The following is a 126,057-nucleotide window of genomic DNA, read 5'->3' on the forward strand; positions in this document are numbered from 1 at the left end:
GTGGTGTATTGGCTAATGTAGCTAAACATAGTAGTTACATGGTAATGTGGTTTGTTTATAAGTGCTGTCCCTTGTTCAACAAAGCATTGACTCTGCTATGACTTTTTATCGTTAATTTCCTAATGTCTCATGTTATTTTTTTAGTTTAATTTCTACTGATTAACAAAGCATTATATCCACCCCCCCCCCTTACCACCATGAGTGTAAACAAAAATAGAAGAAATATTTAAAATAGTTTATGCTCTAAGTTTTTAGTCAGATACAACAATAAACAGCAAAAACCTTTAAACAGTTCTTAATATTTAGTATGTTGGCCCTACAATGGAAATGTATTTCAAACGGGCGTCTACCTTTGGCACGAATGATTACTATGGGCATTCTACCATTTGACTCATTACTACCTTACTTTTATCCTAGCATTAAATTGTAATTAATTAACTAATTATTTCGGCGATATCCTGACTGACTTGTGTTATCCGTTGGTCCAAGAAAGAACTGTAACTGCTAATTATAGCTCGGACTGACCTCTCATAGCCATAGGTCACGGTAGAGATATCGTGTATATGGCCTCTATTTGAACAGGTTATTGGAGAGGCTATCTTCAACTAAAAAATTTTTTAATATGCCCATACTAAATACATAAGACTATATATTTCAATTACGCTTGCATAATAAACACACACACTCACATATGGCTAATACATAAATTGAAAACAAACACACTAGTACACTACACACATACACACTGTATTTTGCTGTAGGGGGAAAAAGAGATGAACATTGTGTTTTGCTTCTTTGATCATTGGGGAAATTAAAAGATGCATTTAACACCCATCTTTCTTTCTTCAGATGTTCATAGAAAGTAAAATGACAAATACGTTGACAATCTAAAACAATATATATCCACTCAAACTTAAGATGTTTACCAACCACTGGCAATTATAAAACCAAATTGGTCAGAAAATAAAAATAAATAATGTGTTTTTAACCTTTGACCCCCCCCCCCCAGATGTCCAGAGAGGAGACCGAGGGTCAGTACCGGAGGCTGATGCTGGAACATCTGCAACTGCAGAAATCTCACGCGCTGCTCCAGAAACAAGGCGAGCACATCCAGGACCCACAGAGGGAGGCACTGGTAGGCGGGCGTCACGTGACCAGTTTTTTTGTTGTTGTTTTGTTTTTGTTGTTGTTGTTGTTAACTAAATAAATTATGTCAATTCATGCAGATCACTGCGATATACTTTATTATTTATTTCTATTTTTATCAGGCAAAGATGGCGCTACAGAATGATCTGTTCAATGCCCAATGCCGAATTGAAAAGTTGGAACAAATGATAAACGAGATAGGGGAGGTAAGTCACTTTAAATCATGCGCAAACTTAAAGCAAACACCAACGATTTTTAGTACAAATAACAAAGCCAAAACTAATATATTTATTCTTTCATTTGAAATAAAAATCTAGCAAACAGAGACTTTGCAAAATAAATCATAACGAAATTCGCTAGCAACGTGTTAGCATTCTAAACCACACAATGATTTTTCAATATTAACTTTTATAGGGCGAAGTGTTGATGCTGCTAAAAGAAAGGGAGGCAATGCTCGCCAACACAAAAGAAGCTCAAGAAAAAGTAAGTACCCTTGAATTAAGTTTTAACGTTAGCGTTGGCAGAGTTTCTTCCAGGCATCTCTTCGGGGAGGGGGGGGGGAGTGTTAGGGAAGGGAGGGGGGCTAAGCCCTCCCCCCTCCCGAAGAAAATATTTGACGCCTCTCAGAACGAAATGGAATTTATATAGAAAACATATACTTTTACCAGTGTCCGCCCCCCCCCCCGGAGAAAAAAGTCTGGAAGAAACACTGAGCTAGTCGGGGATGACGGTGGTGGACAATACCATGTGATAACATCTCCCCCCCTCCCCCCCCCATCTGAAGCACGTTTATCTCCCCCCCCCCCCCACACACACACACTCTCGGATAAATGGAACATAATTTTATACAATTTTAAAAATGATATAAAAAAATATAAACTTCAACCAGGGTCCGCCCTCCCCGGAAATTTTAAATTACACCCCACATCTCGAATGTAACCTCCCCCCCTCCCCGGAATAATACGTCTGAAAGACTCCCTGGAATCAGAGGCGTAGCGACCCTTCCCGGCGCCCGGGGGACATACTTCCAATTTGGCGCCCCCTTGAGAGCAAATTTTCGATTTGCACCCCCCCCCCCTCGAACTTTTCATTTGCACCCCCCCCCCCTCAAACTTTCAATTTGGCGCCCCCCCTAAGGTCGGCGCCCGGGGACATATGTCCCCCCCCCGCCCCCCCCCCCCCCCCCTCGCTACGCTACTGCCTGGAATTCCCCAGCATTACATGACACCATCATACCAGAAAAGGGGTGGGGTGACACCTTACGTTAACATATCGGCGTGACGGTCGGTGACCCTTGGCACAGAGCTGTTGTTTTTGTGGTTGGGATCTATTACATGTTACTGTGCTATCTGTATAGATCTATTACATGTTACTGTGCTATCTGTATAGATCTATTATTTTTTAGGCGGGTCAGTTTTCGTGATCGAAACGTATGACGAAAATGCTCTAGTAAAAAACGTGGCCACACATTGAACTAAAAAAAATGGTTGATAGGACTAGGAAAAAAATATCTTGATAATACAGAATCTATTGGACACCAATGTTATTTCAGGGTTTGGGCTAGAAATTTGGTTCGATAGGACTAGGAAAAAATGTCTTTGGACTAGAACTTTGGTTCGATGGGACTAGGAAAAATGTCTTGAAAAATGGAACACCAATGTTGTTTCAGGCTTTGGACTAGAAAATTGGTTTGATGGGACTAGGAAAAATGTCTAACATAGAATCTATGGGACATTGATATTATTATAGATTCTTTGGGACACTGATATTATTATAGAATCTATGGGACACTGATATTATTATAGAATCTATGGGACACTGATATTATTATAGAATCTATGGGACACTGATATTAATATAGAATCTATGGGACACTGATATTATTATAGAATCTATGGGACACTGATATTATTATAGAATCTATGGGACACTGATATTATTATAGAATCTATGGGACACTGATATTAATATAGAATCTATGGGACACTGATATTATTATAGAATCTATGGGACACTGATATTATTATAGAATCTATGGGACACTGATATTATTATAGAATCTATGGGACACTGATATTATTATAGAATCTATGGGACACTGATATTATTATAGAATCTATGGGACACTGATATTATTATAGAATCTATGGGACACTGATATTATTATAGAATCTATGGGACACTGATATTATTATAGAATCTATGGGACACTGATATTATTATAGAATCTATGGGACACTGATATTATTATAGAATCTATGGGACACTGATATTATTATAGAATCTATGGGACACTGATATTATTTCAGGCGTGTTTCTGGGAAAACCAGAGCAGACGTCTGCAGCACGAGCTGAACAAAGCTGTGGAGAGAAGCGAGGAGCTGGAGTTTCAACTGATGGAGATAGAAAACTCGGAGGACGATAGGAAGGTCAGTTGGGTTGGGCTGCATTCGTGTCGTCCAGTGGCGTCACAAGGCGGGGAGGGGGGTGCGGTCAGCACCGGGTGACACAATTTAAGGGAGACGATCGTAAAGTGTATTGCCAAAACATTGTTTTATCCAGTGAAGATAACAAATTGGTTTTAGAGAAGAAGGGTGACACCAAACCGAAAATGCCAAATTGTTGAGGAGGTGGGGTGACGCCCTCAGTTACCGCACCGAGTGACACACGACCTAGTGTCGTCCATTAAAGCATCACGAGATTCTGGACGAAACTCACCCAACTAGCCTACACTCGTTTATTATCACACTTCGCGGCAAAGAGCAAGATCACATACTCCCCCCCCCCCCCCTTCCAAAAAAAAAAAAAACAAAAAAAAAACAACACAAGAGTAAAAAACCAAAATTGCAAAATAAAATTGCCATTCTAACAGAAATATAGGACATTTAAATTTTTTCAAGATCGCCTACCCCCCCCCCCCCCCATAAAAAAAAAACAACCAACAAAATAACAATAGCAACAACACAAATAAACAGAGACAGAAATAAAAGACATTTACATTTTTAAAATCTTTGATCTTAATTAAGAACTACAAAATATATTATTGTTTGAGGTGTTTCATCACATTTCTATATTTCTCTCTCACCCTCCCCCCCCCCCCCCCATCCTACTTAGTAAGCCTACTTGAAAGTATGACGTAATTTCTCAATGATCCCCTGTTTAAATAGTCATTTTTTTGTATGTTGCTTTTTAGAAAAGGTTTGCAGTAAGATATAGCGAAGTTAAACTATTGAAACGAGCTGGATGTTATTCAACTAAACTGATGAATCAAGTTTAAAATAACACCACTCATAATTCGCTTGTCCTATACTGAACTGTAGGACCTGTGTGCAACTATTTAAACATTATGAAAAGCATTACCTCAGTATCCCAACTTCCTGATACTAATGTGTATCCTCTTGTTCTTTTTATAACTCCATAAATAAAATAGACATTTTAAACTTTATATTACGTTCCATTTTTATTAAAACGGGTTTAGAATTTGCGCGTGAAAGTGGAAGTTATGGCATAACGCATTGCATAAATTGACAAAGTTCTCGAGGGCCACATGCGACCCACGGTTTGGATAGCCGTGTAGCTTTTTAGGGCGTTGACTTACCTTTAAAATAAAACAGGATATGTAAAAAAAAAACAATTTTAAGCGCTTGATCGATAAACAAGATAGCTATATCTATATCAAAATACGATGAGGGGTTTCTGTCGATGTGACTGAAGAAAGTAATTTAAATAAAATAACAATTTTTAAATTTTACTCTTAGGGACTAGATTCTAGGCTAAAAAACGAAAAGGAAAAAAAAAATCAGTAAACACGGTAGGATCCCCTGAGTTCAGAGGTCACCGACACACCTGAAGGAATGAAAAGCTTAGTCGCTGGGCGAAGTGAACATGACAGAAGAGGCTAACTGTCGTGTTTTGGTATCCTGTAAAGCGTTGTGTCATTTATAGGACCGTTCAGATTCCCCGTATGCGATACGGGCTGACAGAATGACAGGAAGACGGATAATTTTATTAACTCTGTTACTACACACATCAAATTAGTTCGACTCTAGCAGTCTGCTCTGGAAGACGACAGTGACCTAACCAGCTACAGTAAAACACAGTGATTCATATTTTAATAATTCGGTGCGTGTGTATTTCCTGGTCATCAAGTTTCTTATAGGCCTATAGTAATTATCTTTAAAAACCAAAATTATTATATTAGATCTAGATCTGATTCTAGATCTAGAATCTATTGAATAGATAGATATAGATCTAGATTAGATCTAGATTCTAGTCACTATTCTAGATTGAATGAAACTAGAAATCTAAATAATATTAAATATTAAATTCAATAGGCCCTAGATCTATATAATATATTGGACATTAGTTAGAATAGTTAGATCTAGAATAGTCACACATTGACTATCATACAGTACACTAGATTAGATTTCTAGATTTAGACCTGATCCAGTCTAGTCAACAATTACTTATTGGCCTAAATTACTAAAATTAGGCCTATACTAAATCTAGATCTAGGTCTTTTATTTCTTTGGCAACTTTTAAGTAGGCCTAAGTTTTTGAAGTCCTTAGCTTCCAAAATTAAAATGTAAGCTACAGGCCTGCCTGGCCTATTGCATATAGGCCTATAGTCTAAATAAAATACTTAAAAAAAACTTTTTAAAAAACCACGTTTTTCTTGTGGACTAAAAAGTAGAAAATAACTATTTACATACATTTGATGACAAAAAACGTGGGTACGTTCACCATCAAATTTCCCGACCCATCTGCCCGACCCACGTTTTTTGTCATCAAATGTATGTAAATAGTTATTTTCTACTTTTTAGTCCACAAGAAAAACGTGGTTTTTTAAAAAGTTTTTTTTAAGTATTTTATTTTCTCCTTTTTAGTCCGTTGCTACACATGAAAAACGTGGTTTTTAAAAAAGTTTTTTATATAGTTTATTTTCTACTTTATCTAATGACTTGATTAAGTATGAATTGACTAAGTGTTTATAAATACACGGACTAAAAAAATCTTGAGCGACCAGGATTCGAACCTGGGTTGTCGCGGCCACAACGCGAAGTACTAACCACTATACGATCACGGCCAGCGCGCTCACATCGATTGGGGCCGAAGTATCTGTGTCAACAAGCCTCCAGTCTTGTCGGTATCTTTAGAAATCATGTCCTCAATTTTATGGTCCTTGGGGCGTAATTAAATTAAGCTAATTACGGTCTCTAATTACTAGTTTTTATGATTGCATCTGAAATTGTTAGGCGAAAGTAGCCTACATGCCAAATTTCAGATCTATTGAGCAATCAGAAGTGGGCTAATTTTCGATGTCAATTTTAACAACAAACACACGCGAAGCTGAGTTAATAAAAACGTGTTAAAAATATTTTGTAATTTAATAGGCCTAAATTTAATAGGGCCTAGCTAAACCTGGTTAGCCTCTAGATCTATCTATCTCTCTGCATTTCAAATAAGACACATCAGGTGTAGCACCCTAGCTTTCTGTATGATGCTCATTGAACATTCCCATTGTCAATTGAATTTGTGATTCTTAGTGTTAGAAGTGCTAGGAGCTAGAGGGTGTGTACATACAGTTCAGAGTATAGGCTGCTGTGTAGTGTTTGTTTTATATTCTGTGGACTTCTTACCTACTAGTAACTAGGCCCATGACTAGGAAAGGTCTACAACTCTACTGAGCCTGAGCTGCTCTTACTTACAGTGGGGACTTTCAGTAAGTTAAAGTAGGTTCCTGTATACTCTATAGGCCTATAGATCTCATCTGGATTTAAATTATCTAATACTCTAATAATAGGGCCAACTATAGGCCCTCATATAATAAATTTAGGCTACTATAACTTTAGCCTAATATATTGGATTAATGTGTGATAAATAATTGGAGTTAGCGTAAGGATAACTTAGAACTAACAATGATATGATAATCATAAACATTCCATGTCAGTAGCTATGATAAATTGATTAATATTTAACTTTATATTATTTTCATTAGAACTTGAATTATTATTTTGTCATGGTTTTGGTAAATAATAATTTTGTAAGGCCCACTGAACTGAACCAATTTATTTGATATTTTGGCCTAAATTATGAATCAATTAAATAAATAGTAAATAGGCATATAAATTATAGGCTTTATGTATAAAAATAGTCAAATAATAGCCAAATTAGGCTTAATTAAAGATTAATATAATTAATTAGCCCTAATTATTAAGCCAAGAGCATTAGCCTACTTAAGATAATTCTTTAGGCCTAATTTATTTGAGCCTACAAAATATAAGGGTTGTATCAGCGTTTTCCTTCACCTCCCATACAAAATAGAAAGTAGTATTACATTTACATAGAAAATGTACACTTTATCCATTGACTGCCCACTGCACATAATTCAATTTCTGTCTAAATGATAATCTCAATGATATGTGAAATACACTCTGAGAAGTTTACATGTCTAAAACAAGATTACCAATTTTATCACTTGGTATATTAGTCACTATTATATCCCTCCATAATAAAGACCAACTTTCTTACTTAAAATAATCCAATAAAGGACAACATTTATCAAAATAATTGTTTTAATATTTGTGTGAAGTTTTTGTGCATAAAAATTGACACTCACCCTAGTGAACAATAATCTAAATTAAATAGATTCATATGAATTTTAACATAGGTCTTTATGAGGGGGACACATTGGGTACATAGTATGTTGCTCAAAGGGAGTATGAGACTTTTTTATGGGGTAGGGGGGTGGTTATACATTTTACAATATAGTATATGATTTTCTTTATAACTTTTGCTAAATTGGTTGGATGAATAAGTTGACATGACCAACTTTTATTTTTAACATGTCCTGGGAGTCGATATTATTATCTCCCATGTAAACATAAAATAAAGATAAGGGGAAACAACAGAAGAATGCGAATGTATATAGAAGATAAAGTTCAATTGGTTTATTGTTACTGTATTTTAAAAAATGTGTTAATTACAATGTCTTATATTTTATATTGTTTATAAAAAGGTTATATACAATAGTAATATATCAGAAAAGAAAAAACTTTTCAAGTATTTCATCTTAAAATTTTGAACAAATTTTGTATCAGCTAATGATTTAATTGTATACGACATTGTACAGTTACATTAATTAGAAAAGGAACAAAGTACAAGGCAGAGGCAAAAAAAAAACAACAAAAAAAAACAAAAAAAAAACTTAACAACACCAGAACACAAATCCAGTTTTTATTTGTATAAGTATATCCTCAAACCTAAAAATTATACTTTGCCATTAGCCCTTTAAATTTGGTAGTCACAATCTGGAGACAGATTGCTTTTTAACCTTTCTTTCAGACATTTTTAGGGGGGGGAGGGGTGCTGGTTAAATATACTACTCAACTGTATACATTATATAATTTTACTATTTTGGCAGGGGGTGGGCTGGATGGGCACTGTGAGATGCCTGAAGAAACACTGTATACACTATATTAATATATGAACAAGTGTACATATAAGTTAGATGAATCCAGTCAACATTTACTTTGACTAATCTCTTAAGCCTCTCCCTGGGGCTAAATGCAAATCTCGTGAGGTGTGTGGTAACTGCGTAATGTTTTTTTTATTGTAATCAAATCTGCTACAATTAATCAAGTCTGTTTTTATAGAGCCATTCTGCTGTTAGAAATCTAATTACTTCTTTGACTTAAGTTCTTCCTTGATATCATAATCACAGAGACCAACAGTTCTGTGTGCTAACTTGATGCACCTCTGTGGTGGAATAAATAAATCATTTTGCTAACAAGTTTTAGATCAAGTTGTGAAAGCAGTGTCCTAGAACCTTTGAAAATCAGTCATGCGTGAGATATAGGTTGCTATTAGCCTGCAGGTCATTATGAATACATCATACAGTATAAGGCTCTGTGATGGATGTGTATTCAAAATGGTGGTTAGGCATGAAGCACCTGAGAAAAGTTTTTAGAGATTAGCAATTTCCTGTGATTTTTACTGTTGTCTTATATTTGAAGCTATTTTATGTAAGTAATTGTCTTATAATAAAAATAAATAAAGTTTTTAAATTTAGCTATAAATCTGTATAAAGTTTAATGTGCTACTATTTACTACCAAAATATTGTAGTAAGGTTTTGTTTAAAACAAGGGGACCTGCAGTTATAAAGCAATGTGAAGTTTTTCTGGTATCTCGTTGTTTGTTTCACATTCCATCAAGCTTATGATGGTGTCAAAGGTTTGCTGCATTGATTTCCTGTCTAGAGGTGGAATTAGGATGGAATCTTTGTCATTCCTGTTTCTTGTGTTTGGTTGATACTGGCTTGTAATTTCTACACTCTAGTGTTTGGTTGACATGGATTTGTAACTTTTTGTGGTAATTGATAAGGTATGCTAAAGTTCCTTTGTACATTAGAATGTGTTAAAAAATCTGATTTGCAGTTTGGCAAGTGAGTTGATTTATGAATCTGGCATACTAATATGTTAGACCTGATTTGCTTTACCAACCCATCAACCACACTATATTAGGCTGTAATTTGTATAGCTACGTGAAACATTATGTGGTAAGAGAATTAGTTGTTTAGGTATTTAAAAAAACCAATCTTCTTCGAGTCTCGGCATCTCAACCATTGGAAAGAAATAAAAATCTTGCTACACATTTACAATATAACAAAAAATTAGTATAGTAAACTGAAATAAAAATATTGGCTTTATTTAAACCATAAAAAGGCTCAATTTGTTGGAACATTTACAGTAGACTTAAGGCTTGTATGAATCACACATTTGTAATGCAGGTTATTCCCCTATCCATTGTGGCTGTGCTGCTTTGATTCTAAACTACTCTTGTTGACACTAACATTCCTGACCTCCCTTGTCTATAAATCTGGCCCCAGTTCTCTCCCATTATCTGAGGGAACATGTAGACCATAAATTGTTGTTTACATTCAACTTGTAATAAAACTCCACTCCATCTGATAGAGCTCTTTCATAGTTTGTAACCTCTCCTGGTTTTAATATATGGAAAGGAACCTTGTTCCCTGTGTTACATTTTATCATGTAAAAGGTATTTTCAACAGTTGACAATAAAAGAAAATAGGTATGTTGAAAACCCTGCTTTGTACAGCTTGTATAGTTCTTGAGTTAATTATAACTAAAGTAATTACAGTTTAAAGTGGCAAAATGCTTACATTGACAGTCTTAACCATTTTACATTACAAGAAACTAAAAAAAAAATGGAAACCTTAAAACAGCTCTCGCTATATATATAACACCACAACTTTGCAGAGGCGTAGCGGGGGGGGGGGGGCGCCAAATTGACAGTTTGAGGGGGGGGGGGGGTGCAAATCGAAAATTTGCTCCTGAGGGGGGCGCCAAATTGAAAGTATGTCCCCGGGCGCCGGGAAGGGTCGCTACGCCTCTGCAACTTTGTAATTAATTAAAAATGTTCTCACTTTCAGCTTCAGATATTAGAAAAAAGATTTTTTAACTGGTGTCTATACAGCAACTCAACATCCAACATTTTTCTCACATTTTCAACTTTAAACCCAAAAAATACAACAAAGATTTTAAACCACTTGTAATTAATTTTTTTTTTTTTAAACTTGAGGTGTGTAAAGGGAGTAAAATGTTTGACTTGTGACACCCTACCATCTTGAATTAAAATTTTTCTCACACTTTCAGCTTCAGATATTAGTAAAAAGATTTTTAACTGGTGCCTATACAACAACTCAACATCCAACATTTTCCTCACACTTCCAACTTTAGACAATAAAATACAACAAAGATTTTAAACCACTGCCTCTACAACAGTACACCGTCTGAACCACTTTTCTTACACTTGCAACTTGTGCCATGAAACAGGTATGCATGATGTTTGCTACAGCAGTGGGCTATAAATAGCCCCTGACTGTTGGACCTGTACATGTTGACAGGCCCAGGTATCTCTACCTGTGGGGTTTAGGGCATCCTATAGTAGCTTTTTGTTTGCTGTCAGCTGCCCTTATAATTTAATTGCCCTTCATATGACTAGTCATAAATTAAACCTCACCAACCTGTCTTTCATTGTCTCCCTTTAGAGTTGAAAGATACTGGAAGGAAATTAGATTTACATGATAATTGAAATAAATTAGAGTTGTAGGAAAATTGAAATAAATAAGAGTTATAAGAACACGGAAGTGTTGGTACATCTCAAGTATCATCTTATTTATAGAGCACTAGAATATTTTACAGATGACTAAGTTGGCAACTACATTTTAACTATCATTTGGGTATAAGTGATATTTTCATCACTGTAAAAATTATTATTCGGTGATGTATTTTCTATTTATATTGCCAATCAATAGATGAATTTTTTTCATTCTTTAAAATTTTTGCTTTGACAAATATTTTGCCAGAATAAAATATTACTTTTTGTAAGTGTACAATTTGCTGCAATGTATAGAATTTAAGATTTTATTTTACATCGGGTTAAAAAGTTTATTTTGTTAGTAGCTAATCTAATAGGCAGATATTAATTATTAATAGGATTAAAAAGTTTAATTAGACAGTAGCTAATTTAATAAGGTAGACATTATATGATTTAGAGAAGTATATTTAGTCAGTAGCTAATCTAATATGGCAGGTATTTTAAAGATGATTCTTTAGTCAGTAACTAATCTAATATGGCAGGTATTTTAAAGGTTATTTAGTCAGTAACTAATCTAATATGGGAGGTATTTTAAAGAAGGTTATTTAGCCAGTAACTAATCTAATATGGGAGGTATTTTAAAGGAGGTTATTTAGCCAGTAACTAATCTAATATGGGAGGTATTTTAAAGAAGGTTATTTAGTCAGTAGCTAAGCTAATATGGCAGGTATTATAAAGAAGGTTATTTAGTCAGTATCTAATCTAATATGGGAGGTATTTTAAAGAAGGTTATTTAGTCAGTAGCTAATCTAATATGGGAGGTATTTTAAAGAAGGTTATTTAGTCAGTATCTAATCTAATATGGGAGGTATTTTAAAGAAGGTTATTTAGTCAGTAGCTAATCTAATATGGCAGGTATTATAAAGAAGGTTATTTAGTCAGTATCTAATCTAATATGGCAGGTATTTTAAAGAAGGTTATGTAGTCAGTAACTAATCTAATATGGGAGACTTTTATCATGTCAGTGTGGAGACACACCATGCCTGTAGCCTTGTGGCACATCTTTACCAGAGTAAATACTGTTGAGAAAACACTATTTAGAGGCCAGTACACAGAGGAGTTAAACAGACCTTTGTACAGGTGTTCTATGTTAGGTCTGGTCAGTTGCTGGACATACAGATGACTTGCATCCTTCTGTGTGTCATGTTTGGTCAACCAGGTCATAAAGTCTAACATACTACTGTTGATGATTTGTTTCAATACAGAGATAGACAAAATATAAAGTTAGTTTGATTTATAATAGTTAATGTAGCAAAGAAAAATGCCATAAATGTTTTTTAGTTTTTTTATCCTAAATTCTCCAGTGTGTCGTAATTAGAAACTTAAGCAGGTTGCGCAAACAAAATGGTTTTATTGAGATCCTTGATCAATGGGGCCATTGTTGGGGCATTTTTTTTTGTTTTTTGGCAAGCAGGGAAGTGTTGACTGAGTCTCAGTGTGCCACCAGTATAGTGGAGGCTTTGTTTGGTTTTCAAGAACATCCGAAATAAACGTGTTGACAAGGTTAATTTTTTGGCTGGGCGGGAATGGTCGTTGGCCATTGACGGCTAATCAGTTCAATTATTAAATTATTCATAGCTAATTATAACTGATCTTTTATTGTTTAAGTTTTTAAAAATGGTACCCACATTTTTTAATCGGCTTCAGAACTTTCCTGTTATATCTGAAATAAAAAAGCCTGGGGTTAGATTGAAATAGGATTCAAAGTTTGGGTTAGAATTGTTAACAGTGATACACTAATATAGTTTGGGGTCTTTCATAATTCATTAGTTTTACTAGTCTTAGATGATATAAGAAATTACATCTATATAACAAAAAGTAATGTTTTTAAGGAATATGCATATTACTTTCTATGCCACTTGTGTAATGCCAGTTGTATACATTGCGCAAAATTTCTGAAGTGTGCATTAAAATGTCTTTATCTACATAAAGATTTCAATTTATTTCTGTGTATGTGTATATTCAAATCACCAAAACCTTATGTATTTGATCTCTTTAATTTTCACCACTTGTTACTTATACACACTCTCTCCATACACATACACACAATATCTAGGCTGGTGTTCTGTTTTTATTGCTAGTTCTGTTTTTACCACTTGTTACTTGTACACACTCTGTACACATACACACAATGTCTTGGCCTGTGTTTTTATTGCTAGTTTTGTTTTCACCACTTGTTACTTGTACACACTCAGTACACATACACATAATGTCTTGGCCTGTGTTTTTATTGCTAGTTTTGTTTTCACCACTTGTTACTTGTACACACTCAGTACACATACACACAATGTCTTGGCCTGTGTTTTTATTGCTAGTTTTGTTTTCACCACTTGTTATTTGTACACACTCAGTACACATACACACAATGTCTTGGCCTGTGTTTTTATTGCTAGTTTTGTTTTCACCACTTGTTACTTGTACACACTCAGTACACATACACACAATGTCTTGGCCTGTGTTTTTATTGCTAGTTTTGTTTTCACCACTTGTTACTTGTACACACTCAGTACACATACACACAATGTCTTGGCTTGTGTTTTTATTGCTAGTTCTGTTTTCACCACTTGTTACTTGTACACACTCAGTACACATACACACAATGTCTTGGCTTGTGTTTTTATTGCTAGTTCTGTTTTCACCACTTGTTACTTGTACACACTCAGTACACATACACACAATGTCTTGGCTTGTGTTTTTATTGCTAGTTCTGTTTTCACCACTTGTTACTTGTACACACTCAGTACACGTACACATAATGTCTTGGCTTGTGTTTTTATTGCTAGTTCTGTTTTCACCACTTGTTACTTGTACACACTCAGTACACATTCACACAATGTCTTGGCTTGTGTTTTTATTGCTAGTTCTGTTTTCACCACTTGTTACTTGTACACACTCAGTACACGTACACATAATGTCTTGGCTTGTGTTTTTATTGCTAGTTCTGTTTTCACCACTTGTTACTTGTACACACTCAGTACACATACACACAATGTCTTGGCTTGTGTTTTTATTGCTAGTTCTGTTTTCACCACTTGTTACTTGTACACACTCAGTACACGTACACATAATGTCTTGGCTTGTGTTTTTATTGCTAGTTCTGTTTTCACCACTTGTTACTTGTACACACTCAGTACACATACACACAATGTCTTGGCTTGTGTTTTTATTGCTAGTTCTGTTTTCACCACTTGTTACTTGTACACACTCAGTACACATACACACAATGTCTTGGCTTGTGTTTTTATTGCTAGTTCTGTTTTCACCACTTGTTACTTGTACACACTCAGTACACATACACACAATGTCTTGGCTGGTGTTTTTATTGCTAGTTCTGTTTTCACCACTTGTTACTTGTACACACTCAGTACACGTACACATAATATCTTGGCCTGTGTTTTTATGGCTAGTTCTGTTTTCACCACTTGTTTCTTGTACACACTCAATACACGTACACATAATATCTTGGCCTGTGTTTTTATTTCTAGTTGTTTAATGTCAACATCTGTTACTGGCCTCCAGTTACACCAGCTTTGATATGTTAGTTTACATTCAGATAAATATCAATAAGTCACGGGGAACAATGGGTTAACTTCAAGATTTAAAAATTGTTTTACAGAAAACCTCAGCAATCATGAGTTAGTCATCATTTTACATCATTAGTATGCAAATGCCTTCTCTAAAATTGAGTATAATGATATGATTAGTTAAAAATAATTAAATTAAAAAATGTGTGTAATTTTCTGGTTTATTGTAGCACTAATCTTTGAAAAAAATTATGAGTACTGTTTTTATTAACAATTTTGGCTTCCTTGTTTCTAGAACTCTTCATGCAATGAAAACACACAAGACCAGCCTTTGGACTACCATGAACTTACTGAGCAACTAGCTGAGACTAGCCAGTGGTTGAGGCAAGAGGAGGGCAGGATGGATGACCTGCGCAAAGAACTAGCTGTTCTCTTAAAGGGGAAGGGAAGAGAGGGCGATGCTGTTCTTAAAAAGTTGGAGAAGATTCAAAATGAAGATAAAGTAATTTTCATTCTATACAAATGTAGACAGAACAAACAGTATTTCGATGGTTTTTAAAAGTATGACATCACTTGTATTAGTTTTGCGGTCTGGGTTATGGCTAGGCTTTGGGCCAGATATTGGATTAGGGCAGGGATAGTTTAAAAAAAAAACAATATAGTTTAATTTTTCCTGCCAACATTTTAAAAACTACCATAGTTTTTTTCACCTGTTTTTTTATTTAGTTAAGGCTTGTTACTTCTCTGAATATTGGGCTTTAGCTAGTTTAGCAGTATTTTTAACATAAAAATATAATTTAGTTTTCTTGATGTTAAGCTGAAAATATCTTGATTCTAGATATATAATTTTAAAATCTTTAATGTTGAATTACAAGCTGTTGTTGTACAAAATTTGGTGACATGGTATGTAAATATGTCTTTCAATCAGAAACATGCAGCTTCCCTGGAGAGTATGGCCAATGAGCTGCAGATGAAAGTTATCTCCCTGCAAGAAGAGAAGAACTCATTGCTGGATTCACTGAAACTAAAGGGAATTAAGCCAGGCAAGGTGGATAACTCTTCTTCTGCTAGTGCAGCCAGGGAAAAACAAGAAAATCTAGAACTTAAGGTAGGAACTTGAGACCTTGTTTACAAGCAGTAAATTAATTTTGGACATTTATTGCATGTAATGAATAATTCAATATTTTATTCATTTTTTTTTGGTATAAGTTTTTAAATTTTAGTTGTTTAATATTTTAATAAGAATATATTTTGCTTACAATGTCTCAGTTTAAATACATATGATATATAATTTAATTTTTTTTTTTTTTTTTTGCAAAACTATTGATGAATTATGTCCTCAATTATGTAGCTAATGTTGTCTTTATTGTTCAATGATAAATAAAGCAGCTTCACAGAGCTTAGATATAATTAAAGCTTTTTTAATACTAGCTTGAGACAATCTAACACAACCGAACTTAGTCTTAAATTATTTGCACTATTTAACATCTTAAATCTAATTTTTTATTTTTTAGCAATGATTTTTATTCTATTTCACAGTTTCACTTTATCCATTTCCTCAGTATTACACAAACCATTATGTTAGTCTGTGTTCTCACATCCCTTGTGTTGTAGTCTAATGTACATTTTAAAATTAATTACTTTAAAACTTATTTTTGGCAATGTAAATGGTAAGAAAATATTAAAATGTTTGCTTCTACAGTTTAAAATGTCAGGAAAAAAAAACAACTTGTGTTGTTGGATATATTTCTTCCATTTTTATTTGGCCACAATAATTTATCATCTAGTGTCAATGTTCCCTCAAGTAAACTGTAGTCTTCTATATCAGTTTACTATTTTCTATCCATTTAAAATTGTCTTATTTTAAAGCTAGTGTTACAAATTTGGAGGTCTAACATTGTGTCGTTACCTTTATCCTATATCTAATGTCCTACGACAAAAATCTCATGTTTCAAGTTTGGAGGTCTAACATTGTGTCCTATTTGTCCTTAATTCTAATGTCCCACGACACAAATCTCATGTTTCAGGCTGAGCTAACCAAGCTGATTCATTCAGAAAATAAACTTATAGAAGAGCGTATCCACTTACAAGATGAGTTGGAAGATTGGAAGACTCAGTACGAGTACCTCAAACAACAGCTGGACATACTGACCAAGTCACAGCCCACCCACACTGAAGACTATTCCGTCAGATCTGCCGCCATTAACTCTTCTCTAACCAGAAAACCATCCAAATCCAAACCTCGAGGTGGCGAATCCCCCAGCCAATCAAAACGTAGAAAGAGCAGCCAGGATGAGCCGAGCTCTATGGACATGAGTGATGGTTTGAGCAAGGAAAGTTTTATGAGGAGTTTTTCAAGTTGTGAAAACTTGCAGACAATGACAGGAAGTGTGGGGGACACAGGAGACATGAGAAGCCGAGTGAGGGTGCTGGAAAACGACTTGGAGAAAATGAAAGATGAGAACTACAACTTGAAGGATCAGCTGAAGCAGTCAGTGCTGGAGAAAAGTTCTGAAGCTGAGGCTGACCAGCAGATTTTGATGGACAAGGTGCGGGGGCTGGAGGCCGAGCTGGACCTGATGAAGAGGGAAAACGTTGCCCTGTCCCACAAGTTGAAGCAGAGGATTGAAGAGTTCAACGACAGCCAGGACGAGATGAACCCCAGGTTGTCAGAGCTGGAGGAATATTGTGAGGATCTCCAGGAGAGGCTTCACGCGGCGGAGATGTCGGAGCGCCAGATGAGAGAGAAGCTGAGGCTTGTTGAAGGGAGTATTGACGACGCTGAGACTAGCGAGCTGGCTGCTAGAGAGAAATATGAGGAACTCCTGGCTAGAGATGCTGAAGCCAAGCAACACATCCGTCAGCTCCAGAGGACAGGGCATGAGTTGCGGGACCTGATCCTGGATAAGGACATCATGGAGCAGGCCTTAAGGGATAAGGTACTAGTTTGCTGAGATACTCATCACTGGAGTTTGGCATGTTGTTTTCTTTAAACCTCTTGCCCTTTGGATGACTTTTTTTAATATAACAGATCACGCCGTGATAATGTGTTGAATGCCTTTCATTGACACTCGTACTTCAATTAAATGAAATGTTTCTCATCAAAGTTAATTGTTTGATGTGCAGCATAGCATGCTATTTAAAATGACTTGCATTTTTATTACATGATAATATTTCCTCTAAGTTCTGAAGGTAATTTACATAGGTAAATTAATATCTATCCTTGGGCAAAAATTTAAAGTAACATACTTTTTTTTTCCTAATGGGATTTGAAAAATAATGTGAAATTTAGTGAGATGGTTAGGGTTCACTGCTTGTCTAGATATTTGCTTGTGTGTATCTGTGGGAGGGCGTATCAAGATGGAAACATCACTGTCAGTAGTTGAGTGTGTAGCTTTGTTGTGCTTTGCATTAGTCAATAACACCAACACTAACCCCTCTCTCTAACAATGAATGGTTTTATTTAAAAAAATTTTTTTGCATCATCTATTTTCTTCTCAATTTCAGTGGAACGAATACAGTTTTTTATACTTATATTTTATTTGCTTTCACACATATTTAAAAATACAGTAGCTTAGCAAATAACAAGACATATTCAGCTAACTTTTCTTTGACTATCCCACCCATGTATTTAGTGAAGGATTGTTTAATGACTTGACCCAGGCACCTGGAGAGTCTTGTAGCTCCTGTCTTGGTTACCTCCCCTACTTGTATAAACAATGATGCACATGTATGGTTTATTTCTTGTTTTACTTGAAATGTTTTTTGTTTTGACTAGCATTGGCCTGGATGATCAACTACTAATCTTTTACTATTCAATTTTTTAAAATCTGTTTTTCATTACATAACAATTGTTTTAATAATTTAACTTCAAGTAAGTCCTTAGTTATGAATGATTATGTAATCTTTAAACCTGTTACGGGCTAATTTAGAAAAAATAAGTGATTATTTTTCTTCTGCATACAATTTATTTTATTTTTGGAAACTTTTTGAAAACATATTTAATACCACCAATTTATTTTTTTTAATTTTGTAATTACATTTTTATTAAAAATTAAAATAAATTCAAATTAAATATTACACTTGTGTCAGAAAATACATATTCAAAATTACGGACACACTCACTCCTTTTTCCAGGTTGACTTTTTACAAAAGGCTGAAGCAGCCTCAGTGAAGAGGATAGAAGAGCTGGAGGCTATAGAGAAGGATCTGAGGGACCAACTGGAGATGAAGCTGGATTCTAAGAATGTCTGCCAGAGGGAGGTGCACAAAATTCAGGAACTCAAGCACCAGATCACGTTTCTTGAGACAGACAACAAGGCTATGTCGGCTCGTATAGCGGAGCTGGAGGAGAATGAGGAGACGTTGAGGGAAAACTGGAGACGGGTAGCTGATGAGGACTTTAATAGGACGCAGTCGTTAGAAGAAAAGGTGGGAGTTACTTTAAACTTGGTACATAGAGGAGAGAAATTTTTTAAACAATACATTTAAATATTTGAGGTAAAATAGGCAGTCCAGTTTCATTTAATTGGGATTTGACAGGCTTTTTGATCTAAGATTTTCTCCCATTATATTTTTAAATATAACCTTTACAACAATTTTATTTTAAATGTTTAAAGTCTTTCACATCTTTGCTTTAAGTATATCTAGCATCATTGTTTTCATTTTTAAAAAATAAAACACGAATGTTTTAAGGTAAAAAGCTATTATATTAAACATATTTCTTTTCATTGTTAATTTGTTTTTAACAAAATCAAGTATGTTTTTATGGTAAGAATCAATCAGCACTTTTGTTTTAATGTCTCAACAAAATTGTTTGTTTTTCAGGTCAAAATGTTAGAAGGTGTGAACCGAGACCTTAAAGCCAAGCTGATGGACGCCCAGGAATATTTTGTCATCAACACAGTCCGGCCAACAGAAAACTCTTTGGCCGCCGAGCTGGCCATGTCGCAGTCCAGACTTCGGGCCTCAGTGGACTCTGTGGACGGCTTTAAAGGAGATGGGGAGGAGCCTAAGCCAGACCCAGAGAAGAAAACTTTGGTGGAGAAGTTGAGGAAGCTGGAGAGGAAGCTGAGTGATGTCTCTGAGAAGAAGAACACAGAGATTGAGACGCTACAGGAGAGGATTGTTAGTCTTAGGGTAAGGTTCTAGAAGGTTCTAGGTTCTCAGCATTAGGGTGAGATTAAGGTTCTAAGTTGTCAGTCTTAGGGTAAGGTTAAGGGTCAAGGTTCTCAGCCTTAGATTAAGGTTCTAGAAGGTTCTAAGTTGTCAGCCATATGGGAAAGCTCTGGAAGATTCTGTTTTTAGCTTTGGGGAAGGCTGTAGAAGGTGAAGTTTTTCAGCCTTAGTGTATGGCTCTAGTAAATCTTAAGGTTTTGCTAAAAGATACAACACCTAAAGTTGGACCCACTTACAGCTCCCTGGATTATCAGAACTTTGTTTAGCATTGATGTACATCTTTTTGTCTATTATTGTTTTTTTTTTTTAATTACTGGTATGTTGTTTGTTTGTGTTGATTTACTCTAGAAATTGTTTTACAAATAGTGTTTCACTATTAATACAATTGTTTGTTTTGGTATGTGACAGGAAAATGAGTTAAAGTTGAGTGAAACAATATCAGAGATGGAGATGACAGAAAGAGAGCTCAGAGCTAAGCTGGCTCTGTATGAGAGTTCAGAGGTCACAGTGGAAAAGATGCTCAAGTACCAGAGCAAGATAGAAGAGCTGCGAACATCTCAGGTGAAGACCTTTGGCCTTCAGATTTTATGTTCTAATTCTTCAACTCTGTGCTAGAGATGTAACTACTTCTTTTTCTATTGAGGAAAATTTTCTAATCAAAATTTATTAGTGAAATTTTTAAAAAGCTTACATTTGAATTTTTAATCTGGTAGTATTGTATTTGAAATGTATAAATAAATCGTAAAGAAAACCTTGGATTTGTTTGCCAGAAATAGAGCAATGTATTTCTATTATGGCATGAAATTTTTTGTCAGTTACATCTCTGTAAAGCACATATATTTTAATAAATCCTGCGATATACAATTTGAAAATCTAAATCAGTAAATGCTGTATGTTGAATTACAAATATTAATAAATGCTTCTATAAAATTATTAAGTTAGGTATCAAGTCGATCTGTATAGTATTTAATGACTGCTAGCTTCTAACATTCTATAGATGATATACAGAATACAATGTCTGTTCATTGTAGTTATTTAATTGTTACTTGTACGATCTCCAGGAATCCCTTCTGTTTTGTGTATTTAATTGTTACTTGTACAATCTCCAGGAATCCCTGCTGTTTTGTGTATTTAATTGTTACTTGTACAATCACCAGGAATCCCTGCTGTTTTATGTATTTAATTGTTACTTGTACACTCTCCACTGTTTTATGTATTTAATTGTTACTTGTACACTCTCCACTGTTTTATGTATTTAATTGTTACTTGTACACTCTCCACTGTTTTATGTATTTAATTGTTACTTGTACACTCTCCACTGTTTTATGTATTTAATTGTTACTTGTACACTCTCCACTGTTTTATGTATTTAATTGTTACTTGTACACTCTCCACTGTTTTATGTATTTAATTGTTACTTGTACACTCTCCACTGTTTTGTGTATTTAATTGTTACTTGTACAATCTCCAGGAATCCCTACTGTTTTGTGTATTTAATTGTTACTTGTACACTCTCCACTGCTTTGTGTATTTAATTGTTACTTGTACAATCTCCAGGAATCCCTGCTGGACCAGCTAGAGAGTATGGAGAACCAGGAAATGACCCTGCAGGAAAAAATGCAGGAAATGGAGAGAACTTTACGCGGGAAGATTGTAACCCTTGAGGTAATGTATTTTTTAACCCTTGATGTTAATGTATCTTTAAACCCTTGAGGTAATGTATCTTTAAACCCTTGAAGTATATGCTTTTAACTCTTCAAGAATTGTGTAGTTTATGTTTATTATGTAGAAGTATGTTTTTTTAAATTTTTTAACTAGATACCATGCTGAGGTAACTCTTGATTTCATAAATAATTTTTTGAGTTCATGTTACTGAATAAACTTCAGATAATAAACTCTCATACACTTGCAGTAATATACATTCTCATTATTCTATTATTTATCTGTATAAAATTCTTCATAATGCTTTGAACTTCATTTCTCTTATGCTTATAGCTTTTAACATTTGTATAATTCCTTAGGTTGAAATGAAAGGCTTCAAACAAAAAGAGTTGAAACATGCAGCAAGGATCAGAGAGCTGGAAAAGTCTGAGAAAGAGCTGTCTGAGAAGATGGCCCAGCAGGCGGAGAAGGAGAATGGCCTGTATGTCAAGATCTCCTCACTCATGGACCAGCTGAAGACGGCCAAAGAAAAGGCTGAGCACCTGCAGGTACAGCTGGCTGATAAGGAAGACAAAGTCCGCAAGGCCCAGCTACTGGATGTCAAGCGTGTCGAGGCTGAGATGGAGTATGGGAAAAAGGTCTCGGACATGAGCACGAAACTAAGACACAAGGAGGAGGAGATGAGGGTTAAGGATGCGGCTCACAAGGAAGAAGTGGCCAATCTACAAAGTGAAATCTCAACTTTACAAGCGGAGTTGTCCATCAAAGAATCTGAGAAGAACCAGCGAATCTCAATTTTACAGCGAATGTTTGCACAAAAGGAAAATGATTTGCAGTCTAAGATTGCAATTCTGGAAGAAAATAATAAGGAGCTGACTGCAGAAAAGTTGGAATCTGAGACAGAAATAAGAAAACTCAAAGAAAATAACAGCGAGTTGTTGCATAAAGATACAGGGTATGAAAAAGAAATGGATATTTTAAGAGAAGAGGTCACATTCATACAAGCAGCTGAAAAAGAGCACGAGAATAAGGTTGTCATGTTGGAAGAGAACATCAGGAAGGAGAGACACAGGGCTGATGAGGCTGAGAAGAAAGTTGTCCTGCTGGAGAAAGAGGTGTCCCGCGAGAAGGACAATGTCCTGGCTATTGAGAGCAAACTGATTGCACTGAAAGGTGATATAGCAGAGAAGATGAGAAACATTGAGTCCAGCTTCATTGAGAAGGAGAGCGAGTACGAGAAGGAGATCCAGAGTCTGCAACAGGAGCTGGACTTGAAAGCTGGGAGAGTCACGGAGCTGGAGAAGGAGCAGGTGGCTGCGGTCAAACGTGTGAAAGAGCTGGAAGCTGAGTGCGCTGAACTCAAATCAAAGGCAGCATCTAGTGAATCTGGGGTCAAAGTTCAAATGTTGGACCTGGAGAAACAGTTGAAGGAAAAAAATAAAATAATTGATGTGATGAAAGAATCAAATGATAGGAAAGAAAAGGAACTCAAAAGCCAGTTGGATTCAATAAAAGCTGAAAGTCATTCTAAAGAGCAGGAAATGAATAAGAAAATCACATTCTTGAATACACAGCTACTGCAAGAAGTGGCAACAAGAGAGTCATTGGAGAACAGCAAAACCCAGTCTGAGAGCAAGGAGGTTAGTCAGCTAAAGAATGAGGTTAGTGACTTAAAGAAGGAGGTGAGTGAGCTAAGGAAAGAGGTGGGTAAGCACAAGCAAGAACTAGTTCAAAAGTTGAAGGAGCTTGAAGAGAAGAACAGAGAGTTGAGTGAGCAGAGGCTGGAGCTGAGCAACATGAAGCTCACCCACAAGACCCTACTGGCTGATTTCCAAGACACTAAAGACAAACTCCTTGACACTGAGAGAAAATTCCAGAAAATTATTTCTGAAAGGGACCAAGAATTGCAGAGGGCACAAGCGGAAATCAGCAAGCTGAGCACTGAGAATTCCCAGAAAGAGAACCTACTTAAAAACATTGCTCAAGAAAAAGATAAAATTATTGATGAAAATCGTAGGGAACTAGACAACTTGAGAGAAGAGAGAAAGCAGAAGGAATCCTTAGCTACGGAGCATATTCAGAAAAGTGAATCTTTGTTGTTACAGAGTCAGCAGAGCCATGAGATGAAAGAGACAGAGCTGAAACGTATCACAAGAGAATTGGAGGAGAAGACAACACTGCTTCAAGAATGCTGCAGAGAAAAAGATTCTTTAGGGATAAAAGTAGAAGAGTTGCAGGCACAAGTTAAAAACTTGGAGGGAAAATTATCAGAAACATCACAAACAGCTGAAAAGAAATCATTAGAAGCTAAAAAATATGAAGAGAATTTGGAGAAATTACTCAAGGAACAAGCAAACAGCAAGTCAGAACTTAAAGAAATGGAAAAGAATGTAAAAGAAAACCAAACAGAAGTTGAAAAGAAAGCTATAGAGCTGTCCAACTCACAGCAGCTGATTTCAGCCAAACAGCTGGAGCTCGCACAGGCCAGAAGTGAACTACAGAAATGTCTTGAAGAAATAGAACAAATCAAAAACTTGAATCTAAAAGAAAAAGAACAATTCCAACAGCAGGACCAGACTTATAAAAAAATGACAGCAGACTATGAAGAACTGAGTCTGTTGTGTGAGGAGAAGGACCAGGACCAGAAACACCTGAAGGTCAAGGTTGCCGATGTGGAGCTCAAGCTGGTGGAGGCTGAGAACAGGTACCGTGAGTTGGAGGCCAGGTGCGCCAGCCTGGAGATGCAGCTGGAGGAGAGGTTCGCCCAGCACCAGGAGGCACAGAAGGTCATCCAGATGAAGGAGGAGATGTGCCACAAGCTGGAGCACCAGCTGGAGGAGAGGTTCGCCCAGCACCAGGAGGCACAGAAGGTCATCCAGATGAAGGAGGAGATGTGCCACAAGCTGGAGCACCAGCTGGAGGAGAGGTTCGCCCAGCACCAGGAGGCACAGAAGGTCATCCAGATGAAGGAGGAGATGTGCCACAAGCTGGAGCACCAGCTGGAGGAGAGGTTCGCCCAGCACCAGGAGGCACAGAAGGTCATCCAGATGAAGGAGGAGATGTGCCACAAGCTGGAGCGCCAGCTGGAGGAGAGGTTCGCCCAGCACCAGGAGGCACAGAAGGTCATCCAGATGAAGGAGGAGATGTGCCACAAGCTGGAGCGCCAGCTGGAGGAGAGGTTCGCCCAGCACCAGGAGGCACAGAAGGTCATCCAGATGAAGGAGGAGATGTGCCACAAGCTGGAGCACCAGCTGGAGGAGAGGTTCGCCCAGCACCAGGAGGCACAGAAGGTCATCCAGATGAAGGAGGAGATGTGCCACAAGCTGGAGCACCAGCTGGAGGAGAGGTTCGCCCAGCACCAGGAGGCACAGAAGGTCATCCAGATGAAGGAGGAGATGTGCCACAAGCTGGAGCGCCAGCTGGAGAGGATTGAAACCGATTACGAAGCAGCCACCACACAGGTGCAAGAAGCTGAGAAGTTCATCATCAACAGGGACAAGGACTTCAAGCAGTTGCAGTCACGTCTGGAGATGGTAACCAAAGAAAATGATGAAATCAAAACCAAGCTGAGAGAGAAGGAAGCTGAGTGTCAGAAAGTGAAAGAAGAGTTTTTTTCTCTGGAACAAGAGCACGATCAAATCAAGGTAGAGTCCCTGCATCTGCAGCATGCGTACACGGAATCACAGAAAGGTCACCAGGTCAACTCCAGCGAGGTGAAGCACCTCAAGGATCAGCTGGTTGCTCTACAGTCTGAGTGTAAGGAGAGGAAAGCCAAGCTTGAGGCCACTGAGGATCAGCTGCTTCAGGTCACTTCTAGCTGCAAGAAGCTGGAAGCTGAGCTGAAGGTACAGACTGATCACGCTGTAGCTTTACAAGAAGATGTGAGAGATTTAGAGAAGAAATGGAAGGAGACAGAAACATTGCTCAAGTCAAGTCAGCAGAGCTTGAAGTCTTGTGAGAGTCAAGTTGCTAAGAAAGATGAAGAAATAAAAAAATTGAAATTTAACATTAATGGGAAGGATGTGCTGATCACTGAATCAAAATCAGAGTTAGCCAAATCTGAAGAAAGTCTCAAGTTTTCTGAAGAAAAGTGTCAAAAACTGAATGAAAAGCTGATCCGAGCTGAGGAGAAACTTGCAGAGAACAGCCAGCTGATTCCAGAACTTACCAGCAGGATCTCCACTGTTGAAGCTGCTCTCAAGGAGAAAGAGTCATTCTGCAGAGACTCCCAAAGTGGCTTGAGCTCTTTAGAGCAGCAATACATGGAGGCAAAGGCTGAATGTGAGAGACTCAGGTCTGAAGTAATCCACTTGCAGAAGCAGGTTGATACAACGCGGATCACTTGTGTTGAAGCTGAATCAAATTTAAAAGAAGTTAAATTCAATTTAAAGAACTCTGAAATTTCTTTGTTAGAATCCCAGAAACATGTTGTTGAATTAGAAAACACAAATAAACATTTAGTTTCTCAATTGGAGCATTTATCAAAAACAGCAGCTGACTGTGATAAAAAAGTTGAGCATTTGAAAGAATCTGAAGAGAAATATCTCAAGGCCATCTCAGAGCTTGGTGACCTCCGCACTCAGGTATCTCACGAGGTGCAGAAGTGTTCCCACCTGGAGACCCAGCTCACCCTGGTGAGGCAGGATGCAGAAAGCAAGTCCACAGCTCTTGTTCACTTAGAGTCTTCCAATGCTGAACTTGTGTCTGCTGTACAAGGACTGGAACAGGCCAACGCTGGTCTAAGGTCAAGGCTGCAGGAAATGGAATCTAATCATCAGAGTAATGAATCTCATTTTAACCAGCTGGAGGAGACCAATCAAAACCTGGCTGGTAAGTTGTACAAATTGCGAGAAACTTTCAACGACTGCACAAATAGATTAGCTGCGGCGGAAGAAAATAATTCCAAATTAAAACGTGAAAGGGATGAAGCTGTGAGCAGAGCTGGGGACCTCAGGGAACAAGTCAGACAACTCGAGGCTAGGAAGAAAGAACTGGAAGAAAAAGTGGAACTCTTCAAAGCTGAAAACATGAAAACTCAAGAGTTAGAAAAATCCTACTCTCAGGCTGAAGATAGCAGAAGTCAACTTGAAGAAAAAATAATTCAACTGGCTCAAGAAGTTTGTGACCTAAAACAGGAAAAAGTTGTTTTAGAGGATAAGTTACGTGAGACAGAGAATAAAAACATAGCACTGTCAAAGGAGGTGTCTAGTTTAGAGGGACATCATGAGGAAACTCTGTCCAAGATGGAGCAAATGAAACGTGACATTGAAGCTTTCAGGGCTAAAGATAGAACTAATGAAGATAAGCTGAAAATGCTAGAAAAGAATTTGAAAGAACTGAAAGATAAAAAGTTGAGTGAGAGAGTGGTTGAGCTTGAATCAAAAGAGAAACAGTTGCTTGAGCAGATAGCTGACATAGAGAACACCGTCATAGTCCCACTAGAGGCTGAGAACCAGGAGCTGAAGGATGAGCTGAGTGTGGTGAAGCAGGAGAGGGATGACGCCATCTCTAGAGCCAGCAGGTGGGGAGAGGATGAAGTGGACATGGAGAGTCTGCACAAAAGTCTGGAAGATTCTCTCATCCACAGAGATGAGCTGGAGAAAAAGCTGAACATTTTGAATGAGGATGTGGCCAAGCTTGAATCAGAGAAAGAGAGTTTGATGAAGCAGGTGTCTGATTTTGAGAGCAGTGTCAGCGAGTACAAGGACAAGATCGAGCTGCTGGAGGATGAGGTGGAGAGGCTGCATCACTTTGAGAAACAGAGCTCAGTTGTGGAAGAGGCTGAGACACGCCTCATGGACAGGGTGCTGGACTTGGAGGAGAGGGAACAGATGCTTCTTGCAGAGTTGGACAAGTATAAACACAGGAAAGTTAGTTCTGTTGCTGTACAGACAGAGGAACTTAGTCATGAAGATCTTGCTGATAGATTGAAATACCTAGAGCAGAAGAATGAAGTACTGCAAGATGCTGAAGGGAAGTACATGGATAAAATTATGGAACTTGAAGAGACACAGTACAGGCTACAGGCAGAAGTTCAGAGTTTAAAAAGTGGTGGAGGCAGTGAACAACCAATCCTGTCTGTATCAGCAAGTGCCACGTCAACTACTGCTGTGCTGGACAAGGCTGCAGACATGAGATGTGTCTCCACAGACACTGTTGGTTTACTCTCAGCCTCCGTGCAAACATTCGCCACAGATGATCTGTCACTCCACTGTACAGATCTAGAATCTCAGAACCAGAAGCTGCTTGTAGAACTTGAGGAGAAGTCTCAGAAGGTTCAGTACCTGGAGAACAAGATCGAGCTGCTGCATGAGTCAGAGGCCAGGCTGATGGACAAGCTGGAAGAATCTGTTGGAGCTGGCGTCAGCGAGGATGTCAGTGAGTTGAAGGGGAAGATCACAAACCTGACGGAGGAGAACGAATTCCTGGCTGAAAATGTGGAGAAGTATAAGCAGCTTTATAAAGAGGAGAAAGAGAAGATGAACGAGCTGCAGGACAGGCTGTTAGAGGAATCTTCGTTGTACCAAGAACTTCAGGAAAAAGATATGGAGCTTGAGTCTGTGCAAAAAGTGCTGGAGGAGCTTGAGGATAAAGTCTCAGAGTTACAAGCACGTTCAAGGGAGCTTAACAGTCAGCTGGACGCAGCCAGACAAGATAACACTGAGCTGAGGATGAAGCTGGAGCAGATCTCCACAAACAAACAAGCTTCCAAAGAGGAAGAGCTGCAGCAGCTGAAGAAAGAAATGACTCAGCAGTTTGAGATGAGAGAACAGGAACTGTGCAGGGAAATCCAAAACTTGAAGCAGCATGAAGAAGAGTTGCAGATCAGACATGATCAACAGATCCAGAGATTGAGAGAGGCGGCAGAGAGTGTCAGTGAGAGAGAACAAGGACTGATCAGAGAGCTGGAGGCTTTAAAGCTCCAGCTGGGGGATCAGGAGAAGGAGATGATCCAGCTACAACAAAGGGAGGTTATTCTACTCAAGAAAGTCGACAGCATGGAGAAGCAGGATCTGAACAATAAGTTATCGTCCCTTGAAGATTCAGTGCAGTCTGACTCGGGCTTGTCTGCTGATGATCAGAAATTCAGGTGAGTTTGTGTGTGTGTTTGTTTGTGGCTTTTGGGTAGTAAACTAGTATAGAAGTCATGTCACTAGTGCTTCAGTCAAGTATGAGTGAGTCAGCAGTTATTGAGAGGGTAGCTGTATGGAAGATCATTAAAGACTGGTTAGCTCTTTAAAATGTTATCAGGCTTCGATAAGGCTTTGATAAGGAGTTGGTCTCTATTTCCTCAGTATTTACATTTTGATTATGAGGTTCCCGTTGAATCACTCAACACTGTCAGTGCTGTAGTTAAACTTTTAAAACTTTCGGCATTGAGCTTTAATATTTGATTTGATTTATTACTGAATGTTCAAACAGCAGATAACTTTGTTACAGTATTGTCGGCGTGTTTGACCAACTTCTCTAGCACTTCTACAGCTACACTCCAAGGCCTGTTACTTGCACAACCGTTCTTTGGTTGCTTCTCATTTTTGTTACAATTTGTTAATACAAAAATATTGTCATTCAATAATCATATATAAACAATGCTGACTCCACTATTTCACAATCGCATCTCAGTAGCTAGTGACCGCCTAAACAACTGGTCTATCTTAGAATAACAAAGATTTGTGTCTGGACTTAACTATGGTGTGTACTTTGAATCACATGCGACTAGCGGAGAATTGTATTTCTTTAAAAAAAATGCATCCATTAGGCCTAAATAAAAGGATTATCTGTATCAGAAGCACATCCAAATGTTGTGTGCTGTGATGCGAGTACAACACATCACTCATGCGTGACATTTCTCTAAATGACCGATCGTTTAAGAAGGCTTCAAACCTCAGCCTGCATCCCCCTCCCCCCAACTACACGCCAACCATTGCGATTTTTCTTATGATTAAAAGAGCAATTGCTTTCTAAAATATTGATTCAACCTGGTCAAGATTAGGTACGATAACCAATTTTCATTACACTTTAAAAAATCTTTAAAAATGTTAAATCACTACTAAAATTTTAGCATAAAGAATTTTAAAAATATAGAATCTCTTAGTCTCTTTTTCTTTTTCTCTTGTTGATAGCACTAAAAAAAACAAGAATGTAATACTGTTTCCCTTCGTGCTCCCCCCCCCCCCCCCAACCCCTTGTACCAATCAGAGATAGTCGCCATTGATTGGCCAGTCCTTGTTTGTATTGATGCGCTCGTCTATAGAACTACCCACCTTGGGGTATTGATTGAACTGTCACCCCTCTCACTCAACATGTGTTCGTCCACCCGCAACACACAGACTACTAAAATATGAATGACTCCATGCTGTGTTAATGGACTAGTTCCAGTTTTTTGTTTGTGTCTATTATCTTAGTTTTCTGTTCAGGAAAAAAATCTATTTTGTTTCATCACACTATTAGTACAACAAAGTACGCCAATTATAGGTACCTTGTTTGTAGATAATTAGAGATATAAACATTGACGCATCAGTGTGCTGTGGACTGGTTAGCCAGTTGCTGTATTTTTAATGTAACGAACTAGGAAACAGTAAGCTACATTGGACATTGTGTAAGCTTTCTATTGTGTCTTAGTTATCCAGTCCGTTTTGGGCAAGTGATTCTATATTTCAGACTTGGCAGTAGACGCGGGGACAGATTAAATAACACGTTTTTGTTTTGTTTTTGGACATAATGGTTTGTGTGTTCTATGCCTATACAGTACCTAGAGGTTTTCACTTTCGCCGAATTAGGCCAGGAACTTAGTAGAGCTGAGCTGACTCAGTGAACTCCTTGCTGCCACTTGTAGCCTATGTGTAATAAACTTGTCTCTGATATGCTGATCTGTAGTGGTCCTGCTTTAGTCTGGTGCCCTGTTCTCTCGTGATCCTGTTGGTTTAGTTCACTAATCGTTCGCCTGTTGATTTAGTGCCTTAATCTATGGTGATCTTATTGATTTAGTGCACTAATCTCTTGTGATCTTATTGATTTAGTGCACTAATCTTGTGATCTTATTTAGTGCATTAATCTTGTGATCTTATTTAGTGCACTAATCTTGTGATCCCATTGATTTAGTGCACTAATCTTGTGATCCCATTGATTTAGTGCACTAATCTTGTGATCCCATTGATTTAGTGCACTAATCTTGTGATCCCATTGATTTAGTGCACTAATCTTGTGATCCCATTGATTTAGTGCACTAATCTTGTGATCCCATTGATTTAGTGCACTAATCTTGTGATCCCATTGATTTAGTGCACTAATCTTGTGATCCCATTGATTTAGTGCACTAATCTTGTGATCCCATTGATTTAGTGCACTAATCTTGTGATCCCATTGATTTAGACTGATTTAGTGCACTGATCGCCTGTGATCCCATTGATTTAGTGCACTATTCTTGTGATCCCATTGATTGAGTACACTGATCTCCTGTGATCCCATTGATTTAGTGCACTAATCTTGTGACCTCATTGACTGAGTGCACTAATCTAGTGGCCCCGTGCACCTAGCATGACTAAGTTTCCCACGGTTGTCACATGTAGTGTAGCCGTGATTGTACAAGAGTCGGCCGATCAATAAATTCTACAGAGCTCGATACTATCAGGTTACATACCTGTAGGGGGTGGGGAGGGATGGGGAGACTAGCGGCGTTTAAATAGCGCCATTGACAGAAGACATTCCTTTAAATAATACAACAGCGTGCTTCTGGTTGGTGGAATGTGGTCTATAGGCTGATTCTACAAATGTTGTGATCCAAGTGTGTAGAGGGTTACGATGAATGTGGATTACTTCGTGTTTGTTGCGTGTGCTAAACAGGCTTGTAAGCAATGTATAAACAGAGGAAATCTGGTTAAAGGCTAGTGGCCGTTAAGGTGATTGTCCGGTATACACGTTATGTACGGTGATTGTCCGGTATATGCTATGTACGGTGATTGTCCGGTATATGCTATGTACGGTGATTGTCCGGTATACACGTTATGTACGGGGGTTGTCCGGTATATGCTATGTACGGTGATTGTCCGATATACACGCTACGTACGGTGATTGTCCGATATACACGTTATGTACATTGATTGTCCGGTATACACGTTATGTACGGTGATTGTCCGATATACACGCTACGTACGGTGATTGTCCGATATACACGTTATGTACATTGATTGTCCGATATACACGCTACGTACGGGTATTGTCCGGTATACACGTTATGTACATTGATTGTCCGGTATACACGTTATGTAGGTGATTGTCCGATATACACGCTACGTACGGGTATTGTCCGATATACACGTTATGTACATTGATTGTCCGGTATACACGTTATGTACGGGGATTGTCCGATATACACGTTATGTACGGGGATTGTCCGGTATACACGTTATGTACGGTGATTGTCCGGTATACACGTTATGTACGGGGATTGTCCGGTATACACGTTATGTACATTGATTGTCCGGTATACACGTTATGTACGGGGATTGTCCGGTATACACGTTATGTACATTGATTGTCCGGTATACACGTTATGTACGGTGATTGTCCGATATACACGCTACGTACGGTGATTGTCCGATATACACGTTATGTACGGTGATTGTCCGCTATACACGTTATGTACGGTGATTGTCCGATATACACGCTACGTACGGTGATTGTCCGATATACACGTTATGTACATTGATTGTCCGATATACACGCTACGTACGGGTATTGTCCGATATACACGCTACGTACGGTGATTGTCCGATATAAATGCTACGTACGGTCATTGTCCGATATAAATGCTACGTACGGTGATTGTCCGATATATACTATTAATATAAAATCAAGTGGCTATGTTGGCCTACATCTTAAAACGGAGAATTAGAAAAAAACTTATTTCTGTTGTGGGCCGTTGAAGACATTTGAGTTTAATGTGATGCGGCCTGATTTATTAATTCATGTTATGAATAGTTCAGTTATACTAAGCCTTTATATGTACTTAAATGGACGCGTTCCTACTAGTTGTAACCTTTAACCTATGACACCCACATACAAGCTTGGAATGTTTGGGTCGTCTCCCCTTTCTCTCTGTAGACCAACTCAGCGGTATAGCCCAGCACGTCTTACCAATAACATGTTCCGCTTGATTGGATTCAGTGCAATACTTCATGAAATTTATGTTCGATTTTTTTTTACATTGAAAACATTCAATAGCCAAGTTTGATATACCGATACAGCATACAGTAGGGTAACATACTTTATGCTTTTATTTATTTCATTACACACACACACCAATACACCCGCCTGTACCTGCAGACAGTATTTAAACACCTGAATAGATAAGTGCTAGGTTAAATCACTAAACTATTCCTGTTGAATGGTATTGGAAATCGGGTGAGATATTATTTGAATGGTGCATGAACTGCAATAGTTAAGCTGGCTGTACAGTGACTGTCTCTTTATTTCCAGATATGATCAGTTTGAAAGGGACTTGAGAGAAAGAACAGCAACTCCTGCCCAAGAGATCTTCAGCTCTAGAGTTACACTGAGCCTATCCAGACCCGGGGTTCAGTCCCCTGACCCACAGCCCAGCCACACAACCACCCCTGTAGCCCCGCCCCGCAAGAGCAAATCCAGACAAGCCTCCATTGACAGCACCTCACAGGAGGAGTTGTCTCAGCTTGTGGACGAGCTACAGCACAAGGTCGCTGCACAAAAGAAGAGGATCCTTGACCTTGAGTCCGCAGCAGATGCTGACCTGTACGGGCGGGTGCAGGAACTAGAGTGTATGAACCACAACTTGGAGCGCAGGCTGCGTTATGCTGAGGGGCTGCGTCTGTCGTCAGCGGAGGAGGGCAAGTACTCATCCTTCTACCTGAGTGGGGACAACAACAACAACAACACAGAGGCCTCCGTCAAGAGGTCATCGTCCTACAACATGCTGGACAAGCCGGAGGACATTTTACAGCAGAAGATCAGAGATCTAGAGAATCTGGACAAGCACAACAAAAATCAGGTCTTGATTTGTTTACTTCAAGTCAACTCTTTATTATACCTTTCTTTTTACTTCAAGTCACTATCATTATACATTTCTTTTTACTTCAAGTCACTATCATTATACATTTCTTTTTACTTCAAGTCAACTCTCATTATACATTTCTTTTTACTTCAAGTCACTATCATTATACATTTCTTTTTACTTCAAGTCACTATCATTATACATTTCTTTTTACTTCAAGTCAACTCTCATTATACATTTCTTTTTACTTCAAGTCAACTCTCATTATACATTTCTTTTTGCTTCAAGTCAACTCTCATTATACATTTCTTTTTGCTTCAAGTCAACTCTTTATTATACCTTTCTTTTTACTTCAAGTCACTATCATTATACATTTCTTTTTACTTCAAGTCACTATCATTATACATTTCTTTTTACTTCAAGTCAACTCTCATTATACATTTCTTTTTGCTTCAAGTCAACTCTTTATTATACATTTCTTTTTACTTCAAGTCACTATCATTATACATTTCTTTTTACTTCAAGTCACTATCATTATACATTTCTTTTTACTTCAAGTCAACTCTCATTATACATTTCTTTTTACTTCAAGTCAACTCTCATTATACATTTCTTTTTGCTTCAAGTCAACTCTCATTATACATTTCTTTTTGCTTCAAGTCAACTCTTTATTATACCTTTCTTTTTACTTCAAGTCACTATCATTATACATTTCTTTTTACTTCAAGTCACTATCATTATACATTTCTTTTTACTTCAAGTCACTATCATTATACATTTCTTTTTACTTCAAGTCAACTCTCATTATACATTTCTTTTTACTTCAAGTTAACTCTCATTATACATTTCTTTTTGCTTCAAGTCAACTCTCATAATTATACATTTCTTTTTGCTTCAAGTCAACTCTTTATTATACCTTTCTTTTTACTTCAAGTCACTATCATTATACATTTCTTTTTACTTCAAGTCACTATCATTATACATTTCTTTTTACTTCAAGTCAACTCTCATTATACATTTCTTTTTACTTCAAGTCAACTCTCATTATACATTTCTTTTTGCTTCAAGTCAACTCTCATTATACATTTCTTTTTGCTTCAAGTCAACTCTTTATTATACCTTTCTTTTTACTTCAAGTCACTATCATTATACATTTCTTTTTACTTCAAGTCACTATCATTATACATTTCTTTTTACTTCAAGTCAACTCTCATTATACATTTCTTTTTGCTTCAAGTCAACTCTTTATTATACCTTTCTTTTTACTTCAAGTCACTATCATTATACATTTCTTTTTACTTCAAGTCACTATCATTATACATTTCTTTTTACTTCAAGTCAACTCTCATTATACATTTCTTTTTGCTTCAAGTCAACTCTTTATTATACCTTTCTTTTTACTTCAAGTCACTATCATTATACATTTCTTTTTACTTCAAGTCACTATCATTATACATTTCTTTTTACTTCAAGTCAACTCTCATTATACATTTCTTTTTGCTTCAAGTCAACTCTTTATTATACATTTCTTTTTACTTCAAGTCACTATCATTATACCTTTCTTTTTACTTCAAGTCAACTCTCATTATACATTTCTTTTTGCTTCAAGTCAACTCTTTATTATACCTTTCTTTTTACTTCAAGTCACTATCATTATACATTTCTTTTTACTTCAAGTCACTATCATTATACATTTCTTTTTACTTCAAGTCAACTCTCATTATACATTTCTTTTTGCTTCAAGTCAACTCTTTATTATACATTTCTTTTTACTTCAAGTCACTATCATTATACATTTCTTTTTACTTCAAGTCACTATCATTATACATTTCTTTTTACTTCAAGTCAACTCTCATTATACCTTTCTTTATACTTCAAGTCACTATCATTATACCTTTCTTTTTGCTTCAAGTCAACTCTTTATTATACCTTTCTTTTTACTTCAAGTCACTATCATTATACATTTCTTTTTACTTCAAGTCACTATCATTATACCTTTCTTTTTACTTCAAGTCACTATCATTATACATTTCTTTTTGCTTCAAGTCAACTCTTTATTATACCTTTCTTTTTACTTCAAGTCACTATCATTATACATTTCTTTTTACTTCAAGTCACTATCATTATACCTTTCTTTTTACTTCAAGTCACTATCATTATACATTTCTTTTTACTTCAAGTCACTATCATTATACCTTTCTTTTTACTTCAAGTCAACTCTCATTATACCTTTCTTTTTACTTCAAGTCACTATCATTATACCTTTCTTTTTACTTCAAGTCAACTCTCATTATACCTTTCTTTTTACTTCAAGTCACTATCATTATACCTTTCTTTTTACTTCAAGTCACTATCATTATACCTTTCTTTTTACTTCAAGTCACTATCATTATACCTTTCTTTTTACTTCAAGTCACTATCATTATACCTTTCTTTTTACTTCAAGTCACTATCATTATACCTTTCTTTTTACTTCAAGTCAACTCTCATTATACCTTTCTTTTTACTTACTAGTCAGCTAATATTAAGTCTTTTCTTTTTTACTTCATAGTCAAGTTAACTATCATTATGCCTTTGTTTTTACTTAATTGTCAACTTCAAGTTTTTTTAAAATTAATTGTTAACTAATTTTAGATTAATTTTTCAACCAATATTAGTCATTTTAAAGAAAGTTGTCAACTTTTGTTAGGCAATTTTTTTTAATAGTCCACTGTTTATTAGGTCAAATTTTTCCTTATTAGTCAACAAAATTAAACCTTTATTTATTTAGAAGGCAACAAAAAAAAAATAGTTTCTAAAAAATCAGATGCTTTCTTTCTTTTTTTTTTTTAAATTTTGGTCTTTGTTTTTAAGTACTCAGTAAATTAGGCCTTTTTTTTTAAAGAAGTTAACAAAAGCTAGATTTAAAATTTGTTTTTACTTAGCTGTCAGGAAATTCAGGACTTGTAAAATTCTATAGTTTAGCTTTAGCAAATCCGTTTATCAATATGCAATGCTGATTGATCTATTCAAGAGCTATAAAACAACTCTATTGATACATTTTACATAGCTTTTCATTTTAAAATCTTTGAACTTATTGGTTAAGTTTTTTTTTTTTTACACTTGAGTAATAATTCCATCCAATCATTTGGCAAAAGATATTGATAAATTAAAAATGGGTAGTTACCCCAGTATATTTTAAGTAAGTTGTTTGTGTGATTTCATGTAGCTGTTCTCTAGCTTCTCTAGCCCTGTAGCCTGTAACTAACATTATTTGTGTGATCTCATACAGTTGTCAGAGCTGGAACATGACAGGGAAATCCTGCATGAGATTGCCAGGAAAGACAAGTCAACCATCCACGACCTGCAGGTCAAGATCCGTGAACTCCAGCTCACAGAGCGCAGCTTAAAGGAACAGGTAAGTGCAGCATGTGACACACCCAGGTAACAGTTATATAATCTAATTGTTCTCACATAGTGAAACAATCAGGTAACAAGTACATAATCTAATTGTCTGCCACATAGTGAAACAAGCAAACATGTTCATAATCTATTGTCAGTCACATAGTAACACAATCATACAAGTTCATCATCAAATAGTCAACAGTTTGAACCAAAATGATTGTTCTCTCACAGGTCAATAGCCTAGAGAACTCCGAAGGCTCACTGTTTACAAAATGTGAAGAACTGACCTCAGTCAAGTCCCAGCTGGAGGATCGTGTCCATGAGCTGGAGATCCACGAGCGCCGGCTGCGAGAGCTGGTGAGACGTCTGAAGCTGGACGAGGAGCACTGGCTGAGCAAGTCTGGGGGGATGGAGACCGCCGTAGCGGAGCTGTCGGCCAGCGAGACCCAGCTGAGGAAGTTGCTGCAGAACATTGAGATGGAGAAGGGGGGGCTGTCTGAGAGGGCCAGGTACCTGGAGGCCAGGGTGGGAGAACTGGAGACTGTTGAGCTGACCCTGCTGCAGAAGTTGAAGAATTTTGAGATCAATGAGGTAGGTTTTATTGATGACTTTCATTAGGTGTTGTTAAAATATTGAGATCAATGAGGTAGGATTTATTGATGGCTTCTGTAGGTTTTGTTAAAATATTGAGATCAATGAGGTAGGTTTTATTGATGACTTCTGTAAGTTTTGTTCATAAATCTTTAGGATCAGGTACGATTTCTTCTATAAGTTTTTTTAGGATTTATTAATGACTTCTGTAAGTTTTGTTAAAATTTTAAGATTAATGAGGTAGGTTTCTGTAAGTTTTGTTCAATCTAATTTGAAAAAGAAAGGAAATTTAATGCATAAAATTCTATGTTCAAGATCCGAGATCTTAATTCTAAAATTAGGACTCAAATTATATTAAGAGATTTATAATTAAAATATAAATGCTTATTATAAAGTGGTTTGCTTAATATACAAATTATACCTGTAAAATAGAGAATTAATATACAACTTTAATTATAAAGTGGGTGTTAAGATATAAATCACTTATCTAAAATGAGAATTATATTATGCATTTTAAATGTCGAAAGTCTTAGGATATAATCTTGGTTTAAAAGTGATGAACCAGGAAGTTGAATGTGTTTACCTATGTGACAATGTGTCCCCAGGTGACATTGAAGAACAGGTTGGTCCAGCTGGAGAACTCAGAAGCCGCTGCACACAGTAAAGCCACAGAGCTGGACGTGGTCAATGTGGACTTGTCCCAGAGGCTACAGAAGGCTGTGGAGGAATGTGCCATGCTGAGTCAGCATGTTTCACAGTTACAGGGACAGGTGGGGGATTCATTCTTTGTTTGCTAGATACAGGTGGGGGGGGGGGGGGATTAATTCTTTGTTTGTTAGATACATGACAGGGGGGGGGGGATCTACTGTGCTGACCTGGTCAGTGCTGACTTATTTCCCTTTCCTTACATTTAGTGCTATTTTCTAACACCAACCTATTTGTTGGAAGAGTGAGTTATGTAAACCTATTTCTCGGTTCAACTTGACATTATAATCCTATTAGACAAGATGCAGGGTTGCCTAACAAACAATGTTATTCTTGCAGTATAACATAAGTAAAGTAGTTCCCTCCCTTGTTATTTAAGACATGCCATACATCATAGTTTAAATAATCATTTGTCTTCTGATCAGCAATCAGTGAGGTCAAATAAGTTCTGTTCCTTTTTTTAATCTGTGTTACATTTTTCTGTATTATTTATCATCTAATAAATATCCAATAAAAGTAAATAAAATCCACTATATCTTACATTTGCCCCCTCACACCAGATTCAAGATTTAGACAGACGTCTGCTATCTTCAAAAGATTCAGAGCTTGCATACAAGCACCACGTTGAAAGTCTACAGAAGAATGAAAGTTTGTTGCAGAAGAAAGTACGCGAGTACGAGTTGCGAGAGATAGACAGTCAGGCTAGCGTGAGAGAACTAGAACAGAACAATCGTATCCTCAATGATAAATTAGGAGCTCTTCAGCGCTCTGAGAATAAATTAAAGTTTCGAGTCCAGGAGTTGGAAGGATTAACTGGCCAGGTAATAATGTGATATTTTGGTGAAGGGTTAACTGGCCAGGTAATTTTGACATTTTGGTGAAGGGTTTGGGAAGATTATTGCTTCACAATTTCCTATAAATAGATGTTTTATTTTAGCATACATTTCCTGTGCCTTGGATGACTTGTGATGCCTAATATTGTCCCTAATATTGTCCTTAATGTTGTCCTTAATGTTGTCCCTAATGTTGTCCCTAATGTCCTTAATGTTGTCCCTAATGTTGTCCCTAATGTTGTCCATTAACCCTCCAGGTGCCAGGAGAGTTAAGCCCGGAACAGAAGAAAAAAGTTCCACAGAAACTTGAAGATTGCCAAAAGTTTGTGATTGCTCTACAGAAACAGGTGGAGAATCTTCAGCTACAGTTACGGGAGGCCGTGACACCCATACAGCTTGCTTCACAGGTAAACACAATTTGTAGCACCCACACAGGTAAACACAATTTGTAGCACCCACACAGGTAAACACAATTTGTAGCACCCACACAGGTAAACACAATTTGTAGCACCCACACAGGTAAACACAATTTGTAGCACCCACACAGGTAAACACAATTTGTAGCACCCACACAGGTAAACACAATTTGTAGCACCCACACAGGTAAACACAATTTGTAGCACCCACACAGGTAAACACAATTTATAGCACCCACACAGGTAAACACAATTTGTAGCACCCACACAGGTAAACACAATTTGTAGCACCCACACAGGTAAACACAATTTGTAGCACCCACACAGGTAAACACAATTTGTAGCACCCACACAGGTAAACACAATTTGTAGCACCCACACAGGTAAACACAATTTATAGCACCCACACAGGTAAACACAATTTGTAGCACCCACACAGGTAAACACAATTTGTAGCACTCACACAGTTAAACACAATTTATAGCACCCACACAGGTAAACACAATTTGTAGCACTCACACAGTTAAACACAATTTATAGCACCCACACAGTTAAACACAATTTATAGCACCCACACATTGTAGGTAAACACAATTTATAGCACCCACACAGTTAAACACAATTTATAGCACCCACACATTGTAGGTAAACACAATTTGTAGCACCCACACATTGTAGGTAAACACAATTTGTAGCACCCACACATTGTAGGTAAACACAATTTGTAGCACCCACACAGGTAAACACAATTTGTAGCACCCACACAGGTAAACACAATTAGTAGCACCCACACAGGACAGGTAAACACAATTAGTAGCACCCACACAGGACAGGTAAACACAATTTGTAGCACCCACACAGGACAGGTAAACACAATTTGTAGCACCCACACAGGTAAACACAATGTGTAGCACCCACACAGGACAGGTAAACCTTAGGTAACACCCTCACAATGTAGGTAAACACAGCCATTTTAACACCCACATAGCATAGGTAACAGTATATAATTCCCCCATAAAGTTACCATTTTGACCTGGTGGTAAATAGTGTAGATGAAGTAGAGGTTCCCTGTATCTGTTTCCTCAGCATATGATGAGATAGAGTGGCCAGTGATTCGCCCAGCTGCCTTTACTTGTCCTAACATCAGTCAGGTACCCATCAGAGCTGAGTGTTTCCCTTCTGACTCTAGCCCATGATCTGAGCTTGAGACGTTTGGGTTAGAGGTCATGCTCTTTATTGCCCAGCCACGCTGTCAAATAATTCACTCTAGCATAATTTAACACATCATTGTGGAACTTGCCTACAGAATTGTTATGTTTAAAATTTTATTTACCTCCAGACAAAAGAGAGTGGTAGAGTTTCTCTCCCTGTAGATGAATACAATGAGCTACAGACCAAGTCTGTGTTGCTGGAAGAATCCACGTATCAGGTTGAAGAGTTGGAGCAGCTACATCAGCAGCTTAGTGACACCATACTACAGCTGAGGCAAGGCAAGGTGGGTTCACACTTCATCTTTTTTTTTTTACCCGTTATCTTTGTGTAATCTGTTTTTTAAACCAGTCATGGGGGTCTAATATTTCAAGGGAAGTTGTACTGATATTGCATAGATGTTGGGGGGGGGGGGGGGGGGGGAAGAACAGGAAGCTACATATACTATAATAACAGGAAGCTACATATACTATAATAAATGGGGGGGTGACACACTTCCTGTAATGTTGTGGATGGGGTGACTAATGAAATATGAGTGACTTTTATTTTAGTTTATCCGCTCTTGTTCATTTATATATATTTCACTTAATGATGCTGTTGTCTTGTTGTGCAGGATGCTAGTGGCCATGAGGTAGAGGTTGAAGTCTTAAAGAGGAGATTAAACTCTTATAAGACTTTAATTAATAAACTGAAGTCTAGTCTGTCCAAGGGGCAGGCGACCTCTTTGTTGGATCCTGAACAAGGTAGGTTATTGTTCTTTGTTTATTAAAGGTAGATAATTCATTTTATTTTTATTCCCTAACATCAGTAATTACCTGTTTTTATTTTTTAAATCAAGATAAATTATTTTAATGAATTAAAATTATAATTAATTAAAATGTATTTTTTAAATAATAAACACTGTTGAAGAAATTTTACTAGTATTGTTAAAAAGATGAACAAAAACAAATGCCTTTTTAATGAAAGAAAATTAATGTATAAACTGTGCTGCAAATGATGTGAGAAATACAATTCATCTATTGCCATAGATACCGGGATAAAATACTTGAGTGATTAGAATTGTTAATCTAATGTATTCAGACTTGTAAGATAAGCTGGTAATGAAATCAATCAATTACTCATGTCTCAGCACTAGGGTAGGGTATATTGATCTCAGTGGGCAACAGATGGTGTGTACATGTAGCGGGACTACGCTGGTTGTTGTAGGGATCTAGTGCTCACACTCATGTGTTTACAACATTCATGTGTTTACAACACTGATGTGTTTACAACATTCATGTGTTTACAACACTCATGTGTTTACAACATTCATGTGTTTACAACACTGATGTGTTTACAACATTCATGTGTTTACAACATTCATGTGTTTACAACATTGATGTGTTTACAACATTGATGTGTTTACAACATTGATGTGTTTACAACATTGATCTTGTGTTTACAACACTCATGTGTTTACAACATTCATGTGTTTACAACATTCATGTGTTTACAACATTGATGTGTTTACAACATTCATGTGTTTACAACACTGATGTGTTTACAACATTCATGTGTTTACAACATTCATGTGTTTACAACATTGATGTGTTTACAACACTGATGTGTTTACAACATTGATGTGTTTACAACATTGATGTGTTTACAACATTGATGTGTTTACAACATTGATGTGTTTACAACATTGATGTGTTTACAACATTGATCTTGTGTTTACAACACTCATGTGTTTACAACATTCATGTGTTTACAACACTGATGTGTTTACAACACTCATGTGTTTACAACACTCATGTGTTTACAACACTGATCTTATGTTTACTGTGATGTTTTCTGATGCTGTACTCACACTGATCTTGTGTTTACTCCTGATGTGTTTATATTGAAGTTGTATTTACACTGATCTTGTGTTTACTCCTGATGTGTTTATATTGAAGTTGTATTTACACTGATCTTGTGTTTACTCCTGATGTGTTTATATTGAAGTTGTATTTACACTGATCTTGTGTTTACTCCTGATGTGTTTATATTGAAGTTGTATTTACACTGATCTTGTGTTTACTCCTGATGTGTTTATATTGAAGTTGTATTTACACTGATCTTGTGTTTACTCCTGATGTGTTTATATTGAAGTTGTATTTACACTGATCTTGTGTTTACTCCTGATGTGTTTATATTGAAGTTGTATTTACACTGATGTTGTATTTACACTGATGTTGTATTTACACTGATCTTGTGTTTACACTGATGTGTGTTTAAACGGATCCTGTGAAAACTAAACATTGTAGTCAGCACACTGTTGTTATATTGACATTGAAACTTGCACCTTTGTGGATGTGTAACATCTGCAGTGTGTACATTGATGATGTAGTGTTGTTGTCTAACTGATCCTAGAATGTTTACCAACGAATGCTGGAGAGTGACTTTTGGTAAATGACACACATCTTGTTTTTGTTGGGATATTTAAACATTTTTTTGTTGGCTGTATATAGTGTCAGTTGTTAAAAGACAACCAGGGTTTCATTTGTCATGTCGAGTGATGTCCCTTTAATCAACTCTCTAATGTGTACAATGTTTATGTGTACAATGTTCAGTTTACTAGTGTATGTAGCCCTATTTTAATGGGACCACAAGGCTGACAGAACTAATGATTTATGATAAAAGGATTATTTATTAATTGAAGCCAATATGATGGTTTATGAAAAAAATTGTGTTGTATTGACCTACAGATTCAACTTAATGATGGTCTATGATAACGAATAGTCTGCTTTGTTGCCTCACAGGTCAATGATAATAACATAGTGTACTTTGTTCCCCCACAGATTCAGGTCCGCTGGGTTCTACCCTTCCAGCCCATCCAACCCATGGACTGGAATCAGAGAGAGTCCTTCAGGCAGTTCGCAGCAATCAAAATGGAAAGGCTGACACCTCTAAAGTGGGAGGTGCCCAGCTAATTGGTCCTCAAACACAGGAGATTTCCATAGTTCAGGTTAGATAACTGATAGGAAATAAATGGGAAATAACTTCACATTTTAACATGTTCTTGTTTTAATTATAAAATTACAGAACTTACTGGTCTACACCTCAAGCTATTGTATTTCTTTAACGCAAAAAAAGCTTAAATTATTTTTTAACTAATTCTTTTAAAACTTAAACAAATGTTTTTGTTTGTTAAGCATAATTACCCTAAGCAAATGTACCTTCCTGTCTTTATTTAAACTATATTTCCGAATAAAGAATGTATCATTGATTAATTACACTTGAATTATTTCTCATCTCCAGTCAACAGACAAGTCCAGCTTGTCTTCACCCCCAGCTAACTCGCTGGGAGACGTGATCAAAAAATTTGAACAGCCCTTAAGCAGGGAGGAATCTCATTGGAAAGCTATAGAGGCCAGAAAACCCAAAGAAGTGGCAGGTTTACGGGGAGAAACCAAAGCCACGGTGGGGGCCGCGGCCAAGCCAGTCGCGACCCCCGGCAGCAAACGCAGCTCAACTCCTGAAGTGGGAGAGGTGACGATCGCCCTCCACCTTCAGTCTGAGAGTGAGCTGAGCAGCCACCACAGAACTACGCAGAATGACACGGACTCTTGCGACAGCCCTGTCCCGCCACCTCGACGTGGGCGCGTGTTCAGGGCCGGCAAGAACAGCGGCAGCGAGAGCCAGTCGGCCGAGTCCGACGACCTCGCCAAACCCGCTACAGCTGCGAACAACAAACATTATTTCGGTAATGAAAAATCTCTGCCTACCTCGGCCAACACCTCACAGCGAACTCGACGAGCACCCTTGACCCGTTTCGGAGATGATTCCTTCTACCTGCCCAGCTCAGCACAGGAAGGTGTGGACAGCTTAGACGACGGAGAGGCCCCGCCCCTACCCAGTACAGAACCACCAGGGGTCGTCAAGGCCAGGTCGTCTCAAGTCTTGACCCAACCTTTGAAGCTGGACATGGAGGATTCAGTGGAGAGTTCCACAAGTGGATTGAGTATCCGAGAACGGATAGCCATGATAGAGAAACAACTTCAAGTAAGTGGTAGCTAAAGGAAGATGTAATATTGGGAAATCTTTTAGTGTTAAGAAAAAACTAGATAGCTAGTTTCCTTGTTTGGTATCATCTTATGTTTTCTAATTGTTATTTTTTATGATTTTATATTCTTTAGCATAAATCTTATTTTATGATTTTTTTATTCTTTTGCATAAATCATTTTATGATTTAATATTCTTGTCAGCAATGCCCATGTTTATGATATTTTATATTGTGTGTTGTAATTCTCATGATTCAACAAAATTTTCTGACAGTCTGATCACAGTGGTAGCAAAGCTGATTATGAACAAATTTTAACAAGGAAGAAAAGGGTGAGCACTTGTTTGTTGGGTCATGTTGTGTGTTATAGTATGTGTAATGGTGTGTGTAATGGTATGTGTAATGGTATGTGTAATGTTGTGTGTAATGGTGTGTGTAATGGTGTGTGTAATGGTGTGTGTAATGGTGTGTGTAATGGTGTGTGTAATGGTGTGTAATGGTATGGTGTAATGGTATGTGTAATGTTGTGTGTAATGGTGTGTGTAATGGTGTGTGTAATGGTGTGTGTAATGGTATGTGTAATGGTGTGTGTAATGGTATGTGTAGCAGTATTTGTTATGTATGTTGTGGGTAATACTCTGTATACTTTTGCTATGCTGTGTGTAATGTTACATGTGTAATTGTGTGTCTCATGATGTATGTAATTCTGTGTGTCATGATGTGTGTAAATCTGTAACCTGTGTGTCAATGTGTAAATTTGTTGTGTATCTGCTGTGTGTAATGTTTGTTTATCTGTGTAAAGTACTGTATCTGTATAGAATCCATATGACAACTTCTGCAACCATCAACTGTCTCCCCACAGCCTAATGACAATCTGAAGCAAGCTGAAGCCCAAGAGAGGGACAACAAATATCTAAAAGATGATGTAAGCTCAGTTTTTCTCTCTCTCTCTGATTAGCATGCCCTGCAAGTATGACACAACAGGCCACTCTGGTAGTCCCCTACCAACATTGATTAAATAACAGAAGATATTGTCTGAATCTAATATTTAAAGCCAATTTGGGATGGGGCATTTATAATTCTTGAATAATATTTTAACTTTAATCATTAACAATGGGAACTGGGATATAGGTTAATGGGATATATTAAAAATACTTTAATGTGTTTTAGAAAATATATTTAAAAAACGGCTAACTATAATTACATTTTAAGCTAAAAACAAAAAGTAAAGATATGGTGTAGAGCAATGTTTGAGTTGTATGTCACACATGTATGTAGACCTAGATGAGTCTGTGTTACCCACCCTATTGTGATGCCAACTTTTTACCCCATGTCCAGCTTAGGCCAGTTAGGAAGACACAGCAGTAAGGTACTTTATTTGCTTTCAAATACCTCAGAGCTGAGGAGTGGTTTTCTTTAGCTTCAGCGCTTGGGCAGTTACTTGCCTTGGTACATCAGTTGCTGGCCTTGTAAACCAGTTACTTACCTTGGTAACCTAGCTGTGTACACCAGTTACTTGCCTTGGTAACCTAGCTGTGTACATCAGTTACTTGCCTTGGTAACCTAGCTGTGTACATCAGTTACTTGCCTTGGTAACCTAGCTGTGTACACCAGTTACTTGCCTTGGTAACCTAGCTGTGTACACCAGTTACTTGCCTTGGTAACCTAGCTGTGTACACCAGTTACTGTGTACACCAGTTACTTGCCTTGGTATCCTAGCTGTGTACACCAGTTAATTGCCTTGGTAATCTGTACACCAGTTACTTGGCTTGGTAACCTAGCTGTGTACACCAGTTACTTGCCTTGGTAACCTAGCTGTGTACATCAGTTACTTGCCTTGGTAACCTAGCTGTACACACCAGTTACTTGCCTTGGTAACCTAGCTGTACACCAGTTACTTGCCTTGGTAACCTAGCTGTGTACACCAGTTACTTGCCTTGGTAACCTAGCTGTGTACATCAGTTACTTGCCTTGGTAACCTAGCTGTGTACACCAGTTACTTGCCTTGGTAACCTAGCTGTGTACACTTGCCTTGGTAACCTAGCTGTGTACACCAGCTACTTGCCTTGGTAACCTAGCTGTGTACACTTGCCTTGGTAACCTAGCTGTGTACACTTGCCTTGGTAACCTAGCTGTGTACACCAGTTACTTACCTTTGTAACCTAGCTGAGTACACCAGTTACTTGCCTTGTTAACCTAGCTGTGTACACTTACCTTGGTAACCTAGCTGTGTACATCAGTTACTTGCCTTGGTAACCTAGCTGTACACACCAGTTACTTGCCTTGGTAACCTAGCTGTACACCAGTTACTTGCCTTGGTAACCTAGCTGTGTACACCAGTTACTTGCCTTGGTAACCTAGCTGTGTACATCAGTTACTTGCCTTGGTAACCTAGCTGTGTACACCAGTTACTTGCCTTGGTAACCTAGCTGTGTACACTTGCCTTGGTAACCTAGCTGTGTACACCAGCTACTTGCCTTGGTAACCTAGCTGTGTACACTTGCCTTGGTAACCTAGCTGTGTACACTTGCCTTGGTAACCTAGCTGTGTACACTTGCCTTGGTAACCTAGCTGTGTACACCAGTTACTTACCTTTGTAACCTAGCTGAGTACACCAGTTACTTGCCTTGTTAACCTAGCTGTGTACACTTACCTTGGTATCCTAGCTGTGTACAACTCCTCTCATACTTAATGTAGGTGTTAACACATGTATAGCCTGTAGTGGTCTGAAGGTGGTTGTTTTGGTGGGCTGTGCTGTTGATTCTAATGGTTCATAGCAGGGGGAGGGGGCAGGATGGGGGTTTCTAAAGGTTGTTAATTTGGGGGGTTATGCTGTAGATTTTTAGCATGAAGGAAGGGGTGGGAAGTGGTCTTAAGGTGGTTAGTTTAATGTGGCTCTGCTGAGATTTATAACATGAAGGTGGGGGGAGGAGTCTGATTATGGTTAGTGGCTTTATAGCATGGGTATTTGATGGTGGTAAATGGGTTTATGGAATGTGATGGGGGGGGGGTGGTAGTCTAGTTATATTTAGATTAGTGGGTTATACTGTATTTATAGCATGGGGATCTGATGGTGGTTAGTTTAGTCGGTCTGTTGATTTATAGCAAAAATGGCTTTAGACATATAAAGGTGGACAGAGGGCACTTTTAGCCATACACACTCCTTCTTGGGGTGGACAGCAGACATTTGATTTATACAGAGTGGGGTGGACAGCAGACATTTGTCTTATACAGAGTGGGGTGGACAGCAGACATTTGTCTTATACATAGCTCTTCTTTAAACAATCTATAGATAGCCAAGACATTCTTTTTTCAAATGATTTAACATACATAATTTAACACACATATAGCTACTCTACTATAGATGAAACACAATCCATTATTTGAATTGTTAGCTTGTAGTCCTGCACTAAATTATTGGAACTGTAGCTCCGCACTGAATGATTGAATGTTAGCATATAACTTACTTCTGACTTGCCCCTGTACTGTAGTGACTAATATTTCTTGTTACTAACACCTACGCCCCTTTTAGTTGCCCCCTGCCTACAGGAGAAAGGAAAAGGTAAGGATTAGCCTCTCTTTTCTTAAGCACAGCTCACTGCTAAATCTTGTTTGGAGATTATTTAGTAATCCCTTTGTTTAAACAGTTTTTATTGCATTTGCAAACCTCACATTTGCTGACCTTTATTTGTTTCATCTTCATCATTTTTTTTTGTTCTATTTTTTTTGGTCATACTTTTTCATTTTTTTTTTCATAATTTTTTTGGTCATAATTTTGTGTTCATGTTTGTCATAATTTGTTTTTTGTCATAATTTTTTTTTATTGATTGTTTGTTCTTTTTTTTTGTCAAAATTTGTTTGGTCCCTAGACGCATCTCACATTTTGACTTTTCTTGTATGCACTAATGAGCTTATTCATTAACTGTCAAAATAAGCAATAAAATCGTTACACAGTAGATTAAGTTTGTCATTAATTTAGCTCGTTGTGTATTTTCTAAGTGAAGCAGCCATACATGATAAGTGGCTCTTAGATCATGTATTTGTCATCTAGGGAACAATGACTGGATAAAAAAGCCCAAGTATACTTAGTGTGTTAATGTGGAAGTTGTCATGATTATAAAATGGGCTCACATTCAATGACTCACTAGAGCTTCTGTATTGTGAACATCAGTTTTGTTCCATCTAATTATAGTCTTGATTTTTTTTTCTTAAATATTGATTTTAGTTTTTAAACAGTTTTAAATGTTGTCTGTCATTGTTAATTATCTTATCAAAGTTTATTGATTCTATACAACAGCTACGATCATTTTGTTTGAATCTTCTCTAAGCTCCTGTCTCAGTTTGTTCTGTGTTGACTTGCAAGATAACTCTCTATAAACTAAAGAAATCAATCCAGAGTTATGAGCCTTTGCTATACTTCATGTAAAACTTGTGTTGATCTGACAGTAGACAAACTTTTCTTTTTTTCCAGCTTCATCTGTTTGATATGATCACCATCATGTGCTGTCTTGTGTGTTGTTTTTAAATTAATATTAAATTCAGATTTATAAAGCCAAGTCGTTTAAATACTTTCAAACCATTCTGGCTACCTGAGCACAACAAGACATAGTTAATCAGTTAACTCAATTATCAACAAAAACATAAGAAGACATAGTTAATCAGTTAACTCAATTATCAACAAAAACAACTTGTTAGAAATTCTCATGATATTACTCAGCTTTAAATAGAATTAAGTTATTCTGTTGCATACACAAAACTTATAAATTAAAAAAAAAAATTATTGACTCATTATTCAATCCCCCTCTCCCCTCCATTCCAGTATTCTTGGTGTATTTACCTTGCTAGTGCATCACACATGGGTTTTATCCTATAATTTATAGGTGGTGGCTTTGTACCCAACCATCTTAGCTTGTTTCATGTATTCTATACATACACCAACTGCTTGTTACCAGATAACCTGTGACCTTTGATACTTCAATCTTAAGACTTTAATCACTTTTTTTTTCTATGATCATAATTTTAATCAACTAACTGAAAAATAACCATAAATTGATTTAAAAATTGTTGTTTTCTAGATTTGAATTTAGAACACTATATCCACAGTTTTTCTAAATAGGGTTGTTAAGGAAATGCTAAAGCTGCCAAATAATTTGAAAATTAGGGAATATTTTTTAAATTTATGGATCTTAGTTCACTTAAAGGAAAGGAAAATAAACTTTGAATGACTTTATACAATTTTTGAGCCATATTAAAAAAAAAATTAATTATGCAAGAAAGAGTTTGTCTGGTTAGTTTTGATGATAATTCAGAGAATCATGAAGTCCTGGGAACTCTTTAGTTTAGATGTTACTATGGTTACCATTTGTTGACAGATCAACAGACTAGAGAGGGAACTTGAAGAAAAACGTCGCTTCATTCATTTAGTAGAACTCTGGCTTTCAAACCTTGAGGAGCTGCTCAAAAATAAGGTGGTTGTTTGTTCTCAGATATTTCAGTACATAATAAAGGCAATTGTTGGATTAGAACTTTTAATTTATGTTTAAACAATAAGTTTTGATTCAAGAATTTATACTCTCGGACTCAATTTAAGTAGTGTAGTTTGAAAAGCTTGATTAAATAACTGTGTAATGTAGTTCCTTTTTAACTTCGGACAAAATATATATTGATATGAAAGAGCGAAGTTTAGTTTAATTAATGTTAAATCTTTTTTTTTTATACTTCAGACAAAATATATATTCATATGAAAGAGCGAAGTTTAGTTTAATTAATGTTAAATGTTTTTTTTATACTTCAGACAAAATATATATTCATATGAAAGAGCGAAGTTTAGTTTAATTAATGTTAAATGTTTTTTTTTTACTTCATACAAAATATAGGCCTATATTGATATGAAAGAGTTTAGTTTAATTAATGTTAAATTTTTTTTTATACTTTAGACAAAACAAACTGACAGGGAAATGCTGGAGTGTTTACAGAGAGATTTGACAAAATTACGAACTGAGTTAAAAAATGTTGGGTACCGCAGCCAGGATGCTGTGCTTGATGCAGCCGCACTAAAAACAGAGCTGGAACATAGGGACAGGGACATTGTCACCAAGGTTAGTATGGGGCGGGGGGGGGGGGGGGGGGAGAGAAATGTTGAATGGGGAGATAATTTACAAATTTTTATTCACCTTATTTATTGTGAAAAAAGTTTAAATAAATACATTAATATATTAACATCTAGATCTATCTTAGATTGTACATATATGTCTGCTCCTTCCTCATACAATCAGTCAAGATTGTACATACAACTACTTTATCACACATCAACCAATAGTAGACAGGAAACTACATTCAACCAGCATTTTGTTCATAACAGGACCATGTTGAGCCATGATTGTCTTTAACTTGACCACTTCATGATTGTCTGTAACTTGACCACTCCATGATTGTCTGTAACTTGACCACACCATGATTGTCTGTAACTTGACCACCACTTGATTGTCTGTAACTTGACCACTCCATGATTGTCTGTAACTTGACCACTCCATGATTGTCTGTAACTTGACCACCCCATGATTGTCTGACCACTCCATGATTGTCTGACCACTCCATGATTGTCTGACCACTCCATGATTGTCTGTAACTTGACCACTCCATGATTGTCTGTAACTTGACCACTCCATGATTGTCTGTAACTTGACCATCCCATGATTGTCTGTAACTTGACCACTCCATGATTGTCTGTAACTTGACCACCCCATGATTGTCTGTAACTTGACCACACCATGATTGTCTGTAACTTGACCACCCCATGATTGTCTGTAACTTGACCACTCCATGATTGTCTGTAACTTGACTATCCCATGATTGTCTGTAACTTGACCACCCCATGATTGTCTGTAACTTGACCACTCCATGATTGTCTGTAACTTGACCACTCCATGATTGTCTGACCACTCCATGATTGTCTGTAACTTGACCACTCCATGATTGTCTGACCACTCCATGATTGTCTGTAACTTGACCACTCCATGATTGTAACTTGACCACCACTTGACCAACAGAGACATGAAGTTGAGGCTTTGAGCCAGGAACTCCGGCGCTGCCAGGAGGAATGTCTGTCCATTGAAGGCATGAGGCGGACAGCTCTGGACTCTCTGAGGTCACTAGAGAAGGAGGTCATTGACCTACAGGAAACCGAAGTCCGGCTAAAGGAGGCGCAGGTGGAGATTCAGACTCTCAGACTTCAGGTGAGTTGTGTTAAGTAAATCATAATGATGACTGGTTTAAAGGAGTTGTTGAAACAAGTGCATGGACTCGCTATATTCTTTCATCATGTTGTTCATTGAGTGGATCCTTGCATAAAACTATAGATGGAGCAGAGCTGCTAAATCAAAGCTTTAGCCAGATTAAAAAACTTATTTTTAATATAGTACAAGATTAATTCAATGTATTCAATAAATTCAATCACTGATAAAACAATATCAAAGGAACAAACACCGTTATTTTACATTGTTTAATTGACAAAGCTTAAGAAAACCATGTCTTCCTATGATTGACTGATTCACACAGCTGTGTTAATGCTGCATTGTGTCATGTTCTAAACTTGAAAATTTACTGCACATTTCTCTGTACACGATTTTACCTAATTTTTAAGAAAGTCCTTAAAAATTGTTTCATTAAACTAACATTGTATGAAAGTTCAAGTTTTTCATCTACCCAAACTTTGACCTGTTTTGTTTATCACCAACCAACCATTGAATGACAGAGTGAGGATAAAAACAATGAGCTCAACGAGGTGATCAGGGAGAAGAATGAGTTTGAGTTCACCTTGAAGAAAACTATTTTAGAGCGAGACCATTTAAAATGTGACCTGAACGTGGCCACGGAGGAAAGAGAAAAACTTTTGTTGACAGTGGAGGAGATGAAAGAGAGGCTGGAAGTCACAGCTGGACTGGGGCCTAAAAACTCCAGCCTAGAAGAACAGCTGAAGAGTTTGAACAGTTTACTCCAAATGAGGGTAACTGAATTTCTGCCAGATTTTTCTTCACTTGGTGGTCAAAGGGTTTAGTTTCTGGCCAAGGTTTTCACTTTTTGTCCAGAGTTTTTTTTAGCTTGTGGTCATTTTTTTTTTCTTGGAACATGGCAATCACTTGATGTTTAAATTTAAACTTGGTGTCACATTCATTGCATGTTACATTTTTATATTTTGCTTATTTCATCACATCATATTGTTTAAATGAACTAATGTGGAGGATGTGGTGTTGAGTAAAGCATGCAGTTTTCACCATTTATTTGTTTTAGCTTTTGTATCATTTATCTATGTGGTGATTTAGCTTAGTTTCACAAATACTTCAGAATTCAATTACATTTTTTTTTAAAATCTGAGACACATTTTTAAAAATTATATTAGTTTTTTTCAGCTCATTATCTAGAAATGTCAAATTAAAAAAAAATCTTCTTAATTAATAAGTCACTTGCTTTAGATTTTTAATTTACTTTGTATTAAGTTTTGAATAAGTAAAGTTAAAGGTTTGTTACTGCTAAACATATTCAGGCTAATGTAGGCAGTCTGTACATTGAACTGATTTGTTAAATGTTTGTAGACAATTTTTTCAGTGTTAACCCTCTTGCATTAAAATCTTCTCATCTTCCATAGACTGAGAAAACCCAGGAGGTTTACACCGAGAACCTGAGTCTCAGAGACCGTCTGCATCAGAGTGAACTGGAACTTATTCGGCTCCGGAATCTTTGTGATGATTACAACAACCTCTCTGCCAGGGTGAGTAGGTGATGATAGAGAATGTAGTGGACACTGGTCAGTGTGTACATATGGAATGGGCATTGGTCAGTGTGTACATATGGAATGTACACTGGTCAGTGTGTACATACAGAATGTATACTGGTCAGTGTGTACATATGGAATGTACAAGTAGTGGACACTGGCCAGTGTGTACATATGGAATGTATAAGTAATGGACACTGGTCAATGTGTAGTGTGTAAATAAATTGTTTGACTAAATATTACAAATAAACACAAACATTAATGAACAACATTTCACTTTAAGAATCCCCAGTGTCCATATCTTACAGTAAACTATTATTAAACCACCATTCAAGCCATGCTTTAACAACCCTTACACTAAAATGTTAAAATTCCCCTTAAGTCTAAGTGAGAAATACAATGTTGTATTGCCCCCCCCCCAGTATGATGAACTAGAGAACTTTTATTGTTGTATCACCCCCCCCCCAGTATGATGAACTAGAGAACTTTTATTGTTGTATCACCCCCCCCCCCCCAGTATGATGAACTAGAGAACTTTTATTGTTGTATCACCCCCCCCCCCAGTATGATGAACTAGAGAACTTTTATTGTTGTATCACCCCCCCCCCCCCCAGTATGATGAACTAGAGAACTTTTATTGTTGTATCACCCCCCCCCCCCAGTATGATGAACTAGAGAACTTTTATTGTTGTATCACCCCCCCCCCCCAGTATGATGAACTAGAGAACTACAAGAGCCAGGCCCTCAACATGCTACAACCTCTGCAGGCCAAGCTGGACAGGCTGACACTACTGGGGATGAAAAAGGTAATGGGACACACATTAACATACCTTCCCTCTGTACAGGATGACCTACTTAACATACCTTCCTTCTGTTCTCTGTTGATGACCTACTTAACATACCCTACCTCTGTACTCATATGGTGACCTACTTAACATACCCCACCTCTGTACTCATATGGTGACCTACTTAACATACCTTCCTTCTGTTCTCTGTTGATGACCTACTTAACATACCCCACCTCTGTACTCATATGGTGACCTACTTAACATACCTTCCATCTGTACTCACAGGATGACCTACTTAACATACCTTCCCTCTACTCATAGGATGACCTACTTAACATACATTCCCTCTACTCATAGGATGACCTACTTAACATACCTTCCCTCTGTACTCACAGGATGACCTACTTAACATACCCCACCTCTGTACTCTGTTGATGACCTACTTAACATACCCCACCTCTGTACAGGATGACCTACTTAACCGTCTGAGATCAGAGCTGAGACATGTGACCTACAGACCATCAAGTGCACTCCATGACCTCATGCATATGGACCACATTGATGAGCAGGGGGATTACAGAGTAAGTTTGACATAAATAAGTGTGAGGTCACCTAACAATCTTACTGTAAAATTTATTTTTTGTTTATTTTTTAAATAATTTTGTTTTGTTAATTTTACGATTTATAACTTTAAGATCCACAACAATTTTATTTGTTTCTTCCAAAAATTTTCAAGTTTTGTTTTTTTTAAATTTCAGGGGTTTTCACCATCTTCCTCCCCACCACAAAGACACAAGATCTACTCCAGGTCGGCGTCAGTAGATGACCTTGAACTGAGTGACACAGGGTCCAGCAACTCTGTACCAGGGATGAAGAAGAAACGTCCGAGCCCCTACACTGGCACCAGGCCGCGGTCAGCGGACAACATGACCACTGGTTCCATGGTTCGTGGGACCCATGCACACCCACGTCCTCTTCATGGAACCAGGCGGTCAGAACCACCGCTGGCCTGGCCAGGGGTCACCAGAGGTCAGTTTATTGCACTGGCGGACTACGAGCCAGCTTTGTTCTCCCAGTCAGGTCGACCTGGTCTGGAGCTCCAGCTGAGGGAAGGTGATTGTGTTATAGTGACAGGTGAGTGGGGGCAGTTAGAGGGTTAGGTCATGTTGTAGGGTTAGGTCATGTTATAGAGTTAGGTCATGTTATAGGGTTAGGGAATGTTATAGGGTTAAGTCATATTATAGGGTTAGATCTTGTTATAGGGTTAGGTCTTGTTATAGCATTAAGTCAAGTTATAGAGTTGCTTCATGTTATAGAGTTAGGTCAAGTTATAGAGTTGCTTCATGTTATAGAGTTAGGTCTTGTTATAGAGTTAGGTCATGTTATAGGGTTAGGTCATGTTATAGGGTTAGGTCATGTTATAGAGCTAGGTCATGGTATAGGGTTAGGTCATGTTATAGAGTTAAGTCAAGTTATAGTGTTAGGTCATATAGAGTGCTGGCAGCTTCTGTGTTGGTTAGGAATTTCCTCATATGATTGATATATAATATAGTTAACAATTATTTACCTTGTAAAGTTGATATCAGTTACTTAAAAGACCTACTGGAGTGCATTTACTAAACACTTCAGTAACCTAATGTTTATCTCTGAGCTATTTATTATTATTACCACAGAAGTCCCTAACTCTCTCATGTTTTTTCTCTAACATTCCTTAGCTGTTTCTTACCCACTTGATATCTCTTAAAATTACCTGTTACCAAAATCTATCTCACAGTAAACCAATAATTACCTCACCGTTACCACTATAATTACCCATAGAGTTCCCACATTGAGCTATCTATAACAGTTTAGCACATTGTAACATTTGTAAAATTGGTTCCCAGGCCCAATGGACAGAACTGGCTACTACGAAGCCGAGGTCAACGGCCGCACTGGACTGGTGCCGGCCAACTACCTGGAACCCTTGTCTGGCAGCGAGCACATGATTGACTACAACATGGAGCCCTGGCTGTTGTCCAGTCCAGCCCAGGTCAACATGACCAGTCTAGCCCAGGTCCCAGATACAAAGGTGAAGGATGGAACTTTTACCAGGCATAAGGGTAAGCAACTCCATCCTATTATCTGCTGCCTGTTGGTTTATTTGATGCAATTTTAAATTAAAATTTCTTGACATTATAAACCAGCTGATCCTGATCCAACTGTAGAAAAAAGTTGTTTATCACTGCAGCTTTGACTTTCTGTTTTGTTAGAGACCAACAACAAGAAGATCGGCACAGTTAGTCAGAACGGTCAAAGTTTCTCCATGCCTGACCCTCCCCAACACCTCCACGTTAAGGGCGTCGGCAATGACAGGACTTTATTGCTGTCCTGGTCACCCCCCAAGTTGGACAAGCGAGGCAACACAAATGGTTTTAAACTGCTGGGTTACATGGTCAGTTCCTGTTTGAACTGTGTGTGACGTTCTCTTAGAGTAGCTGCCCTTGGGCACAGTTGAACTGTATTTGGCATTCTCTTTACATATTCAGCTCCAAAGCATTGAGTAATGAACTAAAAATGTTGTATCTTAAGCTAATTTCTTACATATAAATAATTTTAATATATAATAGAAATGACTTGAGACTGATAATTTTTATTGACATAAAATTTAGACAAAATAAAAAAACTTTCGGTTAACATTTATAAAACAACAATAATACCAAAAATAAATGTTGCTGGTACGTTACGGGTTAGTCTCTGACAAAACAACTCTTCGTGACTATGTTCACTACTTTAATTCCGTCAAATATATATATATACAAAAGTAGCCCTCGTCCTAATCGCTAGCAACTGACCCTGACAACCATTCACTCCAGCTTTTATACCGCATTCGACCTTGGGATAACAATACACTAGGGTAAACTCAACTCACACACTAACCCTCCCCTAATTCTAGATCATTCTATCCTATTCTAATCTAACCTACAACTGATCCGTAACAGTTGCTATTAGATGCTAATAGTTGCTGTAAAAATACCATAAAACCAACGGGTTTATATTTATCAGATTAGGTTAGAGGTGAACATAGTTTGTATTTTGATTATAAGTTGATTCCCCATCATTCTCCAGAGTATTCTTTGTATCATTCCCTTTCCAATTAATAACTAATTTACAGCTTGAGCTTAAAATGTTTTTCCTTGTTCTATGGCTAAGCAAAGGAAGATAACTCTTTTTCAAAAATTGTTGCTTGGAATAATTAATAAATTAATAAATGCACAGAAAATTCACATTAAAAATAGATGCAGATTATTTTGCATTACTTTTTAATAACCATGTAATAAACATTTTAATTAAAAAGCAGCACCAAACTCAATAGTGAAACAAAAACAGAACAGGTGTTTTAGGCCAGATAGTCTGTACCACATAAAAAAAATATTGGCAGCATTTAGCTGCATAGGACTGTAAAGGGTTAAATAACCAACCCAATTGCTTCTGTCTACCAGGTGTACTTGAACAACCAAGCCTACGAGCAGATTTCATCCCCCAAGCTGTGTGAGGTTGTGGTGGAAGGTCTAACCCCAGGCAGTCACCAGCTCTTGGCTGTCCAGTGTCTGTGTGCAGGCGGTCAGGTCTCTCCCAGGGCGGAGTTGGTGCTGGAGGGTGTGGTCAAGCTGATGGACAGCCAGGCTTACACTGAGCCAGCATCTGATGCCCCGGACACGGACCTGTCCTCCGTGCTCAACAGTGTCCACTACAAGCGGGGTCATAGGAAAGCAGTGAGTGTTTTGTCCAGCTGTCTGGTCCAGTCAAACTTTGGCTAGTCCAGTCAAACTTTGGCTAGTCCAGTCAAACTTTGGCCAGTCCAGTCAAACTTTGGCTAGTCCAGTCAAACTTTGGCTAGTCCAGTCAAACTTTGTCTAGTCCAGTCAAACTTTGGCTAGTCCACATAATTTTTTCTGCTGCAGTCAACTTGTGCTGGTATTGTCCAAGTCATCTCATGTCTTAAGTCCTGCCAGTTTTCAGATTGTTCAGCTACCATTTGAAAACATTTACACTTTTTTTCTACTTTCAAGTTTTTAAAAAAATCCTGAAATCTGCCAGGACTTGTACCATAAAAAAATGGACCTCTTTAACCTGTCACCCAAAGTCTTTGAACTGTTTGTGCTTTAGGTGATGGCCCTGTACGACTACAGCCCCAAACACCAGTCACCACATGACTACACAGTATTTGAGCTGGCCTTCATGGCAGGGGACATAATCCATGTGTACGGCGAGCCTAGACCTGATGGATTTTACCACGGAGAGGTAAAACATTTTATTTCTGTAAAGGTGAATGAGAGGAAATGTATGGATACTGTATTGTGGTTTTTGTTTACTTTTCAACTTGTAAAACAAGTCTATGTGGACTACAATTTATAATACTGTTGTTATATCAGTTATGATAGTTTTGTTATATCAGTAAATAGTATTAATATATCAAACAATAATATTGTTATATCAATACATAATATTGTTAAATCATTAAATATTGTTTTTTATATCGGTAAATAATATTGCTACATCAGTAAATAATAGTGTTACATCAGTAAATAATGTTATATTAGTAAATAATATTGTTATATTAGTAAATAATATTGTTATATTAGTAAATAATATTGTTATATCTGTAAATAATATGGTTATATCTGTAAATAATATGGTTATATCTGTAAATATTGTTACATCAGTAAATACTATGGTTATATCAGTAAATAATGAAATATGTTTGTCCACAGATGGATGGCAACAGAGGTTTAGTTCCAGCCTGTTTTGTTGAGGACGTATCACACATGACAAATTCTATGCAGGTAAGGGAGACAAGAAGTTTAGTTCTAAATCTGTGGTAGGTGGAGAAGAGTTTGTCTGGTTACATCAGTTGTGATGCATAAAATCATTTTTTTTTTATTATATTCACATATTTATCACAGCTGAATGAACGTGCTAAGAAAAAACGTTATAGTCAAGTAAATTACTGTCAATAAAGCTGAATTAAAAAACTTTAAAATTTCCCACTCCACAGAGAGGTGGCAGAGAGTCGGAGCCCAGGGTTGACACAACATCCTGATAGTGAATGAGATAACACAAGTGGCCCTGTGATAGATTCTAACTGTACTCACTGTTTAACCTGCCAGTTTGGATTTTTTTTATTTTTAAACATTTTCACATCATTCATTTTGTTCACAGCATTCCCTCCCTTGGTCACCAGACACATTTGTTTTTAATTAAGTTCCTGCTAGCCTGTTTGTATATATTGTACATACATCATTGTTTACATAACCTCATGTCTTAGCACAGAATACGAACTTCTCTCTATGACTGTGATAGCAATGCTACTTAATCTGGCATCACCCAGTGTAAAAAAGGTGACGCCATAGGACTTCTAACCTTCTGTATTTACTGAACTTTTTATATTGTGATGACATCAATGCTATTTAAGTTAAACTCAAATGTCTAACAACTGCCATAAGTTATTGTACATAGTGTGTATGGTTGCAGATCAATTTTTTTTCCTATGCAAAATTTTGTTGATATGTTTTATATATCTATAATAAAGATTTGATAATAAATATAAAATTGCGCTTGTACTTTTTTAAAACAAAACAAACAAAATTCAATATACAATTTTTAATAAAGTGGTTGCAAAAATATGAGCAAAAAATTTACTACTCGATTTAAAAACCAAAACTGACCAACATTCTCTCTAGTCCAAGCCTAAAATAAAACTATCCTTACACTGAAAAAGCCATACAGCTAAAAACTATGAAAACAAATTAACAAAAATGTATTTTGAAAATGCCCAATAAAACAAAAATTTTATAAAAAATATTTCTTCAAATATAATGTATATAATATAATAAGTGAAGATATACCTGAAGCACCATTCAATAATTGATATGTCAAAACTACAGGAACACATTGAAAGTTGAATCATTTTAAAAAAAAAAACCTGAAATTTTTTATTGGCAGTCACCCAATCATCATTCACTTCACGAAATAGTTTTTTTTTGTTTTAGGTAAAGAGGGATTTAAACGATGTCTGGCCATATTTTTTTAGAATATTGGGTCAACAGAAGTAGAAGTAATTAAAAATAAAAAAATCTCAATCTTTTTTTGTGCATATTTCTGTCTAGTTTTTGTTTAAACAATTTTTTTTATTTACAATTGGTTAAATGAAATAAAGTGGACTGGATCTAAATATAAAATAAATTAATGAGGCTATGTCATGTCATTCTCATAGGTAGTAGGCAAACAAATTTTGATTCTTAAAAATTTCAAAATACTTGCTGTGGCTTTCACCAGCTGAAACTAAATTTTGGTTCTATGAGATTCTATGAGGAGAGGTTTGAACGTGGATAAACCAAGAACTCCCAGGCAGAACCCCATAAAAAAGCCCCACACAGATCCCCATTTACTTTTTGAAAGTCATTCAGCAGTGACTTAATATTTTTACAAACAGCTACAAAAATAGCTGAAAAAAGAATAAAGAAAAATTAAGTTTAATTAATGGCAAATTCTTGTTTTGATTTGATTGTACATTAGAATAAATAAGATGATTGACAAAATATATTGCTTTATCATACGTCAAACTAAAGTACTTGTTCATTGCTATACCATAAATACTTGGTAAAAGAGAATAGTAGTAAATACAACAATAAAACAGATAAATAAAAATGTTTTATCCACAATACAAGTGAAGATTTGATTACATGTTAAGCAATTCAAAGATTTCATGAGAGCACATGTCAAATGACATTCCTTAAGGGTGTATGTCAAGAGATGTGTCATTTCTTTGTGGCATCTACTGGCTGGTGGAGGCTTTTCCTGGTTCATGTGCAGCCTCGAGGAACTCATCAGCGATGTTGGTGAGAGAGTGTGGAGCGTCACAGTACAGTCTGGGCAGGAGGCTATCACTGCGCTGTAGCCGAGGTGGGCTGAAATTGTTGCATGGTTTGGTTAGTTTACTGCTTTAAATGACTTGAGAAAATAATGTTACGTCTATGATCATGATATGCCCTCACACCTAACTTGAGATACTACTCATTAGTTTAGTATTACACGATACTTGCTGCTACAGTACTTTGCGCTACAATTGACACTGGCTGCGCTACAATTGACACTGTGGCTGCGCTACAATTTACACTCTTGTTGCACTACAATTTACACAGTGTTGTTGCGTTACAATTTACACAGTGTTGTTGCGTTACAATTTACACAGTGTTTTTGCGTTACAATTTACAAAGTGTTTTTGCGTTGAAATTGACACTGTGTTGTTGCACTACAATTTACACTGTGTTGTTGCGCTACAATTTACACAGTGTGGTTGCGCTACAATTGACACTGTGTTGTTGCGCTACAATTTACACAGTGTGGTTGCGCTACAATTGACACTGTGTTGCTGCGCTACAATTTACACAGTGTGGTTGCGCTACAATTGACACTGTGTTGTTGCGCTACAATTTACACAGTGTGGTTGCGCTACAATTGACACTGTGTTGTTGCGCTACAATTTACACAGTGTCGTGTTACAATTTACACTGTGTTGTTGCGCTACAATTTACACTGTGTTGTTGCGCTACAATTTACACTGTGTTGTTGCACTACATTCAATTGTGTGTTGTGCCACAGATCACTCACCCTGCCAAGGCTGTCCCCCCACCCCCCCCCCCCACCCCCACCCCCCCCCCCCCTAAAACAAAACCCCACTCACCCTGCCAGAGCCCCAGATGAAACAATGGGAGATAAAGCCTGAGACGCCCTTGACCTCCAGAAGAGACTAATCTTGCGGAACTGTTCTTCGCTGAGGCGACATTCATGGTCCACGGTAGACTCATGTGGCATCTAGAGACATAGTAAGCATGGCACCTGGTTAAATAGCTGGTTAAACACATGTCATCTAGCTAAACAGTTAAACACAGCATCTTGTCATCTAAACACAGAAACACATCATCTGGTTAACTGGTTAAACATGCCATCTATTAACCAGTTAATCATGACACCTGGTTAAACAATGACTTTACCAGAATACAAGTTTATTGGAATGTGTTCATGTCTCCCAGTTCATTCAACCACCTGTAACATGGCTACCATGAAACCACCTGTAACATGGCTACCATGAAACCACCTGTAACATGGCTACCATGAAACCACCTGTAACATGGCTACCATGAAACCACCTGTAACATGGATATTGAAACCACCTGTAACATGGCCACCATGAAACCACCTGTAACATGGCTACCATGAAACCACCTGTAACATGGCCACCATGAAACCACCTGTAACATGGCTACCATGAAACCACCTGTAACATGGCCACCATGAAACCACCTGTAACATGGCTACCATGAAACCACCTGTAACATGGCTACCATGAAACCACCTGTAACATGGATATTGAAACCACCTGTAACATGGCCACCATGAAACCACCTGTAACATGGCTACCATGAAACCACCTGTAACATGGCCACCATGAAACCACCTGTAACATGGCTACCATGAAACCACCTGTAACATGGCTACCATGAAACCACCTGTAACATGGCCACCATGAAACCACCTGTAACATGGCCACCATGAAACCACCTGTAACATGGCTACCATGAAACCACCTGTAACATGGCTACCATGAAACCACCCAACACTCAAGCAAATATTGACATCCAACAATGGTAAAAAGCTTTATAGGAACTGATAACAAAAAATAGACAGCTGGACTTTGTGTAATATTTATCAAGGTCAATGGGAGCCTCCACCACATCATAAACGGTTTGTAAACTTTGGGACATATTAGCTGTTTAGCAGTGTTTCTATTGAACTTAATAGTAAAAAAGATTTAGAATACTCTTTATGCTAGAAATTGTTTCTATTGAATTTAATTAGAATAATCTTTGTGCTATGACATTTTTACATTAGACTAATTGAAATTTTTGCTTTTAAAAAAACTTAAGTTTAAAAAGAAATTTCTAATTATAATTTAAGTTACTTTAAAAGACATTTACAAAAAAAAATCCACACAAACATGAATAAAAGTTTAGCAGCAACAAAAGATTTTTGACACTCCTGGTATTCACACAACCCCTGCTTTATTTTGATACACCCTGAGGTGTCTCACAGTTCAGTGTGAGGTGGTAATGATGGGGTGGGGGGTCGCGGAGAGTTAGCCACTTACATGCATGGGGGGAGCCCTGAAGCAGTAGCACAGAGGGTAGTTGGTCAAGTTCATGAAGGACGCGGCGTACAGGTCAGCGTAGCGCATCACTTGGGTAGCAAAAAATGTCTGTCTGTTGCCTGACAGTTTAGTTTGAGAGTTGTTAAAAAATGTCTGTCTGTTGCCTGACAGTTTAGTTTGAGAGTTGTTTTTTTTTTTTTTAAATTTTGTTGCCTTAAAATGTATAGCTGATCAAAATATAGAAACATGATAGAGAAAACTCAAGTAGAGCAGTGATAAAAATTTATGCTGGTGGGAAAACAAAAAGTGTAGGCTAAGCTGGGGATTAGCAAAGCATGAAAAGTTCTAAAGGCACCACAGTAGCTGTGGTAGACATGGGACACTGCCCAGTACAGAACTACACATACTGCAGTCAATCATAGGGGAAATATAAATGGCATTAGTTAACATATGACCATGCTACATAACACTAGCATACAGGCCATGCTAAATGACACATACCATGCTAAATGACACATACCATGCTAAATGATGGCTACAGGACATTACCCCCCCCACCCCCGTATTTACCGCCTGGAGCAATTACCCCCTGTCAATTACCCCGTCAATTATCCCCCAGGGAATTACCCCCCCCTCTCAAGTTAGAATCCTAATTCTAACTAGAATTCTATACCTATATACTACTTTAATCCAAACCTTAAGAAAAAGAACAAAACCTAAGCATCCACCTTAGCCTAAAACTTTACACAAAACCAAAACCAAAGCTAGACATTGGTTTAAGCCTAACCCTAACCCTAACCCTGTCCGGGGGGGGGGGGGGTAATGTCCTACTGGGCGGGGGGTGATTGACAGGGGGGTAATTACTCAGGGGGTAATGTCGGGGGGGGGGAATGTCCAGGGGGTAACTGACAGGGGGGAAATGCCCTGTTCCCCTAAATGACACATACCACTAGCATACAGACCATGCTAAATGACACATACCACTAGCATACAGACCATGCTAAATGACACATGCCACTAGCATACAGACCATATGACACATACCACTACCCAATACACTACCACCAGCATACACAGAGCAAGCTAAATGTACGTGACACATACCACTACGGAACACACTCCCTAGAGTACCATAAGATTGGTCCATCTCATGAGATACAGCCTGTTAAGAGAAAATAAATTGTTCTACATTTCATAAAACAATACAAAGTGGGTTGCCCTTTGGTAGAAGAAATAAAGTGGGTTACCCTTTGGTAGAAGAAATAAAGTGGGTTGCCCTTTGGTAGAAGAAATAAAGTGGGTTGCCCTTTGGTAGAAGAAATAAAGTGGGTTGCCCTTTGGTAGAAGAAATAAAGTGGGTTACCCTTTGGTAGAAGAAATATTTGTGTAAGTGGGTTGCCCTTTGGTAGAAGAAATAAAGTGGGTTGCCCTTTGGTAGAAGAAATAAAGTGGGTTGCCCTTTGGTAGAAGAAATAAAGTGGGTTGCCCTTTGGTAGAAGAAATAAAGTGGGTTACCCTTTGGTAGAAAAAATAAAGTGGGTTACCCTTTGGTAGAAGAAATAAAGTGGGTTACCCTTTGGTAGAAGAAATAAAGTGGGTTACCCTTTGGTAGAAGAAATAAAGTGGGTTACCCTTTGGTAGAAGAAATAAAGTGGGTTACCCTTTGGTAGAAGAAATAAAGTGGGTTACCCTTTGGTAGAAGAAATAAAGTGGGTTACCCTTTGGTAGAAGAAATAAAGTGGGTTACCCTTTGGTAGAAGAAATAAAGTGGGTTACCCTGATCTCATTCTGAATCCTGGAAATGTCAGGGGTTTCTTTAGTACTGCTGTCTAGGTACCTGTAGGATGAATGGCAAGGATATGTTGATACAGTTAGGATATGTTAATACAGTTAGGATATGTTAATACAGTTAGGATATGTTAATACAGTTAGGATATGTTGATACAGTTAGGATATGTTAATACAGTTAGGATATGTTGATACAGTTAGGATATGTTGATACAGTTAGGATATGTTGATACAGTTAGGATATGTTGATACAGTTAGGATATGTTGATACAGTTAGGATATGTTGATACAGTTAGGATATGTTGATACAGTTAGGATATGTTGATACAGTTAGGATATGTTGATACAGTTAGGATATGTTAATACAGTTAGGATATGTTAATACAGTTAGGATATGTTAATACAGTTAGGATATGTTGATACAGTTAGGATATGTTGATACAGTTAGGATATGTTAATACAGTTAGGATATGTTGATACAGTTAGGATATGTTGATACAGTTAGGATATGTTGATACAGTTAGGATATGTTGATACAGTTAGGATATGTTGATACAGTTAGGATATGTTGATACAGTTAGGATATGTTGATACAGTTAGGATATGTTGATACAGTTAGGATATGTTGATACAGTTAGGATATGTTGATACAGTTAGGATATGTTGATACAGTTAGGATATGTTGATACAGGTAGGATATGTTGATACAGTTAGAATATGTTGATACAGCAACAATAGACCTACTCTGTTAAAAACAAAGATTTTTGAATTGATGACTAATATTGTTCCATTCATAATGGACACCAGCGAGAAAAGCCTCAAAGGTATTTGAGAGGTCCATAAATTAATTTAAAAATCATGCACAGCGTAATTACAATTAATATGGTTATAAAATCCTGCCTGTCTGGTTTTTTTCGGACTTTACTAAAGATTGGATGTATTTGATGTTTTTAATATTTTCTGTAACTAAATTAAAATTAAAAAAAAAAGCAAAAACAATTTGGTTTTCACGTGTAATGGCGACATAAACAATGGCATCCTGCTATTGGGTAGGCTGCCATAAATTTTATTGTACACATTGTAAGCTAAAAATAGAAAACTAGGTCATGGGGTTTTAAATTTGCATTGTTATTTAAAAACTTGATCTGCAAAGTTTTGTAAACAAATAGTTATCGATCACTAAGTTACTGTACAGCCAATCAATATTTGTCTTACAAAAGTGAAACAAACGTTATAACTTAGGCTTGATGAAAATAAATAGAAATGTAGCCTTAAACTCAACAAATTATTTTCAAGTTCTCTGGATTTTCAACTTTTATAGCATTTATTCTAAAAATATAAAATTTCTAAATTAATTTTAGTATTATTTTAGGCTTAAGTTTTTATTTTTTTACGGTCTAAATCTAAAAAGCACGTTTTTATTCCATGTCAACAACATTATGGAAGGAATCTCGTCAACTCGCTGGTGTCCATTATATGCAGTCTTTAATTCCTAGCTCAAACTGAATTATTTCTGTAGCCCCACACCTGAACAAAATACCTGAATGTTTCAGCTAATGTTCTGAACAAAATACCTGAACAAAATACCTGAACAAAATACCTGAACAAAATACCTGAACAAAATACCTGAACAAAATACCTGAACAAAATACCTGAACAAAATACCTGAATGTCTCAGCTATCTCAATGTCCTGATGTAGCCCCCACACCTGAACAAAACACCTGAATGTCTCAGCTATCTCAATGTCCTGATGTAGCCCCCACACCTGAACAAAACACCTGAACAAAACACCTGAACAAAATACCTGAATGTCTCAGCTATCTCAATGTCCTGATGTAGCCCCCACACCTGAACAAAACACCTGAACAAAATACCTGAATGTCTCAGCTATCTCAATGTCCTGATGTAGCCCCCACACCTGAACAAAACACCTGAACAAAACACCTGAATGTCTCAGCTATCTCAATGTCCTGATATAGCCCCACACCTGAACAAAACACCTGAACAAAACACCTGAACAAAATACCTGAATGTCTCAGCTATCTCAATGTCCTGATGTAGCCCCCACACCTGAACAAAACACCTGAACAAAACACCTGAACAAAATACCTGAATGTCTCAGCTATCTCAATGTCCTGATGTAGCCCCCACACCTGAACAAAACACCTGAACAAAACACCTGAACAAAATACCTGAATGTCTCAGCTATCTCAATGTCCTGATGTAGCCCCCACACCTGAACAAAACACCTGAACAAAACACCTGAATGTCTCAGCTATCTCAATGTCCTGATGTAGCCCCCACACCTGAACAAAACACCTGAACAAAACACCTGAATGTCTCAGCTATCTCAATGTCCTGATGTAGCCCCATACCTGAACAAAACACCTGAACAAAATACCTGAATGTCTCAGCTATCTCAATGTCCTGATGTAGCCCCCACACCTGAACAAAACACCTGAACAAAACACCTGAACAAAATACCTGAATGTCTCAGCTATCTCAATGTCCTGATGTAGCCCCCACACCTGAACAAAACACCTGAACAAAACACCTGAATGTCTCAGCTATCTCAATGTCCTGATGTAGCCCCACACCTGAACAAAACACCTGAACAAAATACCTGAATGTCTCAGCTATCTCAATGTCCTGATGTAGCCCCCACACCTGAACAAAACACCTGAACAAAACACCTGAATGTCTCAGCTATCTCAATGTCCTGATGTAGCCCCACACCTGAACAAAACACCTGAACAAAATACCTGAATGTCTCAGCTATCTCAATGTCCTGATGTAGCCCCATACCTGAACAAAACACCTGAACAAAATACCTGAATGTCTCAGCTATCTCAATGTCCTGATGTAGCCCCACACCTGAACAAAACACCTGAACAAAATACCTGAATGTCTCAGCTATCTCAATGTCCTGATGTAGCCCCACACCTGAACAAAACACCTGAACAAAACACCTGAACAAAATACCTGAATGTCTCAGCTATCTCAATGTCCTGATGTAGCCCCACACCTGAACAAAACACCTGAACAAAATACCTGAATGTCTCAGCTATCTCAATGTCCTGATGTAGTCCCACACCTGAACAAAACACCTGAACAAAATACCTGAATGTCTCAGCTATCTCAATGTCCTGATGTAGCCCCACACCTGAACAAAACACCTGAACATAATACCTGAATGTCTCAGCTATCTCAATGTCCTGATGTAGCCCCACACCTGAACAAAACACCTGAACAAAATACCTGAATGTCTCAGCTATCTCAATGTCCTGATGTAGCCCCACACCTGAACAAAACACCTGAACAAAATACCTGAATGTCTCAGCTATCTCAATGTCCTGATATAGCCCCACACCTGAACAAAACACCTGAACAAAACACCTGAACAAAATACCTGAATGTCTCAGCTATCTCAATGTCCTGATATAGCCCCACACCTGAACAAAACACCTGAACAAAACACCTGAACAAAATACCTGAATGTTTCAGCTATCTCAATGTCCTGATGTAGCCCCACACCTGAACAAAACACCTGAACAAAATACCTGAATGTCTCAGCTATCTCAATGTCCTGATGTAGCCCCACACCTGAACAAAATACCTGAACAAAATACCTGAATGTCTCAGCTATCTCAATGTCCTGATGTAGCCCCACACCTGAACAAAACACCTGAACAAAATACCTGAATGTCTCAGCTATCTCAATGTCCAGTTCCGAGAGCCTGGTAAACAGGTGGCTTTTCTCTGTCCACACGGACAGCTCCTGTACCAGTTCCGGAACAACCAGAAACGTGCGCCAGCCGCGGGCTTTCTTGGACTTGAGGATGTCACCAAAGATGTGGTCCCCCACGTAGACGACCTCGTTCAGAGATTCTTCAGCCCCCAGCAGCTGGTTAATCACATCCACAGACCCTGTCAGGTCATTTGAGGTCATGGGCATTAGAGGTCAAGGGCATTAGAGGTCATGGGCATTAGAGGTCATGGGCATTAGAGGTCAAGTACATTAGAGGCCATGAGCATTAGATGTCATTGATATTAGAGGTCAAGTACATTAGAGGTCAAGTACATTAGAGGTCAAGTACATTAGAGGTCAAGGACATTAGAGGTCAAGGACATTAGAGGACACAGGTATAAGGGTAATTGGATTTTGAGGTCATTGGATTTATAGATCACAAGTATTAGAGGTCAAATGCATTAGAGGTCACATGCAATAAAGGTCATTGGATTTAGAGAACACATGTATTAAGGGTCAAGGTTATGGGTGTCAGGTATTACAATGAACAGATATGATTAAGTATAAGGTGGTGTAGAAGTTGTTTCAGTGTCAAGTTTGGTGCCTGGTCTTAAGACCCGGTTGTCAGTTGCACTAGGGGAGGGGCTGCAAGCTTAAAGGAAAACCAGTGGCTGGCAGCGTGGTGCTAGAAATGTCATCTTCCTATTTTTGTCATCTTCCTATTTTTGCCATCTTTCTATTTTTGTCATCTTCCTATTTTTGCCATATTCCTAATTTTGTCATCTTCCTATTTTTCCATCTTCCTATTTTTGCCATCTTCCTATTTTTGTCATCTTCCTATTTATGTCATCTCCCTATTTTTGTCATCTCCCTATTTTTGCCATCTCCCTATTTTTGACATCTTCCTATTTTTGCCATCTTCCTATTTTTGACATCTTCCTATTTTTGTCATCTTCCTCTTTTTGACATCTTCCTATTTTTGTCATCTTCCTCTTTTTGTCATCTTCCTCTTTTTGACATCTTCCTATTTTTGTCATCTTCCTATTTTTGCCATCTTCCTATTTTTGCCATCTTCCTACTTTTGACATCTTCCTATTTTTGTCATCTTCCTATTTTTGCCATCTTCCTATTTTTGCCATCTTCCTACTTTTGACATCTTCCTATTTTTGTCATCTTCCTATTTTTGCCATCTTCCTATTTTTGCCATCTTCCTATTTTTGCCATCTTCCTATTTTTGTCATCTTCCTATTTTTGACATCTTCCTATTTTTGTCATCTTCCTCATTTTTGACATCTTCCTATTTTTGTCATCTTCCTATTTTTGCCATCTTCCTATTTTTGCCATCTTCCTATTTTTGCCATCTTCCTATTTTTGCCATCTTCCTATTTTTGACATCTTCCTATTTTTGCCATCTTCCTACTTTTGACATCTTCCTATTTTTGTCATCTTCCTATTTTTGCCATCTTCCTATTTTTGCCATCTTCCTACTTTTGACATCTTCCTATTTTTGTCATCTTCCTATTTTTGCCATCTTCCTATTTTTGCCATCTTCCTATTTTTGCCATCTTCCTATTTTTGTCATCTTCCTATTTTTGACATCTTCCTATTTTTGTCATCTTCCTCATTTTTGACATCTTCCTATTTTTGTCATCTTCCTATTTTTGCCATCTTCCTATTTTTGCCATCTTCCTATTTTTGCCATCTTCCTATTTTTGCCATCTTCCTATTTTTGACATCTTCCTATTTTTGTCATCTTCCTATTTTTGCCATCTTCCTATTTTTGCCATCTTCCTACTTTTGACATCTTCCTATTTTTGCCATCTTCCTACTTTTGCCATCTTCCTATTTTTGCCATCTTCCTACTTTTGACATCTTCCTACTTTTGACATCTTCCTACTTTTGCCCTCTTCCTATTTTTGCCATCTTCCTACTTTTGACATCTTCCTATTTTTGCCATCTTCCTACTTTTGACATCTTCCTATTTTTGCCATCTTCCTATTTTTGCCATCTTCCTACTTTTGACATCTTCCTATTTTTGCCATCAACCTGCAGTCTGCACTCACCAGATTTTTTTATCAGACCAAGTTGAGTTTGGTGAAACATTTTTAAAGAAATTCTTTGCTACAAAGCTTGACTAAACTATGTGAAAAACAAGAAATTTAAGAAACTGTTTAACATTTAGCTGGCACACCCTTGTACTATCCTAAATTTTAAAACAAATTGCTTTAACTTGAACAAAAAAAACACCAACAGAATAAGCATATATTACTGTAGCATCCAGCTAGAATAGAAATGTAAATCCAGTAAAAATCAGATTATTTTTCAAAATTATCATTTCTATTAACTGAGTAATCTTTCTTTTTCTCTTAGTTTCAAATTTCAACGAGTTAAATCATGCAGTTATTTCCCTTGATTTAAACTTGAACAAAAAAATGTTAGCAAACCTTGCAGTGAACGGCAGCAAATTGTGAGGTATTGGGTTGGGTCTTCAAGTGTGGGAGGTGCATTTTCTTTTGACAGTCAACACAATGGCAGTCCACATAATGAGTCAATATAATGAGAGTCAACATAATGACATTTAATGAGTCAACATAATGATAGTAAACATAATGACAGTAAACATAATGACAGTAAACATAATGATAGTCCACATAACGACAGTCAACATAATGAGAGTCCACAGAAAGACAGTCCACATAAAGACAGTCCACATAAAGACAGTCCACAGAAAGACAGTCCACAGAAAGACAGTCCACAGAAAGACAGTCCACAGAAAGACAGTCCACAGAAAGACAGTCCACAGAAAGACAGTCCACAGAAAGACAGTCCACAGAAAGACAGTCCACATAAAGACAGTCCACAGAAAGACAGTCCACAGAAAGACAGTCCACAGAAAGACAGTCCACAGAAAGACAGTCCACATAATGAGTCCACAGAAAGACAGTCCACATAATGAGTCCACAGAAAGACAGTCCACATAATGAGTCCACAGAAAAACAGTCCACAGAAAGACAGTCCACATAATGAGTCCACAGAAAAACAGTCCACAGAAAGACAGTCCACATAATGAGTCCACAGAAAAACAGTCCACATAAAGACAGTCCACAGAAAGACAGTCGACAGAAAGACAGTCCACAGAAAGACAGTCGACAGAAAGACAGTCCACATAAAGAGAGTCCACAGAAAGACAGTCCACAGAAAGACAGTCCACAGAAAGACAGTCCACATAATGAGTCAACATAAAGACAGTCCACAGAAAGACAGTCCACATAATGAGTCCACAGAAAGACAGTCCACAGAAAGACAGTCCACAGAAAGACAGTCCACAGAAAGACAGTCCACATAAAGACAGTCCACATAATGAGTCAACATAAAGACAGTCAACATAATGAGTCCACAGAAAGACAGTCCACATAATGAGTCAACATAAAGACAGTCCACAGAAAGACAGTCCACAGAAAGACAGTCCACATAAAGACAGTCCACAGAAAGACAGTCCACATAAAGAGTCAACATAAAGACAGTCCACATAAAGACAGTCCACATAATGAGTCCACAGAAAGACAGTCCACATAATGAGTCCACAGAAAGACATTCCACATAATGACAGTCCACATAAAGACAGTCAACATAAAGACAGTCAACATAAAGACAGTCAACATAAAGACAGTCAACATAAAGACAGTCAACATAAAGACAGTCAACATAAAGACAGTCAACATAAAGACAGTCCACATAATGAGTCAACATAAAGACAGTCCACAGAAAGACAACTATGACTGACCTGCTGGTATTGACCTGTGTTAAAAGACACTAAGGATTCAGCTGGAACTGGCTAGAGTTCCATAGTGTAAAACCAATTGGGAAGTGTAGAGTAAAACATGGGGCTCAAAGTTTTGCTCTTTATTTGACCTAATAGTGACCACAGTAATATACATCAACTCTACATTAGACAGGCTGGTTGTTCAAGGTAGTTTGAAGCAGGTATTTATGTGCAGGTAGTTATAGGCAAGTAAAGAATAGACAGTTACAAAACAGGTAATAAGAAGCCAGTAGTTAGCCTGTATGTGACCTCTGACATGTAACCCTTGACATGTGACCTGACATGTGACCCTTGACATGTGACCTCTGACATGTGACCTTTGACCTTTGACATGTGACCTCTGACATGTGACCTCTGACATGGCACCTCTGACATGTGACCTTTGACATGTGACCAATTATAAACTTTAACACCTGAACTCACCACCAGAATAAATGGCACTAGATTTTAATTTTCCAGTGAAGGCTCCAATGTGTAGTCCACCAGTTGTCTGAAAGTACAAATACACACTGAGTACACGACACACTGAGTACATGACACGCTGAGTACATGACACGCTGAGTACATGACACACTGAGTACATGACACACTGAGTACATGACACGCTGAATACATGACACGCTGAGTACATGACACGCTGAATACATGACACACTGAGTACATGACATGCTGAGTACATGACACGCTGAATTCATGACACACTGAGTACACAACATACTGAATACACAACATACTGAGTACACAACACACTTAATACACAACACGCTGAATACACGACACACTGAATACATTACATGCTTAATACACAACATGCTTAATACACAACATACTGAATACACGACACACTGAATACACAACATGCTTAATACACAACACACTGAATGCACGACACACTGAATGCACGACACACTGAATGCACGACACACTGAATTCATGACACACTGAATACATGACACTGAATATATGACACACTGAATACACAACACACTGAATGCATGACACACTAAATACATGACACTGAATACATGACACACTGTATGACACACTGAATACATGACACACAGAATAAATCACACACTGAATTCATGACACACTGAATACATGACATACTGAATACATGACACACTGAATACATGACACACTGAATACATGACATACTGAATACATGACACACTGAATACATGACACACTGAATACATGACAGCTAGTCAATGAAAATAAATTACAAAAACGAATATCTGAAAATGATGGTGCAAGTTTTACCTACCCTGTTGACCTCCCTGAGTGCTGTCCCTTGTGAGAAGAACAATGGTTTCTTAGCGTCCACAACAATAAAATCAAAAAACTCCTCCCAGGCCTTTTTGGTTACGTTGGACTTGAAAAAATCAATAACACGAGTAAATGTTAACAGTGCACAAAGTTAGTACATGTTTAATCACAATAAATAACACAAGAAAATTTAGAATAACCATAACCAAAGTTAGTACATTTTTACTCACCATAAACAACAGAAGTAAATGTAAAATAATAATAAACAAAGTTAGTACATTTTTAGTCACAATAATTAACACAAATAAATGTAGAATAATAATAAAAACTAAGTTTTTAATACAAATAAGTAACTGTAAAAACAATAAATAACAATAAAATAACAAGCTGTTTGTAAATAACAAAACATAACACTGTTGCTAGGTAACAGTTATCAGTGACACTGTGAAATAAAAACAGTGAAGTTTGCTGACATAAATATCACAACAGGTCTAATGCTTTGACTGAAAGATGCTCTTCTGTCCCAGCAGTGTTTCTTCCAGACTTTTTTTCTCTGGTGGGGGGGGGGGGGGGGGGGGGGGGCTCTAGAAGAAACTCTGTGTCCCAGATATTGTAATCATGTACAGCCTTCTGTATGATTTTACTGTAGGTAAATATGTTGTTTATGTTTAAGTCTTTATAGGCCACTTTATATGTAGTTATTGATCCACCCATGTCATAGAGTTCTGTGTCCATTGACTTAGAGGCTATGATTACAATTTTTGAATGATTTGTTTACCAACACTCCAGTTAAGCCATCAGTTTAAACCAAACTTACCTCAGTATCAAACAAGTATTTCATCACTTTCTGTAAGAATAAAAAAACATTCCAATTTTAGAAAAAAAATATTTATATTTACACTAAAAACAAACAACAAATTAAGTTTTTTTTTTAAAAAGTTTTTTGTGTAAATAACAAAAAGGGTAAAAATATAGGAATATTAACATAAGATAGAAAGTGTTGATAGAGAAACCAATCAGCTGTGACTCACATTTGTGTACTTGTAGTCACTGTTGGTGGCAAGAAAAACCTTTTTACCACCCTCTCGCAGTCTGAAACACAACAATATACAACATCATGTCAGTTGTAGTGGTCAGTTGTCATACAACATCATGTCAGTTGTAGTGGTCAGTTGTCATACAACATCAAGTCAGGTATTGGTATAGTGGTCAGTTGTCATCAAGTCAGTTATTGGTGTAGTGGTCAGTTGTCATACAACATCAAGTCAGGTATTAGTGTAGTGGTCAGTTGTCATCAAGTCAGTTATTGGTGTAGTGGTCAGTTGTCATACAACATCAAGTCAGGTATTGGTGTAGTGGTCAGTTTTAATCAAGTCAGGTATTGGTGTAGTGGTCAGTTGTCATCAAGTCAGGTATTGGTGTAGTGGTCAGTTGTCATACAACATCAAGTCAGGTATTGGTGTAGTGGTCAGTTGTCATCAAGTCAGGTATTGGTGTAGTGGTCAGTTGTTATTAAGTCAGGTATTGGTGTAGTGGTCAGTTTTAATCAAGTCAGGTATTGGTGTAGTGGTCAGTTGTCATAAAACATCAAGTCAGTTGTAGTGGTCAGTTGTCATCAAGGCAGGTATTGGTGTAATGGTCAGTTATCAAGTTAGGTATTGGTGTAGTGGTCAGTTGTCATACAACATCAAGTCGGGTGTTGGTGTAGTAGTCAGTTGTCATCAAGTCAGGTATTGGTGTAGTGGTCAGGTGTCATCAAGTCAGGTATTGGTGTAGTGGTCAGTTGTCATACAACATCAAGCCGGGTGTTGGTGTAGTGGTCAGTTGTCATCAAGTCAGGTATTGGTGTAGTGGTCAGCTGTCATACAACATCAAGTATGGAATATCAGCTGTCATATACATTAAATCTGGTCACTGGTCATACATTCAATGTATAAAGAGATGAGTGTTTCACTAAGACTTTTAGAGTGTCTTTTCCACATCATCAACATCTAAAAAGCTGATGGGGTATTAAGTTAAAATTACAACACCCAACATATAGAGAGATGTGACTAGTGTTAACTTTATAGAAAACCTTCATCAAACAAAAGGAAGGTTAGACATATTCACAGATCATTGGTTCCACAAGTTTGTCCTTTATATCTCAGCCCTAGTTTTTCAGCTAGTGACAGGAAAATTAAATGGTTTAGACAAGTGAGTTCTAAACTACAGAGCCAGGTAATCCACCAAGATTAGTTTGATGAGCCAGAGTATTGACAACTTTTATCAAGAAAACATGATCGTTTTAGGTGGGTTTACGCATAGGAAAGTATTAAAATTACCTGGATAAACCGATGCAACTTACCTGTATAAACCGATGCAACTTACCTAGATAAACCGATGCAACTTACCTTGATAAACCGATGCAACTTACCTGGATAAACCGATGCAACTTACCTGGATAAACTGATGCAACTTACCTAGATAAACTGATGCAACTTACCTGGGTAAACCGATGCAACTTACCTAGGTAAACCGATGCAACTTACCTGGATAAACTGATGCAACTTACCTGGGTAAACCGATGCAACTTACCTAGGTAAACCGATGCAACTTACCTGGATAAACTGATGCAACTTACCTGTATAAACCGATGCAACTTACCTAGATAAACCGATGCAACTTACCTGGGTAAACCGATGCAACTTACCTGGATAAACTGATGCAACTTACCTAGATAAACCGATGCAACTTACCTGGATAAACTGATGCAACTTACCTTGATAAACCGATGCAACTTACCTAGATAAACTGATGCAACTTACCTGGGTAAACCGATGCAACTTACCTAGATAAACTGATGCAACTTACCTAGATAAACCGATGCAACTTACCTGGATAAACTGATGCAACTTACCTTGATAAACCGATGCAACTTACCTAGATAAACTGATGCAACTTACCTGGGTAAACCGATGCAACTTACCTAGATAAACTGATGCAACTTACCTGGGTAAACCGATGCAACTTACCTAGATAAACTGATGCAACTTACCTGGGTAAACCGATGCAACTTACCTAGATAAACTGATGCAACTTACCTGGGTAAACCGATGCAACTTACCTGGATAAACCGATGCAACTTACCTAGATAAACTGATGCAACTTACCTGGGTAAACCGATGCAACTTACCTAGATAAACTGATGCAACTTACCTGGATAAACCGATGCAACTTACCTGGATAAACCGATGCAACTTACCTAGATAAACCGATGCAACTTACCTGGATAAACCGATGCAACTTACCTAGATAAACCGATGCAACTTACCTGGATAAACCGATGCAACTTACCAGGATAAACCGATGCAACTTACCTGGATAAAATGATGGGCAGCCTCTCATCTTTGACAATGTATTTCGCAACATCAGCCAAGGTGTCAGTTTTCAGTGGGCCCTGTAGGACAACATGGAACAATTATGGGAACATTTAACAAGAACAAGAATGGAACAGAAAGGGAACATGTTCCAGGAACAGAAAGGGAACATGTTCCAGGAACAGAAAGGGAACATGTGCCAGAACAGAAAGGGAACATGTTCCAGGAACAGAAAGTGAACATGTGCCAGAACAGAAAGGGAACATGTGCCAGGAACAGAAAGGGAACATGTGCCAGGAACAGAAAGGGAACATGTTCCAGGAACAGAAAGGGAACATGTGCCAGAAACAGAAAGGGAACATGTTCCAGGAACAGAAAGGGAACATGTGCCAGAACAGAAAGGGAACATGTGCCAGGAACAGAAAGGGAACATGTGCCAGGAATAGAAAGGGAACATGTTCCAGGAACAGAAAGAGAACATGTGCCAGGAACAGAAAGGGAACATGTGCCAGAACAGAAAGGGAACATGTGCCAGAACAGAAAGGGAACATGTGCCAGCAACAGAAAGGGAACATGTGTCAGGAACAGAAAGGGAACATGTGCCAGGAACAGAAAGGGAACAAGCACCAGACCAACCCACCTGGCCATCATGGACTACTTCCATAGCAGCATTTACATCGTTGTAGATGGACTCGTAGGTCATGGTGACATCACCTGCTTTAACACCTTTCTCTGTTCTGGAAAACAGTTCAATCATTAATCACAGGATTGTTTAATGTTAGGTTCAATCATAGGATTGTTAGCTTCACTCATTCAATCATAGGATTGTTAGGTTCACTCATTCAATCATAGGATTGTTAGGTTCACTCATTCAATCATAGGATTGTTAGGTTCAATCATTCAATCATAGGGTTGTTTAATGTTAGGTTCAATCATTCAATCACATGAGTGTTAGGCTCAATCAATCTATGGTGTTTACCACAATGAGAGAGAGAGAGAGAGAAAAACTTACTGGGTGTATTCTGAGCTGTTGGAGAAATAGTCCACAAGGCAGGCCAGTATGTAGATCACTGAAACACAAGACAGAACATTGGGCTATAGAGTTGCTATGTTAGGATCATGTTAGTTGTATTACTACATATCAAGTTTGTGTGCTGTATTCTGTGGTTATATCAAGTTTGTGTGTTGTATTCTGTCGTTATATCAAGTTTGTGTGTTGTATTCTGTGGTTATATCAAGTTTGTGTGTTGTATTCTGTGGTTATATCAAGTTTGTGTGTTGTATTCTGTGGCTATATCAAGTTTGTGTGCTGTATTCTGTGGTTATATCAAGTTTGTGTGCTGTATTCTGTGGTTATATCAAGTTTGTGTGCTGTATTCTGTGGTTATATCAAGTTTATGTGCTGTATTCTGTGGTTATATCAAGTTTATGTGCTGTATTCTGTGGTTATATCAAGTTTGTGTGCTGTATTCTGTGGTTATATCAAGTTTGTGTGCTGTATTCTCTGGTTATATCAAGTTTGTGTGTTGTATTCTGTGGTTATATCAAGTTTGTGTGTTGTATTTTGTGGTTATATCAAGATTGTGTGCTGCACTATTCTCTGGTTATATCAAGTTTGTGTGTTGTATTCTGTTGTTATATCAAGTTTGTGTGCTGTATTCTGTGGTTATATCAAGTTTGTGTGCTGTATTCTGCGGTTATATCAAGTTTATGTGCTGTGGTAATATTTGACCTGTATGTAATTGAATCTGTGATGTTCACTTACAGGGCAGCTCATACAAGGTGTTGAAGATTCTGTACCTGACGTCATCCATCGTGACAAACTTGGTGGGGTACATCAAGTCGATTTCACAGCTGGCGATGTAAAGAATATGCTGTTAGAGTCAGCCAGGAGCCATGATAAAAAAACCATGAGCCATCTGAGAAAACCATGAGCCATCTGAGAAAACCATGAGCCATCTGAGAAAACCATGAGCCATCTGAGAAAACCATGAGCCATCTGAGAAAACCATGAGCCATCTGAGAAAACCATGAGCCATCTAAGAAAACCATGAGGCATCATAGAAAACCATGAGCCATGATAGTAAACCATGAGCCATCTAAGAAAACCATGAGCCATAATAGAGAAAGGAGCAGCTTACATCAGCTGGAGCAGGCGTGACGTCACAGAACGAGCTTTGAGCTCGATTCAAACAAGGGAGATAACTACCGTGTTTATCAACAATTAGAGTAATCTCCCTTTGTACGCAGGTCTAGAAATTGATATTTCTTTTGTCTGTTTACTGAATGATGTCTGTGTTGTTTTGATACAAAGTGTTTGGAATTTGGCTACACTTTCTGGACTGTAACGCAAAAAGACGAAACTTGTTGAGATAAAGGTTTATCAGGTGATATCCCGACGACATACTGACGTCATAACATGACATTACTGTGGAGTGAAAAACAAAACACATACAACGGCACACTGTCAGCACATTGACATGGTGGGTAGGTCACTGACTGCGAAGGTCAGTTACTGAAAGTGTGTAGGTCACTGACTGCCTGTGTGTGTAGGTCACTGGCTGCCTGCATAGGTCAGTAACTGCCAGTGTGTAGGTCACTGATTGCCAGTGTGTAGGTCAGCAACTGCCTGCGTAGGTCCCTGCCTTCCTGTGTAGGTCACTAACTGCCTGCCTAGGTCCCTGCCTGCCTGTTTAGGTCAGTCGATGCCATAGATTTTGTACTGCTAGCTCCCAGCTAACATCAAAGACCAGCAGATGAAACGTTCACCTGTGTCTACACCTGCCGCTCTGGGCCAGCTTGAATGTCAGGACACTGCACCATCGCTAGTGTGGCGTGTTTAGTCTTGTGCTATTACCTGGACAGTTAGACACGTTCCAGCCTCATCCATTTACTGCCCAGATGGATAGTTTGCCTTTATAAAAAATATCTGGCCAGTTTAAAGTTTCAGTTTGCGAATAAAAAAAAACCAGACCAGTAAAAGTTTCATTTTGCCCTCATACTTGGCCAATTAAAGTTTAATTTAGCCAAAATACATAGCCAGTTAAATTTTCTTTTCGCCCTAAAACTTGGCCAGTTAAATTTTCTTTTCGCCCTAAAACTTGGCCAGTTAAATTTTCTTTTTGTCCTAAAACTTGGCCAGTTAAAGTTTCTTTTTGCCCTAAAACTTGGCCATTTAAAAGTTTCTTTTTGCCCTAAAACTTGGCCATTTAAAAGTTTCTTTTTGCCCTAAAACTTGGCCATTTAAAAGTTTCTTTTTGCCCTAAAACTTGGCCAGTTAAAGTTTCTTTTTGTCCTAAAACTTGGCCAGTTAAATTTTGTTTTTGCCCTAAAACTTGGCCAGTTAAATTTTGTTTTTGCCCTAAAACTTGGCCAGTGAAAGTTTCTTTTTGACCTAAAACTTGGTCATTTAAAAGTTTCTTTTTGCCCTAAAACTTGGCCATTTAAAAGTTTCTTTTTGCCCTAAAACTTGGCCATTTAAAAGTTTCTTTTTGCCCTAAAACTTGGCCATTTAAAAGTTTCTTTTTGTCCTAAAACTTGGCCAGTTAAAGTTTCTTTTTGCCCTAAAACTTGGCCATTTAAAAGTTTCTTTTTGCCCTAAAACTTGGCCATTTAAAAGTTTCTTTTTGCCCTAAAACTTGGCCATTTAAAAGTTTCTTTTTGCCCTAAAACTTGGCCATTTAAAAGTTTCTTTTTGTCCTAAAACTTGGCCAGTTAAATTTTCTTTTTGCCCTAAAACTTGGCCAGTTAAAGTTTCTTTTTGTCCTAAAACTTGGCCAGTTAAATTTTGTTTTTGCCCTAAAACTTGGCCAGTTAAATTTTGTTTTTGCCCTAAAACTTGGCCAGTGAAAGTTTCTTTTTGACCTAAAACTTGGCCATTTAAAAGTTTCTTTTTGTCCTAAAACTTGGCCATTTTAAAGTTTCTTTTTGCCCTAAAACTTGACCAGTTAAATTTTCTTTTTGCCCTAAAACTTGGCCATTTAAAAGTTTCTTTTTGTCCTAAAACTTGGCCAGTTAAATTTTCTTTTTGCCCTAAAACTTGGCCAGTTAAAGTTTCTTTTTGTCCTAAAACTTGGCCATTTAAAAGTTTCTTTTTGCCCTAAAACTTGGCCATTTAAAAGTTTCTTTTTGCCCTAAAACTTGGCCATTTAAAAGTTTCTTTTTGTCCTAAAACTTGGCCAGTTAAATTTTCTTTTTGCCCTAAAACTTGGCCAGTTAAAGTTTCTTTTTGTCCTAAAACTTGGCCAGTTAAATTTTGTTTTTGCCCTAAAACTTGGCCAGTGAAAGTTTCTTTTTGACCTAAAACTTGGCCATTTAAAAGTTTCTTTTTGTCCTAAAACTTGGCCATTTTAAAGTTTCTTTTTGCCCTAAAACTTGACCAGTTAAATTTTCTTTTTGCCCTAAAACTTGGCCATTTAAAAGTTTCTTTTTGTCCTAAAACTTGGCCAGTTAAATTTTCTTTTTGCCCTAAAACTTGGCCAGTTAAAGTTTCTTTTTGTCCTAAAACTTGGCCAGTTAAATTTTGTTTTTGCCCTAAAACTTGGCCAGTTAAATTTTGTTTTTGCCCTAAAACTTGGCCATTTAAAAGTTTCTTTTTGTCCTAAAAGTTGGCCATTTTAAAGTTTCTTTTTGCCCTAAAACTTGACCAGTTAAATTTTCTTTTTGCCCTAAAACTTGGCCATTTTAAAGTTTCTTTTTGTCCTAAAACTTGGCCATTTTAAAGTTTCTTTTTGTCCTAAAACTTGGCCAGTTAAATTTTCTTTTTGCCCTAAAACTTGGCCAGTTAAAGTTTCTTTTTGCCCTAAAACTTGGCCAGTTAAAGTTTCTTTTTGCCTTAAAACTTGGCCAGTTAAAGTTTCTTTTTGCCCTAAAACTTGGCCAGTTAAAGTTTCTTTTTGCCCTAAAACTTGGCCAGTTAAATCTTCTTTTTGCCCTAAAACTTGGCCAGTTAAAGTTTCTTTTTGCCCTAAATCTTGGCCAGGTATAGTTTCATTTATCCCAAACAGCTGTCCAGTCAAAATTTCATTTTGCCAAAAAAAAAAAAAAAAAAAAACCTGTTACATGAATGAAGACATCAGATGACCAGAGCCCCATTGGCCAAAATTTGAAAGAACTCCCGATCGAGCTGAGCGCTGCACCTACACATTTTAAATATTTACCTTTCACGAGGTGTAGGGGTGTAACGGGGTGGGGTGGGGGTGGGTATCCACCTGGTAGACACGACAGGTAAGACCAGGTGCGAGACGTCGACCTGTCAATTATCTCAGCCCACGTGACGTCACGTCTTGTAATCTAGCGGGTTATTCTAGGTGGTCAAGCAGGTCATTTAGTCGGTCATACGGGTCATTTAGTCGGTCATAGGGGTCATTTAGTCGGTCATACGGGTCATTTAGTCGGTCATAGGGGTCATTTAGTCGGTCATAGGGGTCATTTAGTCGGTCATAGGGGTCATTTAGTCGGTCATAGGGGTCATTTAGTCGGTCATACGGGTCATTTAGTCGGTCATACGGGTCATTTAGTCGGTCATACGGGTCATTTAGTCGGTCATACGGGTCATTTAGTCGGTCATACGGGTCATTTAGTCGGTCATACGGGTCATTTAGTCGGTCATACGGGTCATTTAGTCGGTCATACGGGTCATTTAGTCGGTCATACGGGTCATTTAGTCGGTCATTTAGTCGGTCATAGGGTCATTTAGTCGGTCATAGGGGTCATTTAGTCGGTCATACGGGTCATTTGAGTCGGTCAAACGAGTTATTCGAGTCAGTGGTCAGCTCACTGAGTGTGGGTCTGAGACCCTAGTGTGAGTGGGTCACAGAGCCGTGTGCGGGCCAGACTCCTGGGTCTAGTTCAGCTGGGTCAGACAAAAGCGTGTGGGTCAGATACATGCTTGTGTGTGAGGGTCAGATACCCCCTTGTGTGGGTGGGTCAGATACCTCAGTGTGGGGGTGGGTCAGATACCCCCTTGTGTGGGTGGGTCAGATACCTCAGTGTGGGGGTGGGTCATATACCCCAGTGTGTGGGTGGGTCATATACCCCAGTGTGTGGGTGGGTCAGATACCCCCTTGTGTGGGTGGGTCAGATACCTCAGTGTGGGGGTCAGATACCTCAGTGTGTGGGTGGGTCAGATACCCCAGTGTGTGGGTGGGTCAGATACCTCAGTGTGGGGGTGGGTCATATACCCCAGTGTGTGGGTGGGTCAGATACCCCAGTGTGTGGGTGGGTCAGATATCTCAGTGTGGGGGTGGGTCAGATACCCCAGTGTGTGGGTGGGTCAGATATCTCAGTGTGGGGGTGGGTCAGATACCCCAGTGTGTGGGTGGGTCAGATATCTCAGTGTGTGGGTGGGTCAGATACCTCAGTGTGGGGGTGGGTCAGATACCCCAGTGTGTGGGTGGGTCAGATATCTCAGTGTGTGGGTGGGTCAGATACCCCAGTGTGTGGGTGGGTCAGATACCTCAGTGTGGGGGTGGGTCAGATACCCCAGTGTGTGGGTGGGTCAGATACCCCAGTGTGGGGGTGGGTCATATACCCCAGTGTGTGGGTGGGTCAGATATCTCAGTGTGTGGGTGGGTCAGATACCCCAGTGTGGGGGTGGGTCAGATACCCCAGTGTATGGGTCATATCCCACATAAACACGGCCACTAGAGAAAGTATACCATCAAGCCAACAACGAGCCAGCGGAGAGAAGCACTCGGGGGGCACGGGCCCTGTCCGTCATCACCGCCATTAGCCACCCCCGCTAAAACAAACGAGCAAACTCCCTAATGGACGTCTGTCATAAGGCACCAACCTGTGGAGGCGCTCACCACCTGCTTCCGGTCTGGCACCACGACCAGAGCGGATGCTGGAAGAGATACCACGTGATGGACGAGGCTGTCATTACGTGTGGCAGGTAATGTACACGTTCTTGGAGCGGAGGCCACACTTGCTATACAAATAGAAAATCTTACATAGGCCTGGGACGCTAAAACACTAACTCGAATCAGTTGCCAATTCAAGCAATCGGTGTAAGCATCAGGGACTGAACTCACCTCTCTCATGGCAAATTCATTAAAACCAGCTCAACAGATCATACAATTAAAAAAAACCACTAAAACAATACTTCGTATGAAATCTAATTTATTAACCCCTAAAGACTAAAAAAAACTTCGCCAATGCCCTTCTCCCCACAAATGTTTTGAGCTGAAATATAAAGTGCTCACCTATAGTGCAGTGTTGAATAGAACTATTGGCTTTAAAGTTGATGTAGGTGTTGACAGTGTATAGCTAGTCAGACAACAATTACTACATCAACAACATCTGGAACAGAACAATCCCACTTTCCCACCCTCATCTCATATCTGAGATTGGCTGGTCAATTAAACGTGGCTAGAGTTCCCAGAATCCTTCAATCTACCAGTTCATCTGACTATTTCTGTCTCCATATGTCCTTCGTGTTTGTTTCGTTGTCTCATAGTACGGGTTATCTCATAACATGGGTCACATAGTCAGATGGGTCACCACGTCATGAAGGTCAAACGTTATACGGGTCACTACGTCACATGGGTCATCCCCTCACACGGGTCATTGCATTACACGAGTCAATACGTCACATAGGTCACTACATCACACTGGATACTACGTCACGCGGGTCACTACGTTACACGGGTCATTACATTACACTGGACATACGTCCCGCGGGGGTCACTTCATCACAATGGTCATTACATTTCACGAAACACGTCATGAAGGTCACTACGTCACACGGGTCATTACATAACATAAATCATCACGTCATGAAGGTCACGACGTCACAAGGTCACCACGTAAGTAGCATGTTATTTACGTGTACTTTCTACCAAGGATCTGCAAGTTGTCCCCCCCCCCCCTGACAAATTAAACTGTACAAGTCCAGAAGCCTAACTAAGACCTGGCTAACGATGGCTTAACGTTGCCAAAAAGGAATCAGACAGCCACACCAGTTCCCCTTCAACTAATTACAGCCTTAGCACTTTTATGTCCCAGATCTATTTTGGTTCCCATAACACGTCACTGCATCTTTCCTATTGCAAATTACAGCTTTAATTGCTGGGACCGTCCAGTGGTTTTATTCTAGTAAACAAACAAGTTTTTACACATTTGGATCGTTCGAAATGTGATTTTTTAAAAATACACCTGGAGGGTTCTATGAGAAACTTATAGCCAGAATAATACCACTGCTAGCGTGACCCAACATACCACTACTAGCGTGATACAACATACCACTACTAGCGTGATCCAACATACCACTACTAGCCTGACCCAACATACCACTACTAGCGTGATACAACATACCACTACTAGCGTGATACAACATACCACTACTAGCATGATCCAACATACCACTACTAGCGTGACCCAACATACCACTACTAGCGTGATACAACATACCACTACTAGCGTGATCCAACATACCACTACTAGCGTGATACAACATACCACTACTAGCATGATCCAACATACCACTACTAGCATGATCCAACATACCACTACTAGCGTGACCCAACATACCACTACTAGCGTGATCCAACATACCACTACTAGCGTGATCCAACATACCACTACTAGCGTGATCAAACATACCACTACTAGCGTGATCCAACATACCACTACTAGCGTGATACAACACTACTAGCGTGATCCAACATACCACTACTAGCGTGATACAACATACCACTACTAGCATGATCCAACATACCACTACTAGCATGATCCAACATACCACTACTAGCGTGACCCAACATACCACTACTAGCGTGATCCAACATACCACTACTAGCGTGATCCAACATACCACTACTAGCGTGATCCAACATACCACTACTAGCGTGATCCAACATACCACTACTAGCGTGATCCAACATACCACTACTAGCGTGATCAAACATACCACTTCTAGCGTGATCCAACATACCACTACTAGCGTGATCAAACATACCACTACTAGCGTGATCAAACATACCACTACTAGCGTGATCCAACATACCACTACTAGCCTGATCCAACATACCACTACTAGCCTGATCCAAGATACCACTACCAGCGTGATCCAACACACCCCTGCTAGCGTGATCCCTCAAACCACTGCTAGCGTGATCCAACATACCACTACTAGCGTGATCCACTGATAACATGAACTACCACAAAGAAAGCCTAGTCTTTTGCAAGTATGTAAGCTCTAAGCTAACTCAGCTGTAATGAATACCTGGCATGACAAGAGATAGTGTGAGCTATAGCGACACGAAGGACCCGTCCTTTAGCTCCATCAGTTTAACCTAAGACATCGCTAAACTTGAGCTCCAAACTTCAGTATAAAATCTCAATTAAACTTATCAACTTAAACTCCTACCTCAGGTGTACCCCGATCCCCCGCCCCCCCCCCCCATGCGCGTGTGTGAGCCGGGTGAGCACTAACGAGCCCAATTATCCACCAACGTCTTCCAGCTGAGGCTTGGGTGTCGGGCATCACGTGACATAGACACGTGAGACATTTCAAGACAGGACAAGACACTTGAGCTGTTTCATTCAGGTCCTACATTATAAGACTGTCTTGAAGACAACACCCCCCACAGCTTACATGTGCAACACATCCACAGCTTACATGTACAACACAACCCACAGCTTACAACACAACCCACAGCTTACATGTACAACACAACCCACAGCTTACAACACAACCCACAGCTTACATGCACAACACAACCTACAGCTTACATGTACAACACAACCTACAGCTTACATGTACAACACAACCCACAGCTTACAACACAACCTACAGCTTACATGTACAACACAACCCACAGCTTACATGTACAACACAACCCACAGCTTACAACACAACCCACAGCTTACATGTGCAACACAACCCACAGCTTACATGTGCAACACAACCCACAGCTTACATGTACAACACAACCCACAGCTTACAACACAACCTACAGCTTACATGTACAACACAACCCACAGCTTACAACACAACCCACAGCTTACATGTACAACACAACCTACAGCTTACATGTACAACACAACCCACAGCTTACATGTGCAACACAACCCACAGCTTACATGTGCAACACAGCCCACAGCTTACATGTACAACACAACCCACAGCTTACAACACAACCCACAGCTTACATGTACAACACAACCTACAGCTTACATGTACAACACAACCCACAGCTTACATGTGCAACACAACCCACAGCTTACATGTGCAACACAACCCACAGCTTACAACACAACCTACAGCTTACAACACAACCCACAGCTTACATGTACAACACAACCCACAGCTTACATGTACAACACAACCCACAGCTTACATGTACAACACAACCCACAGCTTACATGTACAACACAACCCACAGCTTACATGTACAACACAACCCACAGCTTACAACACAACCCACAGCTTACAACACAACCTACAGCTTACATGTACAACACAACCCACAGCTTACATGTGCAACAACCCACAGCTTACAACACAGCCCACAGCTTACATGTACAACACAACCCACAGCTTACATGTACAACACAACCCACAGCTTACAACACAACCCACAGCTTACAACACAACCCACAGCTTACATGTGCAACACAACCCACAGCTTACATGTACAACACAACCCACAGCTTACATGTACAACACAACCCACAGCTTACATGTGCAACACAACCCACAGCTTACATGTACAACACAACCCACAGCTTACAACACAGCCCACAGCTTACATGTACAACACAACCCACAGCTTACAACACAACCCACAGCTTACAACACAGCCCACAGCTTACATGTACAACACAACCCACAGCTTACATGTACAACACAACCCACAGCTTACAACACAACCCACAGCTTACATGTACAACACAACCCACAGCTTACAACACAACCCACAGCTTACATGTACAACACAACCCACAGCTTACATGTACAACACAACCCACAGCTTACAACACAACCCACAGCTTACATGTACAACACAACCCACAGCTTACAACACAACCTACAGCTTACATGTACAACACAACCCACAGCTTACAACACAACCCACAGCTTACATGTACAACACAACCCACAGCTTACATGTACAACACAACCCACAGCTTACATGTACAACACAACCCACAGCTTACATGTACAACACAACCCACAGCTTACAACACAACCCACAGCTTACAACACAACCCACAGCTTACATGTGAAACAAAACCCACAGCTTACATGTACAACACAACCCACAGCTTACATGTACAACACAACCCACAGCTTACAACACAACCCACAGCTTACATGTACAACACAACCCACAGCTTACATGTACAACACAACCCACAGCTTACATGTACAACACAACCCACAGCTTACATGTACAACACAACCCACAGCTTACAACACAACCCACAGCTTACAACACAACCCACAGCTTACATGTGAAACAAAACCCACAGCTTACATGTACAACACAACCCACAGCTTACATGTACAACACAACCCACAGCTTACAACACAACCCACAGCTTACATGTACAACACAACCCACAGCTTACATGTGCTACACAACCCACATCTTACATGTACAACACAACTTACGGCCCACAAATTAAGAACGTGCGTGCACACACACAAAAAAAACAACAAATAGGACAACAAAATGGCCGCTGGCATGTGCACCTGGTTCAGAAAACTGCACATCCACAGCAAAATAAACCAGGGAGAAAGTAATTACCCCTTGTTGAAAACTAATAGTTAAAATAAATACGGGCACGAGTACAACTCGAGTTTTTGTAGTGCGGTGTGGGGGGGGGGGGGGGGGGATAAAAAAAAACCCACGATAATTTAAACGTCATAATGCTGTACAGTACGATACAGTGCAACACACATAGGAAAGTGATCTGTCATATTTTGTTTTTCACCTGACTTTGTTGTATTTAAATACTTTTTCCTAAACAAGGGTTGAACAAAAAGTGTAACAGTATTGTAAATGGAAGAGTAAACAAAGACGTTTTTTTTTTTAAACTAGTCGTAAGATGTAACAGGCTCTTTTAATGACTGGAGTAAGAGTAGTATATGTTCACTTCTTTACTTAAACCTAAAGCAAGCTCAGTACCCAACTTAAGGTAAACAGTTAACCCAAACCGAACGCTTGTCCCGCCTTTGATCCGAACAATGGCACAGACGAGTCTCTTTGACTGAAACACTTGGGTGTTCTGGCACCAGACGATACAGCGTTTAAACACTGCCCCACCCCGGGCAAACGTCGCTGATCCTCAGGGCTAGAATTAAATGAAACTTGCAATGGAAAGGTCGTAATTTGGTACTGGGGAACCCCAGCCTGTCAGGTCGGGCTCTAGGGGTGGGGGGGGGGGGGGGCAATAAACTTGCCTGCTGCTTCCATTAATGACGAGGGGGCCCCACCCCTCCCTACCCCGCCCGCTGTTATTTCTGGCCTATATAAATTTCCCTGACACGACAGGTAATGTCACCCGAACATGTCTTCCAGCTTAGAGGCTGGCATCTTCGGAAGTAGGAAGTGAGTCAAATATATCACACGTAGCAAGTGAGTCAAATATATCTCAACTAGCAAGTGAGTCAAATATATCTCATGTAGCAAGTGAGTCAAATATATCTAAGTAGGAAGTGAGTCAAATATATCTCAACTAGGTAGTGAGTCAAATATATCTAAACTAGGAAGTGAGTCAAATATATCTCACATAAGAAGTGAGTCAAATATATCTCGTAGGGAGTGAGTCAAATATATCTCGTAGGGAGTGAGTCAAATATATCTCAACTAGGAAGTGAGTCAAATATATCTCATGTAGGAAGTGAGTCAAATATATCTCAAGTAGGGAGTGAGTCAAATATATCTCACGTAGGAAGTGAGTCAAATATATCTCGTAGGGAGTGAGTCAAATATATCTCACGTAGGAAGTGAGTCAAATATATCTCACGTAGGAAGTGAGTCAAATATATCTCAAGTAGGAAGTGAGTCAAATATATCTCACGTAGGAAGTGAGTCAAATATATCTCACGTAGGAAGTGAGTCAAATATATCTCAAGTAGGAAGTGAGTCAAATATATCTCACATAGGAAGTGAGTCAAATTTATCTCACGTAGGAAGTGAGTCAAATATATCTCAACTAGCAAGTGAGTCAAATATATCTCAAGTAGGAAGTGAGTCAAATTTAGCTCAACTAGGAAGTGAGTCAAATATATCTCACACAGGAAGTGAGTCAAATATATCTCACGTAGGAAGTGAGTCAAATATATCTCATCTAGGAAGTGAGTCAAATATATCTCAACTAGCAAGTGAGTCAAATATATCTCAACTAGCAAGTGAGTCAAATATATCTCACATAGGAAGTGAGTCAAATATATCTCAACTAGGAAGTGAGTCAAATATATCTCAACTAGCAAGTAAGTCAAATATATCTCACATAGGAAGTGAGTCAAATATATCTCAACTAGCAAGTGAGTCAAATATTAAGCAGTGAGAAAGGAAGACCACTAAAACTGGCATAGTGAAATAGGTCTGAAACAAAAAGTGAGTCAAATATTTCTGAAACAGCAAATGGTTCAAATACAAAGCAAAGATAAAGTTCATCAAATATACATGAGGCAGGTACAAAGGAGTGTTGGTTCGTGAAAAATTTACTCAAATTTGTCAAAGATAGTCGATTATATTAGGAAATAGTGCATATTTTTTTGTAAATACTATACTTGCAGATAAAACAGCTGTTTTGAATAACGTCTTGAAAAATATGTTAATAGTAATACAAGTTCTCCAAGATTCGTGAGTTTGAGTTGGGAGGATGTGTGGTTGGTTGGATGTGTGGTGGGTTGGATGTGTGGTTGGGTGGATGTGAGGTTGGGTTGGATGTGTGGTTGGGTGGATGTGTGGTTGGGTGGGTGTGGTTGGGTTGATGTGTGGTGGGGTGGATGTGTGGTTGGGTGGATGTGTGGTTGGGTGGATGTGTGGTTGGGTGGTTGTGTGGTTGGGTGGATGTGTGGTTGGGTGGATGTGTGGTTGGGTGGATGTGTAGTTGGGTGGATGTGTGGTTGGGTGGATGTGTGGTTGGGTGGATGTGTGGTGGGTTGGATGTGTGGTGGGTTGGATGTGTGGTAGGTTGGATGTGTGGTTGAGTCGGTGTGTGGTTGGGTGGTTGGGTGGATGTGTGGTTGGGTGGTTGGGTGGTTGGGTGGCTGTGTGGTTGGGTGGATGTGTGGTTGGGTGGATGTGTGGTTGGGTGGATGTGTGGTGGGGTGGGGTGGATGTGTGGTGGGGTGGATGTGTGGTGGGGTGGGGTGGCTGTGTGGTTGGGTGGATGTGTGGTTGGGTGGATGTGTGGTTGGGTGGATGTGTGGTTGGGTGGATGTGTGGTTGGGCGGATGTGTGGTGGGTTGGATGTGTGGTGGATAAAGGTGTGGTGGTAATGAAACACCTGTTGTGTATGTCCAGGTAGCCGCAGTAAACATAAGAGAGACAGAGAGGCGGGGAAATGAGAAGGTACACATTTAATGAGGGGATGCTCCACAGCGGAGCCGCCTTTGAAGGCTCGCCCATATAAGGAGAGGGGATGGGTCCAGGAACCCGTGCATTAGCCAGATGTGCAGTCTCTGATCGAGCTGAATATTGAAACCGATGTTTAAAGGGAAGAGAGATCTGCTGGGTACATCCAAACAATGCATCACACACTTAGCGGCCCGTGTGAGCGCGATCATTCACGCTATCACTCACACGGATCACACATGTGTAATCACACAGCGCAGTTTCCATCATGTGATCTAATGACAGGCTATCATCGTCACGTGACTCTGTCATCCAATCCTTTTCATTAGTTCAATACGTGGATAAGTGTAGAGCACCAATGGTGTAAAGGTCAGCTTGTCCATATGTTGGTCAGCTTGTCCAACAGTTGACGTCCATATGTTGGTCAGCTTGTCCAACAGTTGTCGTCCATATGTTGGTCAGCTTGTCCAACAGTTGTCGTCCATATGTTGGTCAGCTTGAACTATGTCCATATGTTGGTCAGCTTGTCCAACAGTTGTCCATATGTTGGTCAGCTTGTCCAACAGTTGTCCATATGTTGGTCAGCTTGTCCTATGTTCATGTAGGTCAGCTTGTCCAACAGTTGTCCATATGTTGGTCAGCTTGTCCAACAGTTGTCCATATGTTGGTCAGCTTGTCCAACAGTTGTCCATATGTTGGTCAGCTTGTCCAACAGTTGTCCATATGTTGGTCAGCTTGTCCAACAGTTGTCCATATGTTGGTCAGCTTGTCCAACAGTTGTCCATATGTTGGTCAGCTTGTCCAACAGTTGTCCATATGTTGGTCAGCTTGTCCAACAGTTGTCCATATGTTGGTCAGCTTGTCCAACAGTTGTCCATATGTTGGTCAACTTGCCCTATGTCAATGTTGGTCCTACAACTTCATCACGAGCACTTTAAGACAACAAACCAAACAAACCATCCCATCAAAGCCACAGCCACATTGACAAGGTAAACCTTGCTTGAAGTACAAGCCATGCCCAGGTCTGCTAGCACTAGAGCTGTCTGACGTCTTCTCTACACAATGTCCACTGGGCTGGGAGTACTCACCCAGGTATGACGGGGTACACCAGATAGGTGCCACTTGCTTACACTCGACAGGAGGGAGGGGAGCGGTCAAGTGCTAGAGTAGATCCAGAGACATTGTGGGATCATGTTACGGAGAGCACGTGTAGAGGTGCTCACACTTGGACGTGCTCACACTTAGAGGTGTGCGCTTGGTTAGTGGTGAGCGGTAGGTGAGAGGGTCAACTCACTCCAGGTGTACGCCATAGAAGGTGTACGGCATTGAAGGTGTACGGCATTGAAGGTGTACGGCATAGAAGGTGTACGGCATAAAAGGTGTACGGTATAGGTGTATGGCATAGAAGGTGTACGGCATAGAAGGTGTATGGCATAGAAGGTGTACGGCATAGAAGGTGTACGGCATAGAAGGTGTACGGCATTGAAGGTGTACGGCATAGAAGGTGTACGGCATAGAAGGTGTACGGCATTGAAGGTGTACGGTATAGGTGTATGGCATAGAAGGTGTACGGCATTGAAGGTGTACGGTATAGGTGTATGGCATAGAAGGTGTACGGCTTAGAAGGTGTACGGCATTGAAGGTGTACGGCATTGAAGGTGTACGGCATTGAAGGTGTACGGTATAGGTGTATGGCATAGAAGGTGTACGGCTTAGAAGGTGTACGGCATTGAAGGTGTACGGTATAGGTGTATGGCATAGAAGGTGTACGGCATAGAAGGTGTACGGCATAGAAGGTGTACGGCATAGAAGGTGTACGGCATTGAAGGTGTACGGCATTGAAGGTGTACGGTATAGGTGTATGGCATACAAGGTGTACGGCATAGAAGGTGTACGGCATAGAAGGTGTACGGCATAGAAGGTGTACGGCATAGAAGGTGTACGGCATTGAAGGTGTACGGCATTGAAGGTGTACGGCATTGAAGGTATACGGCATTGAAGGTGTACGTCATAGAAGGTGTACGGCATTGAAGGTGTACGGCATAGAAGGTGTACGGCATAGAAGGTGTACGGCATAGAAGGTGTACGGCATAGAATGTGTACGGCATTGAAGGTGTACGGCATAGAAGGTGTACGGCATAGAAGGTGTACGGCATAGAAGGTGTACGGCATAGAAGGTGTACGGCATAGAAGGTGTACGGCATAGAAGGTGTACGGCATAGAAGGTGTAAGGCATTGAAGATGTACGGCATAGAAGGTGTACGGCATAGACGGTGTAGGGTATAGAAGGTGTACGGCATAGAAGGTGTACGGCATAGATGGTGTACGGCATAGATGGTATACGGCATTGAAGGTGTACGGCATTGAAGGTGTACGGCATTGAAGGTGTACTGTCTTAAGGTCTCGGGGTATACTGTCTCGATGTGTTAGGGCTAACTTTCCCAAGAAAGGTGTTAGATGTGTTCAAGGCTTTTGTGTACTTTGTCAAGAAACACGTACCAAGCCCAAAAATACACCAAACCTAAAAATACAATTTTTCTATGTATAAAGCCCACAATCCCACCATTTCTCTAAGCACCAAGCCCGAAATCCCACCACTTTTCTATGTATCAACCCCGAAATCCCACCATTTGTCCATGTATCAAGCCCGAAATCCCACCATTTTTCTATGTATCAAGCCCACAATCCCACCATTTCTCTAAGCACCAAGCCCGAAATCCCACCATTTCTCTAAGCACCAAGCCCGAAATCCCACCATTTCTCTAAGCACCAAGCCCACAATCCCACCATTTCTCTAAGCACCAAGCCCGAAATCCCACCATTTCTCTAAGCACCAAGCCCGAAATCGCACCACTTCACTAAACACCAAGCCCACAATCCCACCGTTTCTCTAAGCACCAAGCCCACAATCCCACCATTTCTCTAAGCACCAAGCCAACTCCCACGTACCGAGGGGACCGCGAGTTGTCCGTGTTGTGAAACAGAAGCAGCTAGTCGTGTTCAATGTATCTACACCAAGTTATCAATGGGAGTATCTGATAGAGGGGGATAAACACCCGGTCACAGTGGACGCTAAATGTCAGGCTAAAGGTTCCACATGTGCTGGGGGGAGGGGGGCGAGGGGGTATGACAGGGGGTGGGGAAAGTCAAGGGGGAGGGGATTCAACAGGGGGGTAGGTTTGGATCTGTCTGAAGTATACAGATGTTTAGTTAAATATTGCAAAAACCAATGCATAAAGTGGTTTCGTCAAAGACAAATATTGTCGGTTTCCCAAAGCAAAGAAACTTCTTCTTATTCTAAATACAAACAGATAGGCACCATATAAAGAATACTGTTACAGTGAGAAATATTAGATAGTAATACTGCTATTGCCAATAGGACGACTTTACATTAAATTATTTCCTTGGTGCCCTATAAGTTTAGTTAAAACTCCTGTAAATAGGAGTATTGATGTAGTCTATGGCCAATTTGACATTTGGCTAAAACAACCAACCGATAAAAATAAGATTTTTCACCCAAATAACATCAAACTAGCAAATTACTACAAACTTTGAGAAAATAATTTAGCGAAACAATATTCGCCTGTCTTTAAATGACGTGTTGACTATACGATAATGTCTATGTTTTGAAGTTTGTGACATCTTGTATAGGGATAATGTCTGCTTTGATGTCTGTTTAGCTCAAACGTGCGCTAAAAATAAACATGTAGTTTAGTTGTATCCGCAGGCTGCTGTCTATACCGTATCATCGGTGTCCATCTTGAGGTACACGTTACAGTTGTCTAGGGAGAGAAGGCCTCACGTGACTGACATGCGCACTAGGCGGGTATCCACCACGTGACACGTTGATTAGACACAATGGTGAGCAGCAGATAAACCCGCCCACATCACGTCTGCTATCAAAGACTAGTTTTAGTTGGATAAACTATAGAGGCGAGACACTTTAGAGTGTAATACATGTACTTAGAGAATAAACTATAGAGGCGAGACACAGTACAGTGTAATACATGTACTTAAAGAATAAACTATAGACACGAGACACAGTACAGTGTAATACATGTACTTAAAGAACAAACTATAGAGGCGAGACACTTTAGAGTGTAATACATGTACTTAGAGAATAAACTATAGAGGCGAGACACAGTACAGTGTAATACATGTACTTAAAGAATAAACTATAGACACGAGACACAGTACAGTGTAATACATGTACTTAAAGAACAAACTATAGACGCGAGACACAGTACAGGGTAATACATGTACTTAAAGAATAAACTATCGAGGCGAGACACACAGTACAGTGTAACACAGGTACTTAAAGAATAAACTATAGAGGCGAGACACAGTACAGTGTAATACATGTACTTACAGAATAAACTATATAGGCGAGACACACTGTACAGTGTAATACATGTACTTAAAGAATAAACTATAGAGGCGAGACACAGTACAGTGTAATACAGGTACTTAAAGAATAAACTATAGAGGCGAGACACAGTACAGTGTAATACATGTACTTACAGAATAAACTATATAGGCGAGACACACTGTACAGTGTAATACATGTACTTAAAGAATAAACTATATAGGCGAGACACACAGTACAGTGTAATACATGTACTTAAATAAACTATAGAGGCGAGACACAGTACAGTGTAACACAGGTACATAAAGAACAAACTATAGAGGCGAGACACAGTACAGTGTAATACATGTACTTAGAGAATAAACTATAGAGGCGAGACACAGTACAGTGTAATACATGTACATAAAGAACAAACTATAGAGGCGAGACACAGTACAGTGTAATACATGTACTTAAAGAATAAACTATAGACACGAGACACAGTACAGTGTAATACATGTACTTAAATAAACTATAGAGGTGAGACACAGTACAGTGTAATACATGTACATAAAGAATAAACTATAGAGGCGAGACACACAGTACAGTGTAATACATGTATTTAAAGAATAAACTATAGAGGCGAGACACAGTACAGTGTAATACATGTACTTAAAGAATAAACTATAGACACGAGACACAGTACAGTGTAATACATGTACTTACAGAACAAACTATAGAGGCGAGACACACAGTACAGTGTAATACATGTACTTAAAGAATAAACTATAGAGGCGAGACACAGTACAGTGTAATACATGTACTTAAAGAACAAACTATAGAGGCGAGACACAGTACAGTGTAATACATGTACTTAAAGAATAAACTATAGACACGAGACACAGTACAGTGTAATACATGTACTTAAATAAACTATAGAGGTGAGACACAGTACAGTGTAATACATGTACTTAAAGAACAAACTATAGAGGCGAGACACAGTACAGTGTAATACATGTACTTAAAGAACAAACTATAGAGGCGAGACACAGTACAGTGTAATACATGTACTTAAAGAACAAACTATAGAGGCGAGACACAGTACAGTGTAATACATGTACTTAAAGAACAAACTATAGAGGCGAGACACAGTACAGTGTAATATATGTACTTAAAGAACAAACTATAGAGGCGAGACACAGTACTGTGTAATACATGTACTTAAAGAACAAACTATAGAGGCGAGACACAGTACAGTGTAATACATGTACTTAAAGAACAAACTATAGAGGCGAGACACAGTACAGTGTAATACATGTACTTAAAGAACAAACTATAGAGGCGAGACACAGTACAGTGTAATACATGTACTTAAAGAATAAACTATAGAGGCGAGACACAGTACAGTGTAATACATGTACTTAAAGAACAAACTATAGACGCGAGACACAAAGTACAGCACAATCCAGGTTTTTAAAGAATAAACTATCTAGGCGAGACACAAAATATAGTGTAATCCAGGTACATGATAAACTGAGTTCGAACAGTAGGGATGTAACGTACGAACGGCGGCATGTATCTGGTTCTAGTGACATAGTGATGACGACCTGTGGGATAGTTGTAGGATTCCAAGCGTGCAACATTGTTGTATTATTTCTTTTGTTTTTCAAGTCAAATGTTTCATCAGAAACAGAGAAATATTACATGTACATTTACATATTTTTATCTGCAACAGAGTAAAAAAAAATATGACGTACACATTCATAGTTTCCAGACATTTAAATACATCAGACTAACACACACAAGGCTAAAACCCACCCAGACTACACTCCCCCACATACAAGAGTAAAACTCCCCACACACATGACTAGACTTCCCACAAGACAACCCCCCCACCACAAATAAAACTATAATTTTCACAATAAGTCACCCCCCCCCAAAAAAAAAACACCGATCGCCCCTACTCACATTCCCCCTACGACCATGCTAGCACCAGCAAGTGAGCCAATCTTGCTCCCATCTCCCCCACTGCCAGTAATGAGTTTAACGGACAAGGGACGAGGGGGGAAATCAGTGAACCGTGGTAATGAAAACAAAAGTCATTACCGCCCTCAGATCTGGCACCTTGCTCTAGCGCCGCCCCTGGCATTGTGCTCGTGTTACCGTACACTTGGCCTTGACCCCAAGTAGATGGACTAAAAGTATTTTTACACTTGGCCTTGACCTCAAGTAAATGGACTCTAGGTATTGTTTTACACTTTGATTTCACACTTGGCCTTGACATACTAAAGCAGACAGATTTCGCTCATTACAAGTTAAATAATCCCAGCTTTCATATAAGTTTTGTAACAAAATTATTGCAGGCACTATACCAGCTATACCAATCCTAACCTAGCTCAACTACCATTAAAACCTACCAATCTTTCAAATAAATATATTCTCTAGCAAATAAACGGAACTTCCTCCCAGATAAACCTGTTGCCTCTCTGACCCTTATTGATAAACCTACCACAATGAAGATAAACCTACCCTCCTTAAGATCAACCTACCACAATATAGCTAAACCTACCGATGCTGTAATTTTTTTACACTAAAAAAAATGAGGCTGACATCCATAACCATATAGAGACAGACCACCCCCCCCCCCCACACACACTCACACAAATACACATAATCACTCAAACACACACACACGACCCCCACTCACTACCCTCCCCCCCCCCCCCCCCCCCCCCCCCCCCCATACAACAGCTTACTAATAGCTTTAATGAGCGAGAAACCATTTCAATTCCCCCAAGACTGACCGAAATAAATCTAAGGCAACCAAACACCCGTGATATTTTGGTTGCCAGCCTTAAGTTGAATTGTTGCTCAAACTCGCTGCAGCGTCATTTATTTATTTCTCAGCTAATTTATTTATTTAGCTTCGTGGAAATCGAAAAGGCAAAACGACAAGAAAGAAAAAAAAAAGTAAGCTAAGTGCGTCTAATGGTTACCATGACTACGGTGCCTGCTTTATTTGCGTTACTAAATTGTCAAAACGAGGCGAGGCAGGGGCAGAGAACCCTGGAAGCATTTAATTGCTGCAGGCTCCCTGTTTTTGACGTTCGTTAGAAAGCCATGGCGAGCTAGAGGGCGGCGAGGGGTGAGGTGAAAATAAGATCGAGGTAATCTAGAGGGTAGCGATGGAGGTGAAAGTAAATAAAAAACACAGGTCAGCGTGACCTATCGCACACTTGAGCGTCAAAAAACGATGGGATGTAATGCTGGAGTTAATGAGCCTTCTATCCACTAATAGACCTTAATACGTGTTGACTGCACGGGGTCGTGTTGTTTTGCTTCAAATATAGGCATTGACGTCTATTAAAATCTGAAGAAGCTCTAATTTCGAAACTTTGGTTATTTTTTTTTTTAACTTATTTTTAAAAATATATATTATTATTTTTTTTTTTTACTTCAAGTTGAAAGTATTACAAATGGACTCAGTAGAAACTTAGTCGTAGTCATCAGTAAAACAAAGAGGGAACTAGATCTAGATCTAGTCCCTGGTCGTGGGGTAGTTAAAAGATAACGTAGCTCCTGTTAGGTGTGAAGTGGGGGAGGGGAAGGTTGATGTTTACAGGTCTGCGGTGGTCATTAGGTCAAGCAAAAAGTTTCTGGTGTTTTCACTATCGGCATGTGCACGTTTGGCGCACACGGTCGTCCTTGACGTGGTCAGCGTTGTTTGTGCAGATATCCGGGGTCAAGGTCACTGGGTGGGTTAAGTGTTAACAGAGCATGGTGGTAGGACTGCGTGGCCTACGGGCTACACAGGCTACACGGGCTAGTGGCTACATGGGCTACTGGTTATATGGACTAGTGGCTACATAGGCTACTGGTTATATGGACTAGTGGCTACATAGGCTACTGGTTATATGGACTAGTGGCTACATAGGCTACTGGCTAAATGGGCTACTGGCTACATGGGCAAGTGGCTACATGGGCTATCGGCTAAATAAGCTAGTGGTTAAATGAGCTAGTGGTTAAATGAGCTAGTTGTTAAATTGGCTACTGGCTACATTAGCTAGTGGCTAAATGGGCTACTAGCTACATGTACTAGTGATTAGATTGGTTATTAGCTACATGAGCTAAAAGTTCTATATAGATGTTCTCTGACATCTCTACACGGCCCAACAAGTTCTATACAAATGTCCCATGACCATCTCTACACCCCACTACGAACGTTTCTGTGCAACCTTAGAACAACGCTGTCCGTATGCAGCAACTTAGCGGCAGTCAGCGAGCTATTCTAACCAGTTTATCTGATGTGTTTACCCGCAGATAGAATTGACGGCAGGAATCAACACAGACTCCCTTTGACGCGAACAATTTTTTACGCGGAATTAATAGTAATTTTTTTTTCATTCTTGAGTAAATATTGCATGAGATGTGTCTGTGTTTCCGCGCGAATGTGCTAAATGCGTGCGGTGTTATCAAAGGTGCGCACTAAAACGTCCACAAAATGTGCATACACTTTCAGTCTGGACTGGGTGGGTTCGCACAATGGACGAATTGTGTGCGGTTAATAGAAGCGTAGCAAGGGTTCACGCGGAAATTGATGTCATTTTTTGTTTGAAAGGGAAGTTTTGTTGTCATAGAGGTCCGCCATCAGATAGCGACGATTAGGAAAATGGTGAGGTAACTCAAGGTTGATAAATGATGCCGTAATGTGCAGTGTAGGATTGTAGGGTTGTTGAATGGGCAGATCTTTGAAAGTTAAAAAGTCTGTCTATTAGAGGGCAGATTTTCGAAAGTTAAAACAAGACTGTCTATCAGAAGTCAGCCATGAATCCCTGCAAGAAGCAAAAGCTTGTATGTAACTTGTAGATAACTCAGATGTAAGGTGTATGAGTGGTGCTTACACCGGCGACTCCCACAAAGATACCTTTGACAACATCACTGCATGGCAGGATTCTAACAACTACAGGGCTGAACAGTTTAGGGGAACACTGACCATGAGTGTCTTTAAGTCAGCCATGACTGTCTTAAGTCAAAGCCGTCTTTAAGTCAGCCATGACTGTCTTAAGTCAAAGCTGTCTTTAAGTAAGCCATGACTGTCTTTAAGTCAGCCATGACTGTCTTAAAATCAGTCAAAGTTGTCTTTAAGTCTGTCATCACTATCTGTAAGTCAGCCAAAACCTTTATGTAAGCTAAACTTTTTTTTTAAGTCAGCCACTAAACCACCAATAAATGTTGCTGTCCCTGCGAAAGTGTAGGTCACCTACAGCTGAAGAAAGAGAGACTAGGATGAGAACCCTAAAAGCAGTTGTATGATTAGGGCCAATTGGAGCGACGGCCGCAGGTGCATCAACAGTTGCATGTGGTAGAGATCAGCTGGTCTGTGAGAAAATGTCGGCTCAGGCGGGTTTAATGTCTTAAGGTGATTTTAAATATTTTTTTTAATGTCTTACGTTGATTTGAAAACTTTCTTTTTTTCTTTTTTAATTTCTTACGTTGATTTGAAAACTTTCTTTTTTAATGTCTTACGTTGATTTGAAAGCTTTCTTTTTTTAATGTCTTAAGGTGATTTGAAAACTTTCTTTTTTTAATGTCTTACGTTGATTTGAAAGCTTTCTTTTTTTAATGTCTTAAGGTGATTTGAAAACTTTCTTTTTTTAATGTCTTAAGGTGATTTGAAAACTTTCTTTTTTTAATGTCTTAAGGTGATTTGAAAACTTTCTTTTTTTAATGTCTTAAGGTGATTTGAAAACTTTCTTTTTTAATTTCTTACGTTGATTTGAAAACTTTCTTTTTTAATTTCTTACGTTGATTTGAAAGCTTTCTTTTTTAATTTCTTACGTTGATTTGAAAACTTTCTTTTTTAATGTCTTACATTGATTTGAAAACTTTCTTTTTTAATGTCTTACGTTGATTTGAAAACTTTCTTTTTTAATGTCTTACGTTGATTTGAAAACTTTCTTTTTTAATGTCTTACGTTGATTTGAAAACTTTCTTTTTTAATGTCTTACGTTGATTTGAAAACTTTGATTTTCTTTTTTAATGTCTTACGTTGATTTGAAAACTTTCTTTTTTAAAGTCTTACGTTGATTTGAAAACTTTCTTTTTTTAATGTCTTAAGGTGATTTGAAAACTTTCTTTTTTTAATGTCTTACGTTGATTTGAAAACTTTCTTTTTTAAATGTCTTACGTTGATTTGAAAACTTTCTTTTTTAATGTCTTACGTTGATTTGAAAACTTTCTTTTTTAATGTCTTACGTTGATTTGAAAACTTTCTTTTTTAAAGTCTTACGTTGATTTGAAAACTTTCTTTTTTTAATGTCTTAAGGTGATTTGAAAACTTTCTTTTTTTAATGTCTTACGTTGATTTGAAAACTTTCTTTTTTAAATGTCTTACGTTGATTTGAAAACTTTCTTTTTTAATGTCTTAAGTTGATTTGAAAACTTTCTTTTTTAATGTCTTACGTTGATTTGAAAACTTTGATTTTCTTTTTTAATGTCTTACGTTGATTTGAAAACTTTCTTTTTTAATGTCTTACGTTGATTTGAAAACTTTCTTTTTTAATGTCTTACGTTGATTTGAAAACTTTCTTTTTTAAAGTCTTACGTTGATTTGAAAACTTTCTTTTTTAATGTCTTACGTTGATTTGAAAACTTTGATTTTCTTTTTTAATGTCTTACGTTGATTTGAAAACTTTCTTTTTTAATGTCTTACGTTGATTTGAAAACTTTCTTTTTTTAATGTCTTACGTTGATTTGAAAACTTTCTTTATTAATGTCTTACGTTGATTTGAAAACTTTCTTTTTTTATTGTCTTACGTTGATTTGAAAACTTTCTTTTTTAATGTCTTACGTTGATTTGAAAACTTTCTTTTTTTTAATGTCTTACGTTGATTTGAAAACTTTCTTTATTAATGTCTTACGTTGATTTGAAAACTTTCTTTTTTTAATGTCTTACGTTGATTTTGAATCATTAAGATGCTTGTGAAATATCACAATCTATTAAGCTTTATTAATGTCTTACGTTGATTTGAAAACTTTCTTTTTTTATTGTCTTACGTTGATTTGAAAACTTTCTTTTTTAATGTCTTACGTTGATTTGAAAACTTTCTTTTTTTAATGTCTTACGTTGATTTGAAAACTTTCTTTTTTTTTTAATGTCTTACGTTGATTTGAAAACTTTCTTTATTAATGTCTTACGTTGATTTGAAAACTTTCTTTTTTTAATGTCTTACGTTGATTTTGAATCATTAAGATGCTTGTGAAATATCACAATCTATTAAGCTGATTTTAAAGTTTAAGATTCTTTTAAAATATCTGAATCTATTACGTTGATTTTAGATTGAGATTCTTTTAAAATATCTGAATCTATTAAGTTGATTTTAAAGTATGAGATTCTTTTAAAATATCTGAATCTATTAAGTTGATTTTAAAGTATGAGATTCTTTTAAAATATCTGAATCTATTAAGTTGATTTTAAAGTTTAAGATTATTTTAAAATGCCTATAGCTGATTTTAAAACCTTAATAGTTTTGAAAATATCTTAATTAAAGCTAATTTTAAAACTCAATATAGTAGGGGAGGGTTAATCTACTGCAAACTGGTAAAGGTGCTGAAATGAAGGGGGTACTTATGGGCTTTTTTATAAAATAAAAAATATGTATGTAAGTTGTGTATGTGTATGTAAAAACATAATGTCTATCTCACTGGTCTTAAACCTGATACACCTTGAGTATGTTGCATAAAACTGCGTTGTTGTGCAAGAATGGTCAGTTCATTAAAGTCATTGATTACTTCATCACCAGTGGTCAAGTTGTGACTCTAGCTAACAGCCTGGTCTAAATGGTACGAGTGTTGCAGACGATACAAAGAATACATTCAAACAGAAGTAGTGGTAAGACAAGAGATTTGATCAGTCAAGTTTTGAGTCAAGCCTGATGTTAAGTCACATCTCAAGTCATGCCTGATGTTAAGTCAAGCCTGATGTTAGGTAAGTCTTAAGCCATGCCTGATGTTAAGTCAAGTCTCAAGTCAAGCCTGATGTTAAGTTACGCCTGGTGTTAAGTCATGCCTGATTTTAGGTGAGTCTTAAGTCATGCCTGATGTTAAGTCAAACCTAATGTTAAGTCATGCCTGATGTTAAGTCAAACCTAATGTTAAGTCATGCCTGATGTTAGGTAAGTCCGATGTTAAATCAAGCCTGATGTTAAGTCATGCCTGGTGTTAAGTCGTCTAAGTCAAGCTTTATGTTAAGTCAAGTCTGATGTAAAGTCATGCCTGATATTAAGTCAAGCCTAATGTTAAGTCATGCCTAATTTGAATTAAGCCTTATGTTATGTCAACTCTGATGTTAATTAAGTTAAGTCTTAGGTCAAGCCAAGTCTTAAGTCAAGTCAACTGTTTCTTGCACCAAGCCCTGTACTAAATCCCCAGGGGTCGTAACGCCCCAGGAGTAGGGGAGCAGCCGAGCCTAACCAACGAGGTGCGTTTGTGGTTGTACCGAGGGCAGAGCTTCAGGTACACTTCTCCAGGCTCGACTTGACGCCACTCTCTGGGGTGCCTTTAACTTCATTAACAGGGGCGTTTCACTTAATGGATGGCGTCTCACTTAATGGCAATAGGAACTCTTTGATGTCAACATTTTCACCGAAACACATCACGTCCTCCGCAAGCAAAGGCTACTGCAAATCGTTTAGATTAACCCATGCTAAAAGTTTATTTTTCTACAAGAAATTATGTTAAATCTGCAACAATTATAACGCAGCTTGGTATCTATATATTTTTAAACAGCTGTATAATTTGTGTGTAAATATAACGTAGAATATCAGTCAGTTAATAACACAACTCACCAGAGATTAGATAGGTGACACCAAAATTAAACAGGCAATACAAAGAACAGAGAAAAACAGAATTAGATCAATTGGAGGCATGTATCATTCTACACGACAAAAACAAACGACTTTACCATACACGACCAACGACACGACTTTACCATACACGACCAACAACACGACTTTACCATACACAACCAACTACTCGACACGACTTTACCATACACGACCAACGACACGACTTTACCATACACGACCAACGACACGACTTTACCATACACGACCAACAACACGACTTTACCATACACAACCAACTACTCGACACGACTTTACCATACACGACCAACGACACGACTTTACCATACACAACCAACTACTCGACACGACTTTACCATACACGACCAACGACACGACTTTACCATACACGACCAACGACACGACTTTACCATACACAACCAACGACACGACTTTACCATACACGACCAACGACACGACTTTACCATACACAACCAACGACACGACTTTACCATACACGACCAACGATACGACTTTACCATACACGATCAACAAGACTTTACCATACACAACCAACAACACGACTTTACCATACACGACCAACGACACGACTTTACCATACACGACCAACGACACGACTTTACCATACACGATCAACAAGACTTTACCATACACAACCAACGACACGACTTTACCATACACGACCAACGACACGACTTTACCATACACAACCAACGACACGACTTTACCATACACGACCAACGACACGACTTTACCATACACGATCAACAAGACTTTACCATACACAACCAACGACACGACTTTACCATACACGACCAACGACACGACTTTACCATACACGACCAACGACACGACAATACACAAGCCCAAACCCCGACCATCTGAGAATGCAAGAAGTTGCCGCCTCACCTGCATGACCAGCTGCAAGAAATGTGAACATAACCAAGTGCCACTCTGGACACCTCGTCTTTTCTCTTTAATTACATTTCCTCACGCGCGGCTTAATGAAGACGTCAGTTGAATGGGGCTGCTCAGCCTAGCAGTACAGCACATACACAAGTCCTTTAAAGTCCCATCCCACATGTATTACCGGGCTCTTCATTTATCCTACTTCATTTATCCTATTTTATTTATCCAACTTCAACTATCCTACTTCAACTATCGTACTTCAACTATCGTACTTCAAGTATCCTACTTCAACTATCGTATTTCAGCTATCCTACTTCAACTATCCTACTTCATGTATCCTACTTCAACTATCCTACTTCAACTATCCTACTTCAACTATCCTACTTCAACTATCCTACTTCAACTATCCTACTTCAACTATCCTACTTCAACTATCCTACTTCAACTATCCTACTTCAACTATCCTACTTCAACTATCCTACTTCAACTATCCTACTTCAACTATCCTACTTCAACTATCCTACTTCAACTATCCTACTTCAACTATCCTACTTCAACTATCCTACTTCAATTATCCTACTTCAACTATCCTACTTCATTTATCCTATTTTATTTATCCAACTTCAACTATCCTACTTCAACTATCGTACTTCAAGTATCCTACTTCAACTATCGTATTTCAGCTATCCTACTTCAACTATCCTACGTCAACTATCCTACTTCATGTATCCTACTTCAACTATCCTACTTCAACTATCCTACTTCAACTATCCTACTTCAACTATCCTACTTCAACTATCCTACTTCAACTATCCTACTACAACTATCCTACTTCAACTATCCTACTTCAACTATCCTACTTCAACTATCCTACTTTATTCATGTTTATTGCCTTCCATTAAGTAAATGTTAATGTGTATAATTAATATGTAATAGTTTAGAATTGATAGGCACAGTTAAACTATACAACATCAAAGTATTTTCTCATTTCCCTTCCTTAAGATCATCAAAATCTCGAAATGTTGTTCTAATTTTATTTTTTAAACTCACTCAACGTTTATATGTGGTTGACATAAAAATTAAGAAAACACTCCCACCCCCCACCCGGCCATTTTAAAACATCTTAAACCGGGAGAGGGGGGTGGGGGCAGATATCACGTGACCGGATTCGGTGCTTAGTGAAAGGGGAGTAGGTGGGGGTGGGGGGGTAGTGTACACCTGTTGGCTGTTCACCCCATGACAAGCCGTGCCATCACCAGCACAAACACGCGTCTTAATCTTTAATGAATACCTAATGGCAACACTCAGACATTACGGCAATTCAACATTTCAGATGCGGGCAGGGAGGGGGGTGGGAGCACAATTTTCCCAAGAATATCATGGAACAGCTTTTACTTTTTTTTAAAATAATTCCCTACAGCCGAGACAGAGAGGCTGGCTGCACAGGATAAAAACAAACGCTCAAGATTGGGGGAAAAATTCATTGAAATTCTTCAAATTGTTTCGGGCAATTTTTGTCTGTTTTCGAGTTTTAAATAAATGAATCTTGGAGCTAACAGATCTGCTAAGCGGCACATGGAAAATATTTATAACATTTTTTAAATTAAAACTGTAGGCGTATGTCAATAAAGGATATAAATAAACAGAATTATTATAAACATACGAGCCGATCCGCTGCGTATCATACGCCGTTATTTAGTTGTTTTTTTACAAGCTTTTATTTAACTCACTTCCTCTGTCGACAGTCTGTCGTCAGTCTAGACGGAAACGCAGGAGTGAAAATTCGGACAGTTCTACTTGACCGACACGATTCACAGTTGGCACGTGGGTCAAGACATGAAGACAATGCAATCTGAAACTAAATTTGACTTAATTGGATGCCTAATTGATTTTTTATGAATTAATTAAAATTTGTTACAAGCTTTTATTTAACTCACTTCCTCTGTCTGTCGTCAGTCTAGACGGAAACGCAGGAGTGAAAATTCGGACAGTTCTACTTGACAGATACGATTCACAGTTGGCACGTGGGTCAAGACATGAAGACAATGCAATCTGAAACTAAATTTGACTTAATCGGATGCCTAATTAATTTTTTATTAATTAATTAAAATTTGGACCGAATTAGTAGGCATGTCTAGCCAACCACACCACACGCGTCATCAATAGCTGCGCCATCACGACCACGTAATGGCTGCGTTCAAAAACCATTGCGCGCCTACTGAACGTGATATTCAGTAGGCGCGCAATGGTTTTTAGTCATGTAACTCTATTGTAGATAAAACATGTAAAGTACTGAAAAAAAAATTCATAAAAAACGTTTTAATAACAAGCTTTTATGTAATGATGCACTAAAAAGTAGAAAATAAATTATAGACTACTATTTAAATAACTATAAAGAAAAGCGTGGGTGTCTTCCTTAACATTAGTAAAGGTATCCAATAGATACTAAAGTGACCCACGCTTTTCTTTATAGTTATTTAAATAGTAGTCTATAATTTATTTTCTACTTTTTAGTGCATCATTACATAAAAGCTTGTTATTAAAACGTTTTTTATGAATTTTTTTCTACTTTTCAGTAATTTATAATTTGTGAATTCGACAGTAAAATGCTGCCACTATGGCTATCTACATCTACATATCTACCTATCTACCTATCTACCTATCTACCTATCTACCTATCTACCTATCTACCTATCTACCTATCTACCTATCTACCTATCTACCTATCTACCTATCTACCTATCTACCTATCTACCTATCTACCTATCTACCTATCTACCTATCTACCTATCTACCTATCTACCTATCTACCTATCTACCTATCTACCTATCTACCTATCTACCTATCTACCTATCTACCTATCTACCTATCTACCTATCTACCTACCTACCTACCTACCTACCTACCTACCTACCTACCTACCTACCTACCTACCTACCTACCTACCTACCTACCTACCTACCTACCTACCTACCTACCTACCTACCTACCTACCTACCTACCTACCTACCTACCTACCTACCTACCTACCTACCTACCTATCTATCTATCTATCTATCTATCTATCTATCTATCTATCTATCTATCTATCTATCTATCTATCTATCTATCTATATATCTATATATCTATATATCTATATATCTATATATCTATATATCTATATATCTATATATCTATATATCTATATATCTATATATCAATATATCAATATATCAATATATGTATATATATATATATATATATATATATATATATATATATATATATATAGATAGATAGATAGATAGATATATAAAACAAAATATATATATATACAATATATGACAAAAGCTTATTTATCAGTTTAAAAAACTCAAAGCTTCGAGGCGATAAATAACCTCCTTTAGACGGCATTTAATGAAAGATTGAAATGAGAGCCTGCAATATGCCAGTAGTCTCCCTTTGTTCCAGAGTTTAATACCCGGTTCCCCCAACGTTCCCAAAGTTTGAGCCCCCTCAATCATCCCCTCAATTGGGGAATGCAAGCCGATTCAAGCGGCCGCCTGCAGCATTTGACGCTCACACACCAGGAGAAACGAGGATAAGCTCTAAGAGGATTTTCTATGATAAGATTAAGTGGGGGCTAGGGATGAGCTTCAGTTAGCACTCGCTTAAAGCGGCTATATCATATATATATATATATATATATATATATATATATATATATATATATATATATATATATATATATATATATATATATATATATATATATATATATAAGAATTACAATTTATCTTTATCGTCTATAAAGAAATACATACCCTAAATAAAAATGAAAGTCGTGGAGATAATCAAAACATTTCAGCAAAAACTAGTTCAAAGACTAACAAAACAGTGATTTTATTCCATCTAACTCAGAACCATCCTACACATTTATGCATCACAGTTACAACTTTAAAATATTTTGGCTCTCATTGCCTCAGTAGAAGTTCTGTGTGTGCTATAGAGGCAGCCTCTACCCTCTGTACTAGTTGTGTGTGCTATAGAGGCAGCCTCGACCCTCAGTACTAGTTGTGTGTGCTATAGAGGCAGCCTCTACCCTCACTAGTCGTGTGTGTGCTATAGAGGCAGCCTCTACCCTCAGTACTAGTTGTGTGTGCTATAGAGGCAGCCTCTACCCTCACTAGTTCTGTGTGTGCTATAGAGGCAGCCTCTACCCTCTGTACTAGTTGTGTGTGTGCTATAGAGGCAGCCTCTACCCTCACTAGTTGTGTGTGTGCTATAGAGGCAGCCTCTACCCTCTGTACTAGTTGTGTGTGCTATAGAGGCAGCCTCTACCCTCAGTACTAGTTGTGTGTGCTATAGAGGCAGCCTCTACCCTCTGTACTAGTTGTGTGTGCTATAGAGGCAGCCTCTACCCTCACTAGTTCTGTGTGTGCTATAGAGGCAGCCTCTACCCTCACTAGTTCTGTGTGTGCTATAGAGGCAGCCTCTACCCTCACTAGTCGTGTGTGTGCTATAGAGGCAGCCTCTACCCTCACTAGTTGTGTGTTTTCTATAGAGGCAGCCTTTACCCTAAGTACTAGTTGTGTGTGTGCTATAGAGGCAGCCTCTACCCTCTGTACTAGTTGTGTGTGTGCTATAGAGGCAGCCTCTACCCTCACTAGTTGTGTGTGTGCTATAGAGGCAGCCTCTACCCTCAGTACTAGTTGTGTGTGCTATAGAGGCAGCCTCTACCCTCACTAGTTCTGTGTGTGCTATAGAGGCAGCCTCTACCCTCACTAGTTCTGTGTGTGCTATAGAGGCAGCCTCTACCCTCAGTACTAGTTGTGTGTGCTATAGAGGCAGCCTCTACCCTCACTAGTTCTGTGTGTGCTATAGAGGCAGCCTCTACCCTCACTAGTTGTGTGTGTGCTATAGAGGCAGCCTCTACCCTCAGTACTAGTTGTGTGTGCTATAGAGGCAGCCTCTACCCTCACTAGTTCTGTGTGTGCTATAGAGGCAGCCTCTACCCTCACTAGTTCTGTGTGTGCTATAGAGGCAGCCTCTACCCTCACTAGTTGTGTGTGTGGTATAGAGGCAGCCTCTACCCTCAGTACTAGTTGTGTGTGCTATAGAGGCAGCCTCTACCCTCAGTACTAGTTTTGTGTGTGCTATAGGACGTGCCTCTACCCTCACTAGTTTTGTGTGATATAGAGGCAGCATCTACCCGGACAAGTCCTCCCACACTGTGTGTGAGTACTCTCCAGCTCAGCGACTCCCCGTGCTGGCGCGTGTCGATGGCCCCCAGATGTGGTGCACGGGGGACATGGAGATGTGGTGCTCCTGGGAGTCGTCTGCCAGCCCCGGGCCTCATTAGACTTGACTGAAAATCTCCTTAACCTGCTCTCAAAGGTCATAGGTCAACTCTGGCACCCCTTATGTAGATTTCACAGCTCTTTCACACATCACATATGAGGGGTACACACTAAGCTGACTGTAGCACACACCATGCCTGTATTGTATTGTTTGAGCATATAATAAAGCGAACGTAGCACAAATTATGCCGGCTGTAGCACAAATTATGCCGGCTGTAGCACACATTATGCCGGCTGTAGCACAAATTATGCTGGCTGTAGCACAAATTTTGCCGGCTGTAGCACAAATTATGCCGGCTGTAGCACACATTATGCCGGCTGTAGCACAAATTATGCCGGCTGCATGCCGGCTGTAGCACAAATTATGCCGGCTGCATGCCGGCTGTAGCACAAATTATGCGATTGAAGCACACAGTATTCATTAGTTTGATATAGTCTGAACAAATTGTTAATATGTCTTAACTAAGCTTTTTGTATATCGGTATGAAAGAGTATGTTTTACACAAAGAGAAATTTCAATTAGGGTAGGGAAGGGCTGGAGTATGACGTAAATTTATGGTTGGGGAGTCACGATACAGGAATGTGACGGACTGTCACGCTACAGGAATGTGACGGACTGTCACGCTACAGGAATGTGACGGACTGTCACGCTACAGGAATGTGACGGACTGTCACGCTACATGAATGTGACGGACTGTCACGCTACAGGAATGTGACGGACTGTCACGCTACAGGAATGTGACGGACTGTCACGCTACAGGAATGTGACGGACTGTCACGAAACAGGAATGTGACGGACTGTCACGAAACAGGAATGTGACGGACTGTCACGAAACAGGAATGTGACGGACTGTCACGCTACAGGAATGTGACGGACTGTCACGCTACAGGAATGTGACGGACTGTTACGATACAGGAATGTGACGGATTGTCACGATACAGGAAAGTGACGTCACGATACAGGAATGTGACTGTCACGATACAGGAATGTGACGAACTGTCACAATACAGGAATGTGACGAACTTTCACGATACAGGAATGTGACTGAGAGTCCAGAGATTGTGACCAGTCGACGCCCACAACACAGCCGTCCCTCTGGAAAACTTTCTTCGCCGTCGACTGGCGCCACAACCATTACCAGCTCAGGTTCAGGGACAGGGGTGAAAGGTTGGAGGTCACAATGGTAGTCCCTGCACGGCCCGTGTTATCAAGAGTACAATTTGATAGGGCCGGGCCACCGTTAGCCTGAGAAAATATTCGAGGCACCAGAGCGATACATGCCATACATAAGGAAGAGATTATCAACTTATTACAATAGCAGAATTTAAAAACTGTTCGCCCCCCCCCCCCCCCCAGTCTAGTAAGACAAGTCAAGTGTGGCTTCGTGAAACCCCAGCCCTACAGGCTGAGAACCGCTGGGAGAGACTCTGGTGTCAAGGACGCCGGAAGCGACCAAGATGTTTGATGTACGTCAAAGGTTTCTGTAGGAGCTCACTGGTGATGGGGTGATATGAGCCGCGGTTATATGGGCGCACATATCGTGTTATGTCAGGGGAGAGGTGGAGTCGTACGTAGTTTTATGTGAGGGGAGATGTGGTGTCATACACCGTGTAATGTGAGGGGAGAGGTGGAGTCGTACATAGTTTTATGTGAGGGGAGATGTGGTGTCATACACCGTGTAATGTGAGGGGAGATGTGGAGTCGTACATAGTTTTATGTGAGGGGAGATGTGGTGTCATACACCGTGTAATGTGAGGGGAGATGTGGAGTCGTACATAGTTTTATGTGAGGGGAGATGTGGTGTCATACACCGTGTAATGTGAGGGGAGATGTGGAGTCGTACATAGTTTTATGTGAGGGGAGATGTGGTGTCATACACCGTGTAATGTGAGGGGAGATGTGGAGTCGTACGTAGTTTTATGTGAGGCGAGATGTAGAGTCATACGTAATTTTATGTGAGGGGAGATGCGAATTGTACATCGTTTTTGTGAGCGCAATGTCCCGTATCCAAGCTGTTCGAAAGCTGTATCAGGACTGTATCAAAGTTGTACCAAAAGATGTGTCACGACTGTACAAAGCTATTTTAAAGCTGCATCAGGAATATATCAAAGCTGTACTAAAACTGTATCACGACTACCCATAAACTGGAGCTTTAAGCACAGGTGTATGAAGCCAACCTCTGTCAAATTTCTATTGCACCTTTTTTTTTCTTTTCACGGCCCTCTAAAGCAAGCAATTAATTTATGGCAGGCGCATTAAGATACTGTATCCCTCGATTACTGCGTGTAAGCTAGGGGTGGGGCGAGGTGTTGTAATTAACGTAAATAAACAGAAAGCGTTAAATCGTTGCTTCGAGATTAATTTCATCACAGGTACACCCTGGGGTAGTCACGTGATACCCGTCTTAGTCTGGAACACGGTGACACCACGCTAGGTTTTGGGTTTTAAAAAAAATATTTTTTTTTGCAAATCATTAAAGACTTGCTTATAAAAGCCTATTTCCCACGCACATAATGTGAGATTTCCCAGGAACGCAAACATCAGAAACAGCGGCAAAAAGTCAGTCAGGGTAAAGACTAGACCCGACCGGTCGCCTGTCAATGTTTGGCAAGTAATTAGCTCAATTAGTAATCACCATATCCGTTCGTTTTTTAGAAATACCGTCTTTAAGGTAGATTTATCAAGGATAAAACCAAGTCGGAAATTAAAGTCAGAAATTGTTAATTTCAAAGCTGATGGGGTAAAAATTCGTGAAGTCTTAATGAGAGAATTTTTTTTTTAAGTCACTACATCGGGACTTCCTGTACGTGTATAGAGTAAAAACTGACATCGTATTTTTTGTGTTTAACTTTAAAGTGCCTTAATTCTGTACATGTCGGAACTGTGAGTCAAGCAGACAAAAAATAAAAACAACTTAAGCCATAGCAAGATGTAGATGCTGTGTGCTTTGTAGGGAGGAGTTTCCATTCAGATGTATGGGGGGGGGGGGGGGGGGGGGTTAAGGCCAAACATATGCGGTTATACTACAGCAGTGTATAGTGTATGGGGGGATTAGGGCCAAACATATGCGGTTATACTACAGCTGTGTATAGTGTATGGGGAGATTAGGGCCAAACATATGCGGTTATACTACAGCAGTGTATAGTGTATGGGGAGAGTAGGGCCAAACATATGCGGTTATACTACAGCAGTGTATAGTGTATGGGGGGATTAGGGCCCAACTTATGCGGTTATACTACAGCAGTGTATAGTGTATGGGGAGAGTAGGGCCAAACATATGCGGTTATACTACAGCAGTGTATGGGGGGATTAGGGCCCAACTTATGCGGTTATACTACAGTAGTGTATAGTGTATGGGGAGAATAGGGCCCTACATATGCGGTTATACTACAGCAGTGTATAGTGTATGGGGGGATTAGGGCCCAACTTATGCGGTTATACTACAGCAGTGTATAGTGTATGGGGAGAGTAGGGCCAAACATATGCGGTTATACTACAGCAGTGTATAGTGTATGGGGAGAGTAGGGCCAAACATATGCGGTTATACTACAGCTGTGTATAGAGTTGGTGTGGACACCACTGAACAGTGTTACGATTTGGTAAGGTGTTAGCGTGTGTGTACATTGGTACAGTGTTAGCGTGTGTGTACATTGGTACAGTGTTAGCGTGTGTGTACATTGGTAGTGTTAGCGTGTGTGTACATTGGTAGTGTTAGCGTGTGTGTACATTGGTACAGTGTTAGCGTGTGTGTACATGGGTAGTGTTAGCGTGTGTGTACATTGGTAGTGTTAGCGTGTGTGTACATTGGTACAGTGTTAGCGTGTGTGTACATGGGTACAGTATTAAAGGTAATTGACCATCAGTGCGGCGTACGGCATCATATCACTAGCTTATTAACCACTATATAGATGTCAGAAAAAAATTACACTGAACTTAGAGCTTCTGAGCAAGAATAACAAGTAATTGTGGGTTACACCTCCAACATAGCGTTGCTTGTATAAGGGAGGTAAACTTCTAGTTTCTTGTAAGGTTAGGGTGACAAACAGAGTGTTGGGCGTCACAGAAAGTTAATTTGTTATTGTTATCGACTGTTGCTACACGCTTTTTGTAGGGCGTTTCATCCTACATTTTACACTTCTTGCTGTGATTCTATGTTGTATTTATATGTATAGTGTACTCCAATTAAAGATTAGTGTAGGGTAGAGTTGTGTAGTGTAGGGTAGAGTTGTGTAGTGTAGGGTAGAGTTGTGTAGTGTAGGGTAGAGTTGTGTAGTGTAGGGTAGAGTTGTGTAGTGTAGGGTAGAGTTGTGTAGTGTAGGGTAGAGTTGTGTAGTGTAGGGTAGAGTTGTGTAGTGTAGGGTAGAGTTGTGTAGTGTAGGGTAGAGTTGTGTAGTGTAGGGTAGAGTTGTGTAGTGTAGAGTAGAGTTGTGTAGTGTAGGGTAGAGTTGTGTAGTGTAGGGTAGAGTTGTGTAGTGTAGGGTAGAGTTGTGTAGTGTAGAGTAGAGTTGTGTAGTGTAGGGTAGAGTTGTGTAGTGTAGGGTAGAGTTGTGTAGTGTAGGGTAGAGTTGTGTAGTGTAGGGTAGAGTTGTGTACTGTAGGGTAGAGTTGTGTAGTGTAGGGTAGAGTTGTGTAGTGTAGGGTAGAGTTGTGTAGTGTAGGGTAGAGTTGTGTAGTGTAGGGTAGAGTTGTGTAGTGTAGGGTAGAGTTGTGTAGTGTAGGGTAGAGTTGTGTAGTGTAGAGTAGAGTTGTGTAGTGTAGGGTAGAGTTGTGTAGTGTAGGGTAGGGTAGAGTTGTGTAGTGTAGGGTAGAGTTGTGTAGTGTAGGGTAGAGTTGTGTAGGGTAGGGTAGAGTTGTGTAGTGTAGGGTAGAGTTGTGTAGTGTAGGGTAGGGTAGAGTTGTGTAGTGTAGGGTAGAGTTGTGTAGGGTAGGGTAGAGTTGTGTAGTGTAGGGTAGAGTTGTGTAGGGTAGGGTAGAGTTGTGTAGTGTAGGGTAGAGTTGTGTAGGGTAGGGTAGAGTTGTGTAGTGTAGGGTAGAGTTGTGTAGTGTAGGGTAGGGTAGAGTTGTGTAGGGTAGGGTAGAGTTGTGTAGGGTAGGGTAGAGTTGTGTAGTGTAGGGTAGAGTTGTGTAGTGTAGGGTAGGGTAGAGTTGTGTAGTGTAGGGTAGAGTTGTGTAGTGTAGGGTAGAGTTGTGTAGTGTAGGGTAGAGTTGTGTAGGGTAGGGTAGAGTTGTGTAGTGTAGGGTAGAGTTGTGTAGTGTAGACTGCGGCAGGTGTAGAGCAGTTTTTAGAATACAAACATCGATGCAATCTATGTAGTATTTAGTACTTAGATAGTGAAGCTAGCTACCCCTCTATTAGATAGTTATTGACGCTATACCTCTAGTATTTAGAAGATTGGTACTGACGCTATCCGTGTAGCAAAGATAGATATTGACGCTATCCGTCTAGCAAAGATAGATATTGACGCTTTCCGTCTAACCAAGATAGACATTGACGCTATCCTTCCACCTATTCGACGACACTTCTCTTATTTCACTGTCTTTAGTAAACGGGCTAAACTTGAGAACTATATCACGTGACTAGATTTAACTTGTATTTGTTCAATAGGCAGAACATGAAACATGAGCTTTGAAGTTTATCTTTTTCAACAACGCCAACCCGCCAATGTCATGTTCAACAACGCCAACCTGCTATTGTCACCAATAAAAAAGCAGATTTCCAACTTAGTTTTTAATCACCTCCCCATGTAGGAATTCACACCGAATTGTTAATGTGGTCTACATGACTCAGATATTTTTTATTGGCCGCCTCCTCTCAATGTACAACACATTCAGGTTGTACGTTGTATGCTTCGGTGGTGAAAGTGAGGAATGATTTTCATGAAAAGAAAAGAGGGCGGGTGTGAAAAGGCCCAACCGGATATGCATTGATACGGCAAAATCTGGGTTTCTAGACCGGACGACCCGCGCACTCTAAAGTGCCCAGCGACAGCAAGCGTTGCTGTAACCAAACATTCTGAGGCGGGGTGTCGCCCCTGACAGGGGGAATAGAACGGTCCTGGTAAGGTTAGAATTGGGGGGGGGGGGGGTGAAGAATGCAGTTGAAATATACCTGGGAGTTTACTGATACCCCCCTCCCCCTCCCTTCAAATCAAACATTGCATTCTGGTAGTTACAATAGACACAGACGGCTCGCGTACATCTGGTGTGTGTGTGTGTAATGTTAAAGTGTGGTTTAGGAAGGGGGGGGGGGTAGGGGGAGAAGCGGGGAAACCCAGGACTAAGGATAATTTTGTTATATAAGGGTTTCAAACCAAGTACCATTATGTTATAATGGTTTAAAAACAGGACCGTTATGTTATACAGGGTTTAAAAACAGGACCGTTATGTTATATGGGGTTTGAAAACAGGATCATTATGTTATATAGGGTTTGAAAACAGGACCGTTATGTTATATGGGGTTTGAATACAGGACCGTTATGTTATATGGGGTTTGAATACAGGACCGTTATGTTATATGGGGTTTGAAAACAGGACCGTTATGTTATATGGGGTTTGAATACAGGACCGTTATGTTATATGGGGTTTGAATACAGGACCGTTATGTTATATGGGGTTTGAATACAGGACCGTTATGTTATATGGGGTTTGAAAACAGGACCGTTATGTTATATGGGGTTTGCAACCAGGGATCATTGTCGTGTGGGGTTTTAAAACGGGACAATTATGCAAAATGCGGAGTATGAACCCAGGAACGATTATGTTGCATGGGATTTGAACTTAGGGGCCATTACGTAATATGGAGCTACAACCAAAAGACCGTTACGTTATATGGAGCTACAACCAAAAAACCATTACGTAATATGGAGTTTGAAGCCAGGGACTTTGATGTGGTGTGATTTGAAGCCCCGAGCTGCGCTACATAAATTAAATATATTATTATTTCGGCGGCAGGCAAGCGTCCAGCATTAACAAAATATTCTGCCGTTGTACCATATACGACCTCGTAGTACATACATTGAAACAAACTGACTGAGTGGTTAGGGTGGGGGGCATCCTGTCAGTCCCACCTGTGACGGTGTCAGTACACAGCACGTGCGATTATCCTAGGGGTTTAGGATTAGATTTAGGTTTAAACCCGTGTCAAGGTAACACTTGTGTTGACACCAGGCCGAGATTAACGCCGGTATATGAATGTCATGAATAATTTAACGATATTCAAATGTCACATTGTGTCTTGGGTTAAACTAGAATAGTGGATGTAACTTAACGTTAGGTAATGTTCACAAGGAAGGCAAAATGGACTTGGGGGGGGGGGGGGGGGTCTAGCGTGACTTAACACACACCCCAACACTCACTGCATACGCCATTTCTTCTATATGTAGCTGAATAACTTAACAGTTGTCTACACGTAATTGCACTAAGTCCACCAAACCGTTATAGCAATGTAATTGCACTAGTCTACCAAATCATGACCACCACTTACTACTCACCACACTCCCCCCATCACCACCATCTACAATTACCTCATTAACTTCCTTTAAACTGACACCCCCCCCCCCCTTTCCCATCACACAAACCTAGAATGTCACACAATACCTCAGCCCCCCCCCCCCTCCCCACACTACCCAGGACCATTACCTCCCCTTAAGCTAACCCATGCACCCAGGTTAAAGTTAATCCTAACCTCTCAAGTCTTTCTTTTAATTCCATCTCTCGGATGACTCGGGATAAATATCTCCACTTCTTTAAACTGACTTGACATTTAAACAGGGGAGCCCACTCCTCAGAGTTTTTTCCTCACAAATTACCTTTAAACTATTTCATTTTTCAACTTCCCACCAGCAGTTGTCTTTTCCTTCAAGCCTCAGATTCAAGGCACCATATTATTTTTAGTTTAATATTACTCTTTTATTGGGGAGGGGGGGGGAGGATGGAGGAGAAAAAGGATACAGCTGTTGGGTTGAAATTTTTTTTAAAACTTGCATTAAAGGATGAAGGCAGCGGTGCCCAAGTGACGCGTACTTGAAGACATGGTGCGCACTTGAAGACATGGTGCGCACTTAAAGACATGGTGCGCACCAGCTTGAGTGAAAGTCCTGTGAGGACACAAGGACTTTACCTTCTGTTTGCTTAAAATACATAAAAGCTGATACTTAAAATGAAAGATTCTCTCGTCCCCCCCCCCCCCTCCCCGGGTAAAACTGGGCCTTGGTCACGAGCATGCAGCTGCAACAGATGAAACAAACTTACTCGAATCTTGTTGGACAAGTTTGAAACGTTTGAACAGCGCTGTCGGGTAAACAGCCCTGTTCAATTGGTATGGGGAGAACAGGCGACCTGGGTAACGTTTGTTCGATAGGTTCAGAGTTAAGTCATCCATTAGATCAGACATGCAGGGGCGTGGGTAGGGCGAGGGGAGGGCATGGTATGGCAGAGTCAGGGCATGGCAGGGCAGAGTCAGTGCATGGTATGGCAGAGTCAGTGCATGGTATGGCAGAGTCAGTGCATGGTATGGCAGAGTCAGTGCATGGTATGGCAGAGTCAGTGCATGGTATGGCAGAGTCAGTGCATGGTATGGCAGAGTCAGTGCATGGTATGGCAGAGTCAGTGCATGGTATGGCAGAGTCAGTGCATGGTATGGCAGAGTCAGTGCATGGTATGGCAGAGTCAGTGCATGGTATGGCTGAGCAGGTCGAGGATATGTCCTTGGTAACATCAGAAAACTAGTTTAATGGCATAAGTAAACTACCCTATCGAACCTGACAGTCTATGAGAGAGGTGAAGCAGAGTTCACCAGTTTCTGAGACCTTATAAATAAATTACCCATGAGAGCTGGGTGGACGTCTTACGGGATCCGCAATCAAAACTTTCGGGTAAGCAATCAAACGACCTACCAATCGACCACGCCGTCCTATTTGATGGCATAAGACACGCCCTAAAGTTGGTGGCACCGTGCACGCAAACGTCAGAAATGTCGAAATAAGATTCTCATTTGCCAGAAATGTCATAGAAAAACCAGGGACGGATAAATAAGCACATCAACAGGTTTCTGACATAAGGGACACGATCATTCCTTGTTAACTATAGCCTTAGTCAGCGATTGTATTTTGTCCACTGCAGTAAAACAAACAGAAGAGTGTAGTGCTTCAACACTCAGTGGATGAGTTTCCAGGATCCTAAACTTACCGCAGGGTTGCCGGCGTGTTTTGACTTAAACGTGCCACGGTCAAGTCCCCACGGTCAAGCAGTAGTCAACCCCCGGGCTCTCGCGTTACAGACAGGGAGAGATAAACGTCTAGACTAGCCAGTGGTCATCTCCCTGTCTCAGACCTACGCACTAACTGGAAACTTAAGTCGTGTTCACGGAAATTATTTACCACTGCGTGTACTGTAAAACTTTAGTGTTTAAAGTCTTATCACAATGTAAATCTAGGTCCATTTTCAGGGGACCTAACCCCAGCGTAAAGCAGCGTCAAGGGCAGGTAAGCGAGGCTATAAATGAACGGATCCTTATGTCTCATGTTTTTCCACAGCTCACTGTTTGTGTAAGGTTCACTCAGGTAGAGAGAAAAACAAACACAACTTGATAAATGGAAAGAAATCAAGGATGATGGTTGGCGTCAAGCTGCCATCGCGTGGTGGCACGTCAACGGTGGAGGGGTGGAGCAGTGGAGCAGGCCGCTACCTACAGCTGGAAACGTAGATCTTCCCGATTTATCCCCCCCCCCCAAAAAATTATTTCTTTCTTCAAGGGGGATCACTACCTTTTGTTCCTCCTCCTTCCGTGATCGTCTCCCTTTCACGTCATAGTTTTGTTGAATTTTAAAAAAAAAAAAAAATCACCCAAAAGATGAAATGCAAGTGAATTATGGGTACCCAGACGGTACAGCCGGCCATAAAATATTACGATTCCATGCATGAATGCTGATTGGTTCACGCTGAGGTCAGGTGACAGGCCGCAACAACCGCTGCCTATAAAGTAAAGATGGCGACGACAGACTATGCACACGAGAAGGGTGATGTTTGCTTCTAAGAGAGATCTACATAAAAAATAGCGGGAAATATTATCCAGTTAATTGGTAAACAAATGAAGCAGGGTAGAAAAGGCGTGAAAGAGGGAATAAATTTCCTTCAATTTTTTTTTGTTACTCACAATTTCAAACTCGAGTTTCGCTTAAGAATTTTAAGCTCATTTTCTAATCTCTCTTTTTAGTTTCGTTTAAGACATGACATTTTTTTTTTCTCGAAATTTTCCAACACAAAGACCCGTAGTTTTTATTTAAGAATTGGCTGGATTAGCTCCATTGTATGCCTCATGCAACATGCAGGCTAGGTTTCCACCGCACTAGGGTACTGACAGCGTCATGCGTGATAACCAGGGATCTCTTTGTGACAAGGTGCCATTGTTTTGTCATGGCGCTTTACACTACAGCGATACGTCACGCTGGTGTCATCACTTGGTGTCACAACGTCATGCAAGATGGCTGACTATCAAATGACGCGTGATGACGTACCATCAGCACTGTTGTACGATGACGTGGACTCATCATGTAATGCACTAGTGATGAGACAGTAACATGTGACGTACGTTTGTGACGCTTGATGACGCTCTACCCTTGAAAAAAAAAACGAAGTTGAGCAAATCCGTACTTTAATAACCTCCGGTCATGTGATGAGGGTGCGCTGACTCGCCTGACCTTGACCTCTTCACCCACACCAACCTGACCGGCAAGAAACAATTAGCGTCACCAGCCGACAGACCATCAGACCGGCGCTCACCCTTCAAGATGGCGGCTTGTGCCGTCTACACCGCGCATGAAACAAACTTACCTCCCCTTATCAAGCTAATCTCCCCTCCGCCATTTGAAAAATCTTTTGGTATGTTCAAAGTTATGCAGCCAATGGGCTACTATTTCACCCGTTTAAAATGATCTACGCCTTCGCCGTGGGTCATAAAGACGGGAATTAAAATGAGAGTAACTAACAGAGTTTATGTTTGGTTACTTCAAAGCCGACCTCTGGGACTGCCTTCATTAAAGAGTGACTACTAAGTTAAAACAATATTTCATACGGCCAGGAAATTTATAGCTTTTTCTTGCTCGGCGACGCGAGTCCGACAAAGCAAACTTTTTTTAAAATGTTTTTTTTTTTAAAGAAGGGAATCTGAGGGTAAGATAGCGTCGTTGTGTCGGGGAGGATTGGCGTCATAAGCGGGGGGGGGGGGGGGGGGGGGGGGGCGGCAAGTCACTGGGGCGATGGTGAGGGAGCACTCACTTCCCTGGGTAGGGGTGAAGGGGCGCAGTGGGGAATCTACTTCATGGGTGAGCTGATGGGGCGCCGGGTGCACTTAGGGGTAAAGGGTTTTGGGCGCAGTTACTTCACAATCAAGGGAATCTGCGTTACCGAAGTCTATCCAATTCCGTGTTTTAAAAATGAGCAAGTAATTACGTTATATTCAGCTTATCTGATTAAATTTAAATACCCACAATCGTTAGATACTTTTTGTATTTTGGCTTGACAAAATGATAATAGATTTTCAATTATATTAAAAGAGAGGATTTTCTTTGGTAAAATGTGTGGACTTATTAGACTTTATAAGATCAGCAAGTCTATGACCCCTGGAATAGAGGGCTCGTTGGGTTTTTAAGTCATGAAGTGCTAAGGAATAGGTTTTGACACTGCCCCACGCCCACGGTTGACCCTTCCCCAAGCCTAGGGTTGACCCTGCCCCAAGCCCACGGTTGACCCTACCCCAAGCCTACGGTTGACCCTGCCCCACGCCTAGGGTTGACCCTGCCCCACGGTTGACCCTGCCCCACGCCTAGGTTTGACCCTGCCCCACGCCTAGGGTTGACCCTACCCCACGACTGGACACTGCCCCAAGACCACGGTTGACCCTGCCCCATGCGTATGGTTGACCCTGCCCCAAGCCCACGATTGACCCTGCCCCAAGCCTACGGTTGACCCTGCCCCCATGTGTTGCCACTGCTCACCTACAAAGCGCTCACCTACCAGGTTTACGACCTCGCCAGTAGACCTACACGCTGGCTTCATCAACTCATTACTGTGGCAATAATTGCTTCTCGTTCACTCCTAATTAAAGATTGCAGTTTTTAACACACGGCACCACAGGCTAAGTAATTGACGCAGATAGAAAAACAACAAGTGAAGATTGCTTATTTCCTGTTGACGTAAGGCCAAAGTAAATGAAAGGCTAAGAAACAACTTTTTTATCTTCATTTACCGTTGGTTAGTCCTGTAATAAACTGATCCTTATCACGTGATCAGGGTGAGTTGTGATGTCACATGGTTAGGGCGGGGTTGTGTCTAATAGGTTGGGTTGTCGTGTGCTTATTTTGGGTTGCCTTGTCAGGTGCTTAGACTGGGTTGTGTAAGGGTCACGTAATAAAGGTGACCTATGTCATGTCACGTGATTTAGGTTGTTTTTGTCTTGTCAAGTGATAGGAGTGCGCCATGTCTCTCGTCACGTGCATAGGTTGTGTTACGTCATGGTCACGCGATTAGGGTAAGCAACATTAGGTCACGTGATACTCCTCCATCTAAAACTTCAAGCATGTGGCAAATATACACAGGCATGGGCTGACGCATTGCATGTTTATGCTGGTATTATATGGTGCTAGAAATGTGACGCCTGTATATACAAAATATTAGGAATGCTAATAGTCCTATATGGAATCCTCAGGGAGGCAGGGGACCGCGTGCAGGAGAATGTATCCCCGGGGGCGGGCATCTGGCCCGCAGAGGAATTGTAAGTGCAGATTGTTTATGTAAGGGTGTAATGATGGAACACCCAGGGTACTCACGACATGAGAGCGCGTCAAGTGGTTTGCTGTACTCACGCTCTTGGCTTAGTGGGGTTCATACAGGGGGGTTCGGGTTCAAAGTCTGGGCTAGTGGGGTTCATACAGAGGGTGGATTGGGTTCAATGTCTGGGCTTAGTGGGGTTCATACAGGGGGATCGGGTTCAATGTCTGGTGCCAGTATTTGGGTTAGGGTTTGTGAAAGACACGTATTTGGATAAGAGAGATATCATGACATTGCTTGATTGTAAAATTTAGGTTATGGTTTAATATAGATTATGGTTATATAACAGCTATCATATTTACAAATTGCTGCCAGTTTGGCTAAGTGTTAGAAAGAAGATAAAGATTCATATAAAAAAGACGCGTCAAGACCCTAAAACCTACGTGCGTCAAGACCCTAACACCTACGTGCGGAAAACCCCTAAAACCTACGTGCGGGAAAACCCCTAAAACCTACGTGCGGCAAGACCCTAAAACCTACGTGCGTCAAGACCCTAAAACCTACGTGCGGCAAGACCATAAAACCTACGTGCGGCAAGACCCTAAAACCTACGTGCGGCAAGACCCTAAAACCTACGTGCGGCAAGACCCTAAAACCTACGTGCGGCAAAAAACCTGAGGCAAATATTTGTTGACTTTTCACTGCGGAGCTCCACCAGTTTTGACCTGTCTTTCATCACGCTAATAGACGCTAATTCCTCGCTACAGCCTGGGTTAGCCTGGTAATGTAACTTACGCGCACCTGTGTTGAAAGCGTGTCGCGGCCGCACGTCGCCGAAAATTGCCGGAATTTTAAGAGAGCTCCATGTTACGGATATTTACACGCAATAAAAATAAATTTAAAGAAAAACAAAAGCGGATTTCAACATCATTGTAAAGGATGGAGGTCTCGAGTCTGAGATGAACGTATATGTCTGCAAAAGATCCTGCAAGTCTATTGGTTCGCTAAGTGAAGCTGCGCGCGGAAGATGCGCAAGTGAAACACTACGTTGAAATAGGAAACAGTGAAAGATTTTCATCAATAGAGAAAGGCTGGGGTTGTGATACGGAAGTGCGAACGTATCGGGGGGAGGGTTTGTTTACTACTGGGTGGGAGGCGATAGCGGGGAGGAAACGCGAGGGGTGACATTCAAGACGGGGAGTATACGCGGGAGGGAGGATAGGATACTACTGATAACCTTCAACTTTGACATTCAACCCGCAAGACTCAATGGGATCATTAGTTCGTGATTTTTTTTTGTTACTCTTTAGAGATGGTTTTTGGGATTCTTAATAAAAGAACTGAAGATATGGTAGATAACCAAATGTTATGAGGTTTTTCAATGTACGTATTGAACTATCATAGCTGACAATTTTATCTATAAAATCTTTGTACAAGGTGTTTTGGTCAGTTATTTGATGGATGGAAAAGTCGCAACCAGACTCCGCCACCCCCCCCCCCCCCAGATTGAAATTGAATTTATATTGAAAATATACCTTTACCAGTGTCCGACCCCTCCCGGGGAAAAATGAGTCCCCCCCCCCCCACCCCGAGAAAAAAAATCTGGAAGAAACACTGGTCACACCCCAGTCGACTCAAACGGTCCACATCTGGACAGATCACACTTAGGAACAACCAGGGGAGAC

The 126,057-nt window shown here is 39.2% G+C and overlaps 2 protein-coding genes across 14 annotated transcripts; one reads left to right on the forward strand and one right to left on the reverse strand.

The window, feature by feature from the left end:
* Nucleotides 1-1,014: 1,014 nt before the first annotated feature.
* Nucleotides 1,015-60,016, forward strand: LOC131930123 (protein lava lamp). 12 transcript variants are annotated; one of them, XM_059286498.1, is made up of 39 exons: nucleotides 1,015-1,135; nucleotides 1,269-1,352; nucleotides 1,561-1,629; nucleotides 3,456-3,575; nucleotides 15,146-15,352; nucleotides 15,779-15,958; nucleotides 16,878-17,789; nucleotides 18,988-19,281; nucleotides 19,678-19,989; nucleotides 20,437-20,589; nucleotides 21,586-21,693; nucleotides 22,050-28,780; nucleotides 33,169-33,715; nucleotides 36,990-37,115; nucleotides 37,334-37,693; nucleotides 38,299-38,463; nucleotides 38,959-39,219; nucleotides 39,489-39,638; nucleotides 40,987-41,142; nucleotides 41,470-41,599; nucleotides 43,679-43,845; nucleotides 44,139-44,882; nucleotides 45,156-45,212; nucleotides 45,743-45,805; nucleotides 48,413-48,442; nucleotides 50,253-50,348; nucleotides 50,817-50,978; nucleotides 51,930-52,115; nucleotides 52,634-52,885; nucleotides 53,525-53,647; nucleotides 54,361-54,456; nucleotides 54,906-55,019; nucleotides 55,197-55,572; nucleotides 56,322-56,537; nucleotides 56,688-56,869; nucleotides 57,918-58,190; nucleotides 58,585-58,719; nucleotides 59,190-59,261; nucleotides 59,474-60,016. In XM_059286498.1, the coding sequence occupies exons 1-39, from the start codon at nucleotides 1,049-1,051 to the stop codon at nucleotides 59,516-59,518; spliced, it is 14,541 nt and encodes a 4,846-aa protein (XP_059142481.1). In that variant the 5' UTR covers nucleotides 1,015-1,048; the 3' UTR covers nucleotides 59,519-60,016. The 12 variants fall into 12 exon arrangements, with proteins under 12 accessions (XP_059142481.1, XP_059142484.1, XP_059142482.1 ...); XM_059286501.1 differs by lacking the exon at nucleotides 52,634-52,885; XM_059286499.1 differs by lacking the exon at nucleotides 48,413-48,442.
* Nucleotides 60,017-60,102: 86 nt separating this feature from the next.
* Nucleotides 60,103-79,472, reverse strand: LOC131930125 (cytosolic purine 5'-nucleotidase). Of its 2 annotated transcripts, none has more exons than XM_059286511.1 (14): nucleotides 79,376-79,472; nucleotides 78,623-78,680; nucleotides 78,251-78,347; nucleotides 77,611-77,690; nucleotides 75,286-75,346; nucleotides 75,072-75,101; nucleotides 74,253-74,360; nucleotides 73,409-73,475; nucleotides 69,113-69,341; nucleotides 65,402-65,462; nucleotides 64,730-64,787; nucleotides 63,626-63,744; nucleotides 62,162-62,292; nucleotides 60,103-61,385 (listed from the first exon to the last, which is right to left on the reverse strand). In XM_059286511.1, the coding sequence occupies exons 1-14, from the start codon at nucleotides 79,446-79,448 to the stop codon at nucleotides 61,253-61,255; spliced, it is 1,305 nt and encodes a 434-aa protein (XP_059142494.1). In that variant the 5' UTR covers nucleotides 79,449-79,472; the 3' UTR covers nucleotides 60,103-61,252. The 2 variants fall into 2 exon arrangements, with proteins under 2 accessions (XP_059142494.1, XP_059142495.1); XM_059286512.1 differs by having other exon boundaries at nucleotides 74,253-74,342; nucleotides 79,376-79,458.
* Between the last annotated feature and the right edge of the window lie 46,585 nt (nucleotides 79,473-126,057).

The sequence above is a fragment of the Physella acuta genome, unplaced genomic scaffold (genome assembly GCF_028476545.2).
Source record: "Physella acuta isolate Inbredline_101_S28 unplaced genomic scaffold, ASM2847654v3 ptg001722l, whole genome shotgun sequence".
Lineage (NCBI taxonomy): Eukaryota > Metazoa > Mollusca > Gastropoda > Physidae > Physella > Physella acuta.

Excerpts from the sequence above, each read along its gene's own strand:
- LOC131930123 (XM_059286498.1), top strand. The coding sequence starts at position 1,049 with ATGCTGGAACATCTGCAACTGCAGAAATCTCACGCGCTGCTCCAGAAA. Across the intron at positions 38,464-38,958 it reads TTTCACAGTTACAGGGACAG|ATTCAAGATTTAGACAGACG; the intron begins GTGGGGGATTCA and ends CCCTCACACCAG. Across the intron at positions 52,116-52,633 it reads TTCAGACTCTCAGACTTCAG|AGTGAGGATAAAAACAATGA; the intron begins GTGAGTTGTGTT and ends ATTGAATGACAG.
- LOC131930125 (XM_059286511.1), bottom strand. The coding sequence starts at position 79,448 with ATGTACCCCACCAAGTTTGTCACGATGGATGACGTCAGGTACAGAATC. Across the intron at positions 75,102-75,285 it reads GTGACTACAAGTACACAAAT|AAAGTGATGAAATACTTGTT; the intron begins GTGAGTCACAGC and ends TTATTCTTACAG. Across the intron at positions 73,476-74,252 it reads CACTCAGGGAGGTCAACAGG|ACAACTGGTGGACTACACAT; the intron begins GTAGGTAAAACT and ends TTGTACTTTCAG.